At 39.3% G+C, this 142,238-nt stretch overlaps 6 protein-coding genes across 6 annotated transcripts; 3 read left to right on the top strand and 3 right to left on the bottom strand.

Annotated features, from left to right (window-relative positions):
* Positions 1 to 15,506: 15,506 nt before the first annotated feature.
* On the top strand, positions 15,507 to 29,629 carry gas2b (growth arrest-specific 2b). Its single transcript, XM_074666888.1, has 8 exons — positions 15,507 to 15,597; positions 19,343 to 19,595; positions 20,265 to 20,374; positions 20,940 to 21,081; positions 22,299 to 22,362; positions 22,964 to 23,510; positions 23,627 to 23,734; positions 28,881 to 29,629. Exons 2-8 carry the CDS (start codon positions 19,373 to 19,375, stop codon positions 29,091 to 29,093), a joined length of 1,407 nt encoding a protein of 468 aa, XP_074522989.1. The 5' UTR covers positions 15,507 to 15,597; positions 19,343 to 19,372; the 3' UTR covers positions 29,094 to 29,629.
* Positions 29,630 to 30,233: 604 nt separating this feature from the next.
* Positions 30,234 to 41,478, bottom strand: tmem276b (transmembrane protein 276b). Its single transcript, XM_074667061.1, has 4 exons — positions 40,744 to 41,478; positions 36,748 to 36,861; positions 34,466 to 34,603; positions 30,234 to 34,237 (listed from the first exon to the last, which is right to left on the bottom strand). The coding sequence occupies exons 1-4, from the start codon at positions 41,138 to 41,140 to the stop codon at positions 33,990 to 33,992; spliced, it is 897 nt and encodes a 298-aa protein (XP_074523162.1). The 5' UTR covers positions 41,141 to 41,478; the 3' UTR covers positions 30,234 to 33,989.
* A 1,516-nt stretch (positions 41,479 to 42,994) lies between these two features.
* Positions 42,995 to 54,282, bottom strand: slc39a13 (solute carrier family 39 member 13). Its single transcript, XM_074667016.1, has 10 exons — positions 54,051 to 54,282; positions 52,444 to 52,809; positions 51,091 to 51,201; positions 49,507 to 49,649; positions 47,755 to 47,874; positions 46,761 to 46,850; positions 44,962 to 45,012; positions 44,698 to 44,830; positions 44,518 to 44,617; positions 42,995 to 43,959 (listed from the first exon to the last, which is right to left on the bottom strand). The coding sequence occupies exons 1-10, from the start codon at positions 54,064 to 54,066 to the stop codon at positions 43,884 to 43,886; spliced, it is 1,206 nt and encodes a 401-aa protein (XP_074523117.1). The 5' UTR covers positions 54,067 to 54,282; the 3' UTR covers positions 42,995 to 43,883.
* A 12,035-nt stretch (positions 54,283 to 66,317) lies between these two features.
* spi1b (Spi-1 proto-oncogene b) lies at positions 66,318 to 74,866 on the top strand. Its single transcript, XM_074665578.1, has 5 exons — positions 66,318 to 67,322; positions 67,846 to 67,933; positions 68,937 to 69,133; positions 71,652 to 71,802; positions 73,481 to 74,866. The coding sequence occupies exons 1-5, from the start codon at positions 67,281 to 67,283 to the stop codon at positions 73,792 to 73,794; spliced, it is 792 nt and encodes a 263-aa protein (XP_074521679.1). The 5' UTR covers positions 66,318 to 67,280; the 3' UTR covers positions 73,795 to 74,866.
* Positions 74,867 to 77,542: 2,676 nt separating this feature from the next.
* On the top strand, positions 77,543 to 112,784 carry mybpc3 (myosin binding protein C3). Its single transcript, XM_074665833.1, has 30 exons — positions 77,543 to 77,637; positions 80,602 to 80,871; positions 83,310 to 83,534; positions 83,656 to 83,733; positions 84,058 to 84,206; positions 84,792 to 84,909; positions 85,018 to 85,066; positions 87,304 to 87,363; positions 89,341 to 89,504; positions 89,601 to 89,733; positions 89,889 to 89,891; positions 90,050 to 90,174; positions 90,276 to 90,381; positions 92,323 to 92,489; positions 95,669 to 95,834; positions 95,925 to 96,031; positions 96,134 to 96,163; positions 96,251 to 96,390; positions 99,062 to 99,221; positions 99,327 to 99,431; positions 99,513 to 99,701; positions 105,778 to 105,912; positions 106,144 to 106,311; positions 106,481 to 106,569; positions 107,652 to 107,847; positions 107,989 to 108,128; positions 109,818 to 109,977; positions 110,125 to 110,261; positions 110,855 to 111,041; positions 112,473 to 112,784. The coding sequence occupies exons 1-30, from the start codon at positions 77,613 to 77,615 to the stop codon at positions 112,511 to 112,513; spliced, it is 3,822 nt and encodes a 1,273-aa protein (XP_074521934.1). The 5' UTR covers positions 77,543 to 77,612; the 3' UTR covers positions 112,514 to 112,784.
* Positions 112,785 to 114,434: 1,650 nt separating this feature from the next.
* On the bottom strand, positions 114,435 to 141,472 carry lgr4 (leucine-rich repeat containing G protein-coupled receptor 4). Its single transcript, XM_074665832.1, has 18 exons — positions 140,740 to 141,472; positions 132,269 to 132,340; positions 127,942 to 128,013; positions 126,966 to 127,037; positions 124,700 to 124,915; positions 123,227 to 123,298; positions 121,938 to 122,006; positions 121,462 to 121,533; positions 121,156 to 121,227; positions 121,002 to 121,070; positions 120,851 to 120,922; positions 120,524 to 120,589; positions 120,284 to 120,355; positions 120,103 to 120,174; positions 119,884 to 120,009; positions 118,865 to 118,962; positions 118,625 to 118,678; positions 114,435 to 118,500 (listed from the first exon to the last, which is right to left on the bottom strand). Exons 1-18 carry the CDS (start codon positions 140,919 to 140,921, stop codon positions 117,095 to 117,097), a joined length of 2,934 nt encoding a protein of 977 aa, XP_074521933.1. The 5' UTR covers positions 140,922 to 141,472; the 3' UTR covers positions 114,435 to 117,094.
* Between the last annotated feature and the right edge of the window lie 766 nt (positions 141,473 to 142,238).

The raw sequence follows: 142,238 nt of genomic DNA, 5'->3' as shown, positions 1-142,238 counted from the left end.
TTTTTGGTCTCCATTTCAGACTATGCTGCTTAATTAAATGCTTAAAATGTCAATGGTATGACATCGGTTGTTATGAACATAGAAAAAATAACAGTTATAAAATAAGGTAACATTAAATATAATCGTTAAAATCACTGATCAAATTGTTCCTCTAATCTTTAAGCCAGACAAGCAAGCCCTGCTGTGTGCTACATTAAAAACACTCACCAAAGGTTATGAGTGTGAGATCAAAACATTTTACCAGTTTATTCTTTCAAGGAAATTTTAAAAATCAGGGCTTTTGACAAAACCTGAGTAATAATGTATTGTTATATGAATCAATCAATCCATCCTTTTAGATTAATTTGGGGCAGGGTCTCGATGGCAGCCGGCTAAGCATGTTGCTCTAAATATAACTCTCTTTAAAATTCCCCTATGGAGAGAAAATTCAGGACTGGGTTACTTCATCCGGAATAGAGACAGCTGGGCTGCCTCCTTTCAGCTCTACCTGGGGCTGATGCTCACTGATAGGTGTCTTATAGCCAGGTTAGTATCGATGTTGCCTGGTCAAGCCCATCTCCCTCCAAAAAAAGACATTTAGTTGCCACCTTGTAGGTACCTATGGGTTGATACTTAAATCTGTTTGAAATGTATCTACAGCACATATTGACACACCCGCTCAAACATGGATATCGTCCAGTTTGAATCCAGGAAATAATACACCAGGGCTTTCAGCAGAGGGAGTTTGAGCTGTTTCACCAAGGCCACAGGAAGTGGCCACTTACCAGCTGCCCTCCTCCCCCTGTCCGTGTAATCAATAGGGTGAGTCCCCCGTGTTGGGCTGGACCTATTGACTGTTCTAACCTCTCAATGGAGATGAGAGGGAGGAGGAGCACTTATTGAGCCATTTGGAGGTGTTATTTCGATTAAAGAGCCAACCCCCGCCTACTCCAATAAAGCTTCAGCACACAGTTCTGAGAAAATCATAAGAGGATGTTATTTAGCACAAAACCCATGCAGAGACAAAGAAACACTGACATAATTATTTCATTAACATCTGCTGGTAACCAGTTACAACTGGGTATCAAAATATCCAAAGACAAAGTGGACTGACTGATATTCTGTCTCACGTGGAGTGGTTGAAACTGAGTTCTGACAATAACTGATAAAGCTGCTGCTGTTGTGTTGCATTGAAATGGAAACTGAAGGCTGAGGGACTCCAACTTTTCCTCACTGAGAATTGCTTTAATTGCCTGAACAGTTCAAGATTACTGACATGGAGACTTCTCCTAAGACTTACATGAAATCTTTGTCATCTATATCTGATTTTGATGAATGAGGTTTTTTTTAAATATAAATTCATGTCTATGATGTATTTTGTGTTTTTTTTTCTTTTTTTCTTTTGGTGTTTGCTTAATTTTTGTACTTCTGTGTATGTGCTCTGTTTTGAATAGAAAGTTACTCGGTAGAGTTAAAAATAAGGGGGGGAATGTTAACTGGATGTTCTGTTACGTTTCACTTTTGTACTGTCACTGGTGAATATGCGTCCAATAAATAAAATTATTTAAAAAAAAGAAGAGTTTCCTCAAAGATGGATCAGATGACTTGCCTTTGCAGACAGACTAAAAGCAGCCACCCTCAGAGGCCTGATTATTGGAACTGCAGTGCATCCTGGGAATTGGCCTCACTTTTGAGGCTTTAAATTTGCCAATGTATGAACTTTACAGGGTTTGGGGACTGAGTCAGTTTCAACCTTGCACTTCAGGTCCTGCAGCCACCAGATTTGCAGGATGTAAATAGGACAGACATTTCAGAGCTTCGGCTAACTATGGGCCTCAGTGTCCCTGTCCCCCTGAGTCAGCCAAGGTGACTGAAAACCAGTTGAGGGAACAAACCATCAGCATTGTCCCCGCCCAGTTTTTCTAACATTTCTGTGCTTTGACAGAACAGCCTCACTTGTGTCTGGTTGATTTTTGCAGGTTTCCTTGCAAGTGTCAACTAAAACATAAAGAATTTGTTGCCAGCTGGTTTCAATGGTTACATGTAAGATCCATCATGAGTGTTTACATTTTGAAATGGCAGCAAAGGCAGTTTCTGCTGCAAAATGTAACTCACTCGATCTGACACCTACCCTGCAGCAATTGTTACAAGTTGTATCTCAGTAATTAGATTGAAAAGTATATTTTTGCCTCTTTGTGAACAATAAAAAGAAACAACACCATTGGTGACAAGACTATTCAAAGATAGTCAAATACTCCACACAGGAGCTTTAAGCAGTTTGTTACATATCTATAAATTAAAAATCAAAAACGAAACAAACAAACAAAAAACATCCTCATGACTTCTTTTTTCAAAGTCTTAGCATCAAAGTATATCCACCCGTCTTTTTACACATACTTTAACCTACAGGTTTATCTTTAGAACAATCTGCGTGGATTCCTGTGCCGTGTCGAGCAGAATGAGTGAAGCAGGATTCAGACCACATTCTGTCCTAGAACATCTGTGACGTCAAACGACTCAGCAGGAGCTCTGTGAAGCCCAAGGTGACACACGGATCAGTGTTTGATTGATGGAAAATTTCTGGATCAGGTGTTATTTAAATAAGTTAAAAACAGAAAAGAAAGAAGGGACCTTCTCCTAAGCTTCTGTACATGTGTGTATGGGTCCCTTAGTGTGTAAGACGTGTTACTGTGACCCATGTTCCAGTTCACCTCTTTTTTTTGTTTAAGAGGCTTAATAAATGTGTCCGCAGCAGCCCCTAAATGCTATTTTCTCAAAGTCAACAAGGCAGAACCAGTCCCCCTGTCCCGGTGCAAGTGAGGGAGGTGACCCGCAACCCTCTACGCCCATCAATCTACACATTAACACCAAACATGTCACACCCAAAGGCATAAAAGGAAAAAAAAATCCAGATACCATCCACTTGGATGCCTACATATTGATGCAAATGTTTGTGCAGGAACACATCATCCAGACGCTCTTCAAATGTTCTCTGGAGTTCAATGTTTTCATTTGCATCACATATATAAATATGGCATGTAGGCGAGTGTGTCTGTCAGCATGGATGCTAAATAGAGAGAATGCGTGCGCATATGTTCAGCATCTTAAATGACTGTTCAAATGTTGGTGGGGGGCAGGTGGTGCTCCAGCCTCAAGGGAGATGAGGGGGATGCCAAAATCACTCCTTAATGACTGGAGGGCTGTGCTCATGTCATGCTCGGGCCCCTGAGATCCTGTGCCGCTCATAAATAAGCTCCTGATTTGCACAATGTGCCTTAAGCCATTCTGAGTCACAGGAGGATGTGAAAGCACAAGTCTTCAGATGAGATATTAACTCAGGATCAAGAAGACACATGAAGATCATTTTGGGTGCGACAGGAAAGAGTTGTCACCAAAACTGCTGCTTTACTTTGCCTTTGCCTGCTTTGCCTATTTTAATTTTTTACTGGCATTTTTAAGAGTCCCTTCATTAAACTGTAGCCAGAGAAATATCTTTGGAAAAAGTAGATCTCTAACTTTGTGCAGGCTCTGCCGCTTCCTGCACTCACACACATCCACACGTGAGCTGTCCATGGTGCTCAGTGACGGAGCTCTGGAACACCACTGTGGGCGTGTGCACTGAACTCCACATAGAGCTGCAGAATGCAGATAAGAATAGTTTCAGGCGTCATGGTACTCAAGACCTTAAATGGTCTTATTCTACATGTTGTACCTCTGCATGATAGCTGGGTAACAAGGACACACACACTCACACACACTCACACACATAATGCTTGTTCCCATTGGCTCTGAAAACAGCAGCAGGATCCTCCTCCAGCACGAGTCGGGAGGAATGATTGGTTGCACATGCCAGCCTTTAGCAATGTCTCCTCAGCTGGTGTATATTTAGCTGCCCCCACCAACACACACGCACACACTCACACACACTTTTTCCTCCACCTTGTCAGGAAGTGCGTCATAGGCTCGTCACGGGGGAGCCTGTGGGGCGAGGTGCTCTAATATCACCAAGTCAGATAGTCTCCTTCATCACATCCACACACACACACACACACACACACACACACACACACACACACACACACACACACACACACACACACACACACACACACACACACACGTGATGCAAGAACAGCTGAGAGTTATCTAAAAGATATGTATGAGATCAATTCACATCACACACCAAAAATAATACTTCCTATTTTTTACCTTTCTCACCTCTTACGCTTGAAAAGATCCAAAGTGATGAAATTCTAGCAAAATAGATAGAAATATAAAAATTATGTTTCATTCCAAGAGGGCATGTCACATGCATGCAGTTATCTGGGTTGACCTTGAATGCAGCATGTTAACCATGACACCAAGTAGAAAAAAAACACCAAACATTTGGCATGCTGACAATGCCTTTAAAATATTGTTTGCAGAGCAGTCTTGTTTAAGCATTCAACAAGAAAAGCCAAATATGATTGTAAAACTTTACTCAACTCAACTCTCAACTCAACTTTATTTATAGAGCACTTTAAAACAACCTCAGCTGAAACAAAGTGCTGTACATAAAAGTAGTGAAATAACAAAAACAAAAACAAAAAGACAGAGCATTTTAGGAGCAGCAGACGTAGCAGACGGCTTGCCAAACACACCGGCGCCATCTTGCCATACACTCCTAAGGATCTATTTTAAAACTATGTTGAGAAGTACAGATTTTTGAACAGTTGAACTTTTTTTTCTTTTCTCTTCTTTTTTTTCTGTGTGACAAAATTGGAAGTTGAGTGGCCCTCCAGTAATTTGAGCTTGAGAGCCCTGATGTAGAGTTAATCATAAATTTAAAAACATGGGGGAATAGAAGCGAGATATCTGTAAATGAGGCCTCTTTGATTGCCTTACTGATGCTGTAAATTAGAATAACCTGTTGTAAAAAGATCTCCTGTAAGTATGTTTCAATGTTTTTAAATCCTTATTGAACCTTTATTTCCCAAATCTTTTTAATGGTTAAATCTTTGACTGGTTTTCTTTTTTTTTTCACAAAAGTGACTTCTTGCTTTATTTTTTCCACTATCTTTTTTAGAATTCATCCTGTGATTAGTTTTAAATTGGGATACAGAAACTCAAATACAAAAAAGCACTTAGCATAGGGAGATTAGCAAGTAAGGATTTTTCCCTAATTAATCCAGCTATGGCACTTGGATTTAAGTGTGTGTGTTTGTGCATGGACATGCATGCGCATGTGCCAATAGTTGCTTTATTCAGTCTCCTCTCAGTGCCGTGTCACCAGATGGGATCCAGTGGTGTGTGTGTGTGTGTGTGTGTGTGTGTGTGTGTGTGTGGTTAGTGGTGGGGTGGGGTGGGGTATATTTGCCAAAACCAAAGCATCAGGCCCCCTTTTGTCCTCCTCCCTGTCCCCCATGGCTCCACAGTGGGGTGACACAGACACTCCAAATCTCATTAAAAAGTGAGAGATGGGGGGAGGGGTTTTCATGTCCAATGGGACTGTAAGCAACATATAACAGCATGGCCAACATGGTAAAGAAATGTGTGTGATACTGGTAAATATTTGTAAAAAGTTTGTAAATCTACATCTCTTTCAAACTGTGGTATGCTATAACTTAAATAAAAACATTAAGGAATTTAAATTCATCGGCTCATAAAATACTTCAAGTGTAAACTTCACCTTCTCAGACCAAAACCCTTCTTCTGCAGCTCTATTGATTTCAAGCTGTCACCCATATGTGTCCATTTGATTTCATTAGACACAGTGATGTGTCAGATCTGATAAAGAGGTCTCGAGCAGAGGGATAACACACAGAGCACGCCATCAGTGTCAGGCCTTTTGTTCAGCAGACACTCCTCACTGCCATGATAACCATGAGGAATCAATTTTCTACAACCTTTATTTTTGTTGTATAATAGCAACCCTTAAAAAACACATGTTAAACAATCTTAATCTCCACTAGACCTTTTATCGTCTCATGGTAAATCGTTTGCTGTAATTGAGGGTAAGAATGGCACAACACCAAACCTCCTTTAACACCCTGCAATTTTCCATTTAGGGGTAAAAATTGCTTTGCAATTGCCGGCAATTATCCCCCTACAACAGCAGCAACACACACACACAGCAGCTCCTCAAGTGAAAAAAATAAAATCACCAAATCCAAGCGTCAGATTCACTGTTTGTTACAGACTTCCTGTGGCCATATTTAAAGAGGACCTCACTGCTCTAATTTGCATTCAACTAATGGATTTTGCTTTGTGTCATTGCAGTGATGAAATATTGATGCGCTGCGCCTTTAAGGGCCAAGCCTTAGAGAGGCGACACCTTGGGATGAGTGTGTGGGAGAGAAAAAGGGACAGACGATAAACAAATAGGAGAAAACACGCAGGAGACGCTGCCTCTGACATTTGCTTTTGGAGGGAAGATGGGAAAATGAGCAGCTTGATATTTTACATGAGAGCTTAGGATACAACTCTCAGAGGTTTTATAGCATAAATGTTAAACTCAAACCAAATCATGAAAGCCTTTTTTCTTTGTATCATTATTTATTATGATTTTTTTTCCATTTAGAAAGTTTCAGAGGAGCTTTTACACCTTTGGAGGGATTACAAGAGAATTAAAGTCATATAAACCAACAAAAGCAACATTAGCATTGAACTTTGCTGTATAAAATAAAGACTCTATTTCTCAAAGAAATGCTTGAGAAGTACTGTTTTCATGCTACTGTCTTTCAGCATCACAATAATGCACAGTATTTCCAGTTGCTGACATTTCTGTGGAGCTCTTCTCTGAATCCCTGGATTGACCAACTATCAGTCTTACAACGAGATAAGACATCTGACAGATTGAAGTAAAGGCTGCTGAAAAAGCAGGACCAAGACGGAAAGCATAAGGTAATGTCATGATCTTTCTTTCATCTTATCAGCTTCCTTTGTTATCTGCTCTCTCATCCCTCTGTCTCTCCTTTCACAGGCGCCCCTCTCTCTGTCACTGCTGCATGGTGACTCAGACACTGCAGAGACGCTACATCTGAATGGTATGCAGAGTGACTCACACATGCAGACACACACACACCAATCACACACTGTCCATCCTTGGGAAAGTTTTCTCTATGTGAGTAAGTACGTAAACACTGCACACAAACACACACTGACAGACTGTAACACAGCACCAACTCATAACAAGTCAAATTCAGACAGTAAGCTGCCATGATGGACGTCTCCAACGCTGCTTCTTTTCAGTCTCTTCTCTGTACCTACACTCCTGAACAAACAAACAAGCTGATTTCAAGAGTGTGCCCTTCACACAGCCCTGACCACTGCCTCACAAGACACACACCCAGTGAATCTGTCAATCCATTCTCCACAGTGGAGTCAGCTTTCTCTTTATCCCCTCGCTCTCTCTGTCCATCTGTCAGTCTTTCTCCCCTCTGTTCAGAGATCAGCTGCTTGGCTTCATATTTGAGTTTTCAAAGCATGTACACAGTGTTCTCTGCCCTAACACACACACAAATATTAACAAATGCAAGGAGTCAGTCAAGCCTAACACACTACAGGCAGTAGTAGAAAAGAAGATAAAACCTTTAACAACTTAAGTGCACATCGACACTACAAATATGGTATTTGGCAAGTGGCTTTAACATTTCGAGCACACAGACTCTAATAAGTATTGTAGATTTCCATGAGATAATAACTTCCTATAAAAACTGTATTCCCACAAACTGAAACTGTAAAGACATCCCTGATAACAGCCTCAACAAAAACTCAAACTTCTACCATGTCCAGTTGACTATCTGGATCATGCTAGGAATTATAAAATATGGAATGATTATCATTTCTGGTATCCAAAATTGAAATCATTACCCTCTAGAACTGGACTGTAAGCTAAGTGCTATCAATAAATGAACAAAAACTAAGAAACTTTTTTGAGAGCTCACAACTCTTTTTGGAGTTCTGCTAATCTACCTCAAGTGATGTCACTTGAGTCTGAGCCAGTTGGGACTTCAAATTGTTAAACTGGTTTCTGGGTGAAGAAGACTCCCACCATGCTCCCAAATTGAATTGTGGATGATATAGACCTAAAGGTTTGAAAAGGGATAAGAATTTGTAGAATACACAGGAAAAAAGTCTTTGACTGAGGGGCCGTTTACACGACAACGGTTTTAGGGTGAAACACAAAAGTTTTGTTTCGTTTCAGCCGACCTAAAACGCAAACTTTTGAAAATGGCCTCCAGAGTGGGACTTTTCTGAAACGCTGCCGACACCGTTGCCGTGTAAGCAGTAAGCTGGCGTTTTCAGTGGAAACGCTGACGTCACACTCCGCCTCATGCGCCCGCATACAACAGAACAACAGTACCGTTGTTACGATCGTCGTGAACTACCGTGTTGTGCTTGTGCTGCTAAATCTGCTGAATCTGCTGACTGTCTTTCAACAAAATGTGCATCTTTTGCTCCATTTTTTAACTTAGTATTCCCCAATACACCAGATGACCAGCTCAACTCTACTTCGGTGGAGATCTCCCAAAAGCGGCTTCTAGACAAGACAGTTATAGCACCACCTACAGGCATGGCATGCTTACTACAGCGTTTTCAGTCCATCAGCGTTTCCGTGTAAATGCAGATTTTTTCACAGCGTTTTCACAGCATTTTCAGATTAAACGTTGTCGTGTAAACGGGGCTTGAGTTAGCAGATTTTATGAGAGGGCTTTCTCCAGCTCCCGAACCTTATTTCCCACCATCTTATTTGCCAGGCAAAAAAAAAAAAGCGTTCCGACAGGGAAAAATTTGTTTTAAAACCCAAAAAGTTTGTTCACGGCTGGAACAAAAAAAAACATTGGTTCCAGGTTGTGAACTGTGATGTCATTGGTGGGCAATAGGGATAGGTACCTTTCACATTTGAAACGATACGGTACCGATTCCCTGGCAATCAGTATAAGTACTCAATGATACCAATTTTCACTACTTTTGTGTATTTATGTGGTAAGAAATATCAATTTGTTTCATAATAAAATCCAAATTATTTTCAATTTAACATATCAATTCTTCAATATCAAACCTTGCAAGGCTGTGTTCATGTCCAGCATGGAAAATCACCTACTTCTCCACTCCCTCACAGTCACAAGGATGCATTTAGGTACCTAAACATGGTACCTTTCGGTTTTACATGAATCAGTACCTGGTACTTTTGACATAATTTGTTCAGTACCTATAAAAGTACCCAATTCGGTACCCATCCCTAGTGGGCATGTGGTATTCTGTTTTGATAAAGTGAACAGGAAGTTCAGGTAATGCCCTCCCACTTTTGTTCTGCTTAAACAGGTATGACCGTGGGCTGGTTCACTACAATGTACCAAGGTTCTGAGAATCCAGAAAGGAACCAGCTCCAGAACCAGAACTGTGCCGGTGTGAAAGCCTCTGTGACTGTCAAATGTCAAATTTAATTCACTGTCAATCTCCTGCTGGAAATATGTATCTTCAAACACTTGTTTGTTCCAGCAAAAAACAACAAAAAAAAATTAATAAATAAAAATAACATAAAAGAAAAGAGAGTCAGCTGGATGCTATATGAGAACAGAACAAGATGGCTCCTTTTATTATTAAATTATCTACCTCTTTAAACCAAATTCACTAAAACCCTGTGATGGAATAGATAAAACTATTCTGTTGTTTGAACAGAGACAGGTTATGATGTGTGTGCACAAGTCCCAAATCTAAGAGAAGAGCAATGCTTAAAGGTGCAGTGTATAGTACATTAAGTGACATTTAGCTGGACAGACTTGAAAGATAGAGTATACTAGTCATGCAAACACAAACTCTGACTCATTCATTCAAAATAATGCAGGATTGATAAATTGAAATGACACTGCCCTGTTGTTGAGGTTGAATGCAGTTCAACATGCCATGTCTTTTTGATGTAAATACTATAAGCTACATACTTTTCTTGGGTGAAATATTTACCAAATCTTAATGTTTGGTTAAAGGTTAAGTTTAAGCCTTATGGACATGTTATGTATTATACATTATTTTGTCATCATGGTAAAGGCTGTCTTCAGGTGTGGTTGCAGACACTTGTGTGCCTCTGCAGCTGCCTGCCCGTGTTCGTGCAGTTGTGTACTCTCTCTATTGATTATTGTGTGTCTACATGTATTATTTGTGTATGTCCTTGCCTGTTTTTTCCTTTTTTCTGCATCTTTTGTCCATGTTTCTAAATGTGAGATGAGTTGCTATGGAGACTGGGATACTTGTGTAAAAAGGAAGTGGCAAAAGAGAGAAATGTGGTTGTCAGGAGACACTCCAGGACCCTGAGGTTGAGGCTAAAAGAATGAGCCTGCAGAGTCTGTGGGCATATGTGACTCAAGGTTTAGCGTCTCTCAACAACAAAGACCATTAATGTGCATTTTTCACTGGTATTATTCAACATGTCATTCAAACCCAGAGACCTTCACCATTGACGTGAGGTTATTCTTTCTATATTTTGAAATAAAGCTAGATAAAAACACAAATCTCTGATTACGCTGAAACATGCTGATAAACATTTGTCTTTTATCACTGGGGGAGTAAGGCTGTGATCCTTCACGTGTTGACAGAGGTTAAGCGACTGCCCAGTGATAATACAGCTGTTTCAGGCACTCCATCACTTGATAATTACATTACACCAGTACTCCATTGCTTCCACTCGCTCGCGGTAATCTTGTTAAAATCTCAGTGATTGGAGGCACAGTGACAGAGAGAAGAATGACGGCAAGGCTGCTGCCTGTGAAGCAGAGCCCTCAACACAACAACTGGAGGTTTCTGAAGTGCATGAGCCTTTTGTCTGGAAACTGTGGAGCTGCGTATTCATACAGGCACTGAATCCATCTTTTCATACAGGTATCCCTATTAAAATGTTTCCATTCCCTGTTTGAAGTTGCACCATGAGGTGTATGACCTGCACTGTGCTGCACTAGTTTTTTCCACCTTTTTTCACCACTTGAAAGCAGAAACATGAAAGCACTGCACAATGGCTGCACCCCTCTCTATTAAAAGTAAAGATGGCTCCTATTTTTCCTTTTTATTCTAGCAGCTATGCCCAGTAATTAAGTTGCTATGCTGCCCTCTGGTGGCAATGTGTTTATACTTCATTGAAGCAGTTCAGATATCGGGAAATTTTCTTTTAAATCATGAAAACAGAGATATATAAAGATGCCATGCATGTTAAAACAATACTGATTCAGGTGTATATAATCTCTGACTACACTTGGAGGTAATGAACTGTATTTTTTGTCTCTGGTTCCAGTACGTCTCAATGTTTAGTCGCTCGGTGTGGCAGGTAGTTTAATTAAAGGAAAGAGTGCCCTGCAGCTACTGACCCCCTGGTTTGCCAAAGCCCCAGAAACTGGCACTCATTTTTCATGTGCAGGATTGCCTGACATATTATTTATTAGTTATTTTATATGAACACCTCAAAGCCAGACACTTGCTGAAATGCCACAACAGTGGGCCAGGTTTAATGCTGTGTAGGAATAATCAGAGCTGTGACTTAATTTAATTCACTGTGAGTCAGGGGTAGAGTGCCACTTTTAATGTTTCAAACTTAATGAAGTCAAAAAATTTCCTGTCTAACAGAAATTTTACTGAAGGAAAATAGTAATCATTTTATAGTCACATTTGATTTCAAAGTTAGTTAAGGCAGTTAAAGCACCGTTAAAAAAAAAAAACTGGTTAAAGACCTCACAAATCACCACATCTTTGATTTCTTGGTTTTAGTACTCTGTTATAGGGTGTCAAAAGAAACACTTAATGGAATGATTTTTGACTCAACAAAGGAAAACATATCCTGCAGGCTGGTCTTAAAATGAGTGATTTTAAACCATACTGAAACAGACAGCATATTTCTTGTTACATCCTCCCTTAAAATCTGTTAGCCCTTGTTCAACCTCCAAACATCACATGCTTTTTCGCGTGTTAAAGATTGGTGAACCTGCAACTTGACTTCAATCCAAAACCAGTAACCATAAGGTTCAATTCAAAATGTCCAGATAAGGAAAAAAAGAGCTGCAATAAAAACCCTTACTTCAACTAGCACAACCCATTTTAGCTGAATATGAGACTGGCTTTAATCTGACAGAATGATAAAACACTTGTGAGTCTCTAATAAGTGTGCCCCCATCTGATAGGCCTCAGGTCCTCTTGGCCCAGGGGACCAATTTGAGTGGGACACAGCACATGGTGCCCCTTGCTGTATTATTGACTACCCCCACCCACCAACACCTCCAGCAGCAGCAGCAGCACTATTGCACATGGATAAAAGGATGCGGATTAGGGTTCAGTTGTCTTGGCAACCTGAGATGCCATCTGTCATGTGAGCAGTGATCCTCATCATGTAGCCAAGACATTACTTAATTCAATCTTTTCCTCACACCCAGACACACGTCCTGTTAACTACATAGCTCATGTCATCAAAAATCCAACAAAGAGCAAGAAATGATCAGGTGGGTTTTAACTGCAACCTGCAGCAGACCCCTCAGGTCACACCCCCAGCAAAAGCCTTCTCGCAGGCTCGGTGACCCAGGCCAAAAGACGAGCAAAAGTGAGCGGTTGTCTGCAATGACTGTGGAGGAAAACACCCTCGACATCCAAAAGAGCCCACAAAGGATTTTTACCAACAATGAACTGCAGCGTACTGCAGAGCCTGCTCTCAGGCCAGCTCTGGTGTGCAATACGCACATGAACTTTCAGGTCGAACCCAGCAGAGGACTGCAGTAAGACCACGACACTAACCAATCCGCCACACAGTGCAGGTGCCTCACAGCAGGATTAATCATATTAACAAACTCTTAAGTCTACTTTATACTTTAGTACAGAGGTGTCTGCAAACTGAGTGTTATACAATCGACATTGGATAAAGTCTGGTACACTTTATTCTTTTAATTAATGAATTAGAAGCCAACCACAAAACTCCTACCTAACAAACCTACACATGCTGGGGACAGTATGTGTAGCCCCACGCCAGGGCACACCCCTTCTGGGATTGAACTTTCTTATTGCACAGCAACAGCACTTACCACTGCACTATCACCCACCCAACACTGTCAATTAATCCAGCAGGACTACACATGAAGCCTGATTAAAACACACTTTAATGTAATACATGGCAGTAATTTTACTGAGTTAAACTCAATGGATATACATTAAAAAGTTACAAGAGGCAATCACAATGTAAAGCTTTTCTTTCTTCTTAAAATACACTGCAGGTGTTTAACTCAGCACACTGGGCTCAGGTGTGCTGAGTAAGTAGGCCTATATTGCAAGGGACTGTACATGTGAGTCAAAGTTAATAACCAGATGGTTGTGGCTCAATGGTAGAGCTATCACCTCTTAATCAGAAGGTTAAGTTGTGGGTTTAATTCCAGCTCTCAGCTTTTTTTCCTCTCTATACTACAAAGGGGCTTGGCTAATTCTAAAACTTAACAATTTGGATTTAGTCAACTGACAATTACTGTTATACAATGGTGTTTGCAGTGACCTCACAGTTTGGGTAGTTACCCAGATGCGCTGCCATATTGGAGATACAGGAATGTTAACATTGCATGGACAAAGATGGTGGACAGTAGGATATGATTTTAAGATGCTTTATCCATCAACAAATGTGGGAAATGCACAGAACACACTTAAACTTATGGTGAAAGACTCAGCCAGCAAGAAAAAGGGGGGATATTGTGAAAATCTACTCCTAATAAGCTGTAGAAACCCATATGAGAAGTTAGCATCTTTATCATCACCTCCCCAGGTATGAACAGATCTTACTATATTTTTCATGGTAGAGGGGGCACGGAATAAATGGTGTTCTTTTGGGTGAGGCAGACCTTTAGGCACTTTAAAAAGCCCCTTGAAAGACACAGTGTTTTACTTAAGTGCTTTTTTATTGGCGTGGATTACCTCTCAATCAACATTATACTCAATCATGATGTAGGCTACTTTTACTAAAGTATGATTTTAAGATGCTATAGAGTATGACCTACCCGATTTGCGATAATTTTTGTTGTCAGATGTTTTCTCGATCCGACCGCGCGACGATAATCCTGTGTACCTGCGTGCTCACTTCTGTTCTGTTGCGAGAGTGCCTCCAACGTGGGCGATCGCGATTTGATGATGTCACGCGAAAACACGCATTTAAAAAAAGTCAGGTATACTTTATTCCAGACATCCTGAATGCCATCCCAAGAGCCACACCCGGCCATGTGGTCGTCTCTTCTGGCCCTTGTGAGGTCAATCATAGGTTAGGATCATAGACTGTATAAATTAATGGACGTAGAAACGGACTTTTGAGGCAAATCGACTATAGCTATACATACTGTACGGCTATCCGTGCAGTATGTGCCCACTTGCGATTCAGACAGTAGACGTCCTATGAACCGGGCTGTTAAAAAGTGAATTTCTGCCGTGACGGCGTTCTTTATGCCGCGTACGCAATAGAACTGCGCCGCTTTTATTTTGAAATGCGTTTATTTTTCCTTACGGATGTACTTGCGCTCGTTAGCCCTGCGCTTGCGCATTAACAGGTAAGCTACAAATGAAGTTTAACAATTCAGAAATAAACATCCTCTATTTCCTCTCAAATGTCCTCTCACAGCCACCTCAGAAATCACCCAACTTTTAACAAGCTTATTCAAGACCAAGGTAGACTAGAATTTTCTCACTTAATAGGTAAGATAAAGTGAAAGTTATTGTTTTATTGAATGAATTTGTTATATAATTTTCAGTTGCCTATTTGTGGAGACTAACATGTTGAATATAAAATTTACAAGTACTTTTTTTGTTGTTGTTTTGACTGTTTATTATTTCTATGAGGGTGTTTTCCCATTTGACCAACACCACAATCTCACATATTTACATACATTTTCACAGTGTAATCCCCTTTTTTTCTGGCTACCAGTGGCATCAATAAAATATATAAGTTTATTTTGCAGTGGGAAGAAGTTTATATTAAGCAGAATTATGCTCATGTTATTGTTGCTGCAGCCCTCTGACACCATTCATGTTTATCATGAGGTTCCTCTAAGTTAATGCCTATCCCTTCTTTATCCTTTAACAACAGAATGGAGTTCAACCACAGACAAAGACAATCTAATTCTGGGGAAAACCTGCATGGTAACACCTTACTAAGAAACACATGTCTGGAGTTGAACCTAAAATCTTCTCTCCGCGAGGTACCAGCGCTAACCACTGTACCAAACAGTATCAACCCCCCAGACCGGCAGTATTACTCATGAAACTTTCACAGAAAACACTTTACTTAGATGTGCTGTAGGAGATGTCACGTAAATAAAAGCGATGAAAGTGGGGTTTTTTTTTCTCTCTTTCTCTCTTTGGCGCACTGGCTAGTTTTCAGAGGTTCACCTTGTAATTTGATTCCTCAAACTTGCAGGCGTGTACGGGACAAGTTTGTTTTAAAAGTGAGAGAAGTCTCGTCTTTTACTCTTGTGACAGCGCTGTGTGCTCACATGTGGAGAAGCTGAGGGCGATGAACATCTGGCTGGAGTGATGTGGGAGCTAGTGTGAGAGGAAAACAAACACGACAAGGATAACTAAAAAAATAAACGGTTTTGAGAAGGGATACCTCAAAAAGAGCATCCATCTGCGCTGCACTGCGTGAGTACACTTTTCCCGACAAGTTGCTCTATGTTTTTCTTAAGTTTGAATGCAAAGTTATTGCTTATAGGACAATATGTGATGAAAATGTGTCTCCTTTATTATGCAGCAGAATTTCACTGCTCCCATATTTATGTTACCATGTTGCAAAGGTTTGGCAAGATATAGATACCTTAACTTCAACTTTTTCCATTATATGCCCCACTTGTGAAATATGTATAAATCAGTTAAAGAGTTTGTGTGTGTGTGTGTGTGGGGGGGGGGGGGGGGGATAGGAAAGAACCGAAAGGTAAAGTGTTGCATCTGTATCAATTTTAAGCAGTCTGATTTTTTTTTAAATCTTTTTTCCACTTGTCTGTTGTGCAGTGATTATTTTCTAGCAAAGACATATTTTTTCCAGCAACAGCAAAGCATCATGAGACACATGACCATCTCCTTACCTTTTGCCATAAGAATCCATATTTAAAGGCGTCATCATTATACCTAGACAGCAACATTTCCAAAGGTGTCTGACCTTTCCTGGTCTCTGTTACAAAAGTTGAGGTAGGACTTCTTCAATGAAGGCAGTGTTCTGCAGGGATGACTGATTATTTGATTTACCACAGACTAAAACAACCAGTGGAAGATCCTGTTAAAAACCTTGGCACTACGATGGAATTTTATTGTGTTTGAAGAGCAGTTAGTCTCCACTGTGAGCAACAGACCTTTACCCTGTGTTGATATGAGTTTATTTAGTCTGGAGGCAGCTGAAGAAAAGTCCTGGGGTGAGTACCTCTATAATAGCTGAAACCTTTGCACCTCTGTTATGTAGTGGTATCCATTCACTGCTTGTCATTCATTCAGTAGTTTTACATTACATCTTCTGAGGTGTTACAATCTGAGACAATAGATCATTGACTCAAAGACAGTGCAGATGCTGCTGGATATAGAGCTATGAATCAGGATGTTTATGTTTTAACCCATGAATTAGAGTCAAAAAAGAGAAAAGCATGAACTTGCTGGTTAAACATTAACAGCAAAGTCAAGTTTTAATGAAACTTGTTCAATGTTTCTGACGGAAGGAGATTCTTTCAGTGACAGCTTTCAACCTTTTTTTTCCATAGCAAACATGAAAGCTGCTCCTGTCATGTAAGGAAGCCAGATTCTTTTAGCTAGTTGTGAAGTTATTTGTTTACCAGGCCCTGGCTTTGGTTTCATTCTCTGGAGGCAGCAGTGTTAGAACTGTGCTTGAAGGCCACATGCAACCAAAAAACATCCATCAGCTCCTTTGTCATACGCACAGTTACATGTTCAGGTATTTAAGCCAGTGCCACAGTTCAGATCTTTCTTTTTGCACACACATTTTTCAGGTATCCTGGGTGTGTAATTGTAGATGTTTACCCTTAACAACAGGTTAGAATGTGAAGGTGAGGCTTTCATTGAGGAAACACAATTAAAGGCTGTAAAATACCACTGATGTAGATCTAACAGTGGGAGGTGTAGACTCTGAAAACTAAATGAAGTGGAATAGAAACAGTGAAACATACAAGGACATGTGTGTGTGTGTGTGTGTGCGTTTAGAACCATGACCCTCAGCTTTGCAGCAGTATAAAGGTGTCTTGTGTCTAAGAGCGGGGCCAGTGGGCGACCTTTGCCTTCCCTTCCCAGCAGAGCCATCCTGTAGCAGAGGTGTGAATATTGCACCTGGATGTTTTGTTAGAGACAGGGGCTCTCATGGCCCGCTGGTCAACCTGTAAACCAGCCTCAAACTTGGCAGACAGCCGCTTGGACATATTCCTTGTCTGAATATATGTGTTTACAATAGAGCCCTTTCACCACGTCCAGTACAAATTTTATGTCTACAACGTTCTCACATTTATCTAAGCAGAGCAGAATTCACTGACATACATGTAGAGCTGTTGCCCTTGCCCTACTTCTTCTGCCATTACGTCTCTGGGGAGATTTTCTGCTGCTCTTTCGCTGATGTAGGCCAAAATAGTGACAGAAATATAAGAGCATGTAATGATAGGCCGTGACACAGAGCAGGTAATTCAGTGTGAAAACACAGGTGGGAAACAAACTGTTTAAGAGATTATAAAGACAGCTGTGATGCTTCTGATGTGGATCCCAACATCTGCCCTCCAGGTGGGTTTTCACCTGATGTTTTGGGAGATATAGTCTTTGTTAGACATTATATTGAAACATGTAGCTATGTTTCTTTATAGGAAGGTCTGTCTGTGTTTGCAGCACATTTTAATCGATTTCTATGATGTTAAATCCAAAGCTGAGTTCAATGTCTTACCAACTATGGGATGGAGTACTTTTATTTTGCAACTTATCTACGTTTAATTATTTCCAGGCCTTTATTCAGAGGAAATGATAGTGAAAAGAGAAGTAAACATGGAGGAGAGAGTGAGAAATGTAATATTATCAATCACCTAAGCTGTGAATCAGGATGAGTTACTAAAAAAGCACATTAACATGCTAAATGTTAGCATGCTAGCTTCAATACTCATGGTAGAGTGTAAGGCACAGCTGTGTACAAGATCAGCCTAGAAGAGCAGCTTGTAAGACGATGACTTTCAGGCTTTTTCAGAGGGACAGTCCTTCTACATGATGAAATCCAGAGCTCTTATTTGATTGAATGAGGCCAGTTCAACAATGCAACATAACCAGCACCACAGGAGCCTACAGCACAATGACATAATGCCATGTGGCAAGGTGTTGCAGGGAGAGGTAATTTACATGCATTATACACACATTCCTGGAGGATTACTTTACACTGTCGTTCAGTCTAACACAAGATAAAATGTCACTTCTGTTAGACTTTTATAATCCTGGGTCATAGTCCTGTAATTGTCTGTCCTGTGATTTTGCTGTTTCAATTCAGACAGGTTAACAAACGTGACTACTTTGATCATATTTCATTTCCCTGAAACAGGCAGATTCATGCATTGTTCAAACACAGCTCCGTCATCTCTCTCCTTGCTTTGTTCTTTTAAGTTTACAATCAAACTTTACAGTTAGTCACCGGGTACAAACTGAGTTACTGTACATTACCCAGCAGGCTCAGTGACCCAACTGCATGTCTTGTTGTCTTAATTCCAGCTGATTAGCAGCAGAGTTGCTGGCAGCCAGAGCATGTCTCTGCATGGGGCTGCGCTTTATGGTGGAGGCTGCTCTGGGAACAGCACAAATGAGCCATGTAGCAGCACCAAGAGACTGGCCCGGGGCTGTAGCTCGACATGTTATTAAAGCTGCAGTCAGTCACTTTAATCCCTTTGATCAATGATTGTGTTTACTGTAAGGCTCTGGGTATAATGATGCTAGCGTGTAAAATTAGTTTCAACATGCATTGTTGTTTTTGTACAACATGTGAAAGACTGCTGTGTTTTTTCCAGTCTTTGTCTGTAGTTCTCCAAGAAAATTTTTACTTCAAATATTTTGCAATGTCTCTCTCATAGGATAGTCATTTATTCAAAAGTTTGTCTCAAAGTAATACGATTATTCTCCAACCTTTATGCAAACAGAGAAAGAGATTTTTTAATGTAAAAATTTAGTTTTCTTTGATGATTCTCCATTACCGCTTAACAAGGAAACAGAAAAGGAATTTTTGAAAAGCACTGAAACTGTTGTGAAATTTACTCCTTTGACTCAGACAGCTGAGACCTTTCTCTGCAGTCATTGAAGATGATTCAAACTGAATGATTTCCTGATTATTTAAAGCCCAACAATAAAATTCATCATACTCATTTTGTCCTTGCAGGGTTTGTCAAAGACTGTTCAAAACTGAAACATGGAAAGTAAAGTGGTAGACATGAACACCAGCCTTGACAGTTCTCTGAGTCCAAGGATCCTGACGGGGTTGGGAATGACTTGTCTTCTCAGTCAAAAGTACAGACACTCAGGGCCCGGCTTAGCCAGTCCTCAGGAGTACAACCAGTGGCTGCCAAACCGCCACGATGCCAGCCTGCTACCAATGAAAGAAGACCTGGCTTTCTGGCTCAACACTCTCCTAGGTAAGATGGTTTCTACATTTATTCACCTTATGATAAAGAGATCATCAAGTTTTCTGATATCAAATAGCACTTCAAGTTTTCACTCCGTTATCTACATAAGTAAAACTTGCCAGGTAAGATATAAACAGAAGGTTTTACTGTAAGGTATGTGATAAAGGTGCTGTCACATTAAACACAGAAGTACATTAACCTACTTATTATCTCAAATCCTTGAAATACCTTCCTGTGAGGAGAGCTGCTGCTGCTGTGACTCCAGGGAAAGGGATGTTTTTTCCCACTTTGCTGCTTTGTGAGAGGAAACATAAATGGTTTGAGCATGCTGCAACATGTTGAAAGATATCTGGAAGTGGAGTTACAAATATTTCTCCAAAATTTGCAAGTATCTAAACCATTAAGGTTTGACTGTTGGATAGACAAATACAGGAGTAAAGTAAAAAAAAGACATTTTTGAAGAAGATTTTTTGCAGAAGATTGATGCTGCTGAATAGCTTGAGTTTATATGTTTATGATGCCTTGTCAGTAATGATGTTGGCCTCAAATTCCTAGAGAGATAAAATGACTCATAGGGACTCTTCTTGAGCACAATTAGCCACAGGTTAGCTAGATAACGCCTACTATTTCATTCATGACTGGTACCTGGAACATGACTCTTTCTTTGTGTTTCTTTAGACGTGGACCTCACAGCCGACAGTCTGATGGAAAGATTGGATAATGGTGTTCTCCTCTGTCAGCTGGCACAGCTGCTGCAGGAGACTATGATCCACACCAACAACAGCAAGGTGCCACAATCACATTCAAAAACACAAACATTAAGACTTTTAAAACCCCTGCTGCAACAACAAAGAAAACTTGCACCCAATTAAAAAAGAAAGCATAATTTAGAGTCTATTATTTTTTAATTGTCTTATCAGAAGTGGTTTTGTAGTGTCATGTGCAACCTTAAGATACAGTTTATGTTATGGTTTTTAAAAGCCAAAGGTGGGAATGAAAGGTTAAATCAGCTGTCATGTCGCATGTAAGTTTTTGCCCATGGATTTGGTCTTTGGCCTCATCCTCTCATGTTTCCTGTTACTGATCCTCACTCTGAACAAGATGGTGCTCCTGTCTTTCTCTCTATACTTTGTACAGGACGGTTGTCATATTTAAATATGCTGCTATGAAAAAGATAGTATCTATCTACTATGTATCTACGTCAACAATGATTTGAAACAGTCAACAACATGCATGTGTTTTCCCCTGAGCTTGTATTTGACAATGTTTTACGTAAATTGTAAACTTTCCTTGGTGTGCATGTGTGTGTTGTTACACATTTGTCTGTGTGTGTGTGTTGAAAAACAATTTAAGCCCTTCATGAGGAGAGTGATCCACTGGCGTGCCGATGCAACCTCAGGATCCTTTTTTGCCCGGGACAACGCTGCCAACTTTCTCTACTGGTGCAGAAAGATCGGCGTTGATGAGGCTTATCTTTTTGAGTCAGAGGATTTAGGTGAGTCAAGACCAGAGATTGCTTTTAACATTATGAAGTAACGTTAAGAGTTCTCCTTTTACCAAAAAAAAAGCCTTACATGATTCATATTCTACATCTCTTGTATTGCATTATTAGTTAAATTACACTTTAGAAACATTTTCCTCTTAAGGTCTTAATCAAGTTGTGACAACTGTGTCCATGCAGGGTCTGTGTCTGCTGTGTGAGAACATCATGTCCCTTAAACTTCCTCTTCAATCTTTCTGTCCCTTCCCAGTTTACTCAGTACTGTTGTGTTTGGTGAAGAAACAGAATAGACTCATCACAAAGTGTCTTTTTTTTTTTTTAAGATATTACATGAGCAGAATGAGCAGCAGATAAGACTTGCTGATGCTCAGGCTGTGATCTGCTTCAGTCAGAGGGATGATTTTTTTTTTTTTTTAAATTTCCCATCTACATCTCTTGACATCTACCCCAGGAAGAGTAGCTGCAGTTAATTTCAGCAACTAATGGGGACCTAATAAACAGATAAATAAATGAAATTACGATGCTAAACATGTTAAAAAATATTCTGTATCATTAAAGGTACTCTGCCTCCTGTTTACAGTTTTTACTTGGGCATGTCTATACAAGTTAGCTTGACATGTGCGTGAGAACCATAATGTGCAGGTTAATCACCCCTAACAATAAGCCTCCACAGGCTGACTAACCTTCTTCACTTACACTAATTGAATGATGGGTAAATTTTGACATCAGTTTTCTGCATCATTGAAGGTCTCTTCTTCTTTTCCCGCTGCAGCCTTGATGTGATGGTGGATGTTTAACAGGTGAAGATGAATAACAGTTAATTCAAGTAAAAATGGCTCCACTTTAAACCCCTTTTTGCTTGTTTGTCTGCATGCTTGATCTAATCTTAAAAAAAAAAGGAACTGAATTGAACAAGCATGCACATGCTCTGTTTTAATGCACACATAATGTACCGCAGAGACAAGGGTGACTTGTTTGTTTTCTTGCCCCTTGTGCCCTCAGCTGCACATCAAATCCCTGCCAAGCTTTTAAGATAGAGATGCACAATAGAGCTGACCTGAAATATGCCCTTACTGCTCAGACTGTTGCTCTTCTAGTCTTTTGACTTAGGTGTTATCTCCAGAAACATCTTTTTTTCTTTTCAGATGTGCAACTTTTCTCCCCTTTTCTTTCCCCTAACCGTCTTTGTGTAATACATGTGCTGTCTGTAGTGCTTCACAAGCAGCCTCGGGAGGTGTGCCTCTGTCTGATGGAGCTGGGCCGGATTGCAGCCAGGTAGACAAAACTCTAACTTTTGGACATTCTTCTAACCTTAATGCCTTCATGTAAGCTATCTATTCCAAACTCATTCAAACTGTTACATATTTATTTTAGCTATGACACATTAACTTAAGCTAATTGTTACATGTTCAATTTTGCTGACTGTTGCAAACTTAATTTAGCTAACCATTCAGTTTAGCTATTCATTCATTTAGGCTATCCATTTGATAAATGCTCTTCTTTAAGCTATTTATTTTGCAGTCATTTGAGCTGACCGTTAGCCTACTTATTAATTTTAGCTGTTACTCTTTCATCTTAGCTACAAGCATTACACATTCTTTTATATCTTACTTTTACCAGCTGGACACCATGTATCTATCAACGCATTTTGACCATATACATTAAATAAAAAATAAATAAATACATAAATAAATAAACCTAATATAACCATTTACCCATTACTTTTGGCCCTCTAACCAAGCTATCTAGCAAACCAGCTGCTTGACCATTGTGTTGGCGGTTTTTACCCCGTTTGTCCAACTATTGATGTTACTCTGAGATGACTGTTTCAACCTCATGAGAACTATATTTCTTCTTTTCCTCAAATCTCTTTCAGATATGGAATTGAGCCACCAGGTTTGGTGAAGTTGGAGAGGGAGATAGAAAGGGAGGAGTCAGGATGCCTGTCCCCATCATCCCCTCTGTCCTTCTCCTTTTTCCCACCTGCATCATTTTATTCACCACCACAGTCGTCTCTTCCAAAAGCCCCTTCTCCCTCTCCCTCTCCCTCTCCTCCTCCTTCCCCTCCTCTTCCTCCTCCATCTGCACCTCTCACTCTAACCACGACCTGTGTGACTGAACCCCTGGCTGTCTCTGTTGCCTCTGATCTTCCATCAGCGATAGCAAACCCAGCACCTCCTCTGTACTCTAACCCCTGTACGACCACAGCCTCAACACAAACTCCTTTGTTCTCCCCCTCCTGCACCAGCAACAAATCTGTAACAACTTCACCGTCAGCACCCTTAGCAGGCCAAGCCCCAAACCATCACACTCCAACAGTTACACCTCCCATCACCGTCCCACCTGCAGCAAGAACTCCCCGCTCAACCAGCAAATCCATGAGCCGGAGGAGTACAGGAACCCCTAACGTTTTAGATGACATTGTGAGTGTTTCATTTTCATATATCAGTTATCAGTCTCATGTGATTGTACATGTGTTTGATATATCTATGTATTTTAAATTTTTACTGGGTTTTCCGTCTCTGTCCATTCATTAAAGGTGAGAAACATTATTGAGAACCCCCCCTGCAGCTGCCCTACCAGATTCCCTGTTCAGAAGCAACCTAAAGGATGCTATCGTGTTGGAGATAAAGTTCTGTATATACGGGTGAGTGGTTCAGTCAGCCATGCCTCTCGGCTTATGAATAAATATACTACCTACGTACAACCTTTTATACTTGTTTGTTGACTCAGTATGCATCCAAGTGACGTTTTCATATGAACTGAGCCAGTACTGGCCTTACATGGTTTGTAGTAAAGCCACACAAAAAAGTGCATGCAAGACATTTTAACTTCAGCAGTATTTGCCAGAAAACATTTTCCTCCACAACCTTCATCAAAATCTGTTGAGTAAATCTAACATCTCTCAGGTCAATATTTGAATCCTGTTTCCTGCGTCAAAGCACTACACTTTGTTCATCCAGCATCCAACCTGAACCTCGATGGTGCTCACAAAAGGATATGTAGAAAATATATCAGGGATCTAGCAATTTCTATGTTTGTTTCAACATTACCACACAATTAGTTCAGCGTGTTAGTTGCAGTCTACGAGGAAAACCATTTCTCTTAAACATAAAGTTTGTCCACTTCTTCACTATTTTTAACACATTATTGCATTGCAGGTTTTTTTGAGGTACGAAGAGAAAAAAATAGCTTCATGACTTGAGTTTTAGAAACCAATTTTAATGGCTCACCCCATGATGAAGCATCATAGATGCTACAACACATGATGTGATGTGAGGTGCGAAGGCAGTCAGGTTATTAATCAACAGCTGAATCAGCAACAAGTGCAAGTGTCACAAGGGCTGGTTTACAATATTTGGGATGGAGTTGTAGGAGCCTTTCAGCCTCCTGGAGTCGTGCACCACCCCTGTGTGTCTGTACAAAGGCTTGAGAATGGCCTTCTGGGAGGGAGGGTTGCTTGGCAACCAATGGCCAGGATAAGACCGTGCTGACAATGATTTTATTCAGTACATAGACCTTCAGCAAAGAGTTCAAACCTGAGGGAGAAACGCGCCTCTTTCAGCAGGATTTTGTAAAGATATGATCGTGATGTGTGGTTCAAATGGCAGCCCACTCGGGAGTGCTGATGCACTTATGTGGAAAGGGTTTGTATATAGGCTTTCTATCCATACAAAGAAAAAAATAACAGCTGTAGCTTAGGTTTAGAATATACTGTACAAAGTGTTTTTTATAATAATATGTTATCCACGTATTACTTTGTTCAGAATGTAGATGTAAATGTAGTCAGTTTTTACAGCTTTACATAACGTGGTGCAGCAGTTCACAATTAAGTGTTTCCTGACATCAAACTGAGGCAGACTGAGGTGTATCACAGCTCTGGTGGCTAATTGGCTGCTCGTTGAAATCCATTTATTGCTCTGTTAATTGTATTGACTCTCTACTCTCTAAACTGCTGATCAATGCCGTCAGCTTCAGTGTGCTCGCTGCAGAGCAACATTTTGATGTGTTGACAGACATCATATTGCTGCTGCCCAGTTAGAAAGTAATGCTTCCCTTTAGACAGTGAACAGCTGTTTTTGTGCAGTAGACATGTCAGTCACACTGGAGCTCGTGTTTAAACAGCACTTCAAAGGAGGCAGTAAAGATCAAATAACCAAAGCGTGTGGTTAAGTGATGGTTGGTCAACAGACTAGACAGAATGCTCTTATTGTTATTGGGAAACAAAATTTGTTAAACCTGTATTTACAACATGCCCAAGCACAGTCAACTACACTCATACATCTGTATAATAAGATGAGGCAGAAGTGAATATGGAGCAGCCTGATTGTTTGTTGCAAATTTAGTGGATTTTCTAACTGAGGATTTTGCACACTGCATGTTTTTGCACACTTTTGCCCATAACTGAAGGTATTTTTTTTCTTTTTGCTTTAGGTATTGTGTGTTATGGATCATAGATGCCAAACACTTGCCTCTTGACACTTAACCTTTTGTGCTCACCTCTTCTAGCTACCTCTCAAAGACCACTCCTTACCATAACTCCATGTTCATCTGTCAGTTTCAAGACATAATTACTAGTTAGGATACTAGCACTAGCACTGTGGCCTTCCCTTGTCTCCTATCTCTGACAAAAACACGCCTTAGCTGTGTGAATAGGATGCCAAAGCCCATCAACCCTGACTCGTCCATTACCTCCGAGTTTACAGCTGCCTACACATGTGCAGGGAAACAAGCCGTAATCCCCCATTAGCATATACCATGATAACCTCTGTGCAGCTCCTAGGAGAGCATACCATTCAGTGTGTACAGACCTTTTTAAAGAACAGATACTATTGATTACTCTGACAGCGTCATTAGTGAGGAGGTTTAATCAGACAGCTTGTTAATGAGCGGCTGAGCATGACCGCCCCTCCTCACATGTAAACTCTCCTCTGCCCCCCCTCCTCTCCTTTCTATTCCCTCTGGAGGCTATTCAATCACGCCAGCCCTGGAGTGCTCCGCCATTCTTTGGTGTTAAAAAAGGAAGGCTTTATTTTCTTCTCCGTGCCCAATTAGGCTCTCCTCCAGCTTTGTAGCAGGGACACAGTCTGACTGTGTCAATGGACAGAAAAGACATTTAGACACCTCACAATATCATGTCACATCACTTCTGTGTTTATGATGCTTTCTTAATGAGGGATGAACCTGAAAGGGAAAAATAAAAGCATCTTCTTTTAAAGGCTTATTTCAACTGAGCCAAAGCCTGACCTAAAACAAGACAGATGATTTTTTTTTTCTGCCTTCTGTTTTGCTTTTTAGCAGAGTCTCTGTCGAGAATTTTGTCTGTTTCAAGTGTTATTGTGTGGGAAACTGACTCCCTAGTCAATGGGCCTAGAGATTCTCTGACCTTTAACCTGGAAGGGGTGAAAAGAGGTAAAAGTAAGACATGCTGACATGACAATAACAACTTTGTCATGTTTTTTTTTTGTTAAACCATTACCAATGGGCTTAAATAATGGCCAATGCTCAAAGAAACATTTTAGTTTTAGCAGAATTTTTGTTTTTTTCCCGACTTTTCCTGGTAGGGTCTGTGCATGAGATAACATCTGAACTTCCTGGTGGTGCTGAAAGACAGTTAACAGCACAAGTGCTACAGGTTCAACGTCTTGAATCAATGAATGTTTGTACTGATATTTTTTTCTCATCCATCCAACTATTTTGAAGAGGTAGAACTAAAGAAAGGAATTTTAAACTAATTACACAAGATGTATAATAAATAACTATTATATGCTTTATTCTTCGCTTAATATTCAGAAACGATGCACCCATTGACCAACATGTCTACAAACATGCGTCTAGTATTGCCAAGATTTTTCTCCTCATACTTGTGGGTAGGTGAGCTACACCTTAAGATATTTAGAGTATAAACAGTGTGGATTTCATTTTTTTAATCAGGAAGCCACTCCAAGATAATGATCTCTTTTTGAAAGACAGACTTGAGTATATGATGGAAAAAGAAAAGTGACTTGAAGCTGAACATTCACTTTCATAAGCTGCCTACTGTCTTCTCTTTAGTACATTTAACAAGGACTTAATGTTCTCCCAAACAGCAGATGATGTGGCTAAAGTCTGCCTCCTACTGGTCTACGCCTAAAAGACACCTCCTCACCGAGAGAGTACACTCATGCATCTTTCAGCAGGAAGGCAGAGAAGGAATCAATGAAGCTGCCAGGGAGGACACAGGGGAATCCAGACACTAGCTTATGGGCTGCAGACTTAGCACACTTTGTACAAAGAGACATGGAGAGAAAAAGGGGGAGCGGAAGAGACAGAAATAAAGAAGTGTGCTGAACAATTGGCACTGATATTACAGACAAGATACTTACTCTGGTTTAGTATGTTTGTTAAAATAGTCCCGATTGACAAAGGCAAGAGTGATAAAGTGATAATAAAGCACCATCAGAATCACACAGCATGCAAGAAATATTACAAAAAAACTTGATTACAGGCATCTGAGAAACAGAGGGCTCACTGAAGCAATTATACGAATAATTAAAGCTTTAATATCTTGAATTTTATGAGCTGGTTTACGAGACTTAAGAACAGAAGCTGAATGTCAAAGAAGTAAGACAAACAGGAGTACATGCTGAAATTACATTTTTAAAATCATGGTATTTCGTTGAAACTTCTGATTAATGGACTGGACCGTATTTGATTATTGGGGAAATAGACTTTGGCTGCCTAATATATTGCAGTAAATTGAAAACAGTCAGAATCACATTCCCTGGGCGTCTGACAGGAGAGTGGTTTATTCAGGATGTCAGACTTGACCCCTGACAACCTCGACATTTTAATCTGCAGGATGACAGCTGAGGCAGAGCACGTCTGGGCTTCCCTCTATGGCTGTGAGTGTGTGTGTGTGTGTGTGTGTGTAACCTTTCTTTCTTTCTTTCTGTGTGTGTGTGTGTGTGTGCTTGTAACATTGATTTTTTTTCCACGACACACACCACCCCACATAAAAAAGCCTGGATCTGCTTGTATTATCACATCCTTAATGGCTCAGTAATGAAGGCTTTATTGGCGATAAGGTAAGAGGGGGTGGTGCCCGTGCTGACAGGACAAGAGATGGCTTTGCAAGGTCTCCTGGGAATTTGGAGGTCTGCTGGGACTTGAAGGTCTGAGCGCTGAACTCATCTCAATTTTTCCCGTCTCAGCTCGGCTTCATATTGAGGCTGGGGTTGCCATGGCAGCAGTTGGACGGCTGTCAGTGAGGGATGTGTTGATTCAGATAAAACTGACCTATCTGTAACTACAGTACACACATGGACACACTGTGAGGAGTCATTTGATTGAAAATAATTTGTTTATAAGGTGTTTGTTTTTGTATGTATGTGCATCACTGTGTGTGTATGTGTGTGTGTGTGTGTGTGTGTGTGTGTGTGTGTGTGTGTGTGTGTGTGTGTGTGTGTGTGTGTGTGTGTGTGTGTGTGTGTGTGTGTTGCTGCTCACATGTGGATTAATCCTGCATGTGTATTTGTGTGTGCTCAGCTGGTGCCATGGGGTGTTCTTTCATTTGGTTTAATGAGATTTTGACAAAGCTATCCAAGAGATCATTTGCCTTTCATAGCCTGAGCTACACATGCTTGAGAAGCTTGTGAATATTAGATTGGTGTGTGTGTGTGTGTGTGTGTGTGTGTGTGTGTGTTTTATTTAATTGCGTATTCATAAACATCCTTGCAATATATCAACCAGAAAAATCCATGCACACACTATTTCCCAGCATCCCCCTGGTCGACTGTCCTGTGTGCTTTCAGATGCTGAATGAGCGTCATGTGATGGTGCGTGTAGGTGGAGGCTGGGAGACCTTCATCAGTTACCTGCAGAAACACGACCCCTGCAGAGGAGGAGGAGCAGCAGGGGGCAAATCTGAGGTCAGGGTGTGCAGAGACAAAGTGAAGTCACCTACTTTGAGCATGTCACCTGACAGCTACATGGTGGTGGGGGCCCATTACCGCAGCAAGAAGTGAAGTCCAGAAACTGCTTGTTTTAGCTTCTTGCGAAGGTACGTTTTGCTCTAGCAGATCAAAGTGTGAGGAAAAGGATTCAATGTGCAGGTTTTAAACTTTAGTGTAGGGGAAAGTCAAACTTTTTCTACTGAATAGCTCACCTGATCACTACGAAAGGTCCAACTGAGTAAAAGAAGCAGCATCACGACCGTATGTAGTCAACATGAAGTCCAAAGGGAATTAACAGATAAATACATTTTATATGTCATCTCATAACCGAGGATACATCTTACTTTTGTCATGCTTGTTAACAGACATAACAGCTTTGACTTTCAGACCACTTCTTGAATTAAATCATCATTATGTGACTGTGTAGGGCTACATCAGGAGTTTTTACAAGAAAATATCCTGTTTCCAAAAGAAGACAGCTTTATCTGTAACGAGTCAGCTGTTATTTTCAGTATGTCCTAAGTGAATCAGAACATATCCTGGTCATCCTGATATTATAATCTTTGTAGTTTATACCAAGGCTTATGCCAAATATGACCTAGTAGTTTAGAGAGAATGCACACATACATTTGGTTTTAATCATGTAACTGTTTGAATTTATATTTGTATAAATTGTTGCATTTAAGGTCCCAAAGTTTAAGTCTTAAAGGTATACATGTGAGGATAAAATGTATGGGATTATTTTTCTATATTTTACTGGATGAAACTGTTTTAGTTTTTGTTTTGTATAACCTTGTTAAAAATTTTTTAGAATGATAATTTCTTTTTCTTTTTTTTAATTGTGTCATAAAAGGTCTTTTATTAAATATTGGATACAAAAAACAGCTGCATTTTTCTTCTTTTTCATCTGCTTCTACATTACGAGCCTTTAGCAGGGATTTCATCACCTCAGCCAAAGACACAAACGTGGAGTCTTCCCTCTAGATGGCACCATGTCCACAGTGACAGAGGATCTCCTCTCCCCTCCATGGTTGTTTGAAAAAAGGGGGTTGTCCATGATAGTGTTACAATCGTGTCTCACTTCTACTCACGTTCATCTCTTAACAGTCTGTTTTGAGTCCAAAAATGACCTCATGACTACGTAAACAACAGAACAGAACACCAGAGAATATGTAGAGTTGGAGAGAAATAAGCATCAACAGTCACAACATGTTAATAATTACATGTTTTTATTTCAGTAAAATAAATTAATTAAAAATGGACACAAGTTTTCATATATTGAAAGAAACTAACTGTAATGAGATCATGCAAGACAGTCATGTCTTTATAGTCCCCACATCACATCTGCAGTGGATTGAACCAGTATAAATGACTTGTAGAAAATAATAGCTGTGCTACTGAAACATGTGCCACTCCAAATGATGGCGTTTTCCTCTCGTTGCACAGAATACATTTCTTAGTTCCTCATGAAACACAGAGAGTTGCCACTTGCAAGGGATTTTACATGAATTTCAAATACACGTTTACACTGTGCTGAACCTGTCAAATCTCTGAAGCACTTTACTTTTATTGATTTGTTTATCTTGCTACTGTGTGCTACTGTTCTTCAGTAATGGAACTCAATTTGATCAATTACAAATCTTAGTTTAAAAAATACAGAAATCATTACGTGTTGTTGAGATTATTTGAAACATGGGGTTGCAGATGTGTGCTTTTATCTTTTTTGCTTGTAATACTTTCTGTGGCACTGGAAAAGTTTGATTTTTCCACCCTTTATACACAAAAAGAAACTAACTGTTTCTGTAAGAGTCTGTGCAATTGTGCTTCAATCCTAACAACACAATATACTTGCACCATGTACTTATACATTACATTTCACTGTGCACAGTAATACCTTTATTATTACTGTGCATCAGTTTGAGTGTAAACTCAAAACTCCATTAAACCAAAACACCAAACAGCATTCTGTGAGTCGCTGGACATCAGAGAGTACACAGACTCATAGTCTGTGTACTCACCATAGATATAAACACCCTTATATTTATGGTATGTCCTTGATTCTGGCATAAATATTTTTACAATAAAAAGCCTAGACCGACTGACCCTAAACACACAGCATGGCATCAATCAATCAATAGTATAAACCCAGATTGCTTGTAAAAGACACAATAGGGTGCTTATTACATGCTCTGGTCATCTTTTGCCCCTCTTTTTGTGGCCTTGCAAACACAAAATGTAAAACTTTACCTGCTCAGACTTCAGGTTCACAGACTTTTATGAGACCCAGCAAAGTGCAAAGATTCAACAAGACACTGAAGATACAGATTTCAATCATGCCTCAGTTAATTTCCTTGACTTCTGTAATGTGGTGAACCTCCTGAGGAGGTTCATGGTGATGGTGAGAGGACTGAACATCACACACAGTGTTGTCAATACACATTATAACACTTTTTTTTCTAAGAAAGTTATTTGACAGCTGACAGAATGTCTCATGACTCATCTCCAGCATTGACATTTATAAAAAACTTTATCACACATGGCTGTATATTCTTGGGTTATGGACCTGTAGTGACTTTGAGATGTAAAAAGATGTAACGACCTGGAGGAAATAACATAAAACTGCTGTGAGTTATTTTCATACATGACTGACGTCAAGCAAATATTCTCTCTTTTACCATCAAACACACTGATTTTAAAATCACTTACATGGCCCAGCTCACAAACTGCTTTTGTTTGTTCTTATACACTTTACTCTAACATTACCCCAGTTGATATGAAATTGCAGTTCCAATTTTGCATGTTGTTAACTTTTTCTGACTGTTTCTGAAATTCAAACATCACATATGTTAGCATCTTTGAAAAGTCAGGCCATTTGTGTTGATCCTGAATAAATATATATACATAGTAAACTTGTTGTCACTCTCCATGTGTAAAAGCACCACAATCAAAGTCAAGATGAGGTGGAAAACATCTTTTTAACTCTTTATCAGCACAGCCCGACACTTTTTGCACTTACTTCAACCATAAACTGAGCATTTCTGTCTAATCTTGCATCAAATTCCATCAAGCTTTCATCTTTTTCTCCGACATATGCTGTGTGCTAAGTGTGGCTTGAGCCACTCAGCTGTTCACTTCCACATCCAGACATTAACTGATCAATCAGATCTAAGGTTGTTAAATGAGCTAGTTTGCTAGCAACAATAATGCTGGAAAGATTGTTTTGTCTCCCTGACTTCGAGTAAGTCAGGCTACAAAGCTAGTTGTTTCTGAAATTTCATTTTAATCTTCTAAAATGGTCATAGAGTGTAAGTATGGAAAAGTTGTTTTTTTTAACAAATATCACTGAGATCAAGAACTTCTATGACTTATTTTTGTGCTCTTTTTTCAACATCAAATTTGGAGATGTTTTTCATCAAATTGTCAAAATGAAGAAAAATTAATTTCCATGTTTTAACTCTAATTTCATAAAACACACTTCACCACTTCACCATTTTGTAATGGTATTTAAGTTCACAACAAATACTCATACTGATCAGGAGAAGAGAAAAGTTAATCTGCAAACATTAATGAAACTAGATTTAGGATGCCATATTTCCTAGACTAAATTTTCAGATCAAAAATGTTTTTTTTTTTTCCCTTTTGCCATAGTTTTCTCACTTCATTTGCCAATACGCTACCATCTATGTCTTCATTAAAAATTATGGAGAGAACAGCTCCTTCCTGTACATTTTAGGACACTGATATCATTCATTACATATCTTCCATAGTTCGATGTTTCAGATTTCAGTGAGAACCCTTCAGTCTTAATGTGATGTTACTAAGTTAATTTACTGCAGAAAAGGACCTAGACCACAACTTGTGCTTTTGTTCTGAGTGGAATCACTAAGTTTGCTTCTGAATGTCACACAAAAAGGCCATGTTAAAGACAATTTTAAAAGAGCACTGGAATCCTCCACAGTTTGACTTTTGCTCTGGTCAGATTATCATTTAAGAGGACACTGACTGCAAGAAGACACCAGAGTCGGCTCTGTAGGATTGTTGCCACAGAATACCTTCATAATGCTGAACCCTTTAATGGATTCATGCAACTCACACCATCCTGTAACTGAATCTTCTCTATGCTGTCAGCCATTATCAACTCTCAACAAACAGAAAACAAACACTCTTATTCAAAATCTACTTTACACAAACAATGATCTGGATCTACACTGAGATGCTTTTGTACATAGAGAATCTTTAAAGAACGTCTTGCTTTTCAATGCAAGTTTACTTCTGTGTATTTTATCGTTTACTGGCCACGCAGCTCAATGCACTTTGTGCTCTAAAGAGATTGCAGATGTTCCCCCCGGGGCTCGTGTTTCATATCAGTTAGTGTGCCACACTAAAGATAAGCAACGGGCTGTCAACGCCAGATTTTTTTTCTCATTACAAACATGAACACAGCACACATCACTTGACTGAGAGAGGAATGCTGACATGATGCTCTGACCCAGTATTTTGCTTGTTTGTTTCTTTTGGAGGGCTGTGCCCCTGGTTCATTCAGAATAATTGAGTGTGTGCTGGTGTGTGTGTGTTGAAGTGTAAGTGTGTGCCATGTGGGAGTGTGTGTGTGTGTGTGTTAAAGAGAGCACCATTTTTATGACAAATTCTCTTCAGAGAAAACAGTCACCTCATGTGATTGCCTGTAAAGTCAGCATGTCAAACATCTGAATCAAAATAAAAAGTCTCATTTGTGCCTCAGCCAAACATCACTGCAGGTGTGACTCTTCGTGTTCCTGAAGGTCCAAGATCAGGTGTGTGTTGTTGCTCTGCTCCTCTTCAGGCACACTGAACACTGACGGGGGGATGGCGATGTTGAGGGTGGTGTGAGTGGTGATTGGACATAAAACTGTTTTAAGAGTCAAACATCAAGGTTGGAAGGGTGTGCTTTGTGCGTTCTTGTGGGTCAGTCGCTTCACCACGCCGCCGTCACACGGTTCCGTTCTCCTGCCTCGGCTTATGGATCGTCGTGCGAGCCGGCGTGCTCAGAGAGGGGGCCAAGGTGCAGAGGAAGCCGGCCAGCAACGTGAGGCCGAGGCCCCCCCAGGCACAAAACATGGACCAGCCATAGCCATGGCTAATGTCCTCAGGGAGGCCATACATGTGGCGTGGGTAGCGAGATAACTCAAAGTTGATTCCTGCCACACACGTGCACAGGGAGATGATGCAACATGTCCCTGTGTGAGCACAAGACACAAGCAGTGACTTAAAATGATTAATTTATTCAATTCCTACATGAGCTGTGAATCACTCTCGAGAGCAAACATCAGGTTACTGCAGGACATTGATCTATTGTTAAATACTAAACCAAGAAACAAACTCTCCGTTCTTACCATCTAAACACAGAGAGGGAATAAAATTTGCTGTTGTCGGCATGTTTGTGTATGCATGTGTTCTGCTCTCACCTCCCATGAGGAAGAGTAGCCCAGCTACATATTGCATGAGGTCATGCTGCTGGCAGCATCCCAGCACTCCAATGATCCAGCCAAAGAGAATGATGGACACGGCCATGCCCACAAAGCCGGCCGTCATTCTTCTTAGATCTGCAGCCAAAGATGAAACCAAGTAACTCACAAATGTAAAATATGTTTTTCTTGAAATGTGGTGACTTGGGTATCTATTTCATCATCCAACTTAATTACATGTTTTTAATCAACCAAGTCATTTCTAAGTGCTAATAATGTAAATGATATCAACAAGTAAAAATTGATGCAGGACCACATCATCTCATTTAAGATTTCAGCCATAGGAGTATTGAGCAGTAAAGATATCTGTATTGGTAACAAACTGGATTTGTAATTATTTATTAATTTCTTCTTGTTATTTATTTTCTTCCATGTTTCTTCTCTGTTCTATTCTGTTTTCCCCAAAAATAAAATTCACATTTTGAATTTAAACTAATAGGCTGTCACTTTATTCAGTGACTGTCAGGTCTACAGAAATTCTTCTTTTAGTGTCTGTGAGGAAATTTCAATTGGTGTGAGTTTGGCGCCCCCTCTGGACAAACTGGTTATGCACAATCACTTTGATAATCTTCTTTTCCTTGACATGCATAAAAAATCAATTTTCTAGAAAATACAATATTCTGTGGCCTTTTTAACATAGAAAATGATATTTTTTCATTCTACACTTTGCTGTTGTAAAAGTAAACAAAGTCTGTGTCTGTATCTTGATGCTATCACCCTATGCGACACAGGCATTAAAATAAACTAAAAATTACTACATAGAATTAATTTGTCTTCTGGCATTTCATGGTTTTATAAAAGATTGTATTCAGTTGATTTTTATAATCAACTAGACTCCTCACAGGGGCTTAAAAAAACATACACCTTTTTTACAGTCCGCATGCAATTCCTGAGTCCTTTCAGAGAACGCCCACAAAATAATAAGAAATAAATGAGAAATTCAAAACCCAAAATTATAAGGAATTATAGTGGTATAAACAGAGTCATACAGTGAATTCATTGTTGTATACTGGTAGGGATGGGTACCTTTTTACAATTGAAACGATACAGTACCAATTCCTGGTACCAATTCCCGGTACGTGGCAATCAGTACCGGTACGGAACGGTACCAATTTTCGGTACTTTTGTGTGTTTATGTCGTAAAAATTATCAATTTGTTTACAGATAAAATTTTAATTATTTTCTATTTAACATTTTTATTCTTCAATATATAACCTTGCAATGCTGTGTTCATGTCCAGCATGGAAAATCACTTATTCTTCCACTCTCTCACAGCCACAGGGATGCATTTAAGTACTTAAACATGGTACCTTTTGATTTTACATGAATTGGTACCTGGTACTTTTGACAGAATTCGGTCCGTACCTTTAAAAGTACCTAATTCAGTACCCATCCCTATATACAGGAGCTCTAACCAGCTAAAACCATGGTAAAAACAAAAAGTTTCACAGCAGATTAAAAACAACAACCTCATTTCAGTCTTTTAAAAAATAGTTCAAAAGCTGAATCTTACTTCTGATGCCATCTCAGGTCAAACAACTCTTTCATTTTGTTTTTTTTAATCCCCTTAACCCGAGGTATCGAGTAAGAACTACAAGCCAATTCAGAGGAGATTTAGAAGAAGACACTGAACTGTCTGACCTAATGTACTCAGATAAGCCCATCTAAAGCCAGTGGCTCGCTATAAGTGATGACCTGATGATAACCCCTGCTCACGAGTCTAGACTGAGGGGAAGGGGGCTTATGAGGTCAGCCATGAATTCGAGGACTAAAAGCCAGCTGTGCTTTCAAAGTGTTAAGCGCAATCTTGTCGAGCAATTAAGACACTTAAACGTGGTTATTATGGTAAAATGCATGAGTGTGAGGCTAATATACTCTGCTGCAACAACCTCAGACGATATGTGAAGAAAAATACAAGAAATGGAGCCTGACAGACTGCGAAAGGCCTGATTTATACTTGGATATTTCAGAATGCCCACAAAACAGATATAGACAATAAAACTAAGAGAGACCCTAAGACTGTGCCCAGGGGAACACCAGAAATCACCCTGACTCCAAGGTACACAAACAAACAAATTCTCTAAACCTCTGAATGCAATGGTAGCTAACCCTAACCCAGCCTTTTCAAAATAAAGCAACAGCCTAAAGGTTAAAAAAATGTGCATAAACATTAAACCAACAGGTTTCATGAATTCATACAAAACAAACACTTTCAGACTTACGGAGTGCGTGCCACTCGTCCTGTCGTATGGTCTTTGTGATATTGACGGGTAAATTTCTTGGTAGGACGGACGAGGTGTAGTGATACTTGACAGGGATACATCTTTGAATGATTCCTGGAAAAAAAAAATGGAAAAACACAATTACAAAGGTATTAAACATAAAAAGTAAGTAAAAACTCTCCTTGAAACCTTAAACACCTCACAGGATTATGACAATCTGAACGTTGTAGTAACGTTTCATCTTCATTTCACACTCACGCTGAGTTTTAATTTGTTGAGATGGCCTTATTAACCTCCTGTTTCCAACCACTCCTACACTGTTATTAAGGAGGGATTAGAAAATGATATGGAATATGGATTTTTGAGCCAAAGGCTGCACAAACAGCATTAATCTCCCATTCAAAGGAAATCTCTTTGTATTGACTTGGCGGACAGTTCAATAAGACTTAATCAAAAAGAAGTAGTGTGTAATTAATTCAGAATTTTAGACATCAGGGATAGATAAGCAGATCATTGCATCCTTCTGCGTCCAAGCAAGAAAACAGTGATGTAGCTTGTTTCAAACTTTAAGTGGGCTTTTAATACATTACTTTGTATCTGAAACAAAAGGCTACAATCACAAACACAGTTATCTTTGTTATCTGAGTTTAACGGTTTGACAATAAGATTACAAAACTTTTGTCAAAGCTTGTTCCTAAATTTGTTCATCTCTGATTTTCAGACTTATTCCCTGTAAGAGCTGAGTTTGTGATCTTCAAGGCTTTGATCTGGGTGAGCTTTGTGGAGGCGTCCATTGCAATTAATGAAGAAAGAGATTTCTATATCAGTGTTGTTTCAGGCGAAATATTTTATGTTCTCAAGACAGACTGATTTGAAAAGCATCAGTGGTATTAAAGGGAGTTTAGTTTACAAAATAAAGCTGCTTTGAAAGCTAAACAAGCAGAAAGTGGCACAATTTCACATCTTATGTAAAAGAAAACTATTTTTTTAGATACCAGCTTTTTGATTACTGTGAAGACTGACTTTCTAGTAATTTCTCTACCACGGTGGTAGAAGCCAGCTGAGTATTTCTGCTGCCAGAGAGGTTATATTTCTGGTGCTGTTTAGTGTGTTTGTCAGTGGGATTAAATGAAAAACTAATGATACAAATTTCCTTTTACTGGGTTAAGCATGTATCAAGAAAAAAACAATCATACTTTAGACAAGCTCCCCCTCTTAAATTAGTGACATGACCATGTTAATACTGTGGTCAAAACAACACTCTGACCAACTCACCAGCATTTGTTTCTTGCTAATGAAATTAAAGTCTTTAATAATGATGAAGACATTCCTGAGATGCTCTCAATACAAATATGCAGGTTTTATGACACCCATTTGTACAAATGTATGTTACATAAGGTGGCATGGTGGTGCAGTGGTTAAAACTGTTGCAGCATAGCAAGTTTATGTTGAGCTGCGACCCTCAGTCACAAAAAAATTAAGCCAATGCATAAGTGTTAAAAACTGCAACTCATCAAGCATCCACTTGGGGCTAGCTACAGAAGCATTAGAAACATGGTGATGCATGGTTGACTTTTGTTTCAAGCCACTGTTTTTTAAGATACTTAACTTACATTTTTTGCTTAATTAAAGCCATGACTGACTTGACTAACAGGCACATTTTAGCTGTTAGCTAAGAGGCTAATGGCTCCAACTCTCTACCACATACTACATCTAACAGAGTTACGTTGAGTCAGCATTTCCAATATGGCAAAATCTTTACAATAGGCTGCCAAATTAAGGCATGTGTATGTGGCTGAACTGGCAAAGGGGAGTAGTTTGGGTAGGCTTTGAGCCTCCTTGCTAATACTTTGTGCCCGCTTGTCAGTTAAGTCAGCTGTACCGCTAATCATGCAAACCTCATAGTGTTAATAATTTCTAAACATTTTATCAGACTATAAACATCTATTTTTACTGTAAGACCATCTCTAAATGAAGGTTTGCTAAAACCCACAGTAACTTATTCCTAATCATACCGATTTACAGTTAATTTGACTAAAAAATCCCAAAGATTATTAGTGGTCATTGACTCTTGATCTCTCTTGGTGCTAAATCTTGATTGGCTTTCCGTCAAACTTACATGATTATAACCAAGCTGCTATAGTAGCTTTCAGTGAACATGCACAATTTTAGCTCTGACGCCAGCCTTTCACAGCTACCAAGCCACTCAAACACGACACCTGTCCATTTAGCCCTCCTGTCTTGATCACTATTGGTTAGTGCTTACAAATCTAGCTCTTTAGGACAAGTAGACCTTTTAAGCTAACCAACCTGTGCTACTGGCATCAAAGATACCATGTGTAACATATAAGAATTCAAGGTGTTTTACAAAACATTGACAAGAATGGCTCCTGCCTACCTGGGGTCCCTCATCCAGGTCTACACTCCTTCTTGCCCACTACGCTCTGCTTGTGAAAGACGCCTGGTGCTTCCAGCCCAGCGCAGCTCCAAATCACTAGCCAGACTCTTCTCTTCTGTTGTGCCCAAATGGTGGAATGAATTACCTAACTCTATACAATCCACAGAGTCCCTTTCTACTTTTAAGAGATGTCTGAAAACTCATCTGTTCAGGGAACACTTGTGCACTTAAGCTGGCCCTTCTCCTCTTTGTCCTCAGGGGTAGAATGAGTCAGAAGGTCCAAGACTCAGCTCTTATGATTTTTCAGCACTACTACTGAATGTTGTTGAAGATTGAAGTATACTGTTGCAGCAATTAATTGTGGTTTGTTGGCTTATTGATTATTCTACCCCCCAGAAAAAAACAAAACAAAACAAAAAAACCTGTACTTCATGGCAGCACCTGCAGCCGAATAACTTGTAGCACCTTTGTCGCACTAACTAGGTTTTCCTTCTGTCTAAATTCTTGCTTGTGTTGTACATTGCTTTGGACAAAATTGTCTGCTAAATGAAACTATGAACTGTAAACTGTAAGGTGTGTACATAATATCATGCACACATATGATCGAAATGCAAAACACTTGCACTCAAATTCATTATTATTCTGAATGTGGAACCAAGACAATGCCACAAATAGTTGACTACCAAGCTTCATCAAGATGTTGCAGAGGTATTGCATTAGGTGTTTATACCTTTAAGTCATGCACAACTGAATGCATTTATCAGTCTAGCACTTTGCAGACAGTCATTGGGGATTTGAACAGATTTTACACATAATGTCTGAACATTGTTGTCAAAGAACACAGACACAGAAGAGCAAGAATGAGACCTTTACACTGGTACGATTTCATCCAAAGACAAGACACATAAATTGCCAATTAATTGAAATCAGAGACCGAAAAAAATGGCATCATTCATTAATCCTAACTTTATTACTGAAACTACACACTGCTGTTGACAATCTCCAGATTCGATACTTGGCAGAGATAACCGTCAACAACATGATGCTTTAATTACACTGATCTAAAAACTACATCCCCTTCTATCCTGTCAAAAAACAGCCAGTGACACCCATGTTCTGTGGACAGGGTGTTTCCCCTCTGTGCTCAGTTTTTGGACATTGGTGTGGAGTAGGTGATGCATAAATGAGCGAGGCCTGGAAAAATGGCTCCTCTTTGTTGTTGAAAGCATCTCTATGATGTATCCTCAGCTTTGGCCTAAAATTAAAATCCAAATATATCCATCAATAAGCTCTGTGGAAAACCTGCTTTATGACAACAACCCTCACATGCTGTTTAGACAGCTAGAAGTGCAAGAGGAGAGGGCCATTATCACAGACTGAGACAGAGGAGGTTCACTCAGCACAATGGGTTGAGATATCCACCCATAAAGAAACAAGCTTCTGAAAGGACAGATTTGTCTGGTTATGAAAGCTTCAGATATTCAACGTAGATCGGAAAAAGACCATGGGCCTGTATGTTTTCTGTCAGGCTAGGTGTGAGCTCATCGCTGAGCATCACGGCCTGCTGCACTCAACAAGGCGTCAGGCAGACTGTTTACCTTTATAAATAAGGTCCTCGGTCTCCGGGTCGAAACCCTCACGGTGACACTTCCTCCACAGCCCGGAGATAGTGGAGTTAAACTGCCGGTTGCAGTGGGACTCCATAGCGGAGGCTCCAGCCACGAAGTGCCGCTTCCCTCGGATGAGAGACACAGCATCTGGGCCGTTACCTTTCCTCTCCAGGCTCTTAGGAGGCATCTGGAGGGGCAGGTTGTGGTTGGAAATGTAGATGTAGCCCGGGTCGTTCCGCTTGTTGGCATAGTTTTTACACCTCTCTCGGTGCCTCCTCGCGTCGGTCTCGTACCAATAATCGGTGCAAATCGCCATGGCGAGCAGCCCCAGCGCACAGAACGCCAAGAAGAGCCCTGTGCCTGTTAATATTTTCATAGCGGCCATCTTCCCCCGCTCGATGGAGAGCCCAAACAGTCGTAAGAAGGTTCCTCCGTGGCCGTGGTGTTGGTGGATGGTGGTACCGCGTGAAATGAATCACGACGGCACTCAAAGCCGCGCGCAGTCCTGCACGATGAGCATGATGGTGCGAGGCCAGGGGTGTCCGGACTGGATGCTGCGGTCTATTGTTGTGGTGCCCGGTGGATGCTATGTTGTTCCCACCATCTGTTATGGTACAGGAGGAGAGGGGATGGATGGCGACCAACGCTGTGAAGGAGGAGGAGGAGGAGGCAGCAGGGATGTAGTTGCGCGCTCTCTCCTCCAGGTTGTTGCAGGATGGAGAGGAGATGAATGTGTTCTCTGTTTTAGGGGAGTGGGGATTTGTTATGCTTGAATGAACAAATTTTGGGTTGGGTCAACATTTAAAAAACTGTTTCACTATACGAAAATAATATTTAACAAATCAATCACTGTATTGTACTTACTTTGAAGTTTGATTTCATAAAGTGGTCAAAAAATAATAACAAAAGGTTGTTCTAATATCACAGGTCGGTTAATGGGTATATTATCACTTGTCGCGCCTCCTGCTTAAAGTTCTATGACATTTAATTGAGTAAAATGCATGTTAGAACCTCATATTTCATTTTAACCTTAAGCAAAAAGTATAACTTGACTTAAACAATTCAAGTTGACTTTTCCTCAAGTTGACACGCTAGATCTGATAAATTAACTATCTTATTTTCATGATTAAAGGCTTTCTCATGTAACTGGTTATAAAGACTTTTGTCCACTAATATAATGTGTGTTTTTCAAGGGATAATCTGAATTTTATTGTCATAATTTCCTTGATACAGCCTGCTTTGATGACTGCATTTCTACTCAGATGTACCAAAATAAAGGAAATCTAATTTTGCAAAAACAGGAGGCTAATTTCCTTACACATTCACCTTAAATGCCTTCTTTACTAGTGGAATAACACTTATCTGGGATGCAGCCACTGTAAATGATAGACCATCTGTTACCAAGAATATTGGAACCGTTTCCTGATGGCTCCAGACCACCATAAAGAAAAAAAAAACATGATACTACCTGGTTGTTTGCATTAAATTATAACTTGTAAAGTCATGTTTGAAACTCTTACTGTCACAATCTTTCTCTGGTATTGACTTCACCACTGGAAGTTTATAAAAGATTCAGGATTATCTCTCAGTAAAAGGCATATATCCTTCATTTAGAAGGCATACTACTCGGACTGATGGTTGAAGTGATAAGACGTCAGCTGAGTATCAATGAAAGATTTATCACTCCACCTCAGTACACGGGCGTTGTTTGTTGTCCTTCTGTGCTGTGACTGAGGAAAGGCTCCCACAGACAATAGGCTGCTCACAGGCTGATGACTAAGGAAGGCAACCCGCCGTGGAGTCGTTATGGCAACAGAAGCTGGCCAAACAGACTGTCAAAAAGTGTGAGTACACAATCAATAGCCCAACCCCAACATTCTCATATGACATTTAAGGCAGAAGGTCTTTGGGGTAAACATTAGAGCTGGAAGGTCAATTAGAGGAACTGGGGCTGCCTTATGTTAGCACATCTTAACCCCACTGAAATTACAAGAGGGAAAGTCATAAAACTCTATTTGTTTTCCTAACTTATAACTCATTTATCAGTTCAATCAGTCCATAGTTCAGCAATTTCTGTTTTTTATGATATCAAATTAAGACTCTTTGGGTTATATACTTCAATGGTAAAAAGCATGTCATTTTTGGTTAATGACCGTTATTGTAAGACCATCAAAAAACAGGAGCCTTTTCTTAAAGATGTCTGAAATGTATATTTTATTTCTTAAACATTTAAACTTTCTCTAAAAGGTATATCAATAAAACAATGACATGAAGTATCTTACATTTTAACCTTCTACAATGTCTTTTCAGTCCATAATTTATCAAAATTCTTGGCAACAAATATTGCTGATTATTAACAGTACCAATCTTTTTCAGTTTATTACAACTCTAACACAATTATTATTCAGGCTGACTTGTCTCTGAGCACCAACTTGTGCTGAAAAAGATGCAGAGTGTACTGTGTGGAGAAGACACAAACAAAAGTACTTTGGTTTGGACCTGACGCTTTTGTAACAGGCCATCCTGACTTTTGGCACTTTTTTTCTCATCAAAACAAAAAAGGATGGACAGCCGGTGAAGCACGCCTGTTAAAGCTGCACTTTGCTTGTTTAACATTAAATAAATATGAAGTAGCTACATCAGAAACAGGAACCACATAACAGTGATAATACATAATATATGCATTTAAACATTTAGGGGTCAGCACTTGTCAACAGATGTCTAAAGATAGCTTTGTACGGAGCGGATACACCATCTGGTTTAATGTTTGTGCAAAACAAAATGATGGTCTCTTCAACAATTTAAGACATTTCGGTAACAGAAATCCTTATAAATCCTTTAAAATCCTTTGGTCTTTATGTTTGGCACATGTTCAAGTTTCCACACAAATGTCCTTTAAGCATTTCACACGTTCATCCATAAGGTGCCAATCTTCCATCTGAATTTCAGTCTAAATGAATGTGATGATTATGATGATGGGTGTATGATTTGATTTTTTTAGGCAAAAAAAAGGTTTCCTGAATGAGAGGTACCAGGTATGCAGGGCTGGGGGACAACAGGATGTCACTCCAATGCTGGTTGAAAGTGTTTGGTAAGGCGATGGAGTTATGTGTCATGATCCTCCATGTTCAGTCGACAATGGCAGAGAGCAGAGCCATGACAGTTACGCCACAGATGATGAGCAGGATCTGCAGTAAGGAGTGTCTGGAGAAAGGAAGAAAAGGAAATACAGAAGTGAGCTGATGCAAAAATGTCAAAGAAACCACTCTTTTTAAAACATTTGCTTGTTGCAAGGTTTCATGCATCATCTTCTTCCACTGTCCTCCTGGAACAGCTAACTGCAGAACAGGTTAAAAATAACCCATGGAGTGTTTGGCCATTACAACAATTATAAACTTCACTCCACAAAAACGTGACTTTGAAAACAAAGGCATAATTTGCAATCTATATCTTGAATTTCTTAGGTGACAATCAAAGTCATGTTATGTCTCCCTTCCCATGTCTTGTCCTGTAGGTAATGTAAAAGGAATGATCTCAAAGCGTAAAAGTTATCCTGTCTTCCCATACTCTATTGCGAGCAAGAGCCCATTTTTCCCCAGAACACACAGATGAAAAAGATGGCCCATGGGTTGCATGGACTGACTTGATTAATAACCTAGTGACATCACTCCATACTAATGTATCAACAGAAGCAGGGAGCGGGAGACAAAACAGGGAACTTAAAGCGCTGTGCGCATGTGTATCCAAAATCCACAACCATACCTCAAACTGGACTCTTCGAGCAGGTCTGGCACTACGTTCACCAAGGCGATGTAGAGGAAACCTCCAGAGGTGAAAGGTAGTATCCAGGCAGCAGTATTTTCTAGAACCAGAAGCAAACACTTATGATTGATTCCTTCAATGGTTGGATAGTTTCTAAACTGAAAATTGGTCCCTTCATACCTGCGTCTTGTGGTGACTGAGCATATAAAGCAAAGCAAGCTCCTATGACGCCGACCAGTGCCGTGGACAGCTGCATGCGAGCTGCACTCCATCGGTCAAACCCGGCCCTCAGCAGAATGGCAAAGTCTCCCACCTGTAATTTATATGCGAGATATTTCTAACAGCTGCTGTTGCACTCTGATTCTTCATGTGGCTTCGTTTTTTTTGTGAACAAACATTTGGGATTCACACTGCCCAGCTTAACCAAGAACACTGCTGTCTCACCTCATGGGGGATTTCATGGAGCAGGATTGCAAATGTGGTGAGGAACCCAACCTGCAAGAGAAGAGTCATAAGTGCTGCTATGTTTTTACATGGTGCTAACACATGTGCTGTGGAAAAGAGAGAAACAAAACTAAGTGCTCTTGTAATCCGCTAATGCACAGGGAAGACAAGTTGGTACTTCAATTGTAAGACCTTCATTTCTCAGCTTCACTGAGAAGCTTTTTATGAGGTTATACTGAAAGTAACAGACCTGGTTTTACATATTTGAGGGTCTTAACAATAGCCTCCAGTACTGCACTCTTCCTGCTGCTTCTGTCACTTGATAATTTACATGGAAAGAGCATGTCTTAGCTGCTCCTTAACAGCTACAATTTGGTGTTAGTTGCAGGTTTGCACAATAATTTGTTACTTGACAGTGTTGAAAATTACGATGGCCCAGTACATATTTCATATTCTTGATCCAGAATATTGCCAGGATCTGTATACTACTAGTACATCTGTCAGAAATTATCGTGATCTTGTCTTGTATTGTGTTGCAAAGTAATCGGACTATTGATCTTGGAGTTATATACACATATGATAAAAACGGCCTTATCTCACAATAATAAAGAATCCTTTAGAAAAGTCCTGGATCCAGATAGTGATCCGGATCACCTCCAAAATATGATCACTTCTTCCTTATTCCATTTTGAACATTTCCTGAAAATTTCATCAACATCTGTTTGTTACTTTATGAGTTATGTTGTTCACAGACAAACAAACAAACAAACAGACAAACTCTCCTAAAAACATAACCTCATTGGGGGAGGTAATAACTGTCTATCAAGTACAGTGAAAAACAAAAATCAACTAAATTAAATAATTTAGCATTTCTGTTTGTGGATGAAGTCATGTGAGGCAAGCATTCTGCTGACACCAGAGGAGATTTTCACAAATGTATACTATTGTCGTATCCATAAGTGCTGTTTAGGATGTATAAAGTACTACTGTTAAAAAAAGTGTTTGACTGGTGTTTAATGCACTCCGTGTCAATGCAGACCGTTTTCACTGATATCACATTGTGATAAACGTGCAAGAGAATAAACAGAAAGCACCAGTGAGATGTTTTGTATGTGTATGTTTGAGACATCTAGTAAACTTCCTCTCTGGCACATGGAGCCATAGTTCATGCTGCTAGCCTTATGTCTCACCAGCTGGACTCCCTCCGTCCCAAAGCCACAAATATACAGTCACCAAGTGAAGCGACACAAATCTGTGTTACCGCAGTTTAAGTGCACCTTTTTCAGTAAGCCTGAGAGTGCTATGAGAAAGATTCCTAATGAAAGGCATTTATGTCATGTAAGGACAGTCCTCTGAGTGATCCACCTTTAAGACACTGATACAAGAGATCCACAGCTGTGCCCTCACATCTAAAACAATTGGATGTTTAACTACATGTCCTTCATTCAGTTTTAGGTTTCCTTTTTTCTAATTATTTTTTCAGGCATCAGGATTTGAATTTTCTAAACTGTACTTCATGCTGATTTACCATATTCACATACATTTCTGCTCTTGGCTCTCCTTCAGTGTCGCACCACGTCTTGTAATCAAATGTGCTCACCTGTGCTTTCAGTTATTTTAAGTTTTATTTTAAATGCAGAACCAACCAAGTTGAAGTGGAAACAGGGGGAAGTAACTTTTTGATCTACTATGTGCCAGTTGTATGAAGGGGTTTGGGATCCTTCACTGGCGCATTTTTTGTGTTAACTATCTGAAAGAGGAATAAGCCTTTGAGTGTGGCTGCTATCATATCCACTTACCTTTTTGCTAACCAGGAAACTCCCAGCAACAGCCAGTCCATGGGTGAAATTGTCAATACAGTTTGCAAGCAGGTTTAGGTATCCGCTTGTCTGCGAGGTATGAGACACAAGAAATTAATATTGTCAGCATCAATTGACACAGAAGTTTTGACTCAGTCTGATCACCAGGAATGTCCAGCATTACACTCTTCCCGGTTCATTCAGATCTAACAAAAAAGATAATTTAAACACAATCTTCACATAACCTACAGGGATTCACATTTGAACTTTTTTGAAATGATGAAAAAACAGTAGTTAGCATTTCAATGTGTGATTATATTTTAAACAGAATGACACTCTTTACTTTTACCCTCTTTGCAGAACACCTCCTGTGTGTAATCTGACAGAAAGAGAGGCAGGCATTGCTGATCCGCTAACAAGTGGATACACTGCTTATCCCAAAATGCTGAACCCACAGGATAACTTCTAAAATATAGTGTTGGCATACTCAGCAGGTGCAGCCTAACAATCCAGTGCATTCACTTGATTTGGAGGAAGTGCTGTTTATGGAGCCTGTCGTCTGCATCAGAGCGCTTGGTCTGTGCATTTAAAGGGCAACATCAACATGTGTTCATGTGTGAGCAGAGAACTGCTACACAGAGAATGTGCTGACACAACCATGTCTCTGGATTTGCAGATTGTTGACTTCTTCTCTTCCTTCACAATCTAATATTGCCCTACTGTCCAGCCTATTCTATCTTATTCTCATACTTTGAATACTGATATCAAAATAAGAAAGTCTATAAACCAGTTCATAGCAGATTAAATGTGTGTTTGTCTCTTTGTTTTCTTTGTTCTGACTTAGTTGTTAGATCAAACTGCATGAAGGAAAACGAAGCAGAAAATTTGTCTCTTTCACAACCAACCCACATCAAGAGTTTACCCCCAGGAGCGAATTTCTCTCTTTATCGCTCTCCGTCTTCAAACTCGGATATATTTTGGTTGTCAGCATTACCTTGATTTTCTCTGATCTTTCCTGCAGACTCTGTTGCTTGGAGGATTTCCATGACTCTGCATGGTGCCCATTTCCGAGTGATACAACTGGCTTTCCACTGAGGGCTGCATTAGTTTGTGTCTGTGGAGAAAAAAAAAGGGAAAGATAAACCATAATGAATCTGATATCCTAAGGTGCACTTCACTTTTCATAGAGTAAACCTGTGAAGTTTTATTCTATATTTTATACACAAAGGGGATTTTGTCAAAGCATTAGTGCCGCCACCAGCACTTGTGATACACTGTCATCTTGAAATAACTCATCTCCCTGAATGTAGAAGACTTTACCCATCAGTGTCACTGGAAACAGTGAGTTAATGTTGGCCTGAACTCCACCATGCAATAAACAGGCATTTTATTGTTTCTCCCACTGTGTGTCAAAAGGTTCACCTCCTGCCAGCACAGCAGCTGTTATAAAAGCCCTGATTAATTTTCTCGCTCCCTACAAATGCATAATAAGAGAAAATATGTACTTCTGCTGTTTCTCCCCTCAGACATAAAAGATGACCTGGCAATTCAAGCACTGTACAGCATGTTTATATTTTAATCTTAAAAGATGAAGCTGATTCATCCGGGGCTGTAGCCTTGAATTTCCGCGAACAGCTTAGTTCCCTTTTCCATCATTTAGAAACCACTTTGGCTGCCGTTTAGACACACAGTTAAATTAAGAGAGGAGGGAAACAGCCTGCTGTCTCAGGGTCAGGGTATAAAAATGTTCACTCCATGAGCACAATTGAAGTATGGGGAAGCAATAACATTAGATGAATATTATGTAAGGTTATCAATTTCCTGCTGCTAATAAAATGATTGGGGCTCAGTGCAAAATGACTTGTTCCATGAAGAGGAAGAGAAGAATTTCAAAATAGATCTTCTAGCATCCTCCTCTGTCTCTCACACACACTGCCCTGCTCTGTCCCATTCTATTGTTGCCGCTGTCTAAAAGCTGAGTGCTCTCCTGTGGACACTGAAATGGCTAAAGCAGCTGCTTCACCCTGGCACTATAAATAGACACGAGTGAACGGGGCTGAGTCGAGGACTCCAATCATCTCCCTCACTGGCAAAAAAAATAAAAAAAAGACATGAGAGAGGATAAGAGGACTTGTGCTAACACATGGCAATCGTCCATCCATTGTGTGCTCAGGAGCCATGTGCTCATGTTGTTTTCTGCCATTAATAGTTTCTGAACAACAAACTTTAGCACTGATACTTATAAGGACGAGAATCTAATTAGTACACTTTATAACACACCAACTGACTATCAAATATAAGCAGCTGTTGAAACAAAGTACAGGATAGACACAATATTCACATGGTTCAGTTTGCTGACTGATAATCATTAATTTTATCATTTCATACTGAGAGAAAGTTAAAGGAACAGTTGGATTTATTTGATTTCTTGCTGTAGTTTAGCTTAGCTTAGCTTAGCTTAGCGTAACAACAGGAAACCATGTGAAACGATGACAACACGTCACAAGTGATGTCACTGTGTCTTCTAACTGATTGCACAGTAGGTCATCTAATGTGTCAGTCTAAAAACACTGATACAGCTGGAAGAAATTTGCAGACAAAGTGCAACAAGAGGCCTGTGGCAAGCACACCTATGAAAACAAGAATTTTCAAAGGCCTGTACCGACATGTCAGTGCGCAGAGAGACTCTACTGACAGAACTGAAATGATCCATTTTAAAATCTACAATTTCAGCTCACATACTTACAGGAGTGTTAAAGTTCAGGTCTGAGCCTGGAGCTGGATCCTCTTGGCTATCTTGGTCTGGGAACATCTTCTCCAGGAGAAGGAAAGCCAGCAAGCCAATGATCACCCAGAGGCCCTGGTTCATGTAGTGGTTTTGTTTATCAGCTGGATATACACAGAGGCAAATGATTTATTAAACTGACTGTTCTCTGGACACAAACAGTAAATCCACTGAGTGACAACTGAGCTACGACAGCAGGGACTGTTGGTGAAACAACAGCGACAATGACAAAAAGACAGAGTTTGGTTAAAAAAATCGTGAATCAAATTAATTTTTCACATTTTGACAGTAAAGTCATGAATTTGTAAGATATTTCAATATGATACCAAATCTGAAGAACTGTGACTCCAAGATTTACTGAGTAGGAAACACAATGACTCAATCTTCTATTATCCAATAACAGATGTTAATTACACAATGTTTAACTTATAACACACTAAATAGGTGTGAAATCTGTTATTTCACTTTTTTATTCCATCTATTTGTTATCTAATCATGTTCATCCAGATTCTGGTTAACATGTTCTCATCAATTCTACACTCATTTGTTTTGGTAAGGGCCAATCCTTTACATAAGTTCACAGTGCTTCATGGGAGCAGACAACCTTTGTGTGAACCCACATTTTGTTGTTCTTTTATTATTATTAATGCTTCTGGAGCATGCTCTACTCTGAGGATATGATCCTCACCACAGCAGTCATTTATTCAACTTAGCTAAAATGCTCCTTAGAAATTATAAAATAAATTTCTTGTGAAAATCTTTACATTATTGATTTAAACCCCTTGTCAGGCAGTGACCCTCTGGCAAGCTGTACTGACTTTGATTTGAATACAGAGCCTTGTAGATTCTGTCAGGTGTTTCAAATCTCAATACAACAGGGTCAAGATTGTAGTCCTTCAGATTGACACCTCATTTGACCAACTGAGTTCATCTCTAGTCGCTCCACAGCCAATAATGTCCTTAAGTGTGACATTGTGAGAACAGGATCCCCCCAGTGTAATTTCATACTATCCCTCCATGTGCGCTACATTTATTTAAAAAAAATCCAGGCAAGGACAGAAAGGTTTAGATTCTGCTTTCTCACTTCAATGACTCCATAACAGTAACAGTATGATCTATCTATCTATATACAGCACTTTGTGATTTTTATCTGTGTAAAGCGCTCAACAAATAAATTTTACTAACTTACTTGCGTTTGACTACTGGGGTTAAAATTTTAGGGTGTAACCTCTTTGGTTTGTACTCCGGAGGGTTCAAGAACAGAATATAATTCAAGTTGGCATGCCTTCTACAGGTGTTTTTGGCATTTTGAGGGGGTGGTTAATTAATTAAATGGGTCATAGATGTTTGTCACTAATAAAAAATGTGTTTATTTTTCTTTTCAGTTGCCACGAGTCAGCTATCTGCTATCAAGACAATCCTTACACAATTGTATTGATAGCAAACTTCTACTCAAGTCTCTTAAGCTTATGGATGTCAACAAAGCATTCATATTCAAAAAAGCACATAAATAGGTCGGTGGATGACACATTGTTTGAGACCCACCTGAAGAGCCTGAAGAGACTGCCCATGCCTCAGGAAGGAGGTGAAGAAAAACATCCCCAAGGAGACCACCAATTGCGAAGCTCAACAGGTGTTTGAGCTTTTGGCACCCAGCTGAGAAAACAGAGCGTGTTAAATGTTAGCTATTCCTTTAGTGTGCTTATTTTTTCTTCTTTATCTCTGTCCATGTGTGTGTCCATGTGTATGTTCTGCTCATCTGTCTATATCTTGTTAACTGATATTTCTTTGTTTTAGACATCGCAAAGGATCAGGACAAAAACTGTCCTTCCTACTTACTGTGGCATGACAAAAATATTTTTTTCATGTGCAATCTCCTTTTTGTACTCCTTTTTGAAATCATAGTCACAATAGCAGGATTTAAAGCTCAAAACAGTTTAATTTTACACTCATAGATCTTGATAGTCTCAAAACAACTCACTCAAAGACATTCACTCATGTGTTTCCCAGACTGTTTTTCCAGACACTAGGAATTCCCTCAGTAATGACTAACCTTTGGTTAACACTCAACATGCAAACCCACATCCTAAAATGCATCTGGATTGCCACGTTCCTGTGGGTGTGGCTACTTTAGGCCTCAGGCTGACCTACATTTACTTTGGCCTGAATATTGAAGCATTTGTGCTCTCTTTTATTTATCAAAATTGAAAATCTGCATGGAATCGAGGGGGAAAACTCTTAAAACATCCTAGTATAAAGACAAACAACACCAATGATGTGCAAAGCTTAGCAGCCTGGCTGCTCACCTGCTCCAGAGCTCACATTACACCCATCCTTCAGCACCTTTACTGGCTCCCAATATGGCACCAAAGATCAAGATCAAGATCCTCCTCAACACCTAGACAGTTGGCAACTTCGCCCCCACATACCCCACCAACCTTTTCAAATGCCACAACCAATCTCCCCACCTCTGATCATCCCATGCCAACCTCCTGACCCCCGTCTCCAGGACTGAGAGCTGCGCCGTGAGGAACAGAGCTGTTGCAATCGTGGTCCCAACTCTCTGTACTCCCCCTTTCTAAACATCTGACTCACTTTACTCATTTAAAAATCTATTTAAAATATATTTCTGTATCTTATGCTTTTGCCTGTCTTGCAAAATGTATTAAGCACCTTTGCATATTTAGAAAAGCACTGAAAAAGTTCTATCAATAATGGTTATTATTTATTATGGTCATTTTTTACTTAAGGGTAATTAAGGAAGATCTGTTCTCTCCAATAATGCAGATATCATAATGCATTTATAGATCACTGTCAAATATGATACAAATACTGTGCCACTATTGTGTTTTACCAACCAAGTCACTGGCAGTTTTAAGACTTCTTGTCATGGCTTACCTTCTGTTTTGAGAGCTGCTCCAGCTTCAATAGGAATAACAAGAAGGGGAAAAATCCCACTAAGGCCTACAGCAACAGAGCCAGCCAGGGACAGGAACCACACATGAGCCTCTTCACTGGCTAGGAAGTCTGCTACTGCCTGAAGGCCTGGTAGGTCATCTGTCAGGCTGGGGCCTTGTCCTGCAGCCCTGGCTGTTGCATGACCCATCGCTGTTTGTGTCATCTTCTGGCTGCTTAATGCCCCCTTGAAGGTCAGCATCAGCAGGGTAAGGGGGATAAACAGAGCAGCTACAGCCCAGCTGGGCTTCCCACAGCTTCCACCTTTCATCCGTCCCACGGTCCAAAAAGCACTGGTAGCCAGAAATGCTGCAAGAAGCGCAAACTTTCAAACAAAACCCTCTCTTGCACTTTTTTGACATAATGTGGTAGATAATATTTTTTATATTAAATGATTATACATTGGGTATTCAAGTTGGGAAGTTGATGTCAACATACCGAAGGACAGTCACAAACCAGACCAACAGGTGTTCTTTAAACAGCTTGTTATGTCTGACTCAAAGTGTATCACCCAAACATTTTTAGTTGGTCTTATAGATAATGCAGAACATCAGCAGCAAAGCCTCTCTTGTTTGTCTACATTCCTTAGCCATTGGAAAAAAATATGTGACAATTAGAACCTGTTTTTACAGATTTATGAAGAAATGACAATGTCTGTATGCCACAGAGCTGAACAATACATAGTTCATTATTAGACACAGTCTTATGGCAACAGATACCCCAATCATTTCATGGACTCGTCAGTAACATTATGCATTTAGGACCATTGTGCATTTTGTTGCTTAATGCCAATAATGATACTGAAAATAGACATAAACCACGTAAAAAGCCAGGATTAGCAAAAGACATGAAACTAAAAGGTCTATTAACACAGAAAACCTGACTGACACAGGCGGACCGGGCACTTGTGAACCAGAGACAAACTGCTGGTACATGAAAAGCTACAAACCAAGGAAAGAAATCCCCATAAATTCCAGACTGTAGTGTTTGGCATCTTTCAGCAGCTGCTCTGGAATGTCTGCCCAAACCTCTGAATAATTTAACAGTATAGTAAATCTCACAGTAGTTTAAGGCTCTTTGCAGCATGTAGGTAACATTTTTTCCATGGGTTTTTAACTAAAACTTGTAAGCATCCATCATGCTGCGCATTTCTTTCCCCTCTCTGAGTTGGCAGGGCAGAGCAGATAAAATAGTTAGCGGTTAACTCACAGCAATTGCACTACGATAACATTTAATCAAATTTACGTTAAAATGGAAAACAAGCTTCTCAAAACAACCGAATTAGCTCACTTTCATGGCAATGAACAAAAGTTAGCCAGCTAACATTAGCTGGCAAACATTTGAGAGCTGTGCAGACGCTCGCGCAGTGCTAACGACGTTAGCTCTGGCATACGCAATCACTGAACATCACGCTAACAGTCCCAACTGCCAAAACTAGTGTCGCTGAGTGAGTTAACATTCGTGCTAACGTTACGGGATCCCGGAAAGCTTAACAAATGGCTAAAAGCAACACAATTACAACATACTTGCGACATACAATGTTTCAATACCTTGCGGTTTCGGCATTCCTTGCACCAGTGTGTCCCTGCCATCCAGGCCGACTTGTTAAAGGAAGGCTTGAGCCGCTGAGTTTCACCACACTCCCAGCTGCTCCTGCTGCTGCTGCTGCTGCGGGCCGGCCAGGAATCCGCTAGCTGCAGCAGAGGAGTAACTGTGGGTCATCACCACGGCTTTCCCAAACAGCCACGTATCAGGATCCCGAAAGGTTGGGGGATAAACGGGGGGACGGGACGTGGATCCCGCCCCACCAAAATTTCAGGAAGTTACAGTTTTTCATGGCTAAAAAAGACTCAGGAAGTTTTTCCACATCAAAGATCAGCTTTCGGTAGACAAATTCATTTTCAACAAATTCAATTTATTTTAAACGATAACTTTAAAAAGTGTTGAAGAGTGACCCAGTGAAAATGTTACATGCCCTGTGATGATTAATTTCTTGGGCAAACAGACTATAAAGTAGGTCAAGTTTTAAGCACATAAAACACGATGAAGACATCACATCCCTTATATCCACAAGTCTTTGTAAACAACATTATTGCTTTATTGACCAATCGTTATGTTACATTCGGATAAACACATTTCCTACTAATTTTAACCACCAATCAGTTGGCCTTAAAATGTTTTCATATCTCAGACAAAGAAAACTACAGGTGCAGTAAAAAGGAAAACACAATAAAGAATTAATTCCATTTGTCCCGTCTTACAGGGGTGCCCGGGATCTTCCCCTACTTGAAATCTGATAGGCCGCCTTTTGTTTCACCCCAAAATCTCATTGGCTGTTTGTCTATTAAAAGTCGACACAAAAAACGTGCTTTACTGCAGGCTGCTGGTAGCTTTCTGTGCATTTTCAAATGACACATTTCTTTGGTTTGCACATAAAATTTTAATTTTTGCATTATGTCTTTTTTTTTTTCATTATTATTTTTGAGGCCTTGATTACAGTTTTTCTCAGTCACTTTGGTACATTTCTTGAATCATCCTTGCCATTTCCAAAACAGTGAGTGCATTTCTCAAAACATTTCATACAAGTAGCAAAACACCAACCTGCAAAAGCCAGCCTCTTCCTCAAAATTCTTAGTTCATCTATCAAAAGTAAACATCTGTGTTGGTGAATATGTCAGTGCCATTAGATTGACCATTCCTTGTGTCATTTTGTACAGATAGGACAGTCAAAACTGCATAGTCGTGTTGTCAGTATGACAGTGTACTCTGGAAGGACGTTCTGACGTAAACTATGCCAAATTTTTGATGACAGTTGTGAGTTACATCCTAGTGTATGTGAGAGATTGATTGCAAGAGACTGGACAAAATTCACATTTATGCTTTCACTATTTGTGCTGTAATTTGTTGACTGACCCCTTCATTGCGATTTAGATAGGAGTAGGAGGCGCTGCATAGCACAAAGAAAAAAACAAAAAACAAAAGTATAAATATGTACATAGGACAGGCTCTTTAGGGAAAACTGTTCATGCAGTGCTGTGGGAATTACAGAGCAGTCTTCCTTCACCTCCTTATGTTGCTGTATGTTGGGTATCTTCTCTCTCGACAAAAAGTCTGAATGATTGATGACCCAGTTGTTCTCCCAACTTCTGAATGCATCCTTTAGCCAAGCTCAGCTAGATCTTCTTGGCCCTTTTACAGGAAATTTGTTGCCACTGTCTGAACAGAGAACAGTACACATACAGACTTGCCAGTTGTTGGTTCATGTGATGCACCTTTGAGCTATTTCAGAAAACTGGTTGATCATTGGTCGATCTAATACCTCACACATTTCCATTTGTTAGAGAAAGCCAGGACTGACCAGGGAACAATTTACCACCCCAGACAGATGGAAATGTGTGGACAGATACTTGACATACTATGATAACTCGTTCAACATTTTTGCATGTAAAGACTTAAGCGATGATCTAATGACTGAATGTTGTGGAATAGGAGAGAAATGAGAAACTGCTTTTTTGATGTGCAAATGTGACACAATTATGTGAAGAACAAGTTTTGAGAATTTCAATTCTGACCTGAGAAACAAACCAAAGCAACTAAGAAAAACTGTAAGTTATTATAAATGACACCACTTTATTGTGTTTCTTTTAAATCAAAAGAATTATATAAAATGTAAAATCTGCATGGTACTAAAATGACCATTAGAAGTCAAATTAAAACAGTGTAGCATACTAGATAGTCCCCTGTATCCTGTTAGAGAGGCTTTCCTACAGCAGGTTACGGCAGCAGACTCAAACTCTCAGAGAAAAACAGGGGCTGAGCAGATGAAACTGTGCAGGAGAAGTTCCCCTCTTTACACATTTACCTGCACAATACGTAACACTCTGCTATAACATAAGGGAGAAACATGTTGATGAAAACCCCCAAATTGCATGACCATTATTACTGTCATATGATAATGTCAAATTGTTTGGGATTAACTATATTTGAATATATCTATATCTGTCATAATATCTCAATCAACCAGTGCCAAATTTAGATAGATAGATAGATAGATAGATAGATAGATAGATAGATAGATAGATAGATAGATAGATAGATAGATAGATAGATAGATAGATAGACTTTTGTTGTTTGGTTTTCCCAAAGCTTGAGTCCCACTCTTAAAAAGGAAAATATCTTAATAAATCATCAAATCTCAGAGACATGAAATGATCTGATGCTCTGTAAGGGGGCTAAACCAAAGCGTCAGAAAAATGATCACAAATTAGGGTAGAAGAAGTTTTTTTTTTTTTCATCAGTGTCCTTTTCATCATCTCATACATTTTGAAGTGAATTTTTATTGCTTGTTGGATAAATCTATGTATATTTTACAATCTTATTTAACTGTAAATGAGGTTAAAATGACTAATAGTTTCGAGGACGCATCCGTCGTAATGCTCCAAGTATGTACATAGGTTGAGATGCAGGACTTTGCTCTGAGTGATGTATTGTACAGTTTATACACCCTTTAAATACTTGTTTTTCTTTTTGTAAATATTTTTTTTTCCGTTTTGTTTTTATATCTATATTACATTCAGTTTAGTCCATAACAGGCTACCAGTATCCATTCTTCATTTATACTTGGGTCAGCACACCTTTACATGAAATGTGCTTATTTTTTAAAGAGCCACAAGGCTCACAATGTATAACTCTCTGCCAGTTATATCTAATTCAGTGTATTTTGGGGAAGTGGCACATTAATTAGCACATCACAAATATGTGGAATTTATCAAAGTTAGTCCGTCACCCAAAAAAGACACAACAAGGTGATAGAACGCAGGATGAGCCCCAAGCCCCCTGTCCATAACTGGGCATCAGAGGGGAAAGCAGATATTGTACATGAGTTTTTATGCAAAGGTGAAGGGGTCATCAGAGTCAGTGGCATGTGCTAGTAATTGTTCAGGGAAAATGTGCCCTTTAACTGCCTGACCAGCAGGGGGTGCATGTGACAGGAGTTGGCTTTACACAGTATGAGATGAGATTTGCCCCAGCAACAGCCAAGAAGGAAAAAAATAAATAAATGTTACACCACAACAATAGGTTCAAATCGTCTGCCTGAGCATGATGGGCTTTTGAATCATGTTGTGCACTTGAGCCTTGCTCATCTAGCTTGATAGGGTAAAGGTAGCATGTCAGCCCCTCCTGTGTTGAAGCAGGATAACTTCCCCACTGTATTTTCTGTCTTGCATTTAGTTCATCCTAAATATATGATATGTGAAAGAAATTCTGGGTTGAAGAGTACACAATATTGGTGTATACTTCCCAATATGTTTATGAATGGCTTGAACACAAGAATGCATGATGGCAATGGGAAGCCTTAACAGCCTTCAGCCTTTACACCAACAGGGAGTTGTGTGAGTCGTATAAATTGCATGTTCTTCAGACAGTGTTCTTATCATTAAAGAAGTGTAACCAATGTTTAAGTTCTCAGATTTTAAAAATAGACAGGCTAACTGTGGCAGTGACAGGCAGACAGAGCACCGTGAGATGTTAAGATAACACACACGGGGGAAAAAAAAGTACATGATTAATATCCGCACTGAGTCATCCTTGTCTGACTTGAGCAATACATACAGAAAGAGGAACTTGGTTGTTTGGTGGGACAGAGGCCTTATATGGGTGTAAATGTGCGTGTGAGTATGTGTGTACTTTGGGAATGAGCATTTTGATGAAGACTTAAACAGCAAGTGTAACCAAACACAAAGAAAGAGCTTATGAGACTCTTGTTGTGGTGTTATTTGTATGTGTCATCTAAAAAACAAAGAGAGAAAATGTAGCTGTCCACTTGTGTCCACTCTTTGTGTATGTGTATGTGTGTGTGTGCGTGTGTGTGTGTGTGTGTGTGTGTGTGTGTGTGTGTGTGTGTGTGTGTGTGTGTGTGTGTGTGTGCGCGTGTGTCCATGTGCCTTGTGATTCACTCTTGTCTAATAATACCCACAGCCGAGTCTGATAGCTGAATCTCGTGGAGTCCAGAGGAAAATGAGGAATCAGGAATAAGAAGTGAGAGGGCTGGATGTCCCCTTGCACGCTTGTCAAGCGGTCGTTCGAAGTCATTGTGAAACACATGAAGGCCACCGAAACCTCTGCTGACGCTCAGCCAGGAAACAAGGGACCGGTCACCCACAGAACTGAAAAATGCAATGGAATATTCTTTTGTTTTACAAAAATGTATTCAAACATGTAGAAAAAATTTAAACACATGCACCACATCTTAAGGATAGATGCTAGATGTGGTGGTTTGCTTTTGAGACTCAGTGATGTCATTTCTGATCAGGCAGAGTGAAAAAGCGTTGCATGTCTAAGTGACAGTTTCTTGTGTTTGCTGCTAATTTTGTGGCTCACACATTCATGAGCCTCTTAGTGCTGTAAATGTAAAATAACATATTCGATACGTTTCCTTCTGCTTTTCATTTCTAATAGAGTATTCACCCATTTCCACACTTATATTCTGCTATTTTCATTGTTAGCCCACCAGTGTGCATAAGACCGAAAGCATAAAGCATGTGCAATCAACTCAGTACCTAATGAGCATGGGCCACATTATATAAAAACCTTAACTTCCAAGCTGTGATTCTGCACCTGTTGCAGATTTGACTCGATCTACCTTTGATATTATTCATGCCGGTCTTTGGAGGCATATGCTCAGTGCTTCAAACAATTCCCCGCATTCATTCACTGACAACACATGAAAACAGATGAGTTGATCTGAATGCTTTTTTATGTGTAGTCTTGATTCAAATTATTTTGACACCCGAGTTTAAAAATGTGTTTGTCAGAACTAAATACATCCTGCTTCACAAAAACAGTTGTTGCCATGTTTGGTAAAACATTTTTGTAAATGCATTTGCACTTTGTGCCTATAAAATATACTTTCTAAATTACAGCCAGTTCCTTCAGCAGTCCTATGAAACTGGGGGGATGCAGGAGAAGTTTGTATTTTGCTGAAAGGGCTGAGCAAGTAAGTTGCCATTTGATTAAAGCAAATGTCCTGGTTTTAAGATATTTGATTTTAAGATAATCAGCGTTGTGGAAAACATGTAACAGCTTCTTTTCTTCTTTTTTTCTTTTTCCTGAATTTCCCTCTGGGATAAATAAAGTATTTTTCATTTCATTTCATTTCATTTACTCCCAGTAAAACGGGAACATGCAGATTCTTCTAAGACTTATATAAGACACACAGTGCTAACACAAACTGGTCACCATGCATCCCAATGAAATGTTAATTCATAAAATTGAAAGGCTTAAATGTAACGGAGGCCACACTTAAAACGTGACTGAATAAACTCAACCACTCTGCACAAGGTTGTTTTGTGGAAAGGGTTTGTCACTTTCTTGTTTTCAATGGGGAAGAATAGAAAGAAGAAGAAGAACAAGAAGAAGAAGAAGAAGAAGAAGAAGCCTTATGGTACCAACCTAATGGTAGAATTAAGGAAGTTTTTAGTTCCCCTGTTAATTCAGAGAAATATAGAAAGCTGACATTTTTCAATCACCTTTGGCAATTTGCTTCCAGTAGTTCAACAACTCTCCTGTGGACACCTTTACAAACCGTCTCTGTCTTTGGATATTGTGTTAATGACAACGGTAAGACTAATGCAGATTTGTTTGCTGTGCGAGACTGTGGGCGTATCCTGACTTTCTGTCTAAGAGCACACTTAAACTGGATTTTAGAATTGCTTTGTGTATCGTAGTAATGTTGAGCAAAAGGGATAAAAAGTGTCAAATCTGAATTTTTTTCCTTATATTTGAACATTTGACAAACTTAAGTTCCATTTGATATTTGCCTTTTTTAAGACTTCATTCAAGATTTCATTTATCTTTTTTTGATAATTAATTTCTTGTTTAACTCAAAAGTACACATTAACTACTTGTTTTTTTTAATTATACATTTTAATTTCAGTTGCTGATCTGCTGTCTTTTTGTGTAAATCTTGCATTGATAAGGAAAGAGATGCATGAGTTTGAATTAGTTCCTTTAGGGGGATTTCATTGTGTCTATTTTATTGAAATCCTGCTATATATAATCCTTGTCTTGTCATGGATGAATAGTTGTGCTTTGTTATAGATAACTTACAAGCTATGTTCTCTTTGGAGTACAGTAAAAGGACAGAAAAGTACGGTCCATGTACAAACTTTTTTCCCCCTCTTGAACAAACTTTTCTCTTTCCACTGAATTACTCAACAAGCTCAGAAGAAATAGTGAGTGAAGAGATGATTACGAAATTCAAGCACTGCCACAGGAGTTACAGAGTGTGGACATCAACCTGCAGCCATTCTGGTCAAACTGATGTTCTGCTGAAGAGGAGTGCAACACTTCCTGTTGCGACGTGTCCTGTATCCTGTTTTCCACAGTCAGTGGTCATGCGTGTCATACCCCCCCCCCCAGCAGGGCTGTGTGGGCACAGTCTTGTGACCCTGCCTGCACTAAGACTGAATCTGGGAGACTCCAGATGTCTGAAAGAAACTCTGAATGTCAGCAGAAAAATATGTATAATAGGAGGATTAGCCTGTTGAGAAATGACTCTGACTTTAACCTGGGTTGCTACAAGTTGACTTGGCAGACTGGGGTAAAAACAGACATGTTTATGTTTTCAAGTGCAAAGTAAAGTGCAGCAGCACCAACTATGGTGCCATTTGATAATCATAGAACTGTTCCCTCCAGGGTATTACCGCCTCTTAAAATAATGTATGAAAAGACAGTTATGAGAACATTGACACCTCGATGCAGCAGTCCAAAGACTCAAGGGGCCAAACTATGTGACTGAGTATTTAGAGGTGCTAGTGTACAGTTTGCCTGCTTGTGTGTTTAAACACGGATATGTACCATGTGATTGCGTTCAGACAGAAAACTGTGAAATTCTCAGTTACACCCTGCCAGGGGACAAACTGTAAAACAGTACTTGGTCAGAGCTGCTGCAGGCCACAAGTTTGTAACCTCAATAGGTCTCACTTAAACTCAGAAAGCTGCAGAGTTATTTTACACCCTATGTCTCATTGGCAGTTTTTTTATGGAGTTTTATTAACAGTTGATGCTAGAGGGTACATTAATGAGTTTATATGAGGTATTGTTTTTCTTGTTGGTACTGGTTAGCTTAGGTAGCATAAAGGCTTAAAAAAGGTAGCCCAACTCTCCGACAATGCAGGAAAAAAGGCTTACCAGACCCTTATCCATTATAAAACTCTGCACAAATTAAGCTTTGAGATACTTTTTTGCGAACTCAAGGGTGCTTGAAGTTAATTTTTGCCTTAGCCCCAAGCTAAACCAAGCTCAGACAGGCTATGATAAGATTAGATAAGTTAAGTTTAGCTAACCAGCTGATGGCTGCAGATGTCACACAGAAACCTGATTGCAGCTGACTTGTGTAACTCTAGGCAAGAAAACAAAGAGAGCTGTAAATCCTAAAACTGTTACTGTAAGTAACCATATTGAAAATACATGGGACACAGGGCATGCAGTAGGATGTAGTTGTTCAGAGTTGAGCTATATAGTAGAGTTTCATTATCATTTTTTTGTTTGGTGTATTTTAAGCAGGTCAGATTTAAAAGAAAAAAAAAATGGTTATGATGTTATGAGCTGAGAGGTTATGAGAACAGAGGAGGGATCTTTCACTTAGGAAAAAAATGAACAAAATCAAAATGTGGTTTTTAGAATGAGGCCAACATTTTAATCGGATCTCAGGGTATTACTGCCTCTACAAATGACAAAATGTAGGTGACTTGGTGAAACTAAACTAAAATCTGGAAAGAAAAACTTACTCATTTAGCTCATTTTCACTGTCTGTTTGACAGTTTTTGGACTGGGGGTCAAAATGATGAGTACAGGGATATTGATGGTAACACATGTGTTTCAGAGTGGATTTGGTAATTACCAGAGATGATAAATAATTTGTTTGGAACTGAAGGTGTGGAAATCAGGTGGGCTCAGCTTCTGAGACACAGGCATTGCAGAAACAAATGTCCAAGTGTGCTGAATATACAATGTCTTCCTCCTGTGATTTTTTTTCCGATCCTGAACCTAACATCTATTTAATCAGATGTATAACTGTTGTACTCACTGTTGTCCCAACATTGCTTATCCATTTTATCAGGAACACCAGTGGAATTAAATGTTTAATTTTTAAGAAGTATTATACCATTAATGATCGTTTTACCTGGCTTTGGTGCAATGTTGAGTTTTTCTAACACTTTTTTTCTTCTCATGTTGATAACACAGCTCAGCACCACAAACAACACCTCAGAAATAAACATGTCGTTGAATTATCACCTCTCATTCAGAGTCAATCATATCTGGGCATTTTAAGCTTTGTGGTGCCCAATTACAAAGCCCTTGTTCACACTAAACTTACTTGGAGCTTAGTAAAGTGGTAAAGCAGAGTACACGGACAAAGACCTTGAGAATTATAATAGTGTCACTGTAAAGTCATGCACATCATGGAAATGGTTTTAAAAGTGTCACATGGCATGTGATCTGTTGCTTCCATAGTGTTTACATCTCTTCTGGGGTTTTGCAATCTCCTGGGACATATCACAAGCTTAACACACAAACACGCACAAACACACACAGTGCAACAAAATCAGTGACACTGTTTCTACAGAATTGTCAAAATAAAACTATTTATATTCCAGTAATGCTGCTTTTAGTGTAAATAGGATTGATTTTGACCTCCTGTGTTACTTTCAGTCACTTGTATGCCTGATCAAATGATGTAAAGTATGTCAAAAGGTAACTTGAGTCAGGCGTGCACACAGCAATGTTTTAAGCTGTTTGCTGAGAACAATGGATCTTCCTCATTTAATAACCGGCACTGAAATTAAGCTTTTGAAAAATTTACTTATACAAAGGTTAAAAAACACAGCACTGTGGAAAATTAAGGTTAAAGGACAATGGAATAAAAAAATATGTTTTTAACACTGACAACATAAACAAAAAGAAATGTACCAACAGGGCAAACAACAGCGCTCTGGATCATCCTGACCATATGACACGTAAATGCATTCATTTAAAGGCCGCCCTCAAGGAACTGAATCTGAAAGACAAGTTCCCAGTTCCTCATTTGATAATATTTCACTGTTGGTGTGAATGTTGGTTTGCTATGTTTACTTCATCTCAAACCAGATGGAAAACAACAAGACAGAGACCAGAGCAGTTTATGTGTAACACCAGACTTCACGGCAACTAGAAAAGGCGACAAAGAAATAAAGACTCTTACACCAGATGCATCGTTTTAAAAACTGTTACTTCAGTGGGAAATGGTGACAGTGTGTAGTGGGTCATGAGCATCAGTATCTATTTGAAAAAAGTGGACATCACATGAATTAAGAAACAGTTTTAAAGAGTTTTTACTTGGTGATGTTTATGGCCAATAGTCAGATTCAGCATCAAGATCTGCGTACTATACCACCATGGACAGTCCATCTTAATGTTTGGCATCATTTGTTCATGAGTCAGATTTGGATCGGATCCAAAATGAAACCCTTTTGTCTAATGCTTTTACCACGCCCTTCACCATGTTTCATAAAATTCAGGTCAGGAATTTTCCACTGTTCTGCTGACAAGCATAAAGCCAAACTTCACTAAAACACAAACATCTCTATGTTGACAGTGAAGACACTTTGAGGGGCAACTTTAAAAAAATCTCATACTCTGCCTGCTCATCCCTTTAAAATACATTTTTTTCTCAATGCGGCCAATTCGACATGTGTTGATTTTACCTGATAAAATATAAGATGCCAAAACTTTTACAGCTTCATAAATATGCACCACAGCATTGTCGTGTACAGGTTGATTTGCACCTAATGTAATGCAGATGACTTTTAACACAAGCCTGGAGAGCAAATTCATTCTTAGCACTCTGATTCATCCACTGCAGATCAGTTCAGTGCCTCACTGAAACATTTGAAGGCCTTTATCCTTCTAAGACAGATGATTAATAGAAATATCATAAATAGATAACTGCATGTTTGTAGCTCAATAATGCTTCGTACACATTAGAGCTCCTGTGAGGAAAATTCACATTGTGCTGATTTTTGTGCCCCCCGTGGACAAAGTGGGATGATTTGTTTCTTTGCTGATCTTGTCCTGAACCAATGCAAGTCCTGTTTTATCAAATCAATCATTGTGGTGCAGTGTGGTCTAAATATTCCAGTCTGACATCTATCCCATAGCTGGGTTGTAAAAGCAGGCTTAAATAACCTTAAAGGGGTAATCAGTCCTTTTGCTTATGGTCCTGTTTGCCTGTATAAAACTTGTAAACACTTTAGTATGAATTACAGTCAGTTTTACAACTTGCTAAAATCGTTTAAATGGGCCTTTAATACATTGATATGACAGTCTTTGTCATTTTACATAATTCCCATTGTCATGAAATGAGCTCTTTGACGTATGAGGACTTTTGCTTTTGCTTCTATAAGAAAAAAATACCTTTAACACTTTTGGATTTTCCCCTTTTTCTTGAGCGTTTTTGCAAGTGAAGCAGTACAACTTACTTAACGCTTAATTGGTCAGCTTGTTGTTGTACAGTGGCAAATGTGAACAGTAGAAAAGGAAAATAGTTTTCTTTGGTTTAACTGTAATTATTTGTGATGGAAATATTCTCGTCTTGCAGCAGCCTGTTCTGTGTATTGCTACTTTTTGCTGTTTTGTATGTCATCATGTTTTGTTCATCCAGCTGTGATTAAGACAGGGCTGGAGTGAGCTGCCCACAGCCTGTATATTTATTAAACTCAATCATGTCTCCACCACCTGATGTGAAGTTTAGTGAAGGAGCATAGGATGAGCTGACGTCTTGATAAGCCTGCAGACAGACACACTATCAGTGAATATTTCCAATCAGACTCCCTTTCAGCTGCAGAGTCATTACATGCACTCTGATGTGATTCATCCCTGACTATGAAGAATGGCAGCTCTATTAGCATCTGAACTAGATTTAACCATATTCTGAATGTGTCGCTCTTTCTGACCTTAAACATAACCACCTTATTTTGATCTTACAGAAAGTGGTATTTAAAACTCATGTCCTTATCACAGAGCTGCAGCCTTCCTCTAAAAACAGGCAGCGCTAACAATACACACTCAGATTTGTGCTACACTGGTTATCTCGGCATCTGAATGCATGCCGCATCTTTACTTGTTACAGTTGCCATGATATTTTCAGATATTGGTAGCAAACATATTTTACTTTGCCCAAATGTTTTTTTTTTTGCAGACACAGTGTATCTGTGATGATAAATTTATTGTTTGTTGCATGAGGAAGCTTTGTTACACCCAGGTTTTGTAGTTTCTTTGCTGAAAAACGGCTTCTTCCTTCCCTGGAACTGCTCTAACAGTGTCTACTCTTTGTGATAATAATAATCTCCATTTACCACAGTGTGGTTACAACACAGATACTGTACCTTCATCTTATCTTCCAGCTGTGTGTGTGTGTGTGTGTGTGTGTGTGTGTGTGTGTGTGTGTGTGTGTGTGTGTGTGTGTGTGTGTGTGTGTGTGTGTGTGTGTGTGTGTGTGTGTGTGTGTGTGTGGCAGGTGCTCCCTCCCTCAGAAGATCGGTGTTTACCAAACAACATGTTTCAGTCATTTTGCTTCAGTTTACACTTTCAGTCTGTCAGTTATTCCAGTCAGAGGCCAGACAAAAGTTGTTTACAATGTGACACTTAGACCTCACACACACACACACACGCACACACACACACACACACACACACACACACACACACACACACACACACACACACACACACACACACACACACACACACACACACACACACACACTATAATAATGTATGTAATACTAAAGTGCTTTCTATGTGTGTGTAACATTGTCTGTACTTTCATACATGAATAATAAAAGTGATTTTGAACAGCCTTTAAAATGCTCCATGGAATTTTTGGGTGTTTTAATTAATTGAAAAATCATACCCAGGTTATTCTTTCACATATATGGTGGGCAAAGCTTACATCTTTCTGTTCCTGCTCATGCAACTTGCAGAAAACATACTCTTATACACTATACTTTATGTGAAACCTCTTTTATCTACCCCAAAATTAGAGCAGCATTTTACTACACACTCCACATTTGCGGACGGTACAGATTTTTTTTTTAATAAGCTGTATTTGTTAAATATATTTTTCTTTCTCAAATACAAAACAGGTATTTATAGCAATAATAAATGCAAACCATGATTTCCTGTATGGCTACAAGCACATACTTCACCACATGAGCCTTAGGTGCAGAAAATACTAAAGAAACTGAGAGAGCAACATTTTTGCTGTAGTTTTTTGCTCCCTACAGTTATCACATTTTTGGGGGTAAAACCTGACCCTAAGTAGAGCTCCTGATGGTGATTGGCTGCTGAGAGGAGGGGACAGTGTTTAGACCTGATAAATGTGGAGTTTCATGGTCTCCCTTGACAAATCATCAATGGCCAGGAACCTTTAGCAGACACACTCTGCTGCTCCCCACCCACAGACAATTTACAGAAGTCAAAGGTTTCCCTATTTCCATTTTGCACTCAAACAGCAGGGCCCTGTTTAATTCATTGTGCTTTAACACAGCTCAGGGCCTTTAAGAGTAGTTAAGAGTGTAGGCTAAAGAATAAGAGAGCAAGAGATGATTTTTGGTTTTTCGTTGAGTGAGAGGAAATTTTGAAACATTGTGCAATGGTGCCGCAAAAGTTTTGAAAGGTTGTGAGAGTGTTTTGCCAGCAAAGCTTCTGAGAGTCGGACCGTTGGAGAAGAGGTCTCCATGTTGCATCCGTACAGAATGGAGAGCTACCTCATCCCGCCTGTAAGTATCATTTAATTTCTCATTTTCATTTACAATCTGAGGACTTTTTACCACGGCTAAAGCAAAGAAGGGCTCAGTGAATTTGAAGATTTGATAAAAAAAAGATAACACAAACAAACCTAAAGTCCTGGTATAGGGACAAAATGTTTTATGACATATTAGATGAGTGAGTGTGAGTCTGCTTGGGTTTAGATACAGGACGCAAAGTGTAAGACTCTTTTATACTTCAGGCGACGTGAAAATGAAACTCGAGAGTTCTTTGAGAGTTTCAGAACAGCCGTGGCAAACAAAGTTAAAGGATAGATCATATTATTAATAATTTCTGATCTGATTCATGTAACTCAAACATTTTTTAAATGTGACAGTTACATAAAAGACAGGTGTTGAGAGTTTTTACTCCTTGGTTAAAAGAAGGGGAATCGTTCTCTATTGAACCATGGCTGAACTGTACACATAATTTATTGAAAGACTGACTGTATATTTTTTCTGACTGTTTCATTGTTTTTCTATTTCACATCTACAGCACTCTGAAGAAATATACGATCCTGAGATCTACAGACATCCAATTGCAGAATATTATCCATATGTTCTAGATTCAGATATTCAGCCAGGTGAGTTTTATCTATCATTCATTTTAACTGTTTTTTTTTTAATTGGAATGGTGATTTCTCCACACGGACAGAAAAGAAAAGAAAAAATATTGAATGAGGTTTAGATGCATATATCATTAAAGTAACTTCAGAGAGGTTGTAAGAACAAAAGTTTAGGACTTTCAGTCAATCCACTTACAGGAATTTGTTTTTAAACACATGGTTCTTCACTTACATAAAAGGAAAACAATTTTTCTCATCCAGTCCTCTTTTCATCTTTAAGTTAATCACTATGACCTATTGTGGTGACCCTGACAATTTTGGTGCGTTATACAGAAAAGGGCTGCAGCGCATGCAGCTGTAGCGTACCACAGCAGGGTGGATGAAACACAGGAAACAGATGCCATTCTTTGGGCCGCTAAGACTACAGACATAGAACAACTCTCGCCCCATGGGGCTTTGTTGATACATGAGAGAGGCTTTACTTTCTCTGCTAATCAACAGTTTTGAATATTGCACCAAAAAAAGTTGTGGTAAGAGATTGGGATGTTTTTTTCCTTGACCTTGAGGCCAAGAAAATGCCGCCACCAAGAAAGCTTCACTTCTTCCTGTGATAGAAATACCACAGATCTTATATTTAATTAGCTCATAGGATTTTTAAAATCTCAAATCCTTATGAATTAGATTATTTAGAGATGCTGGTATATTTCTTTAATTTCTAAAACTACATTTGGAAAAGTATAATTTAAAATGCAGAGCTGACACCATTTTTTTTAAGGCAGAGAAACTGCAACTGTTGGCTTTTCTTATGAGTCATCTCTTCAAATGTGTCCTTTTATTGGATCAAATAATTTTAAAGTCATCTTCCTGAATTATGTTTGAAGTTTACCTAACTAGGGTTCATTTTTGCCCTTTTAAATCTCATTTTAGAGCTCTAGCAGAAGCATTTGGTGTTGCTTTCTCTAAAGAGAAACAACTCAAAAACTGTAGCAATTTTTTGACATTTCTCACCTCCTCTATTTAGACCACTGGGACTACCACCCTCACCCGCATGTTCACCCTGTAGAGTTTGAGAACCTCCAAGAGAGCAACTTCACAGAGCTGCAGAGTGTGCAGGCGCTCCACCAGCAGGGGGTCATAAGACACGAGGCCGTACGATACGATGCAGAGAGCCTGCTCGATCCAAACCTGGGAGCACATCCTCATGTGTTACAGCAACCAGTAAGTCCCACACACACACACACACACACACACACACACACACACACACACACACACACACAATGACACTCCACGCTGATTTGCTGGTTCAAACCTTTAACGTGTAAAAGAAACACATCAACATGGCATTGAGTTATTTCGGCTGAGGCTTCACACAAAACTCAAATGAACTGTTTGTTTTAAAACTTAACATACAGTGAAATAAAAAATCTTTCTGCAGCTCAAAGATTCACTTCCTGATTTTTGAAATGAGGACCGTGAATGGCCTCCCTGTCCCTAAACATCCTTTCTGATTGGAGGACAAACTTTAAATAATGTTGACTTTACAAGTTACAAGGATATTTTAAGCTCTAGAAATGCTGTTAGGCGCTATTAGAAGATCAGTGAGTGTCTTTATGCCACCAACATTTGTGATGGGTTACTGTAGCCACCAATAACACGGAGGCCTGTGTCTAATGAGTAGCAAAATCACGTTAGTACCACACTATGCTCAGGGAATCCTTTCTGTGGATCATATTTACAGCTAATAATCACTGGCATCAAAATAAAGCTCCTAAAATACAGCAAAGAACAATAAAGTTTCCACATATGCTTTTTCCTAAATTTTAACTTTTGTGTGTGTGTGTGCGCGCATGTGTGTGTATGTGATTTTTATTCATTTTTAATGCAATGTTGAAGGAAAGTAGATTTTAATTTTGATTTTCAAATCTCACAAGTTATCAAACTGCAAAGACTTAAAGCCTTAAATTTCAGGAAGTGTATGTCTCAAAATTCCAGTCACAATATTCAGTATATGTCAAATGCACCCAACAAGTAAAGAGCTAAATCTTTATATATATATATATATATATATATATATATATATATATATATATATATATATATATATATATATATATATATATATATATATATATATATATATATATATATATATATAAACTACAAGCTGCATAACATACAAACAAACAAACAAAACAACAACAAATTCCTTATTACAACTTGGGCCTTTTTACATTTTTTTTATTTGATTTTTTCAATAAAAGAGCTTGAAAGATTTAAGAAAACTAATAGTAATAATTTTATCAATCAATAAAAAGAGATGAGTTTCCTCTTTGTCCACAGGGGTCGCCAAAATCAAAACAGGTGAAAAAGTCCTCACAGTAGCTTTAAATTAAACACACTGTTGTGATTCAGTGTTGGCATGAATGATTTTACCCTATGAACTGCAGTATTTTTGACATTGATACAAAAAGCAGATCTTAATATAGACATGTGTCAGTGCAATTAGGTTAATCCCTTTCTGTGATGAAATCAGGGATTTTTTTTGTGTGGCTCATCTGGACAAAGGCCTGACAAAGAAGCATGTGACAGGAAAACAGTTTATTTTAAAATCCTCTATTTGTTTAATTCATGACAAAGCATAAAAGAAAAAGAAACCTACAGGGAACAGAATTTCACATGTGCTCAAAATAATGTCATAATTATGTTATCTTTTCTATAATGTAGCAATGATAATACTTTACCGCAATGAAGCTCTCTATTTGAGCATATCTGATTAACAGAAGTCAGATGTTTTACAGTTAATGTCTCCCTAGGCCCAAAGAACTGTATGAAACCATGTTAGAGTTTAGATTCAGTTTCCAACCATGTAACACCGTGACATACTCTCAGTTAAGTTCAGGCAAACAGAACAATGTCAAAGGTCAAGTTTATTTCACTGGGTATAGTAACAAGTCTCTTTAAAAGTGTAAATCTCAAAGTGTACTGTCTGTTCCATATATAGTGGTATCAAACCAAATGTTGAACAAACACAACAAGAAAATGAACCACCATTTTTAATGCGCAAGATACAAAAATGTAAGAAAACACAATGTTAGGGAAACATGAATAAAATACAAAAACTACTTTTCACTCAAGGGATTAAAAAGCAGTTTCCACCACCGCCTGTTTTCTGTAAAAATATGTCATATAGACGTTGACAAGTGTTGCCCAGCCAGGCATACAGCTGCAGGGTAGCAGCGTCCACACATCACAGCTCATGCAGAGAGAGATGTCACCACATTTTTTCTTTTCGACTGAAAAAGTTTGAGTTCAGATGTAAGAGCTGTGTAGGGTATCAAGAACCTAACAGTTATTACTAAACTGTAGTAGTGCTTTTGAATTATCTTCACCGCTAAATGTCACTTCATCTACAGCTCAAGCGAAAGCCTTTGTGCATTATTTTTTTTGGAGAAATGGAACTTTTACAAAAGTTTCAGCTAAATATTTGTTGTCTTGTTTTTTTATTTGACTTTTTTTTTTTTACTCTATCAGTAAAATCTCCAAATTTAAAATTTTATCCATATCTCGTTATTTCTTTTTTTTTTCTCCTTCTACATTATTGTTTAACCAAAAAAAGGAAACTTGTGGTTGTACTTTCATAAACTTTATTTTCTCCTATATGCATGGAAGGTGCATTTTTTCCCTCTGAGGCTTTGTTTGAATACTAGATCTTAATCCAACTCTTTTGTTGTAGGTCACATTCTTCCCTCGGACACTGTTCCCTCCACACGTGTCCCAGCGCAGCTCTGATGATGAGGAGCATGGAGGACGAAGTCCCCCTCTGGAAGTGTCCGATGAAGAGTGTCACAGAGATCGAGGTTCTTATGTCGTAGCAGGAGATCTAGGTATGAATACAATCTATAGGTAATGTTATACTGTTGTGTATATGCATTGAGTAGGCTCTTTGGACACTTAGATACACACCAGCTGTACCAGCCATGTGCAGACTCTCAGCCATCCAGGTCGTGGTATATGTGGAAGTGTTAAGTCACTGAACTCCTTGTAAATTCTTGAATCACAGGAATACAGCTGGGCCAGTGGCTCCTAGTATTGCAGTTCCTCTTATAGCTGTCAGTATGTGTTTGTATAGTCTAACAAGCCTGATCTTGGGGTCCCTGATCCTTTTGATCCGTTTTGTTGTTTGGTCTGAGTTCCTTCGATAGTTTCCATTCAACCTGTAAGAATGGAGGACAGAGGCATCCTATGCTGGATTAATGTTAAAGTAATTCCAAAGGCTCATAAGTGTCGGGGGCCTGAAATTTAAAGCATTTTAAACCCAGAAGTAAGCGGTAGAACCCAATGCAAAGTCTTTCTATGAGGCCCACAATCCCAGGTTTCAAGTCCTGTCTGGATCGTGTTTCGACGAGGGTTTTCCTCCTCACATTGTGGTGTCAGAGGTTTGGATTTGAGTCATGTCAGCTTTGTGTTCTGCTGACCATTTGAAATACACTTTAAGGATGAGCTACAGGTTGTGCAACTGCTTGAACAATGCTGGTCAAGCATCTTCAAAGGAAGTGGTTGTTTTATCTGCAACTGAGTGCTGGATCTGAGGCTGGGTTTTTATTTGTGAGGAATCATTCAGGCTGATCAGAGACTCATGAACTTACAGCAGTTTTGTAAAATCACAGAACATAAACGATGTGATTGTTATAATGAGGTGTATGTCTGGCTCCCTGTATTATGTACATTGCGTACAGAATGTAACATGATGTGAAAACTGATACAGAGCACCAAACCTCGTGTCAAACAAAGCTAATGTGTCAAAAGTTTTGTTTATCTCATCCACCATGGCAATGTGGTAACACAATGAGATGACTCATTGGAAATGTTATCTGCCAATGTTTCTTAGAACTCAGTTTTTTTCATTGTAGTAGTCACATAATAGACATTGTTCTGTCTGACGGAGATGTTTCATATTCAAAATTGCAAAACAGGATCATGAGAAACTTTGTGTCAGACATGTGATGGATGTACTTCATCTTTTGCCTGAGTTAACACAAACATATTCTACTGCTTTGGTTGATTTTTATCAGGCCTGCAGGATGTGAGAAAAGTAAACTGTGTGCGACAACACAGCACAAAAATAAAATAAATTACAAAAAAATGATAAAATAATAAATTAATTAAAAAGTTAACACTGTGTATTAGCTATTGAAACTCACAGTTTCTGGGTCTGTCTGTTGATCGCTGTTGCTTACACAGTAACTGTGCGGGGAAACATATCCTCCTGAATCCACCATGATTCAAAAAGAAGTTTTTATCAGCACAAACTGTCACCAACTAATCTGAGGAGAGCTGAAGGCTAACTTAGCTTTATCTGACAGCATCAAAATAGACTTTATAGATGTGGTGGATTCAATTGCTTACACTGTAATAATGATAATGAAAATTCAGTTATGAAGCTTTAATTCATATAGTTTCACTGTTCTAACACTACTCAGAGGGGGTTTCATTCTGTTTTTAGAGATTATTCTTAAAATGATATTAAATACAAACCATTTTGTAACTCTGATCTTTCCAAAGGTAATAAGAAGAAGATTCGTCTGTACCAGTTCCTGTTGGACCTTTTAAAAAATGGTGATATGAAGGAAAGTATCTGGTGGGTGGACAGAGACAAAGGGACATTCCAGTTTTCTTCCAAACACAAGGAGGCCCTCGCACACCGCTGGGGAATCCAGAAGGGAAATCGCAAGAAAATGACCTATCAGAAGATGGCACGTGCCTTGCGCAACTACGGCAAAACAGGAGAGGTGAAGAAGATAAAGAAGAAGCTGACATACCAGTTCAGTGACGAGGTCCTGGGCAAGACTCATCTGGAGAGAAAAGTGTATGTGTAGAAAAATACTGAGATGTGGTACTCAATGGAAACATTTCTTTATCACATGCTCAGTAAACCTTTTTAGTCTGCTCACTGCCTTCGAATAGGCCGACTGCTTTTCTACAGACAGATCAGTGACTTCAAGGCTCAAGCTAACACTGGGAAAAAGTGTTTAAAAAGTGGCTTCTTAAGTCAAACCTTTATTCTTATTGAAAGTTTCAAATGCTTAATCAGGTGTATAATTGCCCCTTCTTAGAAAAAGTCCTGCTTGAACATGGTCCTGTTAGCAAGCTAAGGTAAAGTGAAAATAGTCGACACCTCAGATCTTACTGTGATTTTAACGTAGAAGTGTACGAATTGGCTAAAAGCTAGTGAGCTGTGTCCTCATGTCAGCTAATTGCTAATCAGTTCTGGTAGCCCCCCTCCTCCTTTTTTTTTTTGGACGACTATGAGGCCACATGTCAAACTATTTTTTTTTTCATTTTCCATTGTTGTTTTAGCTGCTAACAGTCTGTGTACCACTTCAATATGTTTGGGACATTTACATGACTGATGACCTGGACCGTGAGACAACAAAGCCCTTTATCAGTGTTGCTCAAGCTCACATAAAAAATGTTACTTTCTTCAAAATCTGTACAGAAATCAAAATGTAAAAACAATTGTTTGTGTTTTTCAGGGAAACTATTTTCTGGACAACCTCTTGTCCTCCAGCAATAACTTTCTAAAGTTTATTCCTCACGGTGAGTTTTTACACCCCAGCTGATACTTTTCCATGCAGTTTTCTTAAAGACCCTGGATCACTATCATAATCTTGATACTTTGCTACACATCCTGTGTGCACTGTTCTTGTAAACACAGTTTGTGTTTTTGTTTTGAACATTAAACCAATTCTAATGTTAGACTTCACAGAAAGCTCAAAGCTTAAAGTGTTTGATTCTCTTGCGTCAGACAAGCTCAAGTTCTCTTTAAGTTTTACTGTATGTACATAATAATGTTGCAATTTAATATTTAAAACACTGAAGGAGCACAAAGCAGCCATTAAAAAGAAAAGAACAAAACTGTGATTGTTCACATTGGATTAAATGGTTTGTAAATATATGAAGCTCTCTGTGTAATAACAAATAATTGCTTGTAAATAAAGAAATTGTTCATAAATGTTTCTGTATTGTTAGTAATGTGTACAGTTTTTAGGACCTGTATCTTCCTTTTCACATAAAGGAACACTTGTTTGAAAGTAGAAAAAACACAGCTCGCAGCATTTAAATGCAATAGGATTAATTTAGGGGAAACATTTTATGGGTTTACTGATGTATGTGTGATTGTTGATAGTTGATAACATCACATCAGATGAAAACAACAGATGAGGAGAAAAAGAAGAAGAGGTCAACTGTGTGAAGATTTGTATGCTGTAGATAAGAGCTGTCACTTTAAGTTAGGGCGAACTATGAGGTTAATATATAGTAGGAGGGGTGAAGTATTCTGTCACCCACTTCTCACCGTGTATCCTGACACACTGCAGGCACCGCTTCTCAAGTGCGTAAGCTACAGACGGTCTCACATGTCGTTCTCTCTACATAAGCTTACAAAGCAATTGTGTATACAGTTGTTTTTCACAGCAGTGAACACCTTTGTATGCAGGGCCCGATCATATGATGAACACAAACTCCACATTTTGGTCAGAATTTGTTTCATGTTGGGAGGACCTCAAGCTGCTTGATGTCATGAGAGTCAACAGCTCCCCTCACTGGTCAAGATGTCATGATGATCACAGCCTCACAACTTGAGTGAGAGACCTGAAGAAACTACCTTGAGTTCAATCCTATAGATACTGATGGAACTGGATTACTGCCAGTCAAGCTGTCATTGATTATTCAAAGGACTTATTAATTCATCAGATAATGAAATGTGATTATCTGATAACCTGATAGCCTTAACACGGCTACCAATTAAATAAATGTACTATCCCTCCTTTAATTTACACTTCATTTGTTGGTCTTAATTTTGTTTTAAACAAAACAAGTGTTAATGTGAGATGGGTGATGTAGTTTTAATGTGTAACCCATTTACTGTAGTAAAATGGGGGTAGCAGTAGCAGTAGCTCAGGGAATTAGTGACAAGAGAGGAGGAAGTAAAAAGATAAGAGATGAGGGGTTGATAATATAAATGAGAGAAAAATCAATTTGGCTTTAACTTAAAATGGTTAAAGTAAAAGTCATTGTTGCCGTTTAAAAGACTGATGTCCATTGTGCCCAAGCAAGGTCTGTTTTACACTGTCTTTCAGAGGATCATTGTATTTTCTGGATCCAGAGTAAAATGCTCATTTTTCAGGAAGTAGTGTAACTGCATCAGCCAGCACCCATTTTGTTTATCTGACACTTTGGTGTTGTTGTTTTGCACGTGCAACTCTCAGCAGTGATAGTAAGAACACAAGAGGGCTTACTCCTCTAAAGCTTAGATAAAAAAAACAAGGCCTGCTCATAGCTTAAATGGTCAAATAGTTATGAACGACTAGGTTCATCAGTAAAAGCTGACTAAATCAGTCTCTTCTCTTGTAGCAAAAACAGTTGAGTGCTTTTCACATTTTATGGCATTAACTTTAAAGTAGTATGTCATTTTTATAGCATAACCTGCTTTTTTGTTATTCATGTATTTTTTGTGACATTAGCTTTGAATTAATATTTCATTCCGTAGTCAAGCTACTTTTGATTGATGCATGATTGAAACGCCTTTTCCACCGCTGCTGGTAATGCAGCTCTTGATATACTGCAGGTGAAGTTCTTAAAAACAAATCTGTGTCTCCCTAATGAGGTAGGTGTCTTTAAATTAAAACGAGATACACAACTCAAGTCCAAGGATCCGTACCTCATTTTAAAAGTTCAAAATGTAATTTACAAATCATGTAGTGAAAAAAGCTCAATAAATATATAAATGAATAAATAAAAAGTTAACCCGCACAGACGTGCAGAATGTAAACCCTCATTGACTTACATTTCTTAATAATTTCTTTACAATGTCAAACCACTGATAACATCCTTTGGGCTTCATAAAGTAGGACTTCAACAATAATAGCCATAAATGTGTTGGTATAACACATTTTTAAAATGTTTTACAGATACAAAAAATGTTAATAAAACACAAAACAATAGGCTCAGTTTTTTTTTTCTGCTCTAATGATTATAAATTTGACCAAAGGCCTTGTGTTTATTCTTTGACTCTAGGAATTAGCCTCCAGTGGACACTGGGGGTACTGCATCTTGTTAATCAGTTTGGTTTCATTTTTTTTATTAAGTGCCTGTATTTCAAAAAGTTTCTGAAGCAGGACAAAAAAGGTGAATTCTGTGATATTTATCCAAAATGAAGCTAAATTCTAATCCATCTAATGTGATTCCACTATGTTGGCCATACTCTTACATTCACTGTTGGACATACAGGGTTACTGGGTACAGCACAGATGTTTGGAGAACAAATGGACTGCTTTAGGATTCAGCTTTCTAAATTTAAACACAGCTGTACATCCTTTCCCCTCCCTCTCAAGGCCTATCAGTCAGCAGAGGTGTTGGAGGAGAGGATGGTTGAAATATAGCTCGGGTCTGACGTGACGGGAGGAAGGACGGGGGGTTGTGTTGTTGCTAGGATGTGTTGAGGGGAGGGTTGTTGTTTTTTAGGGACATCGTGTTGGTCGCAGGAATATAATGGCAGCAGAGATGGGATGGTCCATGATGGGTGCTGCTGTGTGGGTGGGTGGGTGGGTTCCAATATTAAAGGCAGGGGGCTGAGATAGACAACAGACTGTTAAAGAACAGAGTCACAGGGTGGAGGAGAGGAGATCATTTCAGGATGCCTGAGCCGGCCAAAAAAGCAGGTAAGAATCCTCGTTCCTTTTCTTTTAACATGAATTTTACATAAATAAACAGTTTACTTTGGTAATAAATGAATAATGATAAATTAATAAATAAATGAAAATCAATTATTATCATAATCATGCCCAGTGAATGCATATATACAACATCTTGAGAAAATCTGACCAGTTGATCTCTTTTCTGGGACACTTGATGAGACAAATGGTTAGAAAAAATACACTGCTTAAATTGGCCACGCCCCCTTATATGACTCTAAGCGATGACCTAACTACTCACTTTGTTTTCATAATGTAAATGTAAAATTTGCCAGATACTTTTCTATAAACTGCTGTGTCAGTTTTTTCCCCAGATGTATTTTTTGCAGTTAATACAGAGTAGTGTTTTTCTGGGCCACTAGCGATGGGACACCAAAAGATGCATTGATAAAACCACAATGCAGAATTTTATGAGACTTGATGATGAGATTTTATTTGTGAATAAATATAATTCATCTGTCAATATTTTTTAGCACCCAATATACATAAAAAGAAGTAAAAAAAAGAAAAAGGCCAAAGAAGAAGACCCAGTTTATGAGGTCAGGTGATAAACTAAAGCTGCCATAGCCAGAAGCTAAAACCACTTTATGCTACGTGTGATTATCCCTGTAGTTCCTATAAGCTCTTTCTGTCATGTCAGGAAGTCAGAACAGATCATATGATCCATGTGGAAACATTGTCTGATGTGAAATAGACACTGTCACATTTCCAGCAGCACTGCATTCACAAAATACACCACTGATCCCCAAATGCCACGCAGGATTCCAGCTTGACAAATGACTTTCCACAGGTTTTATTTCTTCTCTTTGGTCTGAGCGGATTGTTGTGTGTGGAGTCTAAAGACCGAGAGATCAAATGTCAAGTGGCATGGCGCAGCGTGTGTGGGCCAATACTTTTAGTGTGGGGGATTTGTTCAGGACTTTGACAGTTATGATCATCTTGAGCCTGTGGTATTATTTGCAATTATGAGAAACACCGCACAATCAACAGGATGTTTGTCGGTGTCTAAAAGTTTTACACCACCTGCTGATACTAACTATTGAAATGTGGCTCAGAGAGGTCGTATAATGGAAAAGTTGCAGAGTCATCATCCACATTTGCACCTTCTCATAAGTTAATAAGCATCATCTCACTGCATAGATGCCAATCCATATTTACTGTTTTCTTTCACCTTTAGCAGCAATAACTTTTACTTCTTGTGGCAGTTACCTGTTTTGCACAAGTGGAACAACCACTCAGTGAATATAATGGAGGATAAATGCATCTGCTCAAGAGCAGGAGTCTGGGGGTGATGACCAAAGCTACAAGACATTTAGTTTGGGATCAACGCTTAGTAAATGGTTGTAAAATTTAAAAATCATTGAGAATGATCAATAATGCTTTGTAACCCTCTGATACTGCCACAAGACTTGCATTATTAAAATAAAACTGAAAAGGGATGGTATATTTAAAGCGATGGTTTAAGCTAATTATTGAACAGACAAAAGTGAATACTGATGCATCTTAATCATCTACAGGCGCAAACAAGACCATCACCCGTAAGACTGACAGTTTTTACTTAGTTATTTATTGAAGCTATAACTGAGACTGGTTAGGTGTCAGCAAGTTGCAGTGACAGCCTTTGTTGTTATTTTTATAGTTTAGCTGATAAATACAGATTATCACTTTCTTGTCAAAACAAGAAAAAATCAGCAAATAGTAAGACGATGCTGCTTTGCCCATGGGGATTTTAAGTTTATTCTCACCCCTGCTTTTACACAGACACAATATCATGAAGTGTGTAGCATTCATGACCAGGTTGGCTGCTTTGGTTAAGAATAAATGAAACCAGTTGAAGCCAGGCTTCAAACATGCCCCTGTTAACCCCAAGGTGTGTGCATGACGCAACCACGATGGAGCAACACTTGTGAAAAAAGCAGTCAATGATGTTATTATTTGCCAACAAGCTTACAGTGACTTTCAGACAAAATTTGACCAACACCAAAAATATCGTAGAAATGCTTTTATTTATTTTAAAGGTGAGGACATGTTATTTAAACTAATTCTAACTTTGGTTCAGACATTTTAAATCTATCGTGATTCATGGAGCTTGTATACTCTGTTGTAAAAAGGTAAAGCAGCCGGACTGACTGACAGCCAGCGATGTGTTAACAGTGAGGCTGTCTGCAGACAGACGGCGGGGACATCATTCTTCCTGTGCCTCCACAGTAGTAAAAATAGAGTCAAGTTAATCCCTCAACTATGATACCTGCACCACTGTTACAGCTGAGGCCTGCAACACTCATTCATTTCTGCAGGGCATGTGCATACTCTATTTAAATCTGTAAGGTCATCTGTTACACATGCAGTTTTTATGCTTTGTGTGGTTTTGTGGTGCTGTGTTGAACCTTGGAGAAGTCAGATCTGGAAATAACATACAGGAGAATTATATTTCATGATTCAGAACACCTGCTGTGAACACGTCCGCTTTTAGGGTTTGCAGTTTCACTCACTATTTTAAGGTCTTTTTTAAAGGGGACAAGTGCTGGAGAATTACGCTACTGTGTTCATTTTATAACTTTTTAATAGAAAACGGCACAGCTGGAAAGAACAGCTGCTGTTTAACACAATGAGTGTAAAATTTATTATTGTTTCTGAGTGCTTGCAGATTGCTGGTAAGCATCCACACAACGCACAAAACTTAAGGCAGAGTTCTACAATAATGCATAAATAACTAACAACCTACTCCACGATGACCAAAGCAACAACAGCATCATTATATTTTAGCATTCAGCATTATGGGTTCTCACTTCATCAAAGCACCTCTGGTATCTGTCTTTTCTCCTCTACAATTATCTTATCCCACCCTAACAGCAGATATGTTCAAAAAGAAAAGTCAATTGAGACTTCAAAAGCATTGTTTTGTATTTTCAACCCACCTGTTCTCCTCAGTTTCAGCATTTACAAAGAAACCAAAGACTCAGGAGGCAGAGGAGGGGTCTTCTGTGGTCTTTGAAGCGCAGACAGAGAAGCCTGATGCTAAAGTAAAGTGGCAGTGCAACGCAAAGGACATCACCAGCAGCGACAAATGTGTGATCACAGCCGATGGAAACAAGCACTCGCTCACCATCAAAGATATTACAAAGGAAGACGCCAACGCCTATGCAGTGATTGCTGGGGGGTCAAAGGTCAAGTTTGAGCTGAAGGTCATTCCAAAGCCAGGTGGGAATTGACTCTAATGACATGATGCATCACATATGTCAGATGTTGGTTTACTTTACAATATAATTTGGGCTGGTTGAATGTAATGCTTTTTTTATGACAAACAAAAGATGCTGAGATCTGAAATGAGCTGCAGAAAAGGCAGCACAATCCAAGAAAAGCCCATTTAATCTGTACATGTGGCACTTGGTGTAAATGACTTATGTATTCATTGTTAGCGGCTCATTTAAAGGCATAGGTTCTGTTATAAGGTTCTGTGTCCAATACTTCATATTTTGTGACTTTATCCAACATAACACCATAAATTTATAGATTCATAGATAACTGACTTGTGGATTTAAACACCTTAAGAAAGAAACAGTGTTTTTCCCTGCTTACATCCTTTTTGATCATCTTAGCCAGCTAATTTTTTTAAAAAAAATTCTATATGACAGTGATATGTATCTTTTTATCTTCCTTTCAGTAACAAATAAAGCAAATATCAAGGGGTGACATCCAGTTTAAAATAATGTAACCTATGTGGAAGTGCAAAAAGCTTCAGTTCATTCAGTATCACAAAAACTGGATACGCACAAAGCAAGAAAAAAAAAAAGATTTAACAGCATTTAGATACATATTTACAGCCTGGTTCGGCCTGACTAGTAGTGTTGTGCGAATCATGAACGAATCGTTCAATACCCGAGAAACACTTTACTGACTCGAGAATCATGATTCTTCACCCCAAATGATTAATTTACTGACTCAGGACAAAGCTCACAGTAGCATCACGGGAGAATGGCTGGCATGTAGAATGGCTCAATTCATAGTGTATACGGGTCACTAACTCACCCACAGTACATACAGATCACTAACTCACTCACAGACTGACTCAAAGCGCATACGAGTCACTTGCCAGCTCAAACGTACGTAGCATTACTGGACTCTTAGCACGTACGGGTCACTCTTTTTTCCACATTGGAGTGTATTTATTGTCCTTTTCAGTCATTTCGCTGGTATGAATCTCTCTGAACTATAGATTTCTATGCACTTTCTGGGTAACTGACTCGAATGACTCAAATGACTGAAAAACCCGATTCACTTTGGTGAGTGACTCATTTAAACTCGATTCAGTGAAATGAATCTAGTTTCCCATCACTACTGGCTAGCTCATTTCCTTTTTATAACTCAGCAGTGCAGAAGATAATAAGATCACAAGTTTGTCAAATCATCTGCGCAGTTCAGCTGACTGACAGGTCTGGCATCCTGTAGCTGTTAGTGAGGAGGCTCATAGCCCGCCTCTTGAGGGCGCGGTTACATCTGCCATACAAACCGTGCCGAGCTAAGGCACGATTGTACCCAGCAGCGCCATCTCTCCGCTGGAGAGCACGGCCAGCTGTTACACCGCCCATATATGAGCCAGACTTTAACAGGTATCACACACGCGCATAGCCCGCCTACGTCATCGTGAAGCGTCTGTTTACATAAAGCGCGATCTGATCACAGGCAGCACAATGAGACACAGAGAGCACTACTACAACTTTTTAGAGACCTTTTGACTCATGGTAAGTCGTACTGGCCTGACACAGCCGTCAAACACCCCGCTACTGTTTAAAATGATAGTCGAGTCGCAGTGATCATACGTCATGGACCACACGCGCTGTCCACGTGCTTGTGCTCGTGCATGAAGCAAACCAGAGCCCACCTCACCGAATCGTGTCAAAGCAGAAAAGTGAATCGTGCTCAATCACACTGGCCATTTGAAACTTGCATGCTTAAGCACAGCACGGTTTGCCAGTGTGACCCTGTCCTCAATCAGCTATTTCAATGTGGCTATCCAACAATAATCAGCTTCACTACTTTGTATGAGGAGCAGACCGGTGACGTCACAGAGACTGTGTCCGTATATTACCCAATGGTTTAGGAAATTTGCATTCACTTGCTCGTAAAAGACCCTGTGCTGCACTGTGGTGTTTCTGCAAATGTCTGAGTGCTAACTGTGTCACGGAACATCTGTGCCATTAGTGTGACCCGCTGAGGTGGTTTGTTTGGATTTGATGAGGCGGAAACAAATCAGGAGGAAAGGAAGCAGACTAATGGGCCCTGTGCGCTACAAGAGACTGTCTGTGTGTCATATCATAGCCACTCTTGGTCCGTCTGTAAGGCTGACCTTGACCCTCTCTCCAGCACATTATTTCCTGATGAGTAACCACCACTTGACGGGTACTCAGGACAAGCATGAGAGGCAGCTGATAACAAGTGGAAAAACAGTCGGCCTTTCAAAATGATAAGGCACAAGAAATATTTATGTGATAAATGTTTGCCAAAGAATAATTCACTGTGTTTGACTTCGATGTGACATCAAACAGATAGGAGCAGATTAATAATAAACAGTAGTGCACCAAACTCAGTGCTTTCCATTAAATCTCATGCCTGTTATCTCTGCCATGATGGTAACACAGATGCTCCAGTTGAGACCCCTGCTGATGGACCTGGGGAGTCCAGTGTACAACCAGAACAGGCCCCCTCTGAAGCACCTGCAGCAGCAGCACCCACAGAGGACCAGACCCCCTCTGAGCCACCTGCAGCAGCACCCACAGAGGACCAGACCCCCTCTGAGGCACCAGCAACAGCACCCACAGAGGACCAGCCCACCGCCCCAGCACCTGATGCTCCCTCAGCTGAGGGTGAGTCATTCAGTCCCTGTTTCCTTTCACTTCTCCTGACAGAAGATGCAACAGTTGTAGCTCCAAGCTGGTTTAAGGCTGATTTCTTAACTCTTCTGCTCTGACACTATTAAACTTTCAGAGGCTCAGCTTCCAGACACCAGACAGGACCTGACTGGACTCTTCACAGAGAAACCTCAGAGTGGAGAGGTCACTGTGGGTGAGATGCTTTGAAAAAGAAATAAATAAACAAAATAGTGCTTTAACTGGTGCTTTTAATTTTAAGAACTGCTTTTTCTTCTTCTTCTTCTTTTTTTTAAATTTCCAAATTTCTGAATACACACGCACTCACACACATGCAAAATTTAATTATTAAAACTCTTGATTTAAATACAAAAAACCTACAGCATGTTACTGTATACCTGTAAGAAAATATTCAGAAAATGTGTTGTCTCTCATCCTAGAAAAAAACTAAATAATGATAATAATAATAATAATAATAATAATAATAATAATAACAAAAATAAACTTTTCTTTTTTATAGGTGAAAACATTACGTTTGTGGCAAAAGTAAATGCTGAATCACTGCTGAAAAAACCCACCATCAAATGGTTCAAAGGGAAGTGGATGGACCTCGCCAGCAAGTCTGGAAAACACCTGCAGCTCAAGGAAACCTATGACCGCAACAGCAAGGTGAAACAATTTAAATTCAAAGAACAGGCATAAAACGTCACAATTTTTTTTATGTTATTCAATGAATTTTGATTATTTTTTTCCTTGATTCAAAGATCACATGGTCTGCCTACAAGTACGGCACATATATTGCATGTGGCATAAAACTGAGATACGAAAGACTTTCCTTGAGGCAACAAAGAGGTTATGCAAACAGGTCCCTTTTCACCATGAGCTTCACAAATTCAGTCACGTATCATGATAAACCACAGACATGCTACCTTACATGTAATGTTACACAAGGACTGAAAAAAAGGCACCATGGTGTCATCTGAGGTTCTCAAAACAAGATGGAGAGAGAAACCACAACAGTAAGCAAGTGAGAAAAAACAGTGAGACTCTAAATAAAGATAACAAACTACAATATGATGTACACATGCTACATATAACCTCATATAACTATGTATAATATGGTCAGATAGCTTAGGCATGCCCCCCTTAACTGATGACATCATGACACAGGGACTCTGGTAAACTGAGGATTTTAAACTGCCCTAAAAGGTTAAGATCCATCTCTCCAATGTTTCTTTTTGCATGTGGTTACAGGTGTATACGTTTGAGATGCAGATCATCGCAGCCAAAGCTAATTTTGCTGGAGGTTACAGGTGTGAGGTTTCATCCAGGGACAAATTTGACAGCTGTAACTTTGATTTGACTGTGCACGGTAAGATTTGGGAGTCAGCCTTAAAAACAGTCTTTTCCTACAATAACTTCAGATATTTGTATGAATATCCTGCATCATCATGTCATGAGATCTGACTTCACTTTTCAGAGGCATGTGCTACTGAAGGTTTTGACATCAGGGCTGCTTTCAGGCGCACGTAAGTTTGCATAAAACACAAACATCTTGTAAATGTTAAATTAATTTATATTTCTTTCAGAGTATATTTTACATTAATAGTTCTACTGCAGGTTCCCTGACTCATTAGAAATGTCTTATCAATAAAAATGTTAACCTGTACTTCCTTCCCTACAGGGTTCAGCCACATTTTGTATTTCATGTACTGAAATCTTGGATCAAACACTCACTTTGACTCATTAGAGTCAGTTCATCTTCTCTGTCATTTTTTGCTTAAGATAAAAATGTACACCCACCACTTTAAATAACATTCATCAACTTCTTTTGCGTTAAACACATTTTAAACTATCATGTTTTTTACTCACTGATATTTAAAGATCATCATGAATAAAAACTGCATAACTCATAGTAAGAATGAAAAATAACAAACGTCCTAATCGTGATATCAGAGCAAAGCAAAAAGCTGAACTCGCACTTAAGTTAAAATAATAATAATCTTATAGGGAGCATTTAGAAAAGATTATTTCTTCCACTTAAACAGTTTGAACATATTCTGAAAATGAAAAACAACATCATGATCTTTGGATCAAATGAAAACAGATGAGTCAGTTTACTCTGTAAAACAGCCCTGAGATGATTTATAACACACTGTACACTGCAGCTGTGATGGTGTACCAGTGCCTTCCTTCATCAGCTGCATGAACAGTAACTTTCAATAGATTATTATCATATTCTTGTTTTTTGTATCAATTAACTGTGGAAATGCTAACCTATCAGGAGTGAAGCTGGTAAGAAGAAAGGTGGACCACAATCAAGGTAGTAAAGGGGTTTGTTGCAACGGTGGAGGCTCAAATTCAAACTCTGTGGATTTCTGGCTGTTGTTGAAAAGAGAAACCAGGACCAGAGCAGAGACTTTGATCTCTTTTGGGGCCTGTTTCTCTTCAGGTCAAACAGAACCAGTGTTGTGAATATGAAGCCTCATATCTGCTGAATCTTGAGACAACAGAATGAAGATCAGAGGAGAACTGATAGGACCCACATTCAGGACCCCTCATTAAGTCACAAACTTCAGTAGCTGTCATTGTGTTAACCTTTGACTCGGGACTTTAGGATGCTCAGATTCATTAAACTATTAAGTATGATGCACTGGTTGCCGCCTTCAGCTCTCTCTGATCTCCTCCTGGGTCTCAATCAAAACAGCAGAGCCAGCTGCACAAACAGCTTCCCGGCAGAGTGAGCTTTGACGGTGGTTTGATCGTACTGAAAGTGCAGGATGTGCTAAGACACACAGGCTTTTCAGTTGTTGAGCTCTTCCACACGGTTGCCACACAGAGGAAGCGCAGCTTTAGTGTGTTGTAACTTCACCACATAAACCAGACACTCAGCTTGTAATCCTGCTGTCAGATCAGAGACGGGAGGCAAGAGCACAGTCAAACCTCTGCTCTCGTCTTATCTTTCATCCCATTGATTAGAGACGAGCAGACCCCACAGTGAATGATGTTTTCTTTAACCTCGAGTGTTTTGTGTTCTTGCTTGGATGACTGTTACTGCTCATGAATTAAAGGAATAGTTAATAATTTTGAGAAAAATATAGTTATATAATTGCTTTAACAGTCTGAAATAAGGAGGTTTAGCTAACTGTTAGCTTAGCATAGCAGGAGTGGAGGCTGCTGGCAGTGTGGGCCTACAGGGGTACATGTTGAAGCTTTCCACAAAAGCTTGCTTAGCTTTTAGCAGAGGTAATCTTTAAGAAAGCAAGGTGAGCTTTTTTCATCCTGCTTCCTTTGTTATGCTAAGCTAATAAGATAAACCAAAGTTAGAGCAGTATAACCAAAGTAAATAACATAGAAGATAGTTTTCCAAAATTTTGAGCTGTTCCTTTAAACATGGCAACATTGGTCTCTCCTGTAAAAAAACATCAATGTGAAGATTTGCATCTTTCATCCATCTTTTCATCAATTCACTCATCTCTCTCTGTATTTCTTTCTGTCCTTACTCTTTAAAACAAGCCACATTTTAACTTCTGAATATCTGTGTTGCCAAAAAACCCTGTGATATAATTATACATTATACACATGCGGATTGGATCAAGAGTTAACAGGAGGTGATTAATATTGCAAGAAGTTCTTAAAATGTGGACGTGTTTAATCTAATATCAGCGATGCCTGTGAAGTTTTCACACGTCCTTTTTATCGAGGCAGTCAAGTATCCCACTGTGACGTGTTGATGTTTTGCCACTGCTTGCTGATATTTCTGCAGTAGCACAGATGGAAAAGAGGACTCGGGAGAGCTGGACTTCAGTACCTTATTAAAAAAGAGGTAAGCAATCACAAATATTTACATGAATTCACAGACTCTTAGGAAAAAGTATCTAATTATTTTGTGCGTCTCATTCTGATTTTCCTGGACCGTCCTGTGTCTTCAGAGAGTAAGTCAATGCTGCTTTTAAAAACTAAAACTGAAACAATCACCCTATAACCTCTGAGTTCTTGCAGACTAATACCTACACATTAAATCACAAGTGATAAGTTGACATGGTGTGTTCTTTTGAGATTTTGTTTGAAAATTAAGCGTGGCATCCGTTTGACTTTGCAAAACCTTCTTCTCATCATTTAATTCTTCCACCAGTAAAAATTCAATGTGCTGCCAAACAAAAGTACTAAATATTTATGCAGCCTTTGAGTTCAATTCCAACAAAGTCGCTCTGGCTCAACACACTTAAACATCACAGTAACCTGTTTTAGTTCAATCACCTGATCACCATGAGCAAATGCAGCGATAACGACCCTCGTACATCAATCTGGTGCAGATCTGGATTAAAGAATCTGGGTATAACAGTTCCCATGGGTCCTTAATATCTAGTCTAGACCACTCTAGGCAGACTCAACAATCCCACTGATACTTAGCCATGTGCACTGGATGTCAACATACTGACTTGGTTAATTAGTCCAAAGTTTAGCAAGCATGCCTCACTGCTAACTTCTAAAATAACATCAGACTTCTCAAAAATGCATATTTCTAATATGCTGTTTGCTTTGCTGTTGAAATGTTGTGTTTTAACTTTTCTGGTTTGTTTCGCCTCTCTGGTTCTTCCTCTGATTGAGCAGCAGTTTCTTAAAATCCTCCAATCGGTAAGAAACTGCTGAACATGCCAAGTATGGCAGTGAATCTAAGCTCTGCATGCTGTGTTCATCCCTTACTGCTAAAGAATTTTAAAATACTGCACTTTATTCTGGGTTATTTATGAAAATAATGATGATTCAGACAATTTTACCGTTGGCTTATCTGTTTCCTACATGTTCCCCTTAAAGTGTTATTCACATAGTTGTCAGTTTAAAATGCTGTTTTGTTATGAGGCTGAACACAATCCAAAATGCTATAATTATATAAAGAAAATGAATATATCTTCTCCTTGACATGGCTATTATCTATAGTATAAAAACTGTAATATGAAACATTTTCATTGAGACTTTGATGCTTTTACTTGAACAGCTGGTGTTGTCAGACTTAGAGTAAGCAACTCACATATGACATAATAACAGCTATGATAAACAAATAAACAGGTAACAGTACACAAACACAATAAGTACATGGCAACTTTAACCCCTTAAACACGTTGTAGTTAAGTCTAAATGATGGCTCTGCTGCTCTTACACTGTACTTGTAAAATAATAGGTTGATAAATGTGAGCTGCAGACATACAGCTGCTCACATATACTGTCAGATGATTGGCTGAAGTAGGAAATTTACTGAGGGCACCTGGTGGACAGGTGTGGTAAAAACCTGAACTAATTAATGGGGGAGAGATAGAAGATAAGACAAGAAACACTGGAAAAATCATTTTTTGTTTTAATAGAAAGCTGCTAAGTTTTAATTAAGATTAATATTTATGTATCACAGTTTTTCTGTTGTGCATTGCTAATAAAAATGTACTACTTGTCCATACAGTTTAAAGAATTTAAACTTCAATATTTTACTTTTCTTGAATGAATCAACAAGTTTGAGTTACCGAATCACTGTTAAAATCAACTTCTTCAACAGATTAATTATTACAAAGCTAAAAAAGTAAGGGGTCTCATTCACCAATGATTGAATATGAACTATATCAGTCACTTTAATATGCACAGAATTATAGTCTCAAATATAAACCTACTGACCATTTTATGTTATTAGTGAATAATAAATATATGCATTAACCACTTATATAACTTTATGGTTTTAGTTTTGCTCCTTATGTCATATGTTCATTGTGTGTTTTGTGGCGAGTGTGAACATTATTCTCTGTTTACTTCTCAGAGCTGTGCAGGTGAGCGCGGAGCCTGATGTGGACGTGTGGGATATCCTCAGCAAAGCTCCTTCCTCAGAATTTGAGAAGATTGCATTTCAGTATGGAATCACTGACCTGAGGGGGATGCTCAAAAGACTGAAGAAGATGAAGAAAGAGGAGAAGAAGAGTGAAGGTTGTAGCAGCTTTGACAACAGAATTCATTTGATCCACTGCTGACAACATTTCAAACATGGACATGAGTGTAACTTTTCTCTCCTCTGGAACGTAGCTTTCCATAAAAAGCTTGATCCCGCTTACCAAGTGGCAAAAGGTCATAAAATAAAACTGGCGGTGGAAGTTGCTGATCCAGACGTGGAGGTGAAATGGCTCAAGAATGGGCAAGCAATTCAGCCAACTGGAAGGTCAGATAAAACATGGTTTGACTTTATATCATGAACTGCTAAATTCAAATCACTGATTACTTTGTTTGTTTGTTCCTCGTTTTTCTTGGTTGTGTCTGCCTCACTTCTGTCTGCCTCCTTCCATCAATGTGTGGATGGACATCTTGTCTATTCAGCAAGTAAGTCTTCAAAAGCTTAAAAATTGTCAACGTTATTCTCTTCTTCTAAAAAAACAACATAAGAGAAGCCTTTTCCTAAATTTTGTATTTTACTTTACAAAAATTGAGCTTAAAGTGCATCAAAAGTGTGCGTCAAACTCTTTCTGGTATGGGTTTAGGTACATCTTCGAGAGTGTTGGAAACATGCGTTACCTCACCATCAACCACTGCTCCCTGGCAGATGATGCAGCTTACAGCTGCGTGGTAGGAGAAGAGAAATGCACCACTGAGCTCTTTGTCAAAGGTATTTAAGTTAAGAGTATATCCAAAACCCAACATATATTAATTCAAATTCAAATGAAGAGGAGACGAGTTGAATCTCTTGTTGTCACCTGTTTCCCGCAGAGCCTCCTGTCCTTATCGTGAAGAATCTGGAGGATCAGATGGTGATGAAGGGGGAGCGTGTGGAGCTGGAGTGTGAAGTCTCAGAGGAAGGAGCCAACGTTAAATGGTTTGATTTTCTTCTTTTCTCAGACAGAAAGTTTGTTTGGAAATTCATAATGTATCTAAAATGTGACTTAAATTTTCCCAAAAACTAACACCAACTGCTGACTTTTGTGAAGCTAAGCAACCAAACTTGAAAAATGTACATCAAAACAGCCAAACACTGCATTACAGAAGGGATGATGTTTAAAATAAGCCTCTCTTTGGAGGAAGCCAAAGTTGGGTTGACAAACTGATGCTCTTGAGTCACAGTTACCAGATCACATTAGAAAGGTTGAAGCCCATCTCCAGCCAGAGTTTCTAACAGCTTACAGAGTTGTTAATGTGAAACAGAAAGTCAGGATTTGACTGATAGAGGGACATGATCTGTTAATTCTGTTGATCAGATTGAAGTTTAAGGCCTAAAGCCTCTTTTGCAACCTACAATCCTCACTTGGCTTAACCTAAATGTCCTCCTCCTTTTGAAGTGTCAGCTTGAGCAGCTGTAAATCACTCAACAAGTAAACAGTGTGTCCATCAATAAAGTCATAACTCAGTGAGAGCGGAGGACATCAGAGGACATTAAACAGGAAATGTTTTCCTCTAAAACAGGATCAGACTTCTTAGAATCTTTGTTGTGTTTGAAGTTGAACTTCGATGAAGTTCATGAACTTCATATTACATCAGGTCTTGAGAATGTGCCTGTGTAAATTTGGCAGTGAGACATATGACTTGCAGCTTCTCGTATAGCCTCACGTCATACTTCAGTTTTAACAACAGCTTCATTTTTTCTTAACTTGTTTTATGTATGAATGCACATAAATGTACATTTGTATGAATTGCCACGAACAGGCCCAAAATCTTGAACAGGACTTGAAGTTGTTTTTTAATTCAAGGTTAATCTTATGTCCCTCTTACGCACTGTTCATTACTCACACACCCAGCAGATGGCATTTGAGTTTGTCATGTCCACACAGACACAAACAGCACTGCCTCTGTGACACACCGGGGCTGTAAATTATCACCTCACTGAAAAGGTCACATCGGCATTTCCCTTCGTCTCGTGTGACCTTTTATCCAACAGGGAAAGTTTCTACATCTGCTCATGTGCAAAATTATTTTGCAGTTACAGAGGGGTAGAGATCAATACATTGGATTAAAAGTCAAATGATTCACATTTCTTGGATACTAAAACTACTTTCATAGCATGCACGAGGTTGATTTGATACTTTTCTAGGAATGTAATCAAACTGAATTCAAGAAAACACAGCAACCTTAGTTGCTAAATATGGTCATATTGTGTAAACTGAACACTAAAAAATTTGGATTTATCTTGGAAGGGTGGGTCTTAAGGTTGTTTGGTTCATTTCTAATTTTTATGCCCTTTAAATTTGTACTCATGTCAGCAATCTACAGGTTCCTACCATGCTCCTGGATTTTCTTTACGTGGTTTGTCTGTGATATTATTTGAAACAAAATCTACAAACTATACTTTGAAAAATAAATCACAGTTTAAGTACTATTTACTTTAACAAGTCATAAAAATGAATGTAATGCACCTTCTTTAAGCTCCTGTGAAAGGATTCTGGCTTCTTATGAGTAAAAATAAAATTTATACAAATGCTTTTAAATGAACCCCAAACGCAAACGAGCATTAGCAACAAAATTAATTATATTCATATGGTAATTCTTGATACAGTATCCAGTACCAGGACATAGGTGTGAAGCAAAATGAGTGAAATCGTTAGATTGTTTGAAGAAAGCAGGTAGGGGGGCACAGTTTTTCAAATCAGAAAATACTTATCACATGTAAAAAAAAAAAAAAAAAAAAAGGAAACAACAATAATGAGATTTGAGATAGCGTGTTGTCCACAGGGGGCACAAAATCCTCACAGGAGCTTTAAAATCTACTTTTCAGTTGATTTAAGATTGAAAATAGCTTTGAAATTTTGTGTGAATTCTCATGCAGGGAGAAAGACGGAGTAGAATTAACAAGGGATGAATCATTCAAGTATCGCTTCAAAAAAGATGGCTGCAAACACATCCTGATCATCAATGAGGCCACAAAGGAAGACTGTGGTCACTACAAGGTCAAAACAAATGGCGGCGAGTCAATGGCTGAACTGCTGGTGCAGGGTGAGTGTCAGTCAGGCGTGTGCCCAGTACAGTATGAAACATTTTTGTCACTGATATACGCTCCAAGTGCACATTCTCATGCCCGAGCAGTGGTTGAGTGGCCTTGCCTCTCCTGGCGTGCTGTCTATCTTTGGGATCTCTTGCCCACATCATTCTGCCAAGGTTACAGTGGCGACGTAAGTCCACATGCCAGCTAAAGTTAGAAGACATGGACCATATTTCACCTGAAGGGCATGAGTCTGCACAAGCAACCTTTCTCCCCTCTCTGGTCGTTGTTTCCTCTGTTGTTGTTGTTTTGTTGTGGTGTTTGATGGCTGTCTGAAATTTACACCATGTAATTGTTGGATTATCACGTGCAATCAAAAACAAACACAAAGAAACAAAACCAAACAGAGCAGGGATCTGAAAAAGTTTACAACAAAATAGTCTGAGGCATTTATCTTATATTCTTCCATTAACAGTTATTTCATTCCCAAAATCAAGTTTTAGAAATTATTTATGGAAGTGTGGACAGTGGGAGCAGAGCTGTGCAGTTAATCTGAAATAAATTCAAACAAATACTCTAAACCTTTAACTGATAATCTTGTCCATGTTGTTTCTTTCCTTTATACCTCATGTCTGTTGTCTCCCTGAAAAATAATTTATCCTGCAATAGTTAAGAGAAGATCTAAACTTTCATTTGAAAAAACCCTCAGCTTTCAGATTTGAGCTGTATACATTTATATTAACAGTATAAACCTGTCACAATGAGTTATAAAGCAGGAGGACATTTGCAGAAATGTAAAGAAACTACACGTGCGCACGCACACGCACACACACACACACACACACACACACACACAGAATACATTCAAACAACAAGGTAGACAACGTAAGGATAACTTATAACTGAGACATGATACAAACTGGGAGGAAACAGAAAGAACAGAAAGAAAATTGACAAAATATCACTGGATATCAGATAGTGTACAGAGAACCCAACTTAAAAAACCCCAAAACAGGTCATAAGAAAACTCTGTTAGTGAACTATGAAGGCAAAATTCAAAAAAAGGCAAAATAACCAAGGTTAAATGCTTTAGTAATAATTTAATTGGGTTGAGGCTGTATTGCTCAGCACAACGTAAAAACCGGGTAAGAAGGATAGAAACAACCGACACACTTCAGAGGACTGGAAAAATTATTTCTCACATCAACACCCTTGAAAGTCTACAGGAATAAAAAATCTCAGCACTTGTATTTGACTTGATAGTATTTTTTTTTCATCAGTTAATTGAAGATTTGATACAGGCCTCTCAGAATTCTTTTGCTTAACTTTTCACTGATACCGTTTTAATAATCTCATTTCACAGGTGATCTAGAAATGATGGATGGGGGCGAATCAAACTCTTTGGCACATGAACGTAGGAAAAACATATGTAAAATCCAACTAGTTTGACCCTCTAGCATTTCATCTTAGCACCATCAACCCATGAAGCTGAGGCATTTATCTTGAACAAAAACAACTTCATCAATGTGTGTTTATTATTTGACCCTTTCTGTGTTTTGTTTTGTAAGCTATATTTTAGACTATTTAGCGTTGTTGTTGAGTCACCAAACCTCATGTCTCAGACAAGTCTGGAGTCCTCAGTGTTCAAGTCCAAGTCTAATCTGAGTCACCAGCAATGAACCTGAGTCAAGTAACTCCTGATATTTGTTAATGTTAAAATTCTGATTAATGTCTGCATTGAATCAGAACTTTAACCAACCAAACAACTTAGTTAAACCAAAAGTTCAATCACTTTGGTTGCTAACATTGTTGTTAGCATGCTAACACAGCAACATTATCAATAGTTGTTTTTGCATCCCTCTCACTTTACTGAGTTCATTCTGGACACATGTCTGTGAAAGCCTGAGCTTGTCTCTGAGTTCTCCTTGTTGGTTCATTTTTCCAATAAGTTGCTCTTGTTTACAATGGCTTTAAAATGCTTCAAAGCCAAATTAATAAAATAAAAAAAAATAGAAATAAATAAATGAATAAACAAACAAACAAATAAATAAACAAATAAATAAATATATAATATTTCAAAATGTAAGACAAATTAATGTTTCTTCAGACACATTAGTTGAGATGTCTTGAGACACTTTGTTAAGTCAACACATGTATAGACATGGGTCTTAAGATGTCTTAAAATGTCTTGAGGTGTCTCAAGATGTCTTTGAAATAATTGTGTCTCAAAATGTCTTAAGGTACTAATATTCACTATTACTTTTATATCAGTTGACTTTTATCATTTATTTTCAGCTAATCTTTCATTACTGACAAAAAAAGGAATAAAAACCGTATTATATATTCAGTATTTGATAATAAAAAAATGAACTGAGTTGAATTTAATGCCTTTAATAATACGAATAATAATAATAAAAATCAGTATGTACAGGGTGATTATGCTTACAAATATATTACATTTGGACAGGTACAAATTTATACTTAGAAGATTAATGTAGTCTTAAAACAACAAATGTACAAGTTAGGCTGGTGCCAGATTCATGGACTTGAGCACTACAAGACTGAAATTCACAAATACACTCATTTTTGCATATATTCATATTTATATGTGATATATATGTCTGGTTTGTGTGTCCCAGAGTTGTTTGTGTTTATATATATCTACCCTGATCTTTGCTCCTCCTGCAGTCCAGTTTAGTTTATCTGGCTGTTTATCAAAGAATAAACTCTGCAAGAAAAAAAAGCACGCAGCAGGGATCGACACCTCGCTCCACAACCACAAACATTTTAATAACATTCATTTTCGCAGTGAGCTGACATGAAGGAAACACCTGTTACTTTTTCAGGAAGTTTGGTGTGGGTTGTCTTCTTTTGTAGTTTTTTTGTGATATACATAAAAATCCTCAAGCTGTATCTGGTCCCCATATTCTCCCACTGTATTTTCTACCATAAAACCGAAGTAACTATTTACCACCTCCTCCTGTGTCCGTTGCTAAGATACAACACACAAAAGCTGCTCAAGATAATAAACACCTCTTGCTCTGGAATATAATTACTACATTATCCTCACATACAAAAGCTGTTTCTCATTTTTTCTTGTCATATCATCCTTACCAAAATAATATCATACCCCTGCTTCTAACATCTAAAGGCTGACATGCTTTTCTGACTCTGTGTTTTTCTGATTGTGTAGAGAAAGAACTGGAAGTGTACCAGAGCATTGCAGACCTCACAGTGAAAGCAAAGGATCAGGCGGTCTTTAAGTGCGAGGTGTCTGATGAGAATGTGAGGGGAACGTGGTACAAGAATGGTGTAGTAGTTCAGCCTGATGCCAGGATAAATATCACACATATTGGCAGGTGAGGACATTTTTACACCTCCCTTACATGTGCACACACCCCATCGTGTCATGAAGATACGTTTGATAACTTATTTTTTCTCCATTGCAGGATTCACAAACTGACCATTGATGAGGTCAAACCAGAGGATGAGGGAGACTACACGTTTGTGCCGGATGGTCATGCTTTCAACCTGTCTGCTAAACTCAACTTCTTGGGTAATATTAAGTGCTGTTACTCTTTACACTTTACAGCAAACACCATCCAAAAACTCACAAGCTGAAGCCATGCCTGTCTCTTTTTTTTGTTTGTTCTTTTAGAGGTGAAGATTGATTATGTCCCACGCCAAGGTACAAACCACCACCCTGTCCTGTAACACACTGAATGAACTGTTTAAAATGAAAGACTTGACCTAACAGTTTCTCTTTTTGCTTAAGATCCTCCTAAGATCCACCTGGACTGTATGGGTCGCACTTCTGAGTCAACTATTGTGGTGGTAGCTGGAAACAAATTGCGCCTTGATGTCCCAATTACTGGAGACCCAGCCCCTACGGTGGTCTGGACCAAAGGAGAGAAGGTAAAGCAGACAGTTAGATATCTGTTTTTTAACCAGGCCTCGCACCCATCTTCTCACGTCTGAAATCAATTCAGAGCATAGTACGTAAGGTCTGGTATCTAAGACTTGTTCACTTTAAAAAAACATGTGAAAAGCTAGACTAATTAATTTAATTAACCGCAGTAAAATGCAGCTTGATATATCTTAGACAATACTCTTTTCAGATATCCACATAAACCTGAAACAACTCTGTGGTGGCGATAGTTTGGCTGGTGTGATAAGATGTTTTAAGCAAGCTAACGAAAAGCAATGCTGCTTTCTGCTGAGTTAAATCAAACTTACTGCCGTGCTAATGTTTCAGTTAAGATAAAAGGGAGGTTGCATGACCTCTGCGCTCTGTTGGCTTTTACCGCTTTGCTCTGCTCATGTGTAGGCTAGTTCTCTAAACCCTGAAGGTGAGGAGAAGGAAGGGAAGACTTGGACCCTGAAAGATGGGGACGTAAGTTTGCATGTTTCATTCATACACTCATATCCCGGTCAGCACCAGCATCATGCTTTGAACTTCTTGACAGCGATTTCACCCACTCTCAGTGCTCATCTTTGCATGTTTGATGTAAGTTAGAGACTGCATGTGGTTTTACTTAATGTTGGTCCGTGTCAATAAGGTAAGAGCATGTAATAAATCTTTCTAAAGCCTGAATCAGGTCAGACAAAGCTGGGCAGTAAGTAAACATCTGTAAGGAAACTTTCAGTGTATTACCTGCTTCAATTTATAAGTTTTAGGGCCTTTTAAAAATCATCATTTATCATTGAATTTCAACCATTAACTGTAAATAATCATATCATAACAGATGTTTGACATTTAATTATTTTGATTTTTTTCAGTCCATATTAAAGATATAAAGCAATAAACAGCAGCCTGAGGGTGTCCCTTAGACCTGACGCCTTTCACAGTGAGCACTGTAATTAACTTCCTGGATAGAGTTTTATCCACAGGTCTGTTGTGAGTCACACTCTCCCAAGGTTATTATAGTTAACTAAAACGAAACTAAAAACAAAAACTAAAATGTAAAATACATTGCAATTAACTCAAACTATTAAAAACTAGAAAAGAAAACAAAAAAACGATTAGTAAACTAAAACTGTATCTTGTGTTCAGCATTGACTTAGCAGTGAGCACTATGTTGGACTTGAAAATAAATAGTATTACAAACTATTTACTTTGACCTTTTTGAATCCTACACCTGGTTAATAAAGGATGAAAAACTAAAACTAAACTGAAACTTAACTGAAACTTAACTAAAATCTAAACTAAAACTAAACTAAAACTAAACTAAAACTAAGCCTTGTTGCAAAAATCAAAACTAAATAAAACTAGAATGCCCACTCTAAAAATAATTAAAACTAAACTGTAATGGAAAAAAATGTCAAAACTAACTAAAACTAAACTATAATGACAAATCCAAAACTATTATAACCTTGGTGAGCACTGTACTTAACTTCCTGAACAGTTTTATCCACAGGTCTGTTGTGAGTCACACTCTCCACCAGCTTTTGTCATGCAGATGCTCCGGATTGTGACTAGCTGCACTCGTACGCTTCGCTCAGCAGTGGCAGCTCAAACTCAAAGTTTTATTTTGATATTTTGATTCTGTTTAAAACACATTACTTTTGGCTTTTAAGCCGAGCTCTCTGAAAGTTTCTCAGAGTAAAGTGTGTCATTCAAAAGCCCAGGGGTGTGGATATTTTCTATCCCAGCAGCAGAGAGAAGCAAGAGGACACTGCAGCAGCTTAACTACAGTTTAAAAAAAAAGAGACAAAATAACTGGTTAAAAAAAAAAGAAAACCATTATAGAAGTCCTTTCTGACATCACATCTAACACTCTAATGCTGACAGCCTCAATAATCTTATAACTTTAAGGAGAGGAGTGAAACAATCATCGTACAGGAGTAAAATGGGCACAGGTAAGTGTCATCACTTGTCGCTGCAAGTTGACATGGAGTTTGGATCCTTTTTCGTTTATTGATTGGAAATTAGAGTATTGTGGAAATTTTAGACCCTGATAACCTTTTCTCTTTAACTTTTTTTTCATTCAGAATCCAAAAAGATTAGCATTAAACAGTAAATTATCACAACTACCATTGGTTTCAACTTTCCATACTTGATTTCATATGCTGTCCAACATTTGAATGACGACATTTCAAGATGTGTTTTCAGATTCTGTAGTTTTAAAACTTATAAATGTTTTGTCAAGAAGCCGAAAAATTGCTTCACATGCAATTTTTGGGATCCTGGGCCGTTATCCTGGGACAAAGAGTTATGATTGTACGATAACAACGCATGTGTTCATGTGACAGTTGTTTGATTTTGCTTCCATGTTATCAATAAAAAGCACATTTCTTTTAGATAATCTGTGAAAAAAAAAAACCTTTTTCTTTTAATCACAGTTTAATCATGGTAAATTTAAAATGTGGCTCTGGTTTGACACATGATGATTACATTATAAGGTAATGAGATTTGTTTATTTCTAGACAGAAGACAGAAAAAAGAGACACTGTGTTTATATGCCTTTGTCTCTGGACTAAAACAGCATGAGTTCTTACAATAAAACCTATTCAGAGTGACTGCAGTCACCAGCCGACCGCTGGCTCAGGAAAAACTGCTAACTTGATTCTGGTTCTTGTTGTGAAGGTGGTCACTGAGGGAGATGGTAGGGTCCATGTAGAAACCACCAAAGGACACTGCATCTTCACCATCGAAGGGGCTGAGAGGCAGGATGAGGGAACGTACTCTGTCATTGTTCGAAACCCTGCAGGAGAGGATACCGCTGATATTACTGTGAAAGTTGTTGGTGAGCTAAACAACAGGAGTTTTATCCATCACTGATTAAAATACATCCTTCATCAGTCTCAGACATCATTGAAAATTGTTGAAAGTTTGGAATATGTCCCCCCAGATGTTCCTGATCCTCCACAAGCAGTGAGAATCCTCAGCGTGGGGGAGGACTCATGTGTTGTGCAGTGGGATCCTCCTTCCTTTGATGGTGGCCAGCCCATTATTGGTAAAAACAAACAAAAAACGTGAACTTCTTGCATTGACCAAACCAGCCAAACAACTTGATTCCTCTCATTCTAACTCTCAGGTTATGTGCTTGAGAGGAAGAAGACAAAGAGCTACAGGTGGATGAGGCTGAACTTTGACCCTTATCCTGAAACAACCTATGAAGCCAAGCGGATGATCGAAGGAGTGGCGTACGAGATGCGAGTCTATGCCGTTAATGGTATTGGCATGTCCCGTCACAGTCTGGCCTCACATCCTTTCGTACCGGTCGGTGAGTCCAACACCAGCTCCTATCTCTTCTGCATACTTTATTAGAGCTGCTGTTTCTACAAAGGGACTGTGCATTCATCATTAGAATTAAAAAATATTAACACATTTTGTCATGCCTCAAGCTGGCATGTCTGTGTTTCTCAATGACTTAGGGGTTGTCCCATGCCTGGTCTGCTTGGTCTAAAGTTACACTTGGGTCACGTCACCTGGGTGACTTGTGGTCTTAACAGATCCAGGATCATGTTTTCTGTTTGCTTACTGAAATCCAAGAAGTCTGTGTGACAAATGTGCTGATCTGGGGGTCATGTCTTAGTAATGTTGGCCATGAGGCTGTGTTTCAGTCTGTTGGATCATATATTGGATTTTGTATGTTGGATTTTTACTTTGGCACTTTGTTTATCAATTAGACACTTTTGTACTTTGTTTTGGGGTTTTTTCTTACTTATTCACATTTTGTATTATTATCATTTTTTACCTTTACTATATTCTGAGCTCTGGCACAACTTAAATAATGTGGATCTCATCTTAAAATCATGGGTCTGATAGATTTGACTGATGACACTAGCTTGATCCTTTAGAGACCTGCTGACTTGCTAAAGTTCTTGAGGACTTTTGAGACGCTGTCCTCCAAAAGACTTTTTCATTCAAATAGACTAGTGGACAGAGCTAGAAAGATGTGACCTCTTTCAAACCAGCAGCCTCCTCTGTCCAGAGTCTTCTTTGTCCTCAAGATGTAGATGTAGAGATGAGCCCTAATCTAAGGACCTGACTCTTCTTCACTGGACCATGCATCTGGTCAGCAGTTGCTTGGTTTTAACAGCTCCCCACGGTCTTCATTGCACTGTACCGCACATGGTTTCTGTCCTTGAAGTGAACCAGTCTCTGTCTCAGTGTTTTTGTGGGTTTGAAATGTAACAACATCCAGGTACAGGGACAGCAAAGAAAGAGATTAGGAGCATAAGGTCTTCAAAATATGGCTGGGCCTGACTGAAAAGGACACCAGGAAAGAGCTGAGAGTAGAGATGTCACTCATCCCTCATTGAAAGGATCCAACCGAGGTGATTCAGTGATCTGATCAAGATGCCACCCTGAGGTTTTCTGGGAGCATTTGACAGGAATGACACCTAGGACTTCCTGTAGGGATGATGTATCCAATCTGTGCTGGGGATTGACTTGGACTCCCTCAAGAAGAGTAGGAGGATTTTGCTGGTGAGAGGGATGTTTGGAGCTACTTGCTGGTTTGTTGAAGGAAAATGTGGATGGTTCGTGGATACTCTTCCTGTCCACTATTCATATCTGCCTGAATCCAGATCCAGATTAAGATCTACAGAGTTTGACTGATGACAGTTTTTAACTTGTTTTTGAGGAGCAAACACTCAGTAAAAATAATTTTAAAATTCAAAACTTTAGATAATTTATAAATTCAGTCCTATATGAAAACAAAAGTCAGATGATCAGAAGGAACTCCTTTTTTCTGACTCTCTGTTTTAAATTGAATTGAATTGAATTGAATTGAATTTATTGAATCAAAAGGAAACTATATTTATCTCTGAGGGGAGCAGTAGAGCAGTCAACGAATGAAAACAGGCTGCACAGACAGACCATATTGCACATTAAATTCAAGTCTACTGTTAAAAAACGCTAAAACCCAAACTCCAAGAAGATTAAAAAAAGTAAATTGAATTGCTCAGATAATAAAATACAATAAAACTGAGTTAGTAAAATATTAAAGTGCCACTGAAATACTAAAACTTAAAACAAATTTAAAAAAAGAAAAAGGAGTGACAATCGAGTGCCAGTAGTGTGAAGTCAGGTGCAGAAAGGAGCATTAAATGCCAACAGAGGTAGGTATATGACAAGTGCTAGTGGCATTCTGACAGTAAGGACTGGATTATGAATGTTTTGAGGAGGAGCTCAGCTCCGAGCTCAAAGGATACATTGATTTACTGCCTCTCTACTTGCGCAGTACTCTCCAGTTCAGGGTCTAAAGTTTGTATTGTCTCTTGGTCCATCTCTGATTTTTTAACTCCCTTCCCATTCTCCGCTTGTTGATTTAAGAGGGAACATCATTGTCTCCAGATGGCCAGAGGCTTGTAAGGCAGCTGATTAGGAAACAATCTGTGGCATCCCTCTCTATAAATAATGGCCTGGGAGCTCTTGGCTCTGTTGGGACCAGCTGCTGAACACAGGGGGGTTCATGCTACCGTGGAGGCTGCTCCTGGGGGAGCATTGTTGACACTCCAGCAAATAGAAGTAGTAAAGAGAACACGAGACTGTAAGAGAATGAGAGGTTAGAGCCAGGCACTGGGAAGAAGAGAGGCACAGACAAGCTTCAATCAGCAGCGGGACAGAGAGACACTGAGACACGATGACGAAGCCTAAACTTCCAAAGACAGCTGAGAAGAAACCAGCCGAGGAAGCACCTGCTGATGCTCCAGTGGAGGTGGAAACCAGCAAGACTGAGGTGGAGGCACCACCAGCACCACCTCTTCCTGAGGCAGAAACCTGCAGTGAACCAGCACCGGAGGTCCCTGCAGAGGCTGCTGCTGGTGATGGAGCTCCAGCTGAGGGTGAAACACCACCTGCAGATGATGTTTTACCACCAACAGAAAGTGTTCCCCCTGCAGAGGAGACCCCTGCTGAGCCTGTTCCTGCTGCTGAACCAGAACCAGAGCCTGAGCCAGAGCCAGAGCCAGAGCCAGAGCCTCCTGCTAGTAGGCATTATTCATTAAGAGATGTTTGAAATAGTTAGCCTGTAGAGAGTTAAGTTTAAGTCATTTGTATCTGCATGATATGAATGGGGAGATGGGCTGCTGATTTCTTTCCCCAGTTTTCTGCATTGATCCTTTTCTTCCTGTTGATGCTGCAAACAGATGAAATGGTTTGCTACCTGATTTTTCAAACACCTCTGAAATGGATTTGCATTTTGTATCATTCATCCATATTACTCTCTTTAAACCCCCATGCTGTGTCAACTTTCCTCACACGGGGAAACCCTTGACCTCTGACCTCTGTCGTTTCCATCATCTTCCTGCTCTGTATACTTAGCCTGTGACATGGAGCCCAGTGGCCTCTGTGACAACAGGCCACAAGTAGAAATCAACACCCCTCACCATGTCCCCGTAATGTCAGCGAGTTGTTGCAACAACTTGAAAAATTTATAGCTGACTGAATATTTCCTCCGAGCAGTGACAAGATGTTCTTTTCTTAAGTCTCTAGGACAGAGGTCGCCAACCAGTCGATCGCGATCGACCAGTCAATCTTTGAAGCTTCCCCGGTAGATCTTAAGAAATCGTAGAAAAATGAATCACTGCTCATCACGCATGATGGAGTTTTCCTCCAGCTTTTGGAGGAAAAGCCTGTCAGCTTTCATATCACACTGTTATTGTATGGCTCTGTGCAGGGGCGTGTCCGGACTTTCAGACTGGGGTGGCTCAATCGGGGCAGGTGGTAAGGGGGGCAGGATGTGCACATTTCCAGATTGTCACAATTTATCTTATTTAACTTCACTCTCTACTTTAAGAACTATGAATTATTATAATTGTATGGATATTAAATCCCAGTTTTTGCTTTTAGTATAAAAACTGTATTATGCATAATGTGTCAGCTAGTCTATTATTTTAAAGCAGTACTTTTAAGACAAAATTGAAAAGATAAACCTTTGAATTACTACAAATGGGACATTTAAAGGAGTAATGGAAAGAACATATTAAATGAAAATGTGCTGTGTGCAGTATTCCTTATTACTCAGTGAAACACTATATTAATTTGGTAGAGACAGAGTCAATTGCAGACATATCAAAGAATAAGAGTCATCTTATTGTCAGCCACCCTACCGACTGTCTCATACTGGCTGTTTGCAGCAATGAGCCAGACTACAAGGCCCTCACAGACGTATTCAGTCACAGCCATCTCACTAACATGTGTCTTTTATATGATGTTTAAAAATGATGCTGCTTTGACATGTAACTGATGTTAACTGCGGGTAACTGAACGGCACTGATTGAGAATTTATTAAACACTAAAGTTCCAATTTCTCATAATGTAAAAGGAAAAAGTTATAAGTTATATAAAAAAGAAAAAAAAGTTATATAAAGTTTCAGCAGGTAAGCAAAACAGCTTCTAACACTTAAATCCGAGGGACTTAAGTATGATTCATACATCTAGGCTCGTCAAAACTGGAAATACATAATGTGTTTTCCGTTTTTTCTCAAGCCTTCAATAGGTAGATCTTGCATTCACACCAGTTGGGTTTAGAGATCTTGGCCTCGAAAAGGTTGGTGACCACTGCTCTAGAAGAACTCTTCACTTATTCATAAAACAACCAGCAGTAACATGATGAATATGGCAAACAAACAATGGTTAACCAGAGAGACTGAGCTGTGATTAGATGTTTGGTTGTGGGGTGAAACATTCAAAACTGTGCATGTTTACAGTCAAAACTCCACATGTGATTGCTTTTTCCTTCAGAGCTTAAAGCTCCCGTGAGGTGCTTTTAAATGGCTCTAAACATTAACGGATGCCTTTAATGAGCTGTAAAAGGAAAACAAAATCATCAGCACTGAGATTGATTATTTATGTACACTTATTTTCCCGGCCTGTCTGCCACTGCTGCAGGGTGGATGTCAGATGAGGACATAAACAGCATGCCTGCTGGCTTTGTTGCCTGTATTTGATAGGGCAGCAACTGAGACAGGAAGAAGAGAGTAGGGGATGACATGCTGCAAAGGGTTGTGGTCAGGAGTCAAACTGGCACCTGCTGTAACAAGGACTGTAGGCTTAGTACAATGAACGGGCACTTAAACTTCCTGGACAACAGGCAAGACTCACAAAAACTGAATGTTAAAGGAAAGCAGGATGAGTTATTCTTTTAAAAGACACCTCTTAGTTATGAAGACTGACCACAGGGGGCGACAAAATCAACACAAACCAGAAGCTCCTCACAGAAGTAGCCAATGTACTGTCGATTTCACTACAACATTCTGAGTCTGCAGCGTGAAGAATTTGTGACTTCTACAATGTGTCATCCAAAATGACTTCTTGTAATTTTAATATTTAATGAAACTTTATTTCAGAATATTCAGCTTCACATGGGAATTCAGTCATCTCTGACCGTCGTTGTCTTAAATTAGACACAAGACACTCATAAGTGAGAGCAGAGTGGATACAGAAGCTCAGTGCATTAACCTTAAATTGCTCTGTCATTTGTTTTGCATTATGAATGAGGTCTGTCAGTCTCTGCATACTGAATAATGTGATACTTTCCGTTTGCTTTTGGCACTGGTGTGGCTAAAACAATGTGTGGGAAGCAGCTGATGAACCATCGTCTATCAATGCGAGATGAAATCATGCCATTTCATCCCTGAGAGACACAAAGTGCAGCAGGCACTTAGACGTCAGCTCAGCGGTGATCTGCGGGTCAGTCAGACAGCTCATCTTTCCAGGGTTGACGTCAGCGGACGCACAGCAGAAGAGATGGCACACACTTTTTTTTTTTTTTTGGAAGTAATGTCTTTGTTGTTTTCGAAAAGGACTGAGTCTTTTGTTTTTATGCTTTATACATATTGACGTCACTGTTGGTAAATGTAATGTAAGCAGTAAATGTTGGGTTAGTATTTGATGTTAGTTCCATTGATGTTTTCCTGCAGTGGTTCAGCTTCTCAAACCAAACCAAAAACATTTTCCATCACATGAAATCAAATTTAATGGAGCAACTTTAGTGCCTGAATGAAGCAGCAACACAACTGCACATAAGGAGAAATAAGTAGACAGAAAGAGGCAGCAAGTCATCTAAGGAACAAACTCAAAGCATGGAGATACTGAAATTGTCAACTCCAGACTGAATAACTTGAATGAGCAAGCTCTTGAACCTTTACGTACTTCCTGTTATGTAAACTTTACAGAACACTTGTGTGAATTGATGGTAATTGGTATATAAAAGCTGTCACCCACTGAAGTCCTACGTCACTCTGCAAGTGTCGAGTTATTTCAGTTTAATTCGTCATCCATTATGAGTAATTTTCAGTAATGCTGTAACTGACTAACTCGCTTATTCACTTTCCCTCTTTCACCCTCAGCTCCCACAAGTGAGCCCATTGGACTGTGCGTGGAGGACATCAGCGACACTTCCATTTCTCTGAAGTGGCGTCGGCCTGAGAGGATCGGCTCATCTGAACTCGAGGGTTACGGGATCGAGTACTGCAAGGAGGGCAGTAAGTGCTGGAGTCACAGACCTGCATAGTTTGATAAGGACCTTTTTTTAAAGCACCAAAGTTCATTGGCATCAGACATGTTTTGTCACATCAAAGGCCACAACTGAGCCATAAAAATCCCAGATATTCTCCAAAGAACAGACAGACTACTGGAAAACTAAAAGTAAAAAATGGCTCAGATTAAACTGTATCTTTATTTCTGATGGTTTTACATCATTTTAATTTGTTCAGCCGATGAATGGATCCCAGCCATCGAGGGCCTGACCGACAGGACAGCGGTGACGGTCAGAGGCCTCACCACGGGAGACAAGCTGCAGTTCCGTGTGCGAGCCTTCAACATGGCTGGACCCAGTGCTCCTGCCACTCTGGCTCAACCCGTCACCATCAGAGAGATAATGCGTGAGTGTTCATTATTTATTTGGTGCTTTTGACTTCTCTCTGTTGCTGCTGCTGCCTCTTTTCTAGCTCTGGATGAAACATGACAACCAATAAATCTCATACAGATGAATGTTTAAAGTCACTCTTAAGTTTGAGCTTTCTCTGACTTCTGCTGTTTTCTCTCTCACAGAACGCCCTAAAATTTGGCTCCCAAGAAACCTTCGGCAGACCCTCATCAAGAAAGTTGGAGACACTGTAAACCTTGTGATTCCATTCCAGGTGCAGAAAACATAGAGCTGCGTCAACAGACGTATACTTCAACTGATAAAAAGATGACAGGGACAGGGAGTCATATATGACTGGAAACAACAGAAACACCAGGGTTAAATATGAAAGAGGCAAAAAAACTAAATTTTTATTACATTAAGATAATTTGAATTAGCCATTAACTCAGATAAGTGGGAAAACTGGGTAACACTTTACTTTAGAGGTCCGCAAATTTCATCACACTTAAGTAATAATTAGACTTTCTTTTTCTTGTTTCTTTGAAATTAGCGCATAACTTCTTTAAAATAATGTCAACATTTTTTTTTGCAAGTCACAATTGGTAGGTTTCTTTTTTCAGTTTCTTAGAAATTTCCTCCTAATTGCAAGATAAGAAGGTGACGATTGTCAAATAATTTATTTGAAATTAAATCACAGCCCACCACAATTTTTTTTAGAAGTATCCCAACGTTTCTGCTATTTACAGAGAAGCAGGTGATAAATAGCTGATTAATTCTTGAACACAGAAGTTGAGGTTCATTGTTTCATCTGATAATTACCTTTGAAATGTTAAGTGAAGAATTCAATTTACAAAAAGCAGTTGATAGTTTGCTATTTTTTATTTGATTTCACCAAGGTCTTTAGTACCAAGTTTGTTGATATGCATAATTGAGATCACATGCAAAATGATAGACCCTTATGATTAGGCCTATAATGTTTTGCATGATACAACTGAAGGCTTCAGATGTGATATTCACCAAGAGTGGGGTCGTAAATTGGCCTTACCTGATTGTGACAGACACTGCGAGTACAGGCACACAGCAAACACAATCCGACCAGAAGTTATGTGCTCATTTTCACCAAATTCTTGTGAAATTTTGAGGATGATTTCAAAGAAATAAGAAAAAAACTTTGTCTTATTATTACCTGAGTGCGATGAAATTTGCAGACCTCTTGAGTAAAGTGTTACCAAAATCTGTTGTGAGTGTTTCAAGATTTTATCTTATTATCATCTTATTTTATTTTATTTCATTTTATGTTGTGAGGATGTGTCAAAACAGCAATGAAAAACTGCTGGTCATTTTTGGGTCATGCAGGGTAAACCCAGGCCAAAGGTCACATGGAGCAAAGATGGGGAGCCTCTTAGCCCAACATTTGCCAGCGTGAGGAACAGCGAGGTAGATACAATCCTCTTCATCCGTAAGACTGACAGGAAACACTCGGGGAAGTATGACCTCCAGGTGGTGATTGAGAACGTGGAAGACACAGCCAGTATCACGCTGCAGATTGTTGGTAAGCAGGACTGAACACGTGCAGAGCTTCAGTGGGTATTAGCGGGAAAGAATACAATCTCCACAAACAGCAATCATCGGAGTCACTCTTACCTTTAAGTGCTACTGCCTGCGGAGAGCTAATTATATTCCTCCACTGTAGATCTCCCTGGGCCCCCTGAGGGTCTGAAGATCGCGGATGTGTGGGGTTTCAATGTTGCACTTGAGTGGAAGCCGCCTAAGGACAACGGAAACTGTGAGATATCTGGATACTGCATTCAGAAAGCCGACAAGAAGACAATGGTGAGACAGTTCATGTCTGCCTTATTATACTCCTATAAATCATCCAAATTTGGCTGTACACAGGCAAGTGATGGAGGGCAAAGGTTATTCAAATAAAGTCAGCTGAAAGAAAATTAAATTCTTTGTCAATTTAGGATCTGCAAAAGCCTTTGGTTCAGTCTCCACTGATAATCAAATGTGCAAGTAAAAGCATGGAATAAGTGTGAGTCTTAAATTCTGTTAGCCATTCAGGTTTCAATATCCTGTCTGAATGGGACAGAGACAGCCAGACTCACTTTAAATGTTAGTGCTGGTGTGTTGCACCACCGCATTGCATGAAATTACATTTGTGACCTCAGTGGATGCTCACCGTGGTGACTGAGTTAGTTGCTAATCCATGCTAGTAGCGGTTATCTGTTTGACTCAAAGAGACAAGACCTTCGGATGGTCCAGGTCAGGAACCCATGGGCAATTTTTTTGAGGTCATGCATGTGGTCGTCATTAGCGGCAATGTAATTAGGATGATAATGTCTTAGCAACAGATTTTTACCTGAGCTGGTCTAAAGCCTCATTTCAAACCCTCTCTTTACATTACATACAGCATGTAGACGTGTGTGTGTGTGTGTGTGTGTGTGTGTGTGTGGGAGGGGAGGTTACTGTGTGGACTGACAGGGGATATTTTAGCCTCCCCTGTGACACATATACTCACATATACTGTAATCAGCTCCACCAGAAGTGATGCATTATGGGTCGGTTGGCAAGAGGTCCAACTGGCACCATCCTCCAACTCGAGCTTCCAGGAAAATGTGGAGTGGGAATGTCCTAATCTTATCCTCGCAGCCTTGACCTGGTCCGGATTGTCTGTGCTGTGACGCAGGGCCATTGTTCTGCTGACGGTTCATGTTTCATCGTGGTCATTATTAGATCACATTAATTTTACTCACATCTCTAGATGGAGAGTGCAGGGATGTTGATTATCATGTTACCAAAAACAACGGTCTGTGAATCTGTGAGATGTCAGACAACTGGTGATAGATGTCATAGTGCTGAGGGCACACGTGGCTACAAGTCGGTGATCCATTACATTCATGTTCCCAAATAAATGACTTTAAACTGTTAGCTGCTACACGTTCTTTAGTTTCACAGTCCTCATGAAAATATTTGCTACTGCTTCTGAAACTGTCAACCAAAAACCAAGCGGCAACCTCTGGTCTGGGAATATGAGACAATGCAGAGGTGCTAAAATCTGCTGTTTCTCGAGGGTTTGCTTAAGGCTGGCCCTGGAAGTACCGAAAGTTACATACACACCAAGCCAAAAAAGCCATTTTCAAAGCAGAAATTAACCTACTTATTGTATTTTATTTTTTTTTAACTCGGCCGTTCAGTAAGATCGCAAGCTCCCTCAATAAGAGGCACAGCTGAGGGTCATGTGACCAACAGGCACCCTATGGCTGTAGGCGAAGCCCTTGCCACTACCAATATGGCCACTATAGCCGATGTACTTCATTTTCCATTTCAGAAACAGACAGGTGACGTCGGCGAGACTACGTCCATGTTTTATACAATCTATGGCTAAAACCTACAAAAGTGTCTGTAATCCCTTGCAAGGACACATTATCTCTTTGACATCTTTTATCTCATTTATTCAAAATTAAACATTTATTGACCTATAAATACTGAATCTAAACCATCTCTGTGCTTCACATGAAGGAGTGGTTCACAGTCTTGGATCAGTACAGGAGGACAAACTGTGTGGTGTCTGACCTTATCATGGGGAACGAATACATCTTCAGAGCCTACGCCATCAACTTAGTGGGCTTAAGTCCCGATCCCTGCAACACCAAAGACAGCGCTTACATCCAGAAAACAGGTGTGTGCCAACTGCACGTCATTAATTCAACAGCTAGTTTTGATCCTGATTGTGTTTTCTTAAGAAATATAGATGTTAAAGAAACCAGTGTAGTTTCCTCAATGTAGGAAAGCAGCACCAAAGAAAACTGTCTTTATGTCTCCACAGGGATTTCCTATAAGCCACCAACTCACAAAGAGCACGACTTCTCAGAGGCTCCAAAGTTCACTCATCCTCTGGTGAACCGGTCCATCATCGCAGGATACAATGCCACGCTCACCTGCTCAGTTCGAGGCATACCAAAGGTCAGTGCTAAAAGTGGGTGATAATAGTAGCCAACAACACCAACATTTAATAGAAGACTCTGAAAGTGATGTTATTATGAGAGAGCATTGGCTTGAAACTTAAAAACATGTTAAAGTTAAAGATATTTTATGACCTCGAGAGATAACAAGGAAATTCCCTCTTGTTCGTGAATAAAGTAATTATGAAACAAGAGTCAACTTCCTGTTTTTACCAAGCTTTTAAATCATTCAAATGAGAGCAAATGGTGATCTGTCATGCTAAATTTATAAAAAAGCAGACTGAGAGAGAAAAATTAACAAAAAGGCCTCCAAAGCAAAGGAAATCAACTCTCTGACAAACACACACACACACACACACACACACACACACACACACACACACACACACACACACACACACACACACACACACACACACACACACACACACACACATACACACACCTGTCTTGTCTGCCTCTTCATGCAGACTTGTGAGGATTAGTAGTGAGCAATAAACATTCAATCCTCAGTGTAAGAGTATCCAGCTGATAAATGCAGCCCTCTTCATTGTTATTAACAACCCACTAAGAGACTTTGTCCTGTCTTGTTAGCCCAAAGTGACCTGGTACAAGAACAAGATGGACATCTCCAATGAAGCCAAGTACCGCATGCTCAGCAAACAGGGAATCCTGACACTTGAGATCCGTAAACCCTGTCTGTTTGACGGAGGAGTGTACATGTGCAAAGCTGTCAACGCCAGCGGAGAGGACATAGTGGAGTGTAAACTGGAGGTCCGCCGTAAGTATCCTGATGAAGAGACAGAAACCCTTACATTTTCATGTTCTGTTAAAGTCTGTGTCGACATATATCAAAAGTTCATGCAGTATTTGGAGATAGAAATGTGTGCACCTTCTTCAGTTTCTATTGTATTGACACAGCTGTTATATAGACTTAAAGTATAGAAACACAAACAGGTAATTGTGAATATACCCTTCAGGTTTGAACAGATCTTCAAGCCCCTCCCTGTGTTAACTCCTAACCTTCACTGTCGATGTTTTGTCCCTTCATGCTTTAAACCCTCCCCTGATCCTGAGGTAACACCCAACTCCAGCCCACCCACTGATGAATGCCTCACACAAATTTGTCAAATCATCTGAGCTTAAGGACAATTATCTCTTGTATGTGTTGGAAATTTAAAGGGATGGGTTTTTAAAGGAGCTGTAATCAGAGAGTCATTTTTGATGACAGAGCTCATGAATACTTTTTGACTATTAGAAGTTTCATGCAGAGCAATGAACCAACACACATGCTTACTATTCCACTGTTAACATAAATGACCGTGCAGTTCTCCTTAGACTGTTTTTTGCCTTTCAGCTCCGTGTTTTGATTGTTTCCCTCTCAATAACACATCCTAAGCATGGAATTACACTCACAGATTGAAAGTGCAGTGTGTAGTATGTTGTGGTACTAGGCCAAACTTAAAGAGCAAAACAAGCTAAGATGGCCCAAAATGAAGACTAAAATAAGAGGGTTTGATGAACAAAACACAAAGAGATGAACAAAAATAAATTTAAATTATTGCATAATCACCCCCAAAATAAAAAAGTACTGTTTTGATAACTTTAATGAGCCTTAAAATAATCATTATTGATCCTATTTATTTGCATCACAGCAGCTTTTTGTCCCTAAAGGCCACAGTCAAGCTTCCCTGTTGTGAGGAGAGCATTTCAATGAAGAACCTGACCTCCAGATATCACTAAATGAAGCCACTTTTACACATTTGAACATGAAGGGACATTGTAGCCACCTCAGCTCCACACATAAACATTTTCGCCAAATTATTTGCCGTATAAGCCGACACCAGGATTGACAGCTCTGTTAAAAAAGGCTGTTCCTGAGATGATGCACCCACTAGATAATTAAAACTTGGATGTCTCTAGGTTCTTTGTAAACATAAAGCCTAAAGACCAAAAACACAAGTGCTGTTGTACTGTTCACAAGTCCACAGTCCACTCTGAATGAAGATTAGAAGTGGGCTGTGACAATTTGAGGCAATCTTGCTACTTCATTAGTGATTTAAAAGTGTGTTGAAGTGCATCACTAGCACAATTTTCTTCTGTAGCATGGTAACACAGGGTAGATTGTGATGAATTTGTATCTGGTTTCTAAATATTGCACCAATTAAATCAATGTGATTTACATGTCTTGACTTTTGTTCCTGGTTTGCAGCTCAAATTGCAAAAGAAGAAAAGAAAGATGATAAAAAGTAAGAGGCTGAAGCAGGAGAGTGAAGAAGAAGTTTTGTCCCCAGAGGCTCCTGCATGATGACTGTTTGGAAAGTCTTCGCCTTCAAACTGTGTTCAGCTCACAGTGATGTATTTCTTTTTGCACCATGTTCCTCTTCTGCATCTTGTAATCCACAATGTCATTTCTTTGTGAATATTTATTTAATTAGGTATCAACAGTCTGTACTACACAGATGTAATGGATTAAGTAAATACATCCAAGTAAAATAAAATAATTTCTTTTTTCAGTCCTGTTCCTCACCAATTTCAGCATCTTCAAGGAAACATGATACAGACTTTTGCTTTGTGTGCATAAAGAGATGCTTATAAAACATGAAATATGGAGTGATTCAGTTTTTCATATATATATAGTATGTGTTTTGTGTTACTGTTGTTAGTTATAAATGTTCAAGTGGATAGCAGCTTGTGAAACTGTCATCATGATAGATGTAGGTGGTATTCAGGATATGCAGAAAGAACAACCACTGATACTCAGGAGTCCAGAGGAATGGAGAAGAATTGTCGGGGGGTTTAGTTTTATTGTAACAAAGCCTCTCTAAAACCTGAGGTGTGAGGCATGTGCCTAATGTGCACGCCACAGAGGGATGTGTGTGGAGGGCTGAAATAGCTGGGATGTCCTTTCCCCACTGAGGACATGTGAGTGAGGAGGGACAGAGCAGGAGCTGCTGTAATATCACACCAGTGTTTGTCCTTTGATGCCCCAAATGTCAATATGTCTTGTGCCTTTTTAACATACAGCTGCAAAAGATCAGGGTGAGCCTTTTCTTGTTCCTGCACATTATTAACATGTGTGAGTAATGTTCAACAGTTGTCATGTTTATCCGGTGCTACTACACAAGAAATCCACAAGTTACAAAACAGAAAGACGCCAAGGTCCAGAGAGGACTGAGGGCAGGTTAAGAGAAATCTTTATATGTTTGCTCTTTGGACAACTCACTGAGGGTGTTCTTCAGTGTACCACATGCTATACTTTGAACACCTTATTCTCTTCATACACAATGTAAAACCATACTAGATAGCGAACATCTAGGTTAGATAAGGAGTGATAATTTTGTGTTTTGTCATAGAAAAACTGGGTTTACTGAGGTGCAATCAACCTGCTGTCAACTCTTGGCAAAAAAAAGTAAAATCTAGATAGCTGACATATTTCATCTTGAGAGGGGCAGACATGCTGGCTCCAAAGTTCTGTGAACACCTTCTCACAGGTGGTGACTTATTTCACTACAAAAACATAGGTATAAACCTCAAATGGTTGTGGAGGAAAGGTTAGTGGAGTATCAAGAGGAGACGCCAGGAGGGGCACAACACCATCCTGCAATATGATAGGACACCCCTGGTCCCATACCCAATTTATAAAGCTATGATTGGCTGTTTACTTTGCTTAAGGCGGGATCTTTAAAAAAAATGTTAAGTAGATTAAAAAATGCCTTTTTGTTAAGTTGCACAAAGAAATTGCAAGAGTTATGTGCTGTTAAAGCCGATCTGTGAGTTAAAATGCAGAAGATATGAAAAGGGTTAATACTATATTCGTTTAGTTTATGTGCACACACCTGCATAAGCCAGCCCCTCAGAGGGTCACTACAGCCCCGACACATCACAGATCTTGAAATCATGAATATTGTGACACATCTTTTCTTTTCTATTAAAAAAAAAAATCGTATTGGCTTTTGTCTGAACAGCTTCATGGCACATTTTCAGAGCAGAATTGACACACATTACCTTTTTCCCAGATTCTCTGGTCCAGATGAGACCACCTGTTTTCCAGTTCAGAGTAAGATTCAAACACTAAGGGAAAAGTCCATTCCAAATTTATTCATTCACAATTAAAAGAATCATTTTTTTCCAATAAACCAACTTGGGAAGATCTCACATGAACAAACTACAAATAGTTTTTTAATTTGCACTGACGTGAGATTCACTTAATAATAATCTGTATTATTCTGACAGGTTGTATCTATAAAAAAATAAAACAAAATGTAATAGTTTATAGTTTGGTTAAAAAAAAAATCACAGTATACAGTACATAGATTCCTCCCACAATTTGTACGTATCTAAAATGATGATGTACAACACGAGTCAACGTAAAGCCCATTAGGCAAACAAAGAATAACAGCAAGAAAAACAGACGTTTCTTTTACAAAGCACTGCTGGCAGCCACTACAGTAGAGGAGGTAGCTTCCTTAGTTAGCATCCCATTCTTGATTACTTTTTTCTTTTCAAATAATTTACATAAAAATACAAAAACCAACAACCAAACTAATAAAAAGTTTTGTACATAATTACCAGAATGGACATCTCAAAACAATCAGTGGACATTTTGGTTGGTGCAAGAGTTTACACACCCAGTCGGAACAATTTCAAAAAGAAAAAAAATGAACAGGTTAAAGTTTGATGTTGCATTATAAGCAGACATGAATGTCTTGTTGGTGGCAGAAAACTTTTCCCTACGCTGGCTAAATTCCTGAGCACTCACATGACATGCACTTGTGGATACATGCTCTAAGGGTGTCTCCAGCTTAATGTGTACAGTCATGCTCCATCACACCAAACATCAGTCAATCCCTCGTCACACACAGTCTCACTCAGCCCAGCTCTCAGGGTGAAAACAGATCGACATGAATGTATTTCTAAAATACAATAATGATCTGAGTTATACAGACTGAAAGGAACATACAGTGTTGGAAATACACAGGAGGAAAGGAATTAAAGACAACTCCTCTTATTTTCAGTGTGGGCCTTATTTTCTGTTTTTGTACCATGACGCCAGTTTGTTCTGCTCTGACTTTCACCAGCCTCTTCAGTATGACCTCTCAGTCAGTGAGAAAAAACCTGAACAAATAATCCTTTAAATAAAAGCAGTTTTTTCTTGTTGAAAATCTAGGGCAGAATAATAATTACTTACCTTTCCTCTACAATAGTCCATTTCATGCTTTTTTGGCAACACACATTCACTTTTTGTTGACTCAGCTGGCTGCCAGTCTTGTGCTACGTTCAAGTCATGTTGGAAAACGTGGAAGACTGGGATTACATTCAGGTGTTTAACTTGGACGGTATTTGTGTGTTTAACTTGTTGCTCAAGAGCTAAATTATGTTTAAAGATAAGTTGTAAATCTAATAGAAACACGCGCAACTATCAGTCTTCTCATAAGTCCTAGAGTTGAGTGAGATATTTTGGAAAAGAATTCCAGAGTAAGATAATAAATGAGCTTTTCCCTGAACGCTAAATATAGAGCTACAGCCAGCAGGAGGTTAGCTTAGCTTGTTTTGGCTGTGCAAAGAATCAGGGTTATGGTATAAAATAAAATAAACTGTCTGGCTCTGTCAAAAGGCAACATACTTCTCACTGAAACATTATTATTATTATTCAAAGACTCGACAGGTTCGCAGGTTTCCTCACCTTCCAAACACTGAGCCAAGCTGAGCTGAGCAGCAACTGGTTACAGTATCCAATGAGGAAGTCAGAACTGTGACGAGTGTTACTGCGCTTCTTTCCAAAGATAACAAAATATGAGTATTCTGAATGTTTAGTTTCCATTCACATAGGTCTCTAATTTTCAAGTTTAAGCCTCGTTTTTAACTCAGCAATGAGTCAAACATCATTCCTTTTGCCAATTTCAGTTAATTAAAAGAAAGCCGTCAAAAACATATAACAAGGCCCAGATTGAAAAACCACTGAATTCATCCTCCAACTAACAGACTGGATGATTTAAACCTGTGTGTACCATTACATTAGAGAACTGTCAATGTTTTGGTTATCATTTATGTTGATCATTCAAAAGGCCACCTGTCACACTTGAAATCGTCTGCGCTCCTGCAGCTCCAACAATAAATAAAGATTTTCCACCACCACCGAGCATAGCTTCTGCTAAACAGTGAAATCTGCTACTTTGATCACATTCTTAGTCTTAAAGCACAGAAGTGCTTCCAACAGACCGGCATTTACTCAAACCATTCTCACATGGTAGATAAAGATCACATGCTGCTGGCAGGGAAGAAGTTTGCTGTGGTTAGAAAATATCCCTCCTCCACCTGAAAGTTACATTCACACAGAACAGTCGAGGGTGATTATTTCATGTGCTACATTATGTTAAAAAAGGAAAATCAGAGTATAAAACCAACAGATGCTGTGGGGAAAGTTAGAGAATGAAAATAATGCATCATAATTACAAATTAAAGCTTATGAGATCAGTTAAAACAGGGAAATCACAATATAGACACTGTGGCTCACAACATTGTGATATCCTTTCCAAAGCTAAAGGCAGGCACTGGTGGCAAATTTTCTCTCTGCAAGATCCTTTATAGACCAGTTTGTAGCATGATGTGCTAACTCCAGATCACTTGGAAATGGTCTCTAAGTTTGAACAGCATATTGAGTTCCCTTTAATGATTTGTTGTATCTCTGTTGATGCAGTAAATACAAACATAAGTGCTCTCTGAATCGTCTGAACAGCAGGGTGACTGGCACATTCACCCTGTCTGATATAAAAACAGTTGGATACTCTCGTAGCATCAAGATTCATTCACAAATGGCGCTGTGCTGCGTCCTTAGTCTTTGACTCGAGGTATGTTGTATGAGTAGTGTACCAGGGGGAGTCCTCTGCTCTGACAGAAGCAGGCTCTGCCACAGGCCTGAACCTGGTCTGAACTGTCCGACACAAACGAGTCTCCTTCGTCTGCGTATTCAGACTGAGCGGAGGGTGTACCGCTGTCTGCCCAAAACCCCTCAGTGCGCTGGCACAGAGCAGCTCCGGCCAGGAGGGTGGGACAGCTGTGAGACTTCACCAAGTGTCTACAGACTGAAGAGGACGAAGGGGAGGAGCAGGTTTTGGCATGCAGTGCTGCTTCACACTGCTCACATATGACTGTTTCTCCACAAAGCTGCGTGTACATCCCGCAGTCAAAGCCCAGGTGTGAGGAGGAGCCCCCATCCGTGAGCTCTGACCCTCCACTGCCATCATCTCTGTGACTTTCAGCACCAGCCTTTATTTCCCTGCTCAAACCTCCACGTCCACGTAGTCTAAGCCAGTCCTCCCTGAAAGCAGGGCTGAAGAACACATACAGCACTGGGTTGAGGCACGCAGGCAGCGGGAAGAAAATGAGGGTGACGGACTTGGCGATCTCTGGGCCTCCTGCTGTGTAGCCAGTCAGAAGAGGAGCGAAGGAGAAAGCTGCCACAGGGCAGAAGAAGATGCAGTTGGTGAAGATGAGCCAGGCTACATGACGCAGAGCGCCTGTCTGCTCTGGATCCACCAGCTCCATCCTGCCCAGGTGGCAGTAAAGCTGTGTGTACACAGCTGCAGTGAACAGGTACGCCAAAGCATTGAGCAGCACAAGGGCGACTGTAACACTCAGGGCTGGACTCTCACCCCCAGCGAGCGGCAGACAGAGAGGAGAAGTGGACTGGTTACTGGAGGTCAGGAGAGCCAGGCAGGCTCCAGCAGCAGCCAGCAGCCCCAGCAGTCCTGCAGCCAGGCTGAAGCGCTGGTCTCCTCTCCAGCATCCACGTTGGCTGCCCCCATTCCTCCTAGTTGACATTGCTTTCCTGAGTATCGTCCTCACAGCCACGCTGCGCTCCACTGCAGCCAGTGACAGCAGTAGAACTGCCCACTCTGAGGAGAAGATGGCTAAAGCTCCTGTGATCCGACAGCCAGGCCCCATCTCCCACCACACTCCAAACTCAGCGAAAGAGCCCCAGGTAGCAATATCGAGTACAGTTAGCACGCCGACATACAGGCCGGTCAGCAGATTGGCCAAAGCCAGGAGCCCCATCAGCAGCCGGGCTGGAGAGAGAGGTGGGCTGAAGGAATGGGAGTGACCGGCAGCTTGATGAGAGGGGGAGAAGGTGACCACCAGCACAAGGCTGTTAAAGACCAGAGACACCAGGCAGATGAACCAGACGGTCAGGCGAATCATCCAGTTACCCAGCAGGTGTTCACATGGCTTGAAGGCTCCTGGAGACAGAATCAATGAGCTTGTTTAGGAGTAAATATTGAATGCAAAATTTAAAACATCTAAATCAATAACGGCTAAAGTCACTCGACCATTTAAAGATCTGAAGGTGTGTTTGATCCTTACCTGGTGAGGGGGAGCAATGCATAATCATTGAGAGTCTTTCAACATCCTCCCCACCTAAAATAAAAGTAATTAACAATAAAAGAGAAAGATATAAATTATAAAAACATTAATCTTGGAATAAACAGTAGGGGGCTTTCAAAAGACCCTCAGATCAGGTTTAGGTTTTAAAAAAATATAAATAAATAAAATCAGTAAAGGTTGGCTTTAAAAAAAAAAAAAAGAATGACATATTTGTTTTACCTGTGGATTTCTTTACATCAGTTTCTTCTGAGGAACTCATCATTGAATCACACCCAACAAATGCGCAGCACTGATAAGCATAAGGGACCGAGATGGACCTAAAAAAACAAGGGTTAACAGTTTGGAAAAGCTGCAAACATCCTGCTGAAGTCCTGTGTTGATAACACAGATGGTTCATAATCTCAATTCCATACTGGGGGGGTGAAAATGCTGCATTTGTTTGAAATATTAGACCCTTGTGTGTTTGTCTAAAATAATATTTGGAAGTTTCCATAGTGTTCTGAGAACTGATGAGAAAACAGATACAACTGATTTTCTCATCACACTGAGTGAAAAACTGAAATTGTGTTTGTAATTTTGCCAGTCTGCCACGTACTTCTAATCACAAGAGACAGAGAAAACAATGCAGTTTTTTTGGATACCAACTTATTTTGTTTGCCTATAAGTTATTGTGACTTCTTTGTCTCCTGTGTTTTTTCAATTATTTGCAAACAATAAACATAATTATGATCTTAAATTTTCGAGTTTGTATTCCCTGTGACATACGCTTCTGTTTAAGAGATTTAGACGAGAAGATGAGAAATAATTTACAATGTGCGTTAGCTATCTCTATTGTAAAAAAAAGGCAAAGGGGTGTCTTTGAAATTCCCTTTTGTTTAAATTCTTGAACAAATTACATGAACTCAAAAACATAGAGGAAATTGCACTTCATGGCTTCAAAGGTGAAAGTGGAAGGTGCTTTTTGGACAGTCATAGTTCTCCAACCCCATATCAATAGTTCAAATGCCTTTGAGAGTTCCTTGGAGTACATCTAGATTTTCTATGAATTTATGTAAATGGCTTATTAAATCTATATTTTTTTCACAGTAGAGACCTGACAAAAGTGACTTGAACAAAGATGAAGAGGTGGGGATAGTATTCAACCACGTTTCAGATCTACAAACAGAACAATTTCCACACCTTCCCCCTGCTGCTTGATCTAATTAAATATGACAGCAGACAAAAAAGTACTTCCTCACCTGAGTTTTGGCAGGTTGTTTCCGGTCAGCACGTTTTTCATCTGCGGGTTTCCTGAGAGTTTCAACTGACTGAGTGCACTGAGTCCAGTGGTTGGAATCATAGTCAGAGAGTTCATACTCAGGTCTCTGAAAACAGAAGAACATCGTTTTAAAGAAAATGCTCGATTGACAGTGAAGTTCATGGTAAAAGGCAGTACACAACTCAGAGGTCATACTCACAGATTAGTGAGTGCGCTGAGGGTGAGAAAAGCATCTCTGTGGATAACACGGATTTCATTTCTGCTCAGGTCTCTGTGTAATGACAATGCAATGAATTTACATGCTCCAACTCAAGGCTTCCAGCATTTGTTGTATTTAATATTTAGAGCAAGACTGAATGTGTGTGACTGAGAGCACTTACAGTAATCGAAGAGCAGAGAGGCCTTGGAAAGTGTCCCTGTCAATCTGTTCAATACGGTTGTGCTGAAAGCTTCTATAGGTTGAAAAACATACATTAAACAAGTTAAGAGTGAGTAAATATTTACTTTTTATCACATAAATGATCTATTCATATACATCCTCAATGTCTATATGTCTTTTAAGCTGCATCTAGCATATCTGACTTGATTTATGAACAAACATTTTGATGTTACACACTCACATCTCCTGCAGTCGTGCACAGCCCAAGAGGGAAGGTAGCTCCCTGATCTCATTGTAGGATAGATCTCTGAAGGATGAAACAAACAGCTTCAATATTTACTAAACAGAGGCATTTTATAACATTAGCCTACAACAATTCCCTTTATTCTCTACTGTCACACTTCAGCATGGACAGAATTTCACGTTCAATATTTCACAGCGTTAACCATATTTTATTCACCAGCCATCCTTCTGTCCAAAGAGGTTTCTAATTAGCAATAACTCTTCAGCATGTATTGTTACATTTGTTATTTGAGCATGACTTCAGTTGGCAGGAAACATGTCTTACAGTGTTCGAAGCAACTTGAGATCTTCACAAAGATCAGCAGGGATGGACGATATCTTTGTTCCTGTCAGGGTCCTGAAAATGAAAAGCACACTCAGTCACTTCCTAAACAAACACATAGACAGGAGCAGATGATGAATCCACATTCACTCACAGGCTCTCAAGGTTATTAGTCAATGTCAAGATGGGGAAGTCCTGCATCATGCCGACCCCTCGCAGCATTCTAAGAAACACACATGGTACTGAAAGTTAAACCACTGACATAAACTTCAAAGATATTACAATTTAAATAAAACAGTGAGACTTACAGGGAGTGCAGGTCAGACAGATTCTGGAAAGCTGAAGCACCCACAAAGGACAGAGGGTTGTCATACAGATGTCTGGGAGGGCAGAGAAGCAGAGGGGAAGAGTTCAAACCAAAATCATTTACTATGCGAGAATGGCACCATCTTCTGGACACTCCTCCACTGAAGCCTCATATCAGCACACAGAACTACTGTATCTACTTGTGAAAAGGCTAACAGTATCTTTTGTATGCTAGTATATTTGCTGATTTTAGTCATTTGTGTGATATTTTTGTTTCTGAGTGAATCAGTGGGGTGGCTGGACTTTACATGGTTTTCAGCAGGGGGTTGTTGTGGAAGGCTCCTTCAGGTATGGAAGCAATATCATTGCTGTGAAACCCACTGGAGACAAAAAGTCAGATAGACAGAGGAAAGACACTTTGTTAGATGTGTAAGCAAGAGGGTTAGGGTTAGAACAAATGCTAAAATGTAGCAAAAAAAGGTAGATATCCTTTGTGAATAATTATACTTTTGCTTATAAAACAGCCCACAGAAATGCCAGATGGTGTGGAAAAGTTAAACTTTAAACTACACAAACTGATATTTTGTAGATGACTCAAAACTAACCAAAAAAAAGTAAGACAAGGCTACAACTGCATGTTTAATTAATGTGCACCAAACTTCTCATAATGTTTACATCAGTTACTTTCTCAGTTATCTGTCGTCTTGGAGTCATATTAAAAAAACAAAAACCTCAGTTTAGATTATTTCCGCATAGTATTGGTGCAGGGTGAAGATATACTCACAGTTCTTTGAGTTTGGGCAGGGCCTGAATCGCTTTGGGAAAAACCATCAGGTTGTTGAAGTTAAGATCTCTGAGATGGGACAGAGAAACAAACAGGAAGTTGGTGCTTTTTCTTTCATTGTGGTATAACAAATCCATCCTTTTAAAGCAAACATATTAATGACACATAAGTATTAACTATTCATAATATGAATTTCTAAACATCTGTAGTCAACACTTCAATTACTACTTAATAACAGGATACCTAGCAATTTCATCACCTTAAACAAAACATCCTGTCAGCAAAAAAAATAAATGCTAAATAATTAGTTAGATAATATCAAGTAAAAAATGCCAATATAAAGCATAACTTCATGATCACAATAATAGAGTCTAAGTTCACTCTTCCCTATTTGCAGGAAGCTAATGAAAAATCCCACTGTGCATTCAGATAAAGCTTCATCTTCCACACACTGAACAGTCTGAAACTGCAAAACAAAGCTAACACTGCAGTTAATGATCTTTGCTCAAGTTCAGTGTGTTGATGATGTTTTGGAAAGGGCTGAATTAAAAATGGAGTGTATTTAATTTCAATACAGTGAGAACTTCCTGAGAGCCCATCCTAATGTTAGTGTTTGGGCCAACCGCTGACACCTAAATAATTTCATTTTGCAGGGATATGACAGAACCAATACTCTGTTTCAAAATTAAACTGCAAATTGTGGGCAAGTGTTCAGCATTTTGGCTTGATAAATCAAATGATTAATGAGGCTGTAACATGAATAATATTCAACTCTGTTGATCAATTAGACGAAGATTAACAAAAAAGGAAACTAAACAGCAGACCAGCAGATAGTAAGATAGAGTTTTTTCATTGACTGTGAAGTTTTTTCTGTTGGATTAAAGGATCATGATTCTGCTGTTTCAATGAACTGTTGAACTCTTTTTTTATCCTGCCATGCTCAAGCACAGGAAGCCATGTCCTTTTGAGATTTAATAAAGGCATACGTCTTGTTTTGAGCTCAGTGTTTTGTACAGTGGTATTATGCCATTAGGTACGTCTGTCACGAAAAGATTTTTCATGGCTGTGTGGCAGGAGGAAGTGAACAGTGGGAGGGAAGACTTGATAAGCATCGTGTACTTTGCTCTATTTATCCTAGAGCAATTAAAGGCGGAAGCTGACACAATGATGTCTGGAGGACCGGAGCAGAGGTGGGTGGGGGAGCTGTTAGCACACACAAACACACTCAAACCGAGACGCACATATACACATTTACACACAAGTCAACTACTGTATGACTGAGCACTTACAGCGTCTCCAGGTTTAAAAGGCCGGCAAAGCAGTTGTCTCCTATCTCCTTAATTCTGTTGTTATGGAGATGCCTGGAAAAGCAAACATACATCTGTGAGAATCTCATACCATGGCAGATAAAAAAGTTATCTTTGAAATGAATCATAGCTTTCATTCTAGTCTTCAAGAAGGTTCGACGAATATTTCTTAACTAACAAAGTACATTTGTGAACCAGATTTCTGTGCCATCTGTGTATATGCAGACGGCTTCCCTGGCCTAATAGATTTAAGGTCTTTCTTTCCTGTTTATTCTTATATGTTTATACTAACCCTGCAGTAGTACCACTCAGTGTGTGTGTGTACGTGTGTGTGGTTGTTTATGTGAGCAGAGAAAAAAAATCTATGTTTAGAACAATCCTCCAGATTTGTAATGCACCACATATTTGTAAAAGCTCCTCTCATGAAACGTTCAAGTATTTCCCATCATGCATTTAAAAACAGGATAGTGTTGCCTGTATGTAAAAGCAAAGCGGGATATGAGCCGCGACCCATCTCGTTGACTTATTTACTGTAAGATGTGGAAACAAATACAACAGAATGTTTGTGTTTGGGATCTGATGCAGAGCAGGGCAGGAGGAGAGGTGCTTTGCATCGATTTGTGGTGACAGACTAATGTAGAAGAGAAATGAAAAAGGAATTACACCTTTCTAAGCAACTGCTTGTCAGGCACATTTCACTGACTGGATGGATGTTTAGACAGATGGATTAAGTATTTTAAATTGGTGTATCAGAAAAGAAGTTATCAGAAAATTCTTGAACATCATTTTAAAGTCTATTAGCAATATGGGAAGGTTCAACAACTTGAGGCCCATTTAGCTCTAACTGAAGTCACACAGCAAAAATGTGTTTTCCTTCAACTTGAGATATATCCTCTTCTACTTAACACACACTGACTGTCACTTCTCCTGCTCCTCCCTCAGGTCATTTCAGTAAACAGGAGAATGTCTCAGTCAGTCAGCACGTCTGGTTAATTAACTTTTAAAAAGTATACCAGCAGGTTGTTCCTGCTGAGTTATTTAGTGTGTGTCTAAGAGGATAGCAAGCTGAATTAGTCTAACTCTTCTGAGAATTTCACCCAAAGGACTCTGAATCTGATAAACATAAGCACCGTACCTTTTAATTTGCTTCTCATCAAACGCCTCGTAAAAAAGCCACCGTTCCTAAGCCTGAATAATTCTATTATAAGAATAAATCCAGCTTCATGACCTGGATTCAAAGTCATTCTCAGTGCATTTATTTGTTTTTAGCAGTGCTGTTACAAACCTTACTGTATTTGTTAACAGTGACAACTAATATTTTGTTTCAACCTGAAAAAAAGAACAGCGCACAAAGCTCAGTGGTCATACCACTGAATAAGTCAATTATCTACATACATTTGTAATTGCAAATCTTTAACAAAACTAAAGATAGAATAACAGCTAAATATAACTTACAGGACAACTAGACTGGTGAGGTTTGCAAAGGAGTTGTCTGGTATGTACGAGATGCGGTTGAGTGCCAAAGTAAGGGCCAGAAGATTTGCTTGGTGTCTCAGGGAACTGATGGGGACCTCAGTCAGGTTGTTATCATCTAACCAGAGGTGGCGCAGCTGCTGCAGGCCCTCAAAACTATCATCTGGTACTGTGGTTATGTGGTTTGCATCCAGGCGTCTGCAGGAGAGAAAAGCACAAAAAAGGCATGGGATAATTACATCAATATAATAACTGAAGATGACAGAAGCATTAAAAAGTGCCAAGAGTATCAAATAGAAGGCAGACAAAGCAAAACAAGAAGTGCCTCTTGTCACCAATAAAAACAATTCTTGTGTCATATACATCCAGTTTTTTTGTTGTTGTTTTTTTAAAGCATATAGCCACACACAAACATATATTTGATCAACCTGCCTCCTTCAAAGCACTGAGAGAAGATATCAGGCCTGAATCTAATATTAAAGGTCTTGTCCCTGCAGCTCCACTCATGGATCGTCCTGTACATGATTCTATTATTACAAACTACTGCAGTGGTCCTCTATTTCTTATACAATCTACAGTTGGGAAAAACTAAGAAACCTAAAATCCTCCACTTGGGCAAGCTCCTTATTACTTACATGGAATGTGCACTTCATAATTTTAATTAACATTTAATCAATGAGGATGACATTAGTGTCAATCGAGTTACAACTCCCATTCTAATAATCAATCTGACAGAGCAAAACTTTCATGTTTAGTGCAGAAGGTTTTTAGACAATCCAATTTTTGACTTCTTCAAGATGGTAATAATTACTGAAAGTAATATTTAAAGTAGTGAAACTTCAAACTGATGGAGTTGTGGTAATTGTGCCAATAGTCTGTTAGTAAAAAGGATTTTTTTTTTTTTCAAACAAGAAAAATCATGAATGCGCAAGTGTTCTTTCCACCATCACTTCTCTGTTTTCTCCAGCTATCCTCCCTCACTGAGTGTCTCGCCCTCCCTCAAAATTCCTCAAGTGTCTGGGCTAGAAGAAAAACAGTCTTGATTGACATTTAGCTCTCTAAGGCTTTATACAAACCAAGTCCCAGCTCTGCCAAAGCATATTACTTCAGCTACAGACCTTAAAACCCTCACGGAGAAAAGACATCTGCTAAAAAGAAAGAAGAGGGGCAGGAAAAAAAGAGGGGAAGCAAGGGACAATGGGTGGGATACAGAGGGGTGATAATAGCTGAAAGCTGGATTTTCAGCACAGCTCTCCAGCTGGACTCATTCCTCCATTAGTCCCCGACATACTGAAAGGCAGAGTAGTAGAGGAAGGTGGCACAAATAGAGATGTGTACATGTAATGGTCTAATGAAACTGATATACATGATATACACATGTGTAAAAAAAAATGCTGAGACTAAAGAAGTAGGTAAATCAGGGAATTGTGGGAAGGGTGACAGTAATAGGCACAGAAAACAAAGAAAAACAAATAAATGAAAACAGACTCTCACTTTAATAATGTCCTACAGTAGTATTACTTTTTAATGTCTTTATTTTTTCCACCAAGAGCTGGGGTGCCAGGTGAGGATCCACATGGAGCTCAACATTTAAAACCCCTAAAAAATAACTTTTGGTATTTCTCGTATGAACCTTTTTATTTAGTTCATACACAAAAGCGTTCATCCTTTAATCACACTGAGAAAGCTGTAACACAGAGAATCACTGTTAACCTTATTTTTTGTCTTTTGACTAGTTGTGGATGCTTTTTGAATCATCTTAGTGATTAACTGCCTTCTGTATGGATTGTTAGTTCAGCACAAACATAATGAATTCCTCTCTGGATAGAGGGCTGTGTAAATATACTGCAGTGCTTTTTTTTGACTACATCACTGATGACAGCGGTGTATCTTCCTGTCCAGGAATTCAGGAGGAAAAAACATTCTAGTAGACGGAAACTTTTAAAGAAATCTGTCATTAACTTGGACATTTTTACCATCATAGAGTCGAAGCAGACCTTTGCATAATACAAACTGCTTTTTCAAAATAGTTCCTTATACCCTCAAGGCAATTTCTGTGACAGTGAATATGAACCGCACCAATCCTAGAATATGTCTGACTAGTGAGATGATTTGAACAACTGAGCTCTAGTTTTAAACAAAGTGATTCCTGAATTAAGTAAACCCAGTACAAAAGGTCCACTCAGAATTTGATACTATACAGCTTTTCTGATGTGCATATATTTGTGTGAAGGCAAATCCGACTTACAGGGACTGGAGAAGTTGAAGGTTTTTCAGGGCCTGACTCGGCACAGTCTTCAGCTGATTATTCTGGAGCATCCTGAAACAGCAACATGATCACTTCAAATCAACCCTGCAAAAATATCCTCTTTCACATGAAATCCAAAAACAAATGTTTTCGGATTCCGCGCATGTTAAGATATATTTAATGGGGACTGTAAAATCTGAAAGGTCTCATTCAAGTAGTGTTGGTTTTTAGGAATTTGGATAAACGGATTTTCTTTCAGTCCTGCTCCATGGAATTTTCCGGATGAATCTGTCTACTATTTAAAAAAAGGAATCAATAGACAACAGAGATGTCTCCTACTAAGTCCTGGCAAAATTGTATTAAAAAATTCTAAATAAATAATATTAATAATAATAATAATAATAATAATAAATAATTATGATAATTCTAATAAGAGTTGATGCTTAAATAAGTTGATTTAATGTGCATAGTCTCAAAATGCTTCCGCCCGGGAAGTATTAGCAAGTAATCTGTAAAAACAGCACTCAGTTTTTGCACCTGGAACCTACGATTCAACCGTAGATCAACAGGACTTTGAACTTTTGGCCCAGTGCAGAATCAACCATGCAGTGCTTTGTATGTCAGTCAATATGTTTCCATCAGTGAAAGCACCCCAGGTGTTTCCAAGAAATAAGTGTTTTTTTAAGTTCCTACAATGGGTTTGCATCAAATTTCCTGCTACAGTTTTCTATAGTGCCTTGGAAGAAATGGAAACTTTCACTTAGTCTTTTTCTAAGAGTATGTTAATTTTATGACAATTGTTAATGTGACAAAGAAAATTATAACACAATACTGTTACTGTGAAATGCAATATTTATTCTTTCCCCCAGAGTGTGGAAAACTTCACTCAGTTACAACCATGAGAGTGTGTGTGTGTGTGTGTGTGTGCATGTGCTGTAGGTGGTGGTGATGGTGGCAGTGGGGGGTGTATGCTTACAGGACTTTGAGCTGATGCAGTCCAGACAGGGCTTCAGGGTGGATGAATGACAGGTCATTCCCTGCCAGTCGTCTGTGGGAATAGAATAGTCAGGATTTGAAATTTTCATAAATGTTTATGAGATTAAGGAGAAATTTGCACTCAGCAGGAACACACGGGAAAAAATGAGAATATATAATTTCTGATGAAGGAATGCATGGTGCTGAGAACTTCTTCACACCCAGTCCCTCAGCAGATTAGATTCCAGGACTGAGGCTGAACACGGGGCTGAGGGTGTCAAAGACATGTGTCTGTGCCATGGTCTGTTGTCACTTCGTCTGACACCCACAAGAGATTAGAACTGTTCCTAGATATCCCCTACTTAGATCCCTTCCTGAGCCTCACAACAATCACTGAATCATGTAGAATGAAAGAATAATTCACTCATTTAAGGATGATACAAGTTGTATTGCCTTGAAACATCCTTAGAGCATTTATCCCCAAGGAGCTGCATCACTCCCTGCATGGATTACTTTCAGCTGAGGGGACACCTCCCTTTCCTGTTGGGAACAGGAAGTGCAGGAAATAGGGTGTAAATAAGCATGGGACATGCTGACTGCGACACAGCATGAGTATACTATCTGGCCTAAGAGATTAGCGACAGATTTATCACTCTGCAACTTGAGTCAGGCAATGCAGAGTTCCCTGCAATAAGAGCTGCTGGGTGTGAGCCTGGGAATGGAGGCTGACTGTGTTCAACCTTCACGTAGGCTCAAAACTGGTCTTTCATTTGTATTTAATAAATGTCCCTAAACAAGTGAAGTCATCCATTCTGCTTAATGGTAAATTGACAGGTCTGAATAACTGTAAGCACAGTTACTGCATAGCCTGTTCCTTAAGTATACTGTGTGCCAGTGCTATGCAAATAGTGGCCTGTGGGCCAAATTCAACACTCCAACAAACATTCCCCCCTCCCACGAAAGCATAAGTTTTCCTTTTCATAATGTGAAATGTGAAGAACAAAAACAGAGGACTTGTTACCTCACCAGTTTCATAGATGTACCATGCGAATAAAAAGCACATCACTGTTTGTTAAAATTAAACTACAACTGAAACCCTGTGTAACCCTGAACAAAGTCCTTTATTAATGCAATAATATGCAATGTACAGCATGTCTTGTGTCAGTAGCCTTATCCACAGCCTTTGACCCACTTTGACTCCAAATATCAGCCAACTATAGGGTCAGGACCACATTTACTGTTTAAAGCTGTCAAATTACAATGAGACATCCTGCATGCCTTACAGGAAGTCATCAGTTCAGGTTGCTACTTTTCACATCAGATCAACTCATCAATGTCCTGAGTGAGCTAAAGTTTGTCAAATCCACCTCTAAGGACTTTATTTCCAGATCCTCAATTACAGCCGTGACTACTTTACAAGCTGTCACACGCATACGGACGCCTACAAACAAAAAATGACACGAATCGTGTCTGAAGCTGTTGAGTCATTCTTGGTGAATTCCAACAGATAGTGACCAATGAGTCTGATTCAACAAGACTTAACTCCAACAGAACTCACACATCCCACAACCTGCAGTCACTGTCATGAGCTGCTAAAAAGCAAATTCAAACAGGGTCTGACAAATCATCCACATATCCCTCAGGTATCACAACATAAAGAACTTCTCCTCCTCTCCCATTCTTTAGCCAATTCATTACATGTTCCCCCTAGGCTTTAACGAGGATGGAAGAATGTGCTAAATCTCATTGAGAAAAGGCTAAATCCTCTCCTTGTGCAACACCACTCCCACAGGTCTAATTTTGTCAAAAACAAATTCACAAAGAGCCCTGCAGTGCACTCTGACAACGCTTAATGGCCACAAACATGATCTGCTGACTTCCTTTCAGGCAGAGATCTTTTGGGCCCCAAATGCTGCTCTAACAATACAGTTTGATTTTCTGTTTGGGAAATGACTGAGGGAAAACCAAAACAAGCAGCTTTCCTCTGCAACATGCTCGCACATGTACAATACACACCTTTCTGTATCACCTGGCTGGTATTGGTAGCTATCACAAGCATGCAACTTAAACTCAAATGTCATGCTTGCAGAGGAAATATTTATTAGGTCTGAACGATTTTGGAAAATAATCTTATCTTAATTTTTTTGGTCCAATATAGTGATTGTAATTTAGCATGCATTTTTTTATTATTTATTTATTTATTTATTTTTTGGGGGGGGGGGTCTTCTGCATTATTCACTTAACACAAGCAATAAATCATTCTATAGTATGACCAACATGGCAAAGGATGCTGTCAACATATAAACAATTCTTTCCCGTAGGCCAGATGTTGTGATGAAATGAGATGAATTGATGCTTGAAAAAGCTGCATATTGACTTTTGCTGGCTTTAAGGACGAATGAGTACAACTTACTTTATTCCCTCAAGGTCTGTGTACACTAAACTTGTTTTTTTTAATTGCAGCCTTTGCATTGTGAAAATTGCATTCTACTATACAGCGATGTTGGTTTCAGTTTGAATAATTAGTAATAACTAATATTTATGCTACAGTTATGAATGATCTTCACCTTGAAATAGAACTTTAAATAGATTCAGGACCTTTGGTAACAAAATCAATACTTGTCTGATCAATGTTACATGTTCCTTTGACTGCAACTCTCAGGATTAGTTCTTCCAGTCTGCATGTGTCAAAGGAGCAAAAGTCAGTGATGCCAACACCAATGGTGACATTTAGTATGAACTACCGCTACAGTTGTGTAATCTAGCAGTTGAGTCCATTAACACATTACTTTTCATATGAACTTAGCTGTTGATGATGTGAACTACGTCTTTACTTTGAAGCCTATTTATCTCTATAAAACACTAAACAGAGAACACTAGCTTGCCGTTGAATAATTATTCACAAAATTATAAGAAATCAAAATACAGTCTACACTACAACAATAATAATCGTAATAATCTTATCCCAACAACCAGACACAACAACCATACAAATTATGTTTTTCTCAGAAACCATTCTGTCAACAGAATGCAAAATATAGACATCAACACACTGACCCAGCTGTCATTACCACAACTCAGGGTAGTTATAAAGAGTGCCTATCGGTCACAACTTATTTTCAGGAATATAAACAAACTGCAAAGAAGACAGAAAGGACCTGTCATCACCTCTGCAGAGCTTTGTGGTGCCTTTGGCAGGAGAGAAAAGCAAGCAGAGGAGATTGCGTGACTGCGAAGGAGGGAATATTCCTCCCTCGTCTCCGCTCCTGTCCTGCATGGAGATGGCCCGCTCACTTGTCTCTCCCTGATCTCTTTCTCTGTCGACTCTCTCTCTTGCTGTCTTAGCCCTCAGGGCCCACGCTCTGGTTCACTGACACTGCTGCAGCCCTACAGCAAAAAAGCCATCCACTAAAGTTCGAGACAAGCCTGCAGATTTGCTCTCAGAAGAAAAGGTTAAACAAGCACACATGAACTATGAGTGAATGTCAATCAAAACACCTTCTGTCAAAAAAACATACATCCCACTGACAGTCCATCCATTATGGTGATTTAAAACCTTGAAGTGAGGCTGGGTGGGTTTTTAATCTTGTTGCCGTGGAAACTATTGTTTTGCCCTCTTCCTTCCTGTCTTGCATTCCTCCACACAATGTGATGAAAAGTAAATTGCCTTTTTTGACAAAGCAGATTGGAGTGGTGTATGGAAAAGAAGAGGGTGAAGACGCGGCCGGCTGAAAGATGCCCCGGAGCTAAAAAAACATGACCACAGAGGCTAAGTGGAGCTGGAACCGCTGGAGTGTATTCACTCAATGGTCATTTTGTTTTCTCAGGGCTGCATGTTACCTGATATAAGGTAGACAGATTTTATCTTGGACTCCTCAGCAGCGCCGAGCCAGACAGCAGAGTATTTAAAGAGTGAAGAAAAAACAAACACCCACCAAGATTAGATGTATGCCACTCAACAAAAGCCCCAGAGCATAGATGTGCTGTTGCCACCCTGATAATCCCTTAAAAGCAAAAATCCTCACAGGATGTCATGTGACTGTTGCTTCAATACATGTTGTCACACCTCACCTTTTTCATTTAGCTTTAGTGCACCTTTTATAACTGCCCCAGTTCAATTCATGAATGGTGAGTGATTTGTGACCTCATGTAATGCTGAGCTTATCTTCTTCAGCTGTGGAGAAGGGCATGTTGTGCGCACCTCTGTTGTGTGTTTTGCAGTACTAACTCAAACACCCAGGTGCATATCATGAAGCCCAGCCCTCATGTCAACATTGCACAGAGTAAATACATAATTAAGTAGAAAAAAAAGCTGGGCATGTACTCACAGTTCCTCCAGATAGGGGAAGTTCTTGAAGACATTGGCTGGAAGCTCAGTGATGTTGTTCATGCTCAGGTCACTGTGAAAATAAAAATAAAATCTCTTTAAACAAAGTTACAGGAGAGAGTCAGATATCCTAACCTTACAATTAGAGAGTTGGTTGCAGACATATTAATGTACAGTGTTTTAAAGTAATTTGTTCAAAATATTCTAATTTAAAAAATTAAATCTCCATCCATTATTTGGTTTCCAGTTCATCGAAGGGTGTGCCAAACAACCATTCACACACAAACACTCACACTGTTTGCTGATTTAGAGTCACCATTTTACCAGATGAGCATATCTTTAAACTGTGAGATGGTTCCTAAGTACCAGGAGAGAATCATGAACACACAAGGAGAACAGAAACCCCACACAATACGGCCTCTGTCTGATCAAGGATTTAAATCAGGAACCTTCTTGCTGTGAGGCAATAGCACTAACCACTGTCATTACGTATTAACGAAATCATATAGGCAAAATGAAACATTCAAGCTAAAGCAATAATGACGTTTTTTGTTCTGAATTCAAACTCTCTGCAAAAAACAATGGGGTAACTGTCACATCCATCTCTTATGGCAGTTTCATGTCTATGACTGCGTCTGCACGAGTGTAACCTCAAGAAAAAAGCCTTGGAAAAAGCCCTTCTCTTTAGCCTTAGGGATCTTCATTTTTCAAACCAACTACAAGTAAAGATAGGCATGTAGCAGCATGAAAAATATGCACACAGGACTTGATTTGCTTCCCCACCAAAGCTAATACGAGTAAATGTGTTTACAGCTTCATCATGCTGATCAAAAACATAAACAAACTGATATGGTTATCCCTACTGCTGAAAGACTTTAACAGTAGGCAAGCCCTGAAGTGAAATCAACTGACTTTACAAAAATAAGGGCTTGTCACAGTAAAAGAGGGGACAATATCTGAGGTCTACTGAATAGACTTAAAGAGCTCTGATCCCTAATCTAGATAAGGAGCCCACTAACATGCTTCAAAGAAAAACCTAAGAGATGCCAGGATCAAGATTGAAAAAACATCCGGGATTCACAAATGAAGCGACCCCCTGTCCCCCCTCTCTCCCTTTTCACTCTCCAACTGGCCATCTTGAATTTCACTGCCAGATCTCTGTAGGACCCTGTGTGTGGGCCCCTGAATCCTACAAGGATCATATTGCCCTTCCTCTGCAGTCCCAAATACACACACAGACACTCACAAACACACAGACGCACAGAAGCCTTAAAAGGCGGGCCCTGACAGAACCCTCATCATCCCTGCAACCTGGGTCCCATCTCCCCTTACCTGCTTATCCAATTACCATTTAGACTGTGCTGCTACAACAACACTTCCATCAACATCCACCCACTCTTGATCGCTCTTTCATTGCCAGACAACATCTCTGGTGGTGTTCTGCAGATCTGCCTCCACAGGTGGTCAGATGGATACATCCTTAACCACATTTTGACTAAATCTTGCACAGACTGTTGGCTGGTTTGAACCACATGCAGTGCTAAGGAGTATGGGAAGCTTGTATGCTTCTATCACACTTCCTCCCTCCCTCTGTGTCTGGCTGCTTTACTCATCAAGGTCCTGGCCTGTCCTTGCTAAGATAGATTGAAGAAGACACTAAAAATGCAGCTGTGATAAATGGTGACAAGCCTAAATGCTTCGACAAACAGGTATCAATAAATTTCTATCCCATGTGTTGTTTTGCTTCATTTTTTTAGGAAGAAGCAGCGGATCTGAGAAAAGTAGCAGACTTGCTAAGAAAAGGAATGATGGCTGAATGAGTTCATTCCTAAAGTCAAGATTTAACTTTTCCAAAAATTAAAATCTAAGTTTGTGCCCATAACTTCCAAACTAAAAAATAAATGACTGAAATGAGTTTTTTGGTTTCAGTCACTACAATTGACTGCAGCATTTAGGGATGGGTACCTTTCACATTTGAAACAATACGGTACCGATGCCCAGTTCCTGGCAATCGGTAGCGGTACTCAACAGTACCAAATTTTGGTACTTTTTTGTGTTTATGTGGTAAAGCATAATAACAGTTATAATAAAATACATGCATAGATTTTTCAATTTAACATATTTATTCTTCAATACATAACCTTGCAATGCTGTGTTCATGTCCAGCATGGAAAAGCCTTCTTTTTTACTCCCTCACAGTCACAAGGATGCATTTAGGTATCTAAGCATGGAACCTTTTGATTTCATGTGAATCGGTACCAGGTACTTTTAACAGAATTTGGTCAGTACCTATAAAAGTACCTAATTCGGTACCCATCCCTACCAGCATTATTTTTAAACACTTCAGGCCAGTCGTTGCATAGCTTTCCAAAAGTCTGCAAGCTGCCCTTGAAGAATATCACACATACTGTTGAAAATGTGATGGACACACTTGTCAAGCTTTTTCCCAGATTCCCTATTTATCATTTAAAAGTACATTTAAACATTCAAACATAAAAAAGAAGTGACTGGTGTCTTTTGTCCTGATTACTCCTGAATGCAATGAATTGGTAGTTAGTAACACTATCTTGTCAAAATAATAACTCATGCAAAATTTAGATTACAGTAACTCCAGACAACACACTGATGAATGATACTATCAACTTTGCAGTCAGTTAATGCTATAACAATGAAAAAAAATTCAACAAATATCATTTTCACACCATAAATCATACAAAAACACATCCAGTTGTTGCCAGTCATAAACATAACTAGTTCAGTTTCTCCAACTTTAACTGCTAATGCAGCACAAAGCTGAAGCCCCTTTTCTGTATTTATCTGCCGTTCCATAAGCCCTGCAGTGGAACAGAGAGATGTAACAGAAAAAAATGCAAATCAACATGAGCCGTCGAATGTCACTCACAGAGACAATATGACACAACTTGGTATTCAGGTTTCTGTCACAGTTTGTGGGATATTGATGTATAATGACAGTAAGGTCCCTGGAGCAGGCTGCCAGATGAAGCTTTCAAAGCAGCTTTAAGGTATTCTGACTCGGAATGAAAATGTAGTTATATCTCAATTTACTCAGTTTTTCATTGCCCATCGAAGCTCTGAAGCTCACAGTCGTTAAAAAGGAATGTGTAGGGATAGGGACAAAAGTGGGAGCTGCCTGCAACAATATATCGTTTGAGTGCTCAAAATCAATGAGACTATCACGATGCACTTCATATAGTATCATTAACTTCATGAGGAAATTGGGATCTTTTATGTATCATGCATTGTTTTTGGACTGTTGAGTAAACAAGAGTTAACATGAATTAAAATCCCATAAAAATTGTCTAACATGGTTAAGTTTTTGAATGTGTAGGGGTGTAACAGAACACTGTCCCAAACTCTTGAACGTAGGATTTGGGATTTTATGTGCCACAGCCAGCATCTCAGTGGCTTATTTACATCTACAAGTGGCTTTTATGGTGCAGACATCTTGGAACTCAAACTTTATGTCAAAGGTTTTGGAAGTGCACCAGTAGCTTTCTATTAGCAGAAGCATGCTAGCCAGATGAGCCAAGCTAAAAAGGTAAGGTAAGTATGTGTGCCAACTAGGGATGTGTGATACCACTTTTTTTTTCAGACCAATACCAGTACCAGTGCTCCCTCTTGAGTACTCACTGAAACCGAGTACCAATACCACTACTTTTGATACATAAAATTTCAATCAACAGTGACGGATCATTTCTAACAAAAACAGCACAGTCACTCTGCTATTGAGTTCAAAATAAAACACAAAAATTCTCTTACAGTTTATGATTTGTTTTTGATAAATTGACAAAAGTGCCATGCCATGTCCAAAGTGACTTGGACCATGACCAAGTAACAAATGATGATTTGATCAACAGGGATATATGGCTGGAAATAAATGCAGGAAGAAAACTTTGCTCCAAAAAAATATAATACTCATGTCTGTGATAAATGCCAGCTACCAGGTAGTAGGAAAGAATTCTGTTTACCATTCTTTCATAAGCTCTTATGTTAAAGGTCCCATATTGTGCAAAAATCCCTTTATTAAGTCTTTTAGTGAAATTTGTGGGTCTTTATCTTTCCTCTCAGCCCACAAAATGTGATATTTAATGACAAAACCTGTACTTAGTAGTGCTCGTGAATGTAAAATCCTGGATTTGGGGGATTTCCTGACGTCAGCAATTCCCTTTTTTGACTAATCAGGAGCAAGTCTGACCTGATTGCTCCACCGTAGCAGATACCCCCGAACCCCCTCCCTGCCCACTCCCGTCCCCGATGCTGCTCCAGCAGCCACCATTGCCATCACTGCTTTGTTTTTGGCTGTAAACAGGGACATAGTTCTATGCACAAGCTTCCCATCTCAGAAGAAGACAAGACTAAGTGGCTAGAGTTCATTTATCAAGGAAATGTGTCAGCTACACTCAGTAAAACTGTGCATGTGTATCACTTCACGGCTGATTGCTTTTCCAACTTTGAACAGTACAACAGAGGGCTAGCGAATAGACTGGTCCTGAATCCAGGTGCATTTCCAACCATGGGCCAACAAACCTCGGACCCTGGAAATGTGAGTATTTTAAATGCTGTGTGCTGTGGAGCAAATGTAAGAGCTTTTTCTAAGTGTCCCCCCTGTCTCTATGTTAGCTTCAGGATGCTAACTTTAGCTGCAGTTAGCCTGTTGTTTTAGCCTGTAATGTTACGGTAAACAAGCATCGCTGTTTTCTAAACATTGTGCACTTGAAGCTCATGGCGCCGCTCTCAGTGACGTGGAAGAGTGGGCCGGTATCAGCGGTGGCTCATTTACATATGAAGGTCACGCCCACTAAATCAGAGCGTTCTGAACAAAGGGGCTATGAGAGCCTGGAAACAATGCTGCTGTACTTGATTTATTGGCTTTTTGGACCAAAACATGTTATTACCATTTCATGAAGACATCAATGATCCATATTAAACTGCAGAAAGGGAGCATAATATGGGACCTTTGATATAAATATATATAATAAACTGCTTTGAACCCTCCTTAAAAGCTCCATACTCAGAGTCCCAACAGGTATCAGTCTTACCTTTCCAGAAATCAAGCTAAAACTTAGCTTACTTATATCACTTAACATAGAAAAGACAAGCTATATGAACAACTTAAAAAAGTGGCTACTTCCACAGCCCTCATCCGTCAGTAGTTTTTCTATACTGCAAAAGCAGACACAAGATTAAGAAAAACTTACACTGGTTAACAGTTAAAAAACGCTGGGAGGATGGCAATAGGTGTATAGTGCAGGTCGGGGTCTTAAAGAGGGGGGCAGTGAGCATTAATATTCTCCCATCCACAAGTCATCCTGTTTGGGACTGAGAACTACTGACTGGCTCCTTTCACCTCTGCTGACCAAGAACAAAAGTATCATTCAGTTAAAAATGGATTGAGGGCACCAATGATGAAGCAGGCAAGCTCCACCAGCAGAGTGCGAGACCCCTGACGCCGCCCCTCCCTCTTCCCTAAGTCTCAACCTTGTCCATGCTATGAAAGAACCTAACACAACTGAGATGTGAGCTGCAATAACCCCCTTCTTGGTCCCTTAATATACACAAAAACTACAGAAGCTATACCAAACACCTATACAGGGCTCAGTGACAGGTAAACTACATACCATCTGAAGGAGTGTTTGCTTTGTTACTGGCTGAGGGGCCTCCTCTTTTTTCTCATCTGTTTTTCTGTGACAGGGCTGTTTCCACTACAGATGCCAAACTCAAGCCCCAGTGGGCTGTAGGTGAGAGTCCACTCCAACGTTGTCGTATGATTTATGGTAAGATGTTTGGCCTTCCATCGACATTACTTATTTCTGAAGTAAATTAACAGTAGCTAGATAAGGTGGATAGACAATAGAAAGAAATGACACTCTCGTGACCTTTGGGCACTGCTACAATTATAAAACACTCCCTTGAAATTCCCTCTTTCTGCTGCTGCATGCGGATGTATTTAATTTGTATCTTTGAATGTACATTCCTGTCTGTTGCCACTGATTACATTTAATTTCTTTCAGTGTCTTTATGTTATTATATTGCCTTTTAAGATTTAATAACTTGCCATCAATTCTGCACAAGTAAAGTAGAAATGCTGCAGTGACAAAACGCACATGTGACATTTTTCCTTTACACATCAGCACTCTATTGTGAGTGCATTAGCCCCGAGAAGACGGAGCCCTTGCAGCTGCAATATGTCTCACTAATCCATCATGATCCCTAACCCCAGTGCTCCACATACAAAAGACGGAGGGAGTGGGAGAGGACAACTTAAGTTCAAGAGACCAGGAGAACAAATGAGAGCAGGACAGAGAGAGGGACAAGCAACCTTTCACATACTTTTAGGAGTTTGAAGTGAATACATTAGGCAGTTTAGTGTTTAAAAGCTGTCACAGTGCGTTTAGATAACCCTGTACAGAGCAAACAGTGGGAAGAAGATAGCACAATCATGAAAACAACATTTCTTTTCCCTCATTTTTGCTGTATATAAGAAAACAAAGTGGCAGTACTGGCCACGATATCATTCTGTAAAAACATTGCTTCATGTTGTGATTGAGGGTAGAGGTTCATAGCATGTAATGAATTTGATTATTTTTCCCAGCGTTTAAAAGGTATGCTTTCTGTTTCAGCTGTGAGCAATCCACATAGTGTGACATGTCTTGACAGCTTAGTATATGAACCTACTTCCTCCGTTTTCCTTACCCAACACTTTCTTAACAATAGGGATTTGAAGAGGCACTACAGGTTCTTGTAAGCTCAGGTCTCTATTCTCAAATTTCTCAGAGTTGAAAAACAGTTTCAACAAACAAGAAGGCACATTTAAACTTTTAGCCGAATGAGAGTGAAACACAGGTTGTGTTGTAAGAGCCTGTGTAAACTCAAACTCATTATTCTTTATTTTCCTCTTCCAAAGGTGCACTGTAATTACAAAAGCTCACAATAAATTGCTGTTTTCAATGCTGTCGCCGAGGTGGTTACTGGAGTTTATGATTAACCTGTAGGTTGTGAAAGAAACTAAGGAGTTTCTTCATGGGGCAATCATCAACTGTAACTGAACCACAGTGTAAAGATCTAACCCAACCTGGTGTCCTCACCTGAAGCAAGAGTTACACCCTCAGTCTGATTTGTGGACAGAATGTGATAATGTAACCTTTTTTTTTTTCAACTCAACACACTGCATTAGGAATCAGGAACTTTTGGCTACAACCTTCGCCTGCCTTAATTAAATCAGGATACGTTACCTCAACATGTTCATTACTTAGTTTTTGGGCTTGTTGCACTTCCTTACCAACTCTTAATAAACAAAATGTATACCTGTTATTTAGCAGCATGACTTTGCTTTAAAAAAAGTATATTTAGGACACAAGTGACAACTTAAGTTAGCAGATAAATTTCAGATTTTGTCAGAGTAAAATGATTCTTTGAAGTGAGTTGTCATAAGCCCCTCAAACAGTCTATGGAGGGAACCAAACTCAGTCCTGAAAAGACAGGACACATGCACTAAAACTGTTAAGAATACCAATATCAAAAGGACATGGGAAACTATTTTGATAAGAGTTACTCCCATTTAATGTCTTCATTTCAAATAAGGCAGAAGGCATTTGTAATATTTGTTCCACACAAGTCTGAGATGACAACTAGTGGAAAAAGTGTCAAACACTTACTGTAATATCCTTCATGGCAAAGATCTAAACCTGCACATGTGAGGGATTAAAACCTCAAAATGAAGATCACTGACCAACACATACTCTGCAGACCAATGTTGGTGAATGCGTAAAAAGTTAAATACAACATAATCCTTAATCCTTCATTATGAAAAAGCGGAATATTTGAATTGATGCAATAGTGTTTCACATGGAATTGAAACAGTCTAACAACAGTTTGTCAACTATGGATTTAATAACAAACTAGTTCAACTATTAATCAGTGTTATATTATGAAAAAATAGTCAAAACGTTTTTAATTCAACTTCTGATTATGAAAATTATCTGGATATATTATAATTCTTGTGATTTTGACAAATAAAGACTTTATGGATGTAATTTTAGACTTTGAAAACGTTGTTTTTTTTCCTTTAAACTATGTTCTGACACCATCAGGCTGATTAAGTTAAAAATGATGTGTACCACACTTTTTAACTAGTACCTGAGTAGAAGGGAAGAGACTTGACTTTGAACTGCAACAGAAAGTTAGAGTCAAGTTGTCAAGCTTTAACTTAAGAGACTGCCAGTCCTGACAAAGTAATGACCAAGTGAACAGGAATCTACCTCACATCTTCATTTAGACATTTGTCTGGAGTGAGCCATTTGTGAAAACTTGGCCCCATGGTATTGTATATCAAATATTTACTTGAGATGCAAACACACCAATGCCCCATACTTGGGCCTTTGCAGAGTGGCTTTTATGAGTGGACAAGCATGGCTTGAGGTTGCATTTCACATGATGTTGGTTAGTACTTACAGGTAGTAGGTAAAAGCACTGAGCCCGGCTGGGACGGTGGTCAGCCCTCTGCCGGAGCAGTCTGCACCCCCATCTTCATCACAGCTGCATGAGGGTGAACAAACGGCCGCCGACTGCCCCTGACCGGTGGCACCGGGTCGAAGGAAACACCACAAACACATCCAAAACAAGTCCACACGCATTTTCCCACTCCTCGATTCAGATGTGTGCGATAAAGACGAGGCGGGGGGCTTATTTTGCGGTTAAACCTATTCCGGACGTCGTCTTCTCATGTGGTTGGTCGGTTGAGGCATGAAGAGATAAAGCCAACCCGTCGCTTTTCGTAACAAAATTGTACGTTCATTCGCGCGCCCGACGGACAAATATCAATGCTAATGGTCTGCTAATGTTAAAAAACAAACATTATCTTCCAAGACGATCGTACTACCTCACTGTGAAACATTTCTCAACACTCGTGTGTCGTATTAGTCCATGAAAATAAAGTAGCAGGTCTGGTGGCGTCAGGAGCAGTAGCCTACCTTGCGTTTTTTTGCGTTTTCGTTGTCCCATTAAACAACCACACACACAACAACAACGAGCAATGCCTGTTTCTTTTTACGACGCTTACGGGCTGATACAGAGACGGTGAGGTCTTCAGTTCTGATTTGTTTCCTATAACAGGATATCACCGTCAGTTTTCAGCCATTCCTCACGTTCCCCTCCTCTCTCTCTGCTCCTGACATCAACAGCATGCTGCTTGTAGCTCGGCAGGCACCCTACCGGACAACCTGCGGCACTGGGCCCGGCCTGTGCAGCACTGAAACCTGCACCACAGCGCCAGAGAGCCAACCTCTGTACACTCACCACAGACTGGGTTACAAAACAAGTCAGGTAAAAAATGTTGACACAAGTGTGGATAATTATTACCTTGCTCCTTATAAAACCAAAACTAACCATGCTGCTGCAGTAGTAAAGGAATGCAGTTGAGCACATTTATAAAGGTTCAGATTGGTCTCTTTGTACCTGCAGTGCTACTTGATACCTCATTGTGGAACGTGACAACAGCATTCACTTTTTATTTTATGTCCTCCAACCTTGTGAATAGAAGTGATATTGGTTAAAGCTTCCTTGGGAACTTTTTTAGCAAGTTATGAAACAGACTGAAATTGAAATATTGAACTTTTATAAGCTACAGAAGCAAAGGAGGGCAGGGATGTGGTAGTTTGTTTCCAACAAGGACTTTTGAATGTCGCTTCACAATGCTTCCAGCCAGACAAAACTGTTGGCAGCACTCTAACAAAAAACAGTTATGTCACTGCAAACATAAACAGTAGTCTAAGTGACATGTTTGATGTTTGCAACAACAGCAGGTTAGCATTTTTCATCACAAAACACTGCTTACACATGTATGGAACAATCAGCATCCCAAGCTCAAGGGTACCACCATGTCCAGCGGGGTTCAAAATCAAAACAAATTCAACTCAAAATACCTCAAGGTGGCTTTAAACTTTGATATAATT

The sequence above is a fragment of the Halichoeres trimaculatus genome, unplaced genomic scaffold (assembly GCF_033239565.1).
Source record: "Halichoeres trimaculatus isolate MK-OKI-2021-1 unplaced genomic scaffold, fHalTri1.1 fHalTri1_scaffold_3, whole genome shotgun sequence".
NCBI classification, from domain to species: Eukaryota; Metazoa; Chordata; class Actinopteri; order Labriformes; family Labridae; genus Halichoeres; species Halichoeres trimaculatus.
Note: the sequence above shows the minus strand (reverse complement) of the source record. Positions and strands in the feature narration are given on the sequence as shown.

What these genes read in the sequence shown, in the direction of transcription:
- gas2b (XM_074666888.1), top strand. Translation starts at nt 19,373, where the DNA reads ATGGAAAGTAAAGTGGTAGACATGAACACCAGCCTTGACAGTTCTCTG. An exon ending in TCCACACCAACAACAGCAAG is followed by an intron (nt 20,375 to 20,939) that starts GTGCCACAATCA and finishes AAACAATTTAAG; the next exon opens with CCCTTCATGAGGAGAGTGAT. An exon ending in TTTTGAGTCAGAGGATTTAG is followed by an intron (nt 21,082 to 22,298) that starts GTGAGTCAAGAC and finishes TGCTGTCTGTAG; the next exon opens with TGCTTCACAAGCAGCCTCGG.
- mybpc3 (XM_074665833.1), top strand. Translation starts at nt 77,613, where the DNA reads ATGCCTGAGCCGGCCAAAAAAGCAG. An exon ending in TGATTATGTCCCACGCCAAG is followed by an intron (nt 96,164 to 96,250) that starts GTACAAACCACC and finishes TTTTTGCTTAAG; the next exon opens with ATCCTCCTAAGATCCACCTG. An exon ending in ACCTTGTGATTCCATTCCAG is followed by an intron (nt 106,570 to 107,651) that starts GTGCAGAAAACA and finishes TGGGTCATGCAG; the next exon opens with GGTAAACCCAGGCCAAAGGT.
- tmem276b (XM_074667061.1), bottom strand. Translation starts at nt 41,140, where the DNA reads ATGGCCGCTATGAAAATATTAACAGGCACAGGGCTCTTCTTGGCGTTC. An exon ending in GGACGAGTGGCACGCACTCC is followed by an intron (nt 34,604 to 36,747) that starts GTAAGTCTGAAA and finishes CTTTGGCTGCAG; the next exon opens with ATCTAAGAAGAATGACGGCC. An exon ending in GCTACTCTTCCTCATGGGAG is followed by an intron (nt 34,238 to 34,465) that starts GTGAGAGCAGAA and finishes GTGCTCACACAG; the next exon opens with GGACATGTTGCATCATCTCC.
- lgr4 (XM_074665832.1), bottom strand. Translation starts at nt 140,921, where the DNA reads ATGCGTGTGGACTTGTTTTGGATGTGTTTGTGGTGTTTCCTTCGACCC. An exon ending in CTTCAACTTCTCCAGTCCCT is followed by an intron (nt 124,916 to 126,965) that starts GTAAGTCGGATT and finishes TCTCTCCTGCAG; the next exon opens with ACGCCTGGATGCAAACCACA. An exon ending in CTGTCTGACCTGCACTCCCT is followed by an intron (nt 121,071 to 121,155) that starts GTAAGTCTCACT and finishes TGTGTTTCTTAG; the next exon opens with AATGCTGCGAGGGGTCGGCA.
- spi1b (XM_074665578.1), top strand. Translation starts at nt 67,281, where the DNA reads ATGTTGCATCCGTACAGAATGGAGAGCTACCTCATCCCGCCT. An exon ending in AGATTCAGATATTCAGCCAG is followed by an intron (nt 67,934 to 68,936) that starts GTGAGTTTTATC and finishes TCCTCTATTTAG; the next exon opens with ACCACTGGGACTACCACCCT. An exon ending in CTCATGTGTTACAGCAACCA is followed by an intron (nt 69,134 to 71,651) that starts GTAAGTCCCACA and finishes CTTTTGTTGTAG; the next exon opens with GTCACATTCTTCCCTCGGAC.
- slc39a13 (XM_074667016.1), bottom strand. An exon ending in AGCAGCTCTCAAAACAGAAG is followed by an intron (nt 51,202 to 52,443) that starts GTAAGCCATGAC and finishes CTGTTTTCTCAG; the next exon opens with CTGGGTGCCAAAAGCTCAAA. An exon ending in AGTCTCTTCAGGCTCTTCAG is followed by an intron (nt 49,650 to 51,090) that starts GTGGGTCTCAAA and finishes GTGTATATCCAG; the next exon opens with CTGATAAACAAAACCACTAC.